This window comes from Vanellus vanellus (assembly GCF_965231255.1).
Source record: "Vanellus vanellus genome assembly, chromosome: 11".
NCBI classification, from domain to species: domain Eukaryota; kingdom Metazoa; phylum Chordata; class Aves; order Charadriiformes; family Charadriidae; genus Vanellus; species Vanellus vanellus.
Window position 1 is genome coordinate 20,948,920 of NC_138916.1, and position 126,924 is coordinate 21,075,843.

The 126,924-nt window shown below is 39.2% G+C and overlaps 2 protein-coding genes across 2 annotated transcripts; one reads left to right on the top strand and one right to left on the bottom strand.

The window, feature by feature from the left end:
- The first annotated feature begins 20,138 nt into the window (after positions 1-20,138).
- On the top strand, positions 20,139-113,226 carry MEF2A (myocyte enhancer factor 2A). The gene is made up of 12 exons (XM_082488555.1): positions 20,139-20,172; positions 57,145-57,342; positions 63,166-63,369; positions 84,035-84,166; positions 84,232-84,369; positions 87,479-87,698; positions 87,924-87,983; positions 98,128-98,318; positions 99,998-100,021; positions 103,637-103,763; positions 108,427-108,553; positions 109,056-113,226. The coding sequence occupies exons 2-12, from the start codon at positions 57,289-57,291 to the stop codon at positions 109,426-109,428; spliced, it is 1,650 nt and encodes a 549-aa protein (XP_082344681.1). The 5' UTR covers positions 20,139-20,172; positions 57,145-57,288; the 3' UTR covers positions 109,429-113,226.
- A 2,021-nt stretch (positions 113,227-115,247) lies between these two features.
- Positions 115,248-120,910, bottom strand: LYSMD4 (LysM domain containing 4). The gene is made up of 2 exons (XM_082488868.1): positions 120,629-120,910; positions 115,248-116,501 (listed from the first exon to the last, which is right to left on the bottom strand). The coding sequence occupies exons 1-2, from the start codon at positions 120,899-120,901 to the stop codon at positions 115,950-115,952; spliced, it is 825 nt and encodes a 274-aa protein (XP_082344994.1). The 5' UTR covers positions 120,902-120,910; the 3' UTR covers positions 115,248-115,949.
- Between the last annotated feature and the right edge of the window lie 6,014 nt (positions 120,911-126,924).

Here is a 126,924-nt window from a genome sequence, read left to right on the forward strand (position 1 = left end):
GTTGAAATAGATCCTGCAGACAAGTCATCAATCAGCTCGTGTTTATCTCTTCAGAGATCAGCGATATCAGTGGCAGGAACAATTTCAACCAATCCACAAGTATTTACTGATAATAAAAGGAAATGTTCATGTGGATTTATACTGCATCTCTCACCAGAGGTCACTCAACATTTTTTGCAGGAGGGCTGATTTACTGAGCCTCATCTAAAGACGGGGCATGGAGGGCTCGAAGGTGCCCGAGCCCCCTGCTTAGCCAGGGCCAGTAGCCCTTACCCTGCTGCATGCTCTGGCCGTTGCTCTCTTTTTTGGGTGTGGGTCTAGCTTTCCTGGTAGAGGTTGGCATGCAGAGGGCTTTAAGGTAACACTGCTCTCCCTGTCCCCATTGCTAACAAGTTCGGCTAAAAGGATTTAAGACGAATGCAGACAAGAAGATCTTTTACGTCAGATGAATAGCGTGCAAAACGATTGTCTTCCATCTCTAAGAAGTGAATTGTAGCTTCTTACTTAACTCTGCTATAATTTTAAAGCAGCTCTCATATTTGTGTCCCTGATAGAGAGGTTTTTCAAAATTTTATGACAACATTCAGAATATTTATAGGTATTGACTGCAGGGTTCAGGACAAAGATCTGTTGTCCTTGAGGCAAAATAACAACCCTGACTTTACCTAGTATTTGCCTCTCAGAGTAATCAGTCTGGAACTAAGACTGCAATTGTTGTTTAACCCATGTATGACAGAAGTCTTCTTTCTCTCACTTTTGCTTTTTTTCTTTGTAAAATTCAGTATTTATACTTACTGAAACAAAGAGCACTTTGAATAACAACATGAAGTGTATGTTTTTTAAAAAGTTATAAAGGGGTCTTTTTTTTTGTTTGATTTTTGTGGTTTTGTCTAAGGAAATTTACTGGAACATTCATTTCTGTTTGAGAGGAAGCTTGCTCTATGTGGACAATAAAGATGTTAAGATCAGGATGAATGTCTATGGGAGATAATAATAGTGAATAAAAAAATGCACCAGTCCAGTACTCATATTTTCCAGGAACTGCAAGAACTCAGTTCTGGGTTGTTTTAAATCTAAGCCCCATTGTTCCTGACGGGGTTCTGAGTCTGTCAGAAAGACTTCTTCTTTGTTCCTCTGAGCAGCTTCAATGTGAAGCATTTGGACTGTTTTCATATTTTACGCAAAATTTTCAAGATGCACATGTATTTTTTCTCTTCCAGCTTTAGAATGTAAAGCAAAGCATCTTTTTACTCTTTCCTGTTGAACATGAGCAGCGTACGTTGACACCGGCAAAAGTAATTTGACCTACGATGAGCCTGTGTGTGGGATGGCCAGCAGTTATCAATGGTACGTGATATGTGCCATTAATATATTGCTCCTCTTACGCCAGGGAACATGCCTTGTGAGGCAAAACAGCACTAGAGAGAGCTTCACCTCAGGCATCCTGATAGCCTGGCGTATGTGTTGTGGCGATGCTGACTGTACAGGCTGACGTGATTTGTTCTCCCGAGAGATACAAGGTGGGTGAGAACATTGTTTTCCTGTTGACGCTGTTGCACTTGGTAGCAATAATCATACACTCGCAGTGTCAGAACCAGAATTTAGTTGTGCCCTTTTACAGGTGAATACCCTAGGCTGGCGGTACAGAGTTATTTTTCTTCCTTTCTTTTCTTTCTCAGTCAGTATGTTGGGTTTTTACAAAGCAAATGGTACTTCAGCCGTGAAGCACTGAGGGTGACCCACCCTCTGACGCTTTGGCACTCACCCTGGCTGCGAGCAGGAGCCTGGGAAGCTGCTTCCCGTTCGCAGACGGGATTTGTTAGTGGGTAAAGGTACTCTCCTTGTAAGAAACGTTATTTGGAAACGCTGTTGCTCACCCTTTTAACACACCCCGGTTAAACTTTTTCCATTTCAAAATGCCCAGCCCAGCACCCACCTTCTGCCTCTGCGGTTGTGCTCATTCCCCAGTGTCACCTCATGTGTGAAACAGTCTTTCATACCAAGAACTACGAGAGTCCTAGATTCCTGTGTCACACTGCGTTTGTGAGCCTGACTCTGCTGTTGACGGATTGCTGGTCTGGGAGACGGCTGCGACAATACAACCTGGCAAATATTAGCCTGGAAAATACGCAGGAGCTTGTTGCCATCAGCAAACCTGGGGTCCCCGAGAGGTCGTTGTCAGCAGCGTGCGGGGCAAAACCATCCAGTACGATCGTGTTAGCGCGAGCACGGAGCATGAACTCCTGAGACGGGACTTGGCACTGGCTTACGCTCAAGGGCAATTGTTGGAGCAGCTTGTGAACAGGCAGCTCGCCAGCTAGACGGGCATAGCTGTGGACAGCTAATAGACTGTGTGTGTGTGTGTGTGTGTGTGTGTGTGTGTGTGTGTGTGTGTGTGTGTGTGTGTGCAGGGAAGGCAAGATGCACAGCTGGGAAACGGGAGAGAGATTTCTATAAACTTCTTCTCTGAGGGGTAAGAGTAGGTTCAGGCGATGCCAATCCATGGAGGAGTAAAGAAATGATTTCTGGCAGCTGAGACAGGTTCTTGGTCCGGCTGAATCTGACAGAATGCTGTGGGGGAGAACTGGAGATGTCATGGTTAATGAGTATGGAAATTAGATCAGTAGCTTGGCCATCTAGGTTTTAAATGTTGTCAATATCTAAAACATGCAATACTTCAGTCTAACATTTTCTGGCTGCCTAATTTAAGGCAAAAAAGCAGGCAGCCCCTCTGTAATGAGGCGGTATCTATAGACAGCAAGCTGTTGATAGCAAAGAAGGAATCTTGGCTTCTCATCTCAACAAGTTAAGTTTAAATTAATCAGAAAATATGGTGGGCAGGAGAGGAAGAGGGGTTATTTTCTTTTGTTTTCACATCTTTGACTCACCTGACAAATTGAATTCCCCATGATCTGTCCGTCTCCCTGCTAGGCCTGCAGAAGCGTTGTCTTAATTCCTCTCTTCTCAGCTCTGTGTGCACTCCAGCTCTTGAGCTATGCAGCGACCCTCTTACCCAGCTCATCTTTGCCTCCTGGAGTGTGTTTAGAACCTGTGCCACAAATGCTGGGATAAGTCAAAAGCTATTTACTGTAAACACACTGCCACCTTGCATTTCAGTCCAGCAAGAGATAATTACCAAAACTCAAAGACAAAGGTGTTGTGTATCTTTTAACTGGTGTATGGAAAGGATCCTCTTCGAGTCTAATGAGTCTGTGGCTATTGCAGACATCCAAGTGGGCCTTGCTGTCTCCAGAAGAGACAGAAAGTGACTCTGGGAAGGCAGAGTGTGGAATCTGACACTACTGTGTAATTGAGGAAAAAGAGGCCATATGCATTATTTATGAGCAGAAGGCTGGGCTTAATGTTAACAAGTGAGAAGAAAGTGGCTTCAAAACACTGGCTTTCCACTCTTCTCTGTAAGAAAGGCTTCTGTTTTAAATTGCTTGCATTTTAAAGCTGGAGGGAGACAAAGCTGTTTTTTATACTGTGCCTTATATTGTGTTTGTGGTGGTGTACAGGACTGGGGGAGAGGCAGGGACTGCCCCGCGGAGTGCGCCCTGTTCACTCAAGCTGTGGCAAAGATGTGTCACGCATGCTGCCCTGTAACTAGCTAATCCCAACCCGCTCCAGGCAAAAGATTTCACTGCAAGACAGAAGCAAGCAGAATTGCTACCAATTTGGCATTTCCATTGGTCAGGGACAGTTTTAAAAGCTGAGGAATTTCCTCTGAATCACTCTATCCATGCCCTCCGCTTGCAACCACTGTCCAGCTGTGGGGTTGGACGAGCTGATATTGTGGCTTTTGTCCTCTTACGGATCCCCCATCAGCAGGGTCTGTCCTGTCTGCTCTTGGGGTATGCGCTGGAACTGGCACGAGCAGTCCAGCTCAGGCTGTCGCAAAGACTCACTGCAACGTTGCATAAATGTGCTGGGGTTTGGGGTTTTAGCTATTTTCTAATGATCTTCTGGAGAAACCAGGCCTGGCTGGCTAATGTCAAGATTTGCTCTTAATGATGGCAACGTGTGATTATTCCCAGCAAAAGATAATATGTTCCAAAGAGCGCGGGATGCTGAGCTGCCTCTCTTTTTTGGAAAACGCAGCGTGGGCTGAGGCAGGACACGTCCCTCCCTGTGGAGGAATCACCTTCATTACGGAGCGAATGTTGCAGTTACTGTCTGCATGGCAGTCACACCTAGAGGGCCCCAAGCAGAGCTTGAACTCTCGATGGACCTCTTTCCAGATAAGCATATCCATTAAAGACCCCACCACAGAAGGGTCCCACTCCACCCAGCAGATGTATCTGACATTTGCTGCTGGTGGCTGCTAACTGTCGCCCTGCTTGGGTTGGAGCCTGTGGTCGGCACGCTTGTGTTGCAAATCTGGCACCCAGCACTAATCCATGAGCTTTTATTTCCAAAAGTTGTATCCTATTATCTTCCGCAGGTCCCAAAAGGTAAAAACGCCCCCCGCCTTCTTCCCTTTGTAAAGGCCACTAGCTTCTCCTGTCCCCGTATCCGCATTACAGCCAGTTGTCCTTCCTACGGCATAAAATCCAGGTGCTTTCTTGCTTACTGACTGCTTCCCAGTATGATCCGGAGCAGCCAGTACTTCGTTTCTGGGAAGAAAATTAGCCCAGTGGGATAAGAAGAGAATAACTAGGCCTCTGTAAAAGTCAGGAAGCAAAAAGTGAACACCACTGCACTGGAACAGATGGGGGGAAAGTACTCTGTTCCTTGATTTCTAACACCGGCTCATTGATTCTTCTCGTGCTTCAATCAGCAGTTACTGCTTCTCCTTAATCCAGGTTCATAACTACTTAGTGGAGTGGGTTCATAACAGAAATACCCCTGAGAAATCGTAACAACAGGGTGGAAGGGAGCTGAAGAACGCTGAGATCTTACCTGTGGCCCAGAACAAATGTATTAGAGCAGGGAATTGCTGTTTCTAACAGGCCTCACTTGAAAGTCACTTTGCAGACAGGTTTGTGGCTGCGCAGCTTGTGTGCATGTCCAGAGGGGTCAGGAGACATACCTGAGTGATGAAAACGAATAGCACTTTTTGTCTAATATGAAAACAGGAATACTGTTAAGTTTTCTCTGTCCCCAGGCCTATTATAGCAAAGAAGGTAAAGGCAGGAAGGACTAACGAATAAGCATGATTTTTGTAAAGGTGGGACTGGGATAGGAGAGGCTGGAGGTGAGGCACGGGGATGGGGGAGGGAGGCAGCCCGAGTGGGGACTGGTGAGTCATGCATCCTCCAGCAAGAAGCACTGACTCATGGGGAAGATGATCACTCTGCTGTTCCCTTTCTGCTAAGACTAAGACGGAGGAATAGTCGATTGACACTCAACTTTACTCCGCGAGCTCCCTGGTTAGAGAGTGAGATGTAAAAGGGAAGAAGCTGGAGACCACGGGAAACTAAAGTGAGAGGCAAAGGTGAGGGACAAAGGGTAATGGGCACAAACTTGAACATAGGAAGCTCCATCTAAAACACGAGAAGGAACTTCTTTCCTGTGAGGGCGGCAGAGCACTGGCACAGGCTGCCCAGAAAGGTGGGGGAGTCTCCCACTCTGGAGACGTTCAAAACCCGCCTGGACGCCGTCCTGCGCAACTGCTGGAGGTGACCCTGCTCTGGCGGGGGGTTTGGACTAGATGATCTCCAGAGGTCCCTTCCAACCCTGACCATTCTGCGATTCTGTGAACCCCGGCAAGCGCAGCCTGCACGGCTGGCGTTTCTGCAGAGGGACCCTGCAGCAGCCGAGGGGAGAATCCCCTGGTGCACGGGCTGGGTGTGGAGCAGCGGTTCAGCTCCTACAGCCAGGCTCTGCACCGGAGTCTTCAATACCTGTCTGTGGTCCCTCCCCAGCAGGGTCAAGGCTCCCGTCCTCTCAGCACTGTGGCTCCCAACGAGGCATGGAAACTCCTTGGAGCCAGACTTCGTAGCACGCCGTCTGGGAGAGATGCCACCCACCTCCACTGTGGATTAAAGTTAAGTACAATCAATAGGAGTGTGGTTCTGATGCTGATTATCTCCTGCCCAGCTCTTGACACTGTAACAGATGAGGAGAGCCATCACTTAATCTGCAGCATCTGCAGATTTCTAAAAGAAAATACATATTTTTATTACTTGTGTACACAGGAGGGCAATTCTGCATGGCTGAGGAAAGGGACCGGAGGGCCACGTGGTTTCTTCCTCCTCTAAGAAAGGAGGAAAGAAAATGTCTAAAAAGAGCCCAAAATGACACTAAAAGCTGTTTTGCACTCAGATTGTTACCGCTTGAAAGAGATTTCTTATGAGCCAAGTGTAAAGAGCCCTAATACACAATGTGGTGTTGTAATTATTTTCAAAGCAGCGAACGACTGCGAGCGTTGAGGGCAGGGGCTGTGACTGCACAGTACAGGCAGTCCCCGGCTCCGGGATCAGAAAATGTGATAGCAATTGCAAGTCAGTGCTGCAATTTTCTTTCGCTTTACAAGTTTTATGTTGGTGATGTGAAGTAATTAATGAACCAGAGCAGTGCTGCAGAGGGGTAATAATGTTAATGCCCTTTTTAAAGATGCTACTAAATCAATGGGGCAGTTTAAAAAGGAATGATAGCCTGGAGATTAGGAACATAATATGAGAAATTAGGCAGGGTTTTGAGAGTGATCAAATCTCGAGCAGGCAGGTACTTTGTGATCTGCTGTGTGGGCACTTGTGTGTTTGGCATCCACTGGCAAAGGCAGAACTCGCTGACTTTTAGGCCTAACTAGTCAAGGCTCTGCAACCTGGGTCAGAACTAACGATCCCCAGGACTTGGGAAAGGCACTGAGATTGTAAAGCACGAGCTACGCTCCTGCTTGCCACAGTGCAGGAGCAGTATTTTTCCACTCCTGTCATAGGTCTTCTGACTACCAGCTACATAAGCGATGTCTACATGGTCTTTTGAAGGCAGATATGAGCTTACTCTGGCTGCTGTCCAAGAGAACCAGAAGCCACGTAGCTGCAGCTAATGTGCTACATGCCCAAATTACTGCGGCCTGCTGAGAGGCAGGATATTAGCTTGGGCTCAGGGCTCTGGCCAGCTCAGATCATGAGTAAAGCAAGTTTTCGTCTGCATGCAGCAAAGCATGTAGACAAGGACAGCCAACTTGCATAGGATTTGGAAAGCTGTTTTTATTAGGGCAGGTGAGCTGACCCCACGAAGATCAGGCGGACACAGCTTACTGTGCGTCCTGCCCCAAGCACGAAGAGCAACACCACGTGGTTGGCCTCGGAGCCAGCCAGCTTCTCGGTGGCCAAAGAAAACTGCTTGGTGGGCTTGATCCAAATTTTGTGGGCCTCCAGTTGGCTATCCCTGTTGTAGGCATACCCAGTTTCTCTTCTATTTTGGATGGCATTGACTTGTTATGGACAGGGAGGGGTTGAATTCAGTCTTCACTGGCTCTGTGGGTTTCTGCAGGAGCTGTATAATGTGACACCGGATTGTCCACACTGAATTCTGCGCCGTGAAGCTGTACGTGCACATGTAGTGTGTTTGTGCAGTCCAACTCTTAACTAAGAAGAAAGGCTGTCTCTATTTTGGATGGATATCTTTGCTGTTTTTTTCCTCCTAAAATGTTTCATTGTCTTAATTTTGAAGATTGCTTTGCTTAAGAAATTTCACCATGTATTACTATTTATTTTTAATGAAGGAAGCGGTCTGTGCGTGTACATCTATGTGCATATGTAGACATGCTATATATAATACAAGAAAGCAGGTATGTTTATAGGTAAGTACATACACAAAGTTCAGTCTTGCTTACCTTAGAATGATACATATAGATATTAAGGATCCACAGCAAAAGCTAAGAATGCAGTATACTGTGTACAAGGCAACATCATGGTGCAGTGAATTGGGGACCTCTTTTACCTTTGCCTCAAAACATGTAACCCTCCTCCTCTTATGTTTCCCCATCTGCAAGATTTCTGGAACATTAAAGCATTTTAAAAGCAGGAATTTGAGTAACTGTCTCAGTTACTCAGAACCACAATTTTAACAGGAAGAAGCTTTAATTAAACCAGACCCACCAGGTGAAGTCCTGGCCCTGTTAGGGTGAACAGCACAACTCTCACTGATCCTCTGTGGAGTCAGGATTTTGCTCCTATCTTGTAACACTTGCCTTTTCTGAATTTGAGGCACTAGTCCTATAACGGAATAGATAAGCTAAAAATAGAAAACAGTCTGACCTAAAATAGTTTGACATCCATATCGTAGTGCTTATTGTCTGCGAATACATCTAAGTGACATGTTGATTAATCCTGAACGGAGGAAAATGTGATTCATTGGAAAGAACTGGGATTGTACCAATAATTCAGTACCAGAAGCTACACAGACATTGACTCAGTATGCAATGTTTCCAGTAAAACTTTATTTGCAAGCTGTCAGATTCATCTGCCATTTTCTCAGCTACTTTGGTTCACTTCTGCGTGGCCTGGATGAAATATTCCAATCCGGTTCATAGAGGCTATCAGATACTTTACTGAAGCAACTTTTCCCCCTGCCTTTTACTGAAAACAAAACAGTCACATCAAGTCAGGTTGCTGTGAACGGCTTTTAAGAGAGATGTCGGTTGCACTTAGTGCACAGCTGGGGCCAAAGTGAAGCTGTGTAAGTGCCTGAGCTATTCAGCTGGAAATTACATCTTGTGCAGGAACCTAAATGTCAAGTTCCTCAGCCCCCCTCACAGCCAGAATTCCGACAACTCCCCTTTTCCCATGACTCTTCTTCACTTTCCTACAGATGTAACTGCGCGTTCCTTCAGATACAATAAATCATATATGGGAATGCCACAATCTAAAGCAAAGCGAGCTGTCACCCAGGCCTTCAGATGACAGCCACATTAACGAGTAAACACAGCCCACAGGAAAGATGCCTTTTGAAATGCGCTGTTTGTGTCAGCAGTGCTAAAACTAACAAACCAAAACAGCGAGGGGGAAAAAAGGGAATCATCGGATGCACCTAAAGCTATAGGCTATAAAGTCATATCAGTCGAGAAAAGCTCAAATATGAGCAAATCTTTGGGACAGTAAGTACATAATTTATGTTTTCCATAAGCAATAAGGCAGCATATACTCCCAGCCTTGTGATGAGAGGAAAGCACTAAAAGAAAGCCTAAATGTAACCATGTGAAGAGAAGGGAGCATGAGTGAATGTGTTTCTTATTTTGGAACCTTCTCATGGCAAACAAGCAAGACTCGAGCCAAAATCTTCAGGACACAGAAGGAAGTTGGAACCGTTACACTGCCGCATGGCTCACGAGCAAGCTGGCATGAAGAAAGGGATCAGCTATACATTGTTTAGAAGGAGCCACACAGAGCACGCAGTATAACATGCATCCGCAGGGCATTCGGAGGCAAAGACTATCAACAGTCAGTGGAACTGGTCCAAATTTATAGCAATGTAACCGAATGATAAATTCACTCTTGATGGTGGAGGACCAAAAACGTGCAACAGAAAAAAGAAATGACTGGTGGTGGGGTATAGAAACGGTGCTGGGGAAATGGCTTTGCTTTGCTTGCTATTGCTAGTTCCATCAGATCTGACTCTTGTAGTATACACTCTAAAACTAGTTACTCAACCACTTCTTAAATAATAATCCTCTGAATGAACCTTTCAGATCACTAACGTGATGAGAGGAAAACAATATTAGCTACAGTTCTTATATTTGTGGTTACTTCATGTTGATACAAACAAAAGTGCTTGGTCTTGAATTAACAATAGCTGTGGTTTAGGTTTTCTTCCTTCAGTGATCCCCAAATTATGCTTGCGTGCATAATTTTGTACTAGAGGCAGAATAAGCATCAACTAAATAGCTGAATTTTTAAGGTTAATATTAAGGCTAAGTACATAACATTTATTTTTTTCTGAAGAAAGCACGTACACTCTGGTTGAGGGGGAAGATGAAAACCATGTCTGTGAGAGCAATGGCTGATGACTTAGTTCTGCATGATAAAATAAAAAACTTCGATTAACTTCAAGCTCCAGTACCTCAGATGTTTGTTGTCACAGAGCAGCAGCTTGGCTGATTGGCAGCTCTGCTTTAGTCGACATGTGTTAACAGAAATTGCTCAATTTACATGGAGTACTTCAATCTGCTGTTTTAGAAGTTTGTGTCCCGCATAGACTAGCATTTCAGTTTTTGAATAAATGGGGGACTTGTAAGGGTCATTAAAGAAATTGCTAAAGCTTCTGCAAAAGCTATAGGCCAGATTGCTGACTGAGATACATAGCATGCACGTGTCACTGCAGATACTTCCCAGATAATGGTACTGATTGAGATTTTAATCTGGACAAAGTGCTGGAGGCAACTTTCTTCCCAACACTCAATTATCCTGATAATAATATGCTTATTTTCTTCCTGTGTTCAAAATGTGTGGTCTTCTGCAACTGTGCAGTGTGTGTACAGTGCTGTTTGGAGTGAGGGGAAAAAACAACAGGGAACAAAATTTGTGCCGTGGCAAAGGGCACTTACAGCATAAGTCCCATAGCATGGAGGACAATGTATTTTTACCTTGGGTGGATAAGCCAAGTATCCCCCATGACAAAGGGCTGCATTTCTTCCCACAGGCTGCAGGATGACTCCTTACAGGTTCGCAACAGCCACATAGGAATAAATTTGAAGCACAGCCTGCTGCTAGGACTCCGTAGTATGTTGTAGGGGCAAGACTATCATTTTATTGTGCGTATGCATCTTGCATCCTCCCTAGCGGGATGCTGATCCACAACAGTGTCTTCTAAAATCTCACACAACACAAAGAATTCAGAATAGTTTCCCACGGACATTCTCCATAAAAGAATTTCTTAGAAGAGATAACTGAGCCAGGAAATGGGAACTAGGGGGCCAAATTCCTTCATCCAAGTCAATCTCCCATTGGTAAAGGATTTAAAAAAAATTGTCCCTATATGACTAATCCCAACTATGCTTCCCTAATTTCAGTAATGGTTTCTAGAGATGAAGGGTTGAAGCCATTTGAGAAGCTCAAGCTTTGTTTCCTTATTATTCATTAGGGATTTTTCTGCTGGATTGAGTTACTAATAACACTTCATTTATTAAAATTTATGAAACCCAGATTTACTTTTCAGTATCTATATCATCTTCTGATCCTTAATACTTTTCATCAAGTTCAAGAAATGAAAGCAAACTCAGCTGTTTCATGTTTGTTCACAATTGACTTTTACCAGGATCGTGTTAGCATTGTTACATACTTGTTGTTAAGTGATGGCAGAGCGCACGTTTCTGAGACAACGCAGAATACCCATTCTTGCCTTCAGCAGCTTACAGCTGAAAATGATAGTGTACCAAATCTGCCAGGAGAGCCAGAGAAGGTATTGCTGCTTTCACAGCTACCCCTGTCCCTCTCTCTACATTGTCTGCAGAGATAGCTGTGAATTTGGCTTACTTTCTTTGTTTATATGTCCAATTGTATTTGTTGCTTGAAGTGAATGCATGTGCCCTAGGCAATGCACAGAAGATTTTTGGCTTTTTATGTCTAGTTGAAAGTCTTTCCATTTATGTTAGATTAAGTTGTATTGGATTTAGTTAAGCTAGTGCTGGGTAGCCACTTTTATTTTGGACTAAGAGTGATTTGTGTCAATTTACCTTAAATCCATTCCTAATTGACTTGCACTGAGCTGAACTAACACCTGATTTATGCTCTCAATTATCCTATTTTAACCAACAGCTCAGGCATGCTGTCCAGTTCCAGCAACTTAACGAGTTACCGCACATCAGTTGAGGCACGGTAACTGCAGCTTGCCTTTCTTTAGCCTGCAGCAAACGTGAGGTTCAATGTGTCAGCTTAACCTTAGGGCCAAGAAAAAGAAAAGTCTAAACTGGTTTCTTCCATCTGAGATCGCCACAGGCTAAGAGCAAACACACATGGTCAATTACCGCGGCTGAGATGATGCATGGTAAGTTGTCAAGCATGTCAGTACGTGAATGAGATCACTCATTCATGTATTCAGACCCTGCAAGTATCGTTTTAAACTGGTGTTACATAAACAAGAATAACTATGGATATGGACACATGGACAAATTACTGTGGGGATAACAAGTCTTTATGTGTCAGCTTTTTCCATCTGCATACCTGCATGAAATGCCAGACGACTTGAGGTAGCCTCATCCTCTTTTACCCAGGGGGAAGGCATAGTAAACTCAGAGCCTGACTTCCATTGCAGTGATAGTTTTAATCTAATTTGGAACAGTTCAGCTTGGCTAAAGTGTAATAAAACAGATTTAAACCACTTTTACACCAGTTAAACTATACCTATTGCGCATTTTACTCTTTGCTTAGGTGGTGCAGCTTTGCAGGTCAAATCTTTGAATGAATAAGAGACTTTCCATTGACTTTATAGAGCAGTATTTTACGGAGAAGTTTGAAGATCCTTCAGTTTGGAGTCTAATTGAAAGATGAACTTGCATCTTTCTTAAAAACCATTGAAAAAACAACCGCCAAGACAAACAATAAACAAAATGCAACAATCCCAAACTTTCAGCTTTCCTCCCAGATAACACTAGTTTTCTTACTCCAGCCTGTGGGAGAGCTAAGAAGAAATTTGCTTTTTTCCAAGAAGGAAAACAACTAGAGATACAAAAGTTCCAAACCCAGGACGAGTCTGGAGCCTTTCAAACTATGACTGGGGCCAAGGAAATACAGGATCAAACACAAAAACTTTGGCTGCTTTTCCTTTTTATCCAATAACTTGAACTCAATCTCAGTTAATCTTTCTCTACTTTCATATAATGAAATGAAAGATATTTGATTAGGTTATGTGGGATCACGCAGAGTGGTTGAACACATGGCGGCAGGACCAGGCATTATTATCTCGGCTAACATGGACACATTTTGAACACTGCTTCTCGCTCTGCTATCAGCCACCGCCACCTCTGCAGTAATGTGACAGCAAGAGAAAAAGGATGGGAAGGTGATAAAGTTTGCCCACGCAAGTAGAAAAGAACTTTCTGTCCAAAGCCAGCTGGCTTGGCTTGGAAATGAAATGGCATTTTAGCGTGAGGTGACCTGTTTACATGTGCATCGGAGCTCTGTCTCAAAACGCGTGTCCTAGATGCAACAGCAGGGTCTGTGAAGTAGTTTATCATCAAGTAACCATAGGAAACAGGTGAGCTGTCTCAGTGCCAGTTTGTCTTCTAAACTGTTTGACAGATAAGAAACCATCCTCAGAGATTGCAACAAATGTGTTACCGCATTTCATGGTTAGAACAGAGCATATTTTTAGTAAAGGGTTGAGAAAGTATGCAATAATCCTAAATCACAGCCAAGAAAACCATAAACCCCTTAACAAATGCCTGTTCAGATACAGAACTCAGAATTGCGGACCAGCTGATCCACGTTGACGCTCTGGTTAAATTTTTAAAGCTTGTTTTCCAAACTAAAGCAAACCTACAAGAGAATGAAGGGCATTTTTGCCTCTACCCAAAAGGCCCAGAGGGAGCAGGGAAGCTGATGTCTGTTATTTATCCTGTGGGACACAGACCAATCATCCTACATGTACCCCCAAAGAAATCAATGGGAAACACACCAATGACACATTCGTACTGAGGAGTCTGGACACCATTATAGAAGACCCAAAATGCACCTAGTAAACTGCCCAAGTTTAAGAATTAAACTTTATTTCATAATTTAATTGCTTTAAAAGTTTCTTTGTTATGCCTCGTACATTATAATAAATCGTGCAGAGCCGTTGTGGGCTCTGTGCAGGAAGCTTACCAGATCATGGCAATAAAATGTGCCTTTTCATATATGCAGTTTGATCAGCGGTATTTACAGTGAAGCAGATAAAATGCAGGGAAAATAATGCTTAAACTTACATTTTAAGAGCAGTGCTAGCTGATTGCAGTGGGGGCTGAGGGTGCTCTGCACAAGTCAGGAGCAACTTATCTAGCTTTTAAGAGTTCCAAGTGACAAAAAGCTCGTGAAGAGGCCCCATCAACTTCAAATCTACTTTAAAAAGTAGTTCAAAGACTTTTCAGGTATTATGGTCTCCTATATCTATTTCTGTCCCTTTTGTTTCCTAACAGCATGGGATACCGACCACACATACTGCTGTCAAATATAGAAATTAAACTTACAGAAAAAAGAAGACATTTTCTTTTTAATCTCTTGGAAAATTTTCCAGACTAAAGCATAGTTCTTAAATTGATAATATTCCTTTAAGAATTTATTTGCCAGGTAATGTTAGAAGAAAAAAGACTTTTAAGGTCAGTTTGAACATTAAAAAGACCCGCTCTTAAATCAATTTCAAATCTATATTAGAGATAATAGCAAGCAGTGTTTGAACAGATGTCCCAATATATTCTACACCTTAAAAATGCAAATAATTTGAAAATCCTTTTAAGTGATTTGTAGGTCTTTGGAAAAGGGGCAAGATTTATCCTAAGAAATACTTTCTTCCATAAAAATAATAAAAATAGTTTAGTGTTGCAATATATGACAGTCATAATATGAATAAAGCTACAAAATTATTAACACATGAAGACCTGTAGTTTTTGAATAATGTAGTAAATATGACTGTTTTTTTAGAGGGGTGAAATAATACAATACCATCAGAAGAGAAAAGTGTATTTTAATAACAAAAATATTGAACATAACTATTTTTCTTTAGATCTGCAAAGCAATCTGTGTGTTCTCTATAAGATGTCAAACTATACTGTGCATATGTACACTTTGCTCTCTCTATAAATATACATGTGCATGACACATTTCTAAAAGCAGTAAATGAGTGCTGGGGAAATAAAGAAACAATGCAGTTCCTAAGAGAAGCTTATTTTTTCAAGTTATTAAAAGAAGGTGGCAAACATTCATGAGGATATGAAAATTTAAAGCTGTCTGCAGGAAACTCTGAAAACCTCTGGTTAAGGCTGCTGCCAAAAAATCTCAGCTATGTTATGTCAGAATGTTTAATTGCAAGCTGCAATTTTAATGAATGGAAAGATATGGCAAAAGCAGGGAGTTTCTGAAGCAACATAGAGCAACCATGAAAATAAAATACCAAAGGTTGTAATCTTGAACGCTGTTGGAAGCAGGAATTTCCATCCACGCTCTGACTCCTTTTCCTACGGTGCAGAATTTGCCAGCTGTCTGGCTAAGGGGAGAGGTAAGCTGTTCTGGATATCATCTCCTGGGCTCAAGGCAGCACTTGTTATGTCTTTGTGAAGAAGTCAACTTCTTTGCATTTGTCATTAGGGGTGTTTACAGAAATGCAGCTTAAGAATAAGGGGAGGAAAGGCAAATGTCAGAGTGCATTAAATAACGTATTTTCTTTACTTTCCAAGAAGCTCGCTCGCAGCATGATGTTACTATTTATATCAGATCTCTTAAACCCAGCTGTTGGTTCATGTTAACATGCAGAATGGTGAGAAAATCCCAGCAGAAGAGCGTGAATCCCAGAGAGACTTGTGTTCTGTCATTGTGGAGACCTATAAAATATCACAAGTTTTGCCGAGGTATGGATCAGGCATGCAGTCAGTGAGGCACACAAATACAAATCTTTCCCATGTTGATTCTCCAGTATTAGGAAACCAACAGCAAAGCAAAACAAAAAGTGCCAAATGCTGCAACAGACAACTTCAGATAACTTAGCTTGAACCCCTGGCTGGAAAAGTTTGAAAGAGAACTTTCACCTGTAACTCAAAACTAGCAAATATACTGTACACCCACATTACAGCATTCTTCGACAAGCTGTGTCTGATCTAATCTTATGTACCTTGGCCACAAGTTCTGGAAAAACAAATATTCCCAAGGCAATCAGATTACCGAATGTACCATATAACGATGTGGAAATATTAGTGGTTTACAGAGGGCAGTTTATGAAATGGATTGAGTGAATTTAATTCATGCATTGTCAGGCAATTTGGATTTAACTAAAATAAGGAAATCTTTACTTGATTATATCTGCATTTAGTGGAACACCAGAGCCAAATAGGAGCGTAACAGCATTACTCCCAACCAGGGACAGGGAGGTCAGGGGAATTTGTTCTAAGCCAGCTTTGAGAGCGAAAGTCTGTCTCTGTACTGAAGTGGTCATTATGGGGTTAACAGGGTTACCCGAAGTGTTAATGGAAAGGAACCATTATCTGCCCTCTCTGATTTCCTGCTCCCTAGGTGGGAGTCCCCCCTTCTCCTATCCTTTGTTTCTAATGCAAGTTCCCATCCTGAAATGCTGTGAGTACAATTTGGTTTTGTTGCAATAACCAGTCCTTCACAAAATCTTCATTCACAGAGTACTTCCACCATTGTAAGTGAAACAATGTTAGGAATTAATCTGGCCTGCCATTTTAAGAAACCTTGTTCTTACAAGTTTGTTCTTAGACCCTCCTTCCCTATGAAGGATAACTTAATTGTTTGGCAAATATGCAAAAGCTACATAACATCCCCTACTCCTCATATCTAGAATTTTAAAAGTCCTGCATTTTAATACAAAGTTCACCTTTAGAAGCATGAGACTAAGAATTTTTCCCCAGGACACAAGATGAAAAAGCTGATTTCTGGAATATAAGGAACATTGGAAAGGAGGCCTGAGGAACAGCCATGGTACATCTCTGGAGTGTTTTGTAAGAAGGTCCTAAAATGTAAGTTAAAAGTTAGTGCAGATGTGATTTTGATGGTAGTGCCTCCAAAACACCTTGAATGGGTGGGTGGAAATGACCCGGAATAGGAAAGGAATAGCAAAGGAAAGCTTCATTGCCATAACAACTGCTGGATGATGACTATATTCAACTGTGAGGCTATTTAGTTAAAATTAAGAATACTGGTGTCTTTTTTTTCCCTACATTTTTCTTTATATTTGCTATTTCTCTGGGTTTATTGCTCCTTGAATACAATGGAAATTACACTGCCTGCTATTTGGCCAAGGGAATAGATTTCAGGTGGTTCTTTTTAGTCTCTGGGTTGTATGTAAGATGAGCAGAAATGCATTCAGTGGTTGTTCTCTTATATCTCAAGAGTGATCCTAGCAGATGCTTGTGATAATTTTTCACTTGTCATATTGACACTCAAGTGTGATGTTCTCTGGGGCTTTGTCATGTTGCTGCTTCTACGGTCTTGTAAAGATCATTTTTTTTTTTCTCTGTAGTGTGGATTTTTCTTAATCACCTACAGCTTTGCATCCTTTGGATTATCCAGGTGCATTTGGCCTTTGCAGTTGTCCTGGAAATTAAACCTAACACAGAATATGGCCATCAAGTCATGCAGTGTTTTTAGTCGTTTTGATACGTAAATTCTTCTATGGTTTTATTTTGTGTCACCCTAAGGGGTGATATTTTTCATTTATGCTGTTGTGACATGTGAGAACATCTGTGACCTCCACGCCACCCATTCTTTTTCACTAGCAGTCCCGAGAGGGGCTTGCAGAAGCAGATGTCACAGCACATCATCGCATATGGAAAACAACATCTGTAATTTCAATTGGATGCCATATTTTGCACTTCCTTTTCTCAATTGTTACATAGGGCAGTGTTTCAATTGAGGGAGGAATGCATTTCAGTGGGAAAGACGCTGCTCTATACCCTTTAACTATTGTTTGCAAGGCATATATAGAAATCCCTTGAGCAACTCGTGCTATGCTTATTCTTGTAGTGCCACTGAAAAAGACAGATTAGAACCAATTATTTATCTTTTTGGCTTCCTGCTCTGTTTTTGCCAGTTTAGAATAATATGATTACATACTGAAAATAATTCATGAGTATATCCAGAAGTCCTTGCTAAGGCCTTGCTTCAGTGTCTTACTCAGATTCCCACTGACTTTTATAAATTAAATGAAGAATTCAGGATTTTATTTAACATCTTTTCAGCATATTGCTGTCATGAGAAGATTTCATGGTATTCATAGACCTTACAGATATTATGGATGATAGGTATATGACAAAGAAGAGAATAAATTGTATTCATATAAAAATTAATGACATTTGGACTGGTCACATTGAGAACTGCAAGAAAACTGTATGCATTTAAATTTCTTCCCAATTACTATAGGTGAGTAACAACCAGCTTGGAAATATCCCAGTATATGGCAAATACTGTATTTTGTTATTTCTTTGTCTTTCACACCTCTTATTAGCTTTTTCTGAGATCCACAGTAAGAAGTGCATACTCTTGCACTTCTGTTTTGAATGAAAAGTGGGTGTTTCAGAAGTTTTTCAACTTACTTACTGGCCATATATTTAAATCCCAAGTAAACTGTACATTATAAATCCTGAACTTCAAAATTTCTGTGAGCTGTGAATTACTGCTTCCCTTTAAGCTACATGTTTGGAAACAGACAACAGAAATTTCCATTCATTTTTTGGGAGTGATCTTGGAGGATCTACTGTTTTCCTTCCAATGGTGTGGTTATCACACCGCAAGTTGGGTGTTTCTGTCATCATTTCTTGCATCCTGTTTTCTAACCCTTTGTGGAGCTGCTTTTTGTACTCAGTTAATGATACTGTCTTCCAAATACAAAGAACACCCTTTGATTTCTGTTTTCCAGAGAAAGCACCTTTGATTCTCATGTCCTGAAGCAGAGATGTGCCCTCTCCATGGGTGATTTAGTGCTTCGAAATGGCTCCCATCGTTTCACTCCGAGGCTGCCAGTATCTTGCAGGATAAATCTGGAGAAGCTGTAGAGCGCAGATGATTTTTGGCAAGTATCTTTTTATCATCAAAATTTTATTTTTGGGTCATTCTTCAACTGCTGCCTTCTGTGAAGGAGAAAGACGCCGGTTTTATGTCTCTTATTATGTATTCCCAAGTAGTTTTTTCTACTTCAAGCAAAATTAATGGGAACTCCGACAGAGATAATGTGAGGTGGAGATGGATGGAGGAGGAACCAAGGTGGACTGTCACCTTAGCCTGAAAGCGAAGATAGAGCTCATGTCCTCAAAGGGCAGTGATTTTTGCAGAAAGCCAGTCAGAAAACAAAACAAAAAAATAATATGTATTAATATGTATACACATAGTGGGGACGTGGTGGTGATTTCTGTGCAGGTGACAGAGGCAGCTGGGCTGTTTGTGGGTGGTAACCGCTGTTGGGTCTCCTGCTGCATCCTCCAGTCATCAGGTCTTGCAAGAGGATGAGGCAACACTTAATTAAGACTGGTTTTAATTAACTCGAGGACGTGATTTTGGACCCTAAGAGCAAAGCTTTTCCTTGCTGGAGAGATGAGGGGGAGGGGGGAACGGGAAGCAGCTCTGCTGCCTGCGAGGCTCTCCTGCGGTGGCGTCTCCTCCTGAGGAGGCAGCCGGGTTGTGGCAGGGGACCGAGGGCCCTGCGATAGCGGGCCAGGGCTGGGGCCGCCCGCAGGCCCCGCCACAGCCGTTGCCCCCGGCAACCCCTCAGCGCGCGCGGCCCTACCCTAGTGGGGGCCGACGAGTTGGCGCATGCGCCGCTTCTCGCTGGGGCGGGCCTAGCTATACGTGCGTCACTGGCGGCGAAGCGAGGGACGGGCCCGCCCCGAGAACGATCGGGCCTCTGTGCGCATGCGCTGTCGCCAAGGTTGGGGAGGAGGGGGCACGGCCAAGGGCTTCCTTCGCAGGAAGCTCGGCTTTGATTGGCCGCCGCTTCCCTCGCCGTCTCCCTGATTGAGCGCCCTCCTGTCACTCAAGGCCTCCACGTTTCATTACGCCCCGCCCACCAACTGCTCTATGGTTGGTCGACGCTTTCTGCTCTCCGCGGGCGCTGATTGGCGCTGCCGCCCCTTCACTCCGGCGCGCTGCCCTATCGGCTGGCAATACCGCAGGATTGGGTCGGCGGTGAAGAATGTAGACCCGGCCGCTCCCCATGGTAAAACAAAATAATCCGGAGATGCTGTATGTTCAGACCGGTGCGCCACCAGCCCCGCCGCCGGGCGCGGGTTCCCCTCGTATTTCCCCACGCTTTCCTCCTCGTCCCGCCCCTGCCTGGCTCGGGTAAGCGCCCGCAGCGACGTCCGAGCGGCCAGGAGAAAAGAGCGGAAGGATATCCTTGGGAGACGGCTGCGCCGCCTGAGGAGAGAGTGTGACAGAGGAAGTAGTTCCGGCCCCGATTGGGCCTTGTTTCCCAAAAATAGCGCCCAGCGGGTATCCGTGCGCCGGTGTCAGTGTCTCCTGAGGAGCCTCAGCGGGGAGGAGGCAGGAGCGGCGGCGGCGGCGGGGAGCGAGGGGACGCGGGCGGGTGAGTGAGCGGTGAGGGGGTTACTGCTTTTGGGGGCGAGCGGGAGGCCGGAGGAGCGTTCCCTCAGCCCGGCGGCTCCGGAAGGTGGCGAGGGTGGGAGGAGAGGAGCGGAAGGCGAGCGAGCGGGGTCGGAGGCAGGGGCAGGGGGTGACGGGCGGGGGCAGTCTCCGAGGGGGGCGGCTTGAGTCGGGGGGGGGGAGACGGGGACAAGGAGGGTCCCCGCCGCTGCCGCCGCCATCCCCTTCTCGCTGTGCCGTACTGAGCGCGGCGGAGCGGAGCGGGGGGTGCTGTCGGGGAAGTTGGTGCGGGGGGCGGGCGGGGGAGGGGCGCGGGGGCGGCGGGGTCCCGCGGGCGTGGGGTCCGGCGGTGGGCGAGTTCTCCGCGGCCCGGGGCCTCTCCAGAACTTGCCGCACCGCTGGCTGGAGGAGAGGATGGACATTTATGGACCAGGCCAGCTGAGTCTGCTCGAGGGCTGGTGCACCGGGGAGAGAGGGTGGGGTACGAGGCCCTGGCGTTCGGGGAACGCTGTGGTAAGATCGTCTTCGGCTGAGTGGCCGACTCTGCTCGGGTGTGTGTGCGGCTGGAAAGGCGGGGAGGAAAAGTACCTTTTGTCCTGCTTCTCTTCAGCCACGTTGGGTAAGCAACATCACGTTTAAAAACAAACCGAACCCCCCTCCTCCACTCCTCCTAGGAGTCTCTCCGTGGTATATGGGAGCGAAAACGATCGGGGGTCGGGGAGGGGGGTGGCGAAGGTAGGAATTGTTTAAGTAGTTGTACGCCGCATAAAGGTGTATTGCGAATGGGAGGAGAAACTGTTCGCTAATGTGTAAACTAGAGGATGTTTTTGTCCGGAGGAGGAAAAGATTGAACGTACAGCTGTGTTGTGCTCCAAGTGGGTTTTTGTGTCCAGCAGCTCTGTGCAGAAGTCATGAGGATAAGAAAAGCGACTCTTCTGTTTCTGACTGGAAGGGCAGTAAATTCTTTGCGTTTGCAGAGCTATGTGTTCTAATAAATTTTTACCTGCTTTCGAGATGCTGGGTGGCGAAGAGAATGGAATTGCTTAGAAACTAACTAAGCCATAGTGACATGTTTGACAAGTGATTAATTTCAGAGTTGAGAAACTGAAGCTCTATAGGGGAAAAAACACAATTTAAGAAGAGAGTTTCTTTTAGCACTTAGTGTAAAACCATAGTGTCCCATAGTCATACAAAGACTAAATTTATTATGAACAGTGGGGAAAAGGGGTTCTGGGAAGTACAAAGGAGCAACAGAAACAGTAGTAGTAAGGAAATATATGCGGTTTGGTTTGGAATTGGTAATGTAGACAATATTTATTTTAAACCTCTTCTACACTCTGGTAAATTTTTATGTAGCATAAGGAAGGCTATATAAACTTTCAAACTTATTTATGTTAACTGTATACATATAACTGTTCCTTATACAAGTCTTTTTTCATCTGTAAGAACTAGGTATCTATTTTCATAGATATTTCTGTTGTCCTGTTATTGCTAGCTAGTGTTTAAACAACTTGCGCGAAAGGTGTTAGAGCAACGTTCCTATAACTTATGTTGTCTTTTTAAAAATTATTTCAAACGTTTACCTGTTATGTGTAAGAATATAATCTTTGGGTTTTTTTTCCTTCTTTCTAACAAGCTATTTGCATTCGGGGGAGAAGTGTGAGGTTCCTCTTTTAAACTATTTTTTTATTTAGGTGCTAGATTATGTGCAAAATGACACGTCTTTCAATTCTATAATTTTGAAGAATTGTAATAAAGGATGCAATTTTGACACTTGGTCACTAAGGGGGATAATTAAAAAATGATATTTTAAAATTCTATGCTTGTTTAGCTAGCAAAACAAAAATGAGAGAATGGAACAATTTATTTTGATGTTAAGGGATTATAATAGTGCTGGCCACTTGGAGATGAGCCTTGTTTGACTAAGGGCATTCAGTTTGGAATTTAGGAAGGAAAATAACCTAGTGCCCCAGTTAGTTATCTTTCTCCTCCATAATTCTTTTCTAAATCTGTAGTTGACATAGTCCACCAGGAGTAGTAGAGGAGTATCATCAGTAAACAAGAAGAATCCTTCAATGAGAGGGACAGCATCTCTACTTCAGAACAATTTTAGTGTAGATGGTAGGCTCTTTTTCTGCCAGTGCAGCTCATCTAAACCAGTTTTAATATTCTAGCATTTCTCATGATTTATTTGTGAGAAGGTGTTTAAAGATTCTAAACTATGGTAGAAATATATTAGATTTTAGCTCCTATGTTTGCCTGATTTGCTCCATTTTTTTAAGTGTGTCTGTAAGCCAGTGTGGTTATACCTCACCTCTGCAAGTGGGCCCATAGAATGCTGTGTAGATATCTGGATTTAGATTCCTGTAACTTCACATAACATTAGTTTCTTTCTCTGTGAAACAAGGGGTGAAGAAATAAGTGAACATTGGATTTCATGAAGTTAGGTAAATTGACCTACAGAGTTGAGTCATGTTGGACTAGTAAGATAAAGAAGAATTGGCTGAATTAAAACTTGAATTCTGGAGAATAAAATGGTTTACTATGGCAGAAGACCTATCTTATTTAGAAAATGTATTTGAGCTGAAGTGCGTGTGGTTTACCTTAAACTGGTTAATGTGGGCAGCAAAGCTTTTACTGGGTTTATTTTGGAATGTTAGCCAAGTTTCTCGGATAACTTGTTGATGTCATTCTGTGTATTCTGGGCCTATGTGCTGCTTCAGAGAGACTAGCAGCACCATGCACGTCTGTGAACAATGCCATGCTACCTTGCCTGCTCTCAGTCATGCTGTGCATAACAAAACACAGCTGATTAATTCTCTAACAGTAGTAAAAGTAGTGTAGTATAATCCTATGTAATGTGCAAATCTGTATTAGTTTGGGAACTAAGTTTTTTGCCTAAATAAGAAATATCTTGAAGTTGTAGTAGCTGTAGTTTCTTTTGCATTGCATGAGAGATGTCTGTGTTAAGCTTAATTTTTAAAAAATATGTTTTCTAAAAATTAACATTAGCATATTTTATTCACCTTACCAAATCCTTAATTTTTATTTTTAAAGGCCACAGGATTAAACAAAAACTTACATTAAAACAAAACTTACATTGAATTAATTTGAACATCATGTGGCGATGTATATGCTGCATAACTTCTTAATGCACAAAGTGGCTTTATTTAAGTTTTCACATTTCTTGTATTTGAAATACTATTTTGCATGTGTAATAATGTGTTCTTCAGTTGATCAAATGGAACAAAAGTCAAAATCTCTGTTCGTGATTAACTTTTTCTCCTTCATGTGAAATAAATAAAGTCTCTGAAGGTGCAGTCAGACCCTGAAATAACTGAATATAGCTGATTTTCCCTGAATGTTTAGAACATGGTTTTGGTGTCTTATGAAGGTTGTAAGATTACAGTAAGACATTATTTTGATTTCCACACTCCCTGCTTCCCCCCCCCCCCCCAAGTTAGTTTTGTTGACCATCCAGTAAAAAGACTTCAGGAACTTTTTTGGGGCAGCTAATCAAAATACATTTTAGGTCATTGATACAGTATCTAATGAATGACCAAAGTAGTATTGCTAAGAGTTACAAACAGACTTCAGCTGTGTAATATAACAGTTACCTTCCCCCAGCATGCATCTGTGGTAGAGTACCAGCTAATAAATAATGCCATAGAGGGTTAAGTTTGTAACCTGCGGTAGTGTAGTTGTTTTAACACTTGATTTTTTTTTTTTTTTTTTAAGTTATTACTTATGGGATTGAAAGGGAGTTTTTTTTTCTTCCACGTTAAGGGACTTTTATTTTTGTTTATCAACTGTATTGTTTAAACTTATGTTTAATGGTTCTATTAGAATTTTTCTAGATTTCTTAATCCTTAACTCAAATGTTTTTCTTTAGGAACATAAACCCTCCTACTGTATACTGTCATTTCCCTTTGACACTGAAGAGGAATTAGTATCTTGCAAGACAACTCTGTTCCTGAGATTTCAATCCCCCCCTGCCAAAACAGTCGCTGAGATGGAATATTTTAAGTGGTATATGTGGTAATCTTCCTTTCTTCTTTTCTCCTTAATCCGAGGCTGCAGTGAAGAATTAGGTAGGAATGATTTGGGTAAAGACAGCTAAATTTTGTGGCCAGTCTTTCTTCAAAATTTTGATGCAAGGCAGCATAGAACCTTTTTTACAGAAAGCACTATGCTTTTTGTTCCCCATGTATTGTAACAGTACAAGCGTGCCTATATAATGAGAAGAAAACGCATCCTTCTTAAGAGTGTGATTAATCAAATTATTTTTCAAGGAATTAACTACTCTATATTCAGAATGTTAGTGATGCTTAATTAGGTAGGTCTCCCAGTTTTGTTTGTCTCTGTCCCTGAAGAGTTTTTGAATTCTGCCGAAGTCCTTATAGGCCAACTTAAAGACTTGAAAGCACATTCTGTAATGCTTTGTGCTCAGCTGGATTTCACTAGTAGTTACAAAGTATTGTTGCCTAACTATTTTAAGTATACCAGGATAAAAAATGTTAGGAATTATCAGCCAAGCATAGTTGTGGAAAGGTGCTTGCTTTAAGTATCTGTGTACCAGGCATTGATGACAGAGCATCTTTTACTGTGTTTTTTTACTTTTTTTTTTTTTTAATAATGAGCTAAATAACTAGGAGAAAAGTGTGTTTGCCTTTACTATGGTGGTCGGAGATCACCTAAAAGAGTGGGGTGTGGAATGGATGGGTTTGTGCTCATGATATTTTTATGATGATAATAGAGGGGAAGAAGGATTTTTTTTCCATTTACTTCAAATCCTTTCAGGTGTTTTTGAACTCAGCTTCATATAAAAACCAGATTGCTTCCAACATTGTCATTTAGGATTTCATGGATTGGACTAATGTTATTTTTATTGTTTGAAAGCTAACCATAGACCTGTGAGAATATGTAAAGCGGATATGTCATTTTGATACCTGCAGTAATACTTGCAAGCTGTGGTCAGTGTCAGTATTGAGTGCCGTACCAATATACACAGGCCTGATCTTGTAACTTTGTTATCACTTATAATGTTTGGAAGGTCAAGGGGAATACATTATTAAACTTTTAGCTATGTCATTATCTAAGCACATCTATAACTGAGCTGGTCTTTGGCTATGCTGTTAAATGTGTCTTTCTTGAAGATATTGGCATACAGAGTTGAGAAAAAGAATTCAGAGAAGGTGATTTTAGTAGCCCTTATGATGCGTGGGAAGGTATTGTAAGTGTAAAAGATGGGATATGGAAGAATTACAGTTGTAAGAGAAGAGAGTAAGCAAGTAGTTGAACCTTGGGAGATTCACAGATATACACACACATACAAAAAGATGAGGGGTCATAAAGGGCAGAATGGACTTGCCTTGGCAATGTCCATTAAAGAAACTGCGTAAAGGTGTTAGGATAAGGTGACTTTCCCCCCCATATCATGCAAAATCTGCAATACTTGAGTCCAGGAGGCTGAGAAAGAAGTTGAAATAGGTTTTTTATTTTTCCTCAGATATAAAAAAAAGTGACAGTGTTTTTAAGCCAGCATCTTTCTCCAGATGCTTTGAATTGTATTTAATTGACCATCTTACTGTTGTGGAAAACTTGTATAGTATAGCTCAGAAACATTGTGTGAGGTTATCAACATTAAGGACATCTTGTTTTTGGTATCATTCTTTCACAGCAGCTGCCCTCTTCCTGATATGACTGCATGCATCCTGTTTTAAAAACTGTAAGCTGACAAGAATGACTGCTAATAAGTTGGTGTATATAACAATTAAAAAATGTTGCTTTTTCCAGTATGAGTTTTCAAAGCACCGAGCTGTCTTAGAATATTTGAGAAAATGGGATGTTTCATCATCACTGTGCTTGTATTATGTTGTCATGCAGTGAGGGTAATAAACTAAATTTTTCAGTAACTAAATATTCTTATTTTATCTTGAAGCTGTTAAAATTATTGTGTAATGATATGAAGTTTTAACTGCAATTCGGGTGTCTTAAATTTATGGTCAGAACCCATTGGTTTCAGGTTAAAAAAGGGCAAAGTAAAAGGTATGGCAAGAGATAGCCCTGTAGGATGTGGAATTATGTTTGTTGGTCTAAGTTTGATAATACACGTATGAGCTTGGCTAGTTGGCTTTTGGGATTTGAAGCTTTTGAGTGCAGAAGAAGGATTTCCTCTGAGAGACTTGCTTAATATCCTCCTGTGTTTCTTTTGGAGCATTAGGATTTTTGTGGTTTGTGTGGTGTTGTGTTTTGTTTTTTTTTTTTGTTTTGTCGTCTTGTTATTCTCCTTATCTTTGTTCATAGCATTCCAAATGTTGGTGTCTTTACATTTTGTCACTGAAACAAATATAAAGATCTTTGCTTTGAGAGGTGTTTGGCTCGACTATGAAAAACCTGCCAGCAGTAGAAGTATTAATGGTTTCCATTAGGAAGCACTAAATTAGAAGAACTCCTTCAGGGGAAGGAGACAGTACTGCATGGCTGAAGAGAGATATGAGCAGTAGGTGGAGGCGGGTATTAATTGGATATTGGAGATACAGAATATGGGAATATTTGCAGAAGTTCTGGTTATTAACAGAAATACTCTAAAAATTCACAAGGAGTATGTAGAACATGTAATACCATTGTTGAATATCAAAGAATAATTTTCAGTTTTAGGTAGCTGCTTGTTGTTTTCTTTGTCACAAATATGAAAATAGATAACCTGAATAGCCATCAAAAAAGTAATGGGAAACTTACAAATTAAATTAACTGAAATTTAAAAAATATTTTATTTTACCAAACCTATATTACAAAGTCAGATAGAAATACAGCACACTTGTTCTCAGTGATAGACATACAGAAGTTCAAAAAGTCCCCCAGACTTTGTCATGGGTTTAATATGAGTTGAAATTTGAAGGGAGGGGGGAAACAACAGGAGTTATCATAAGATAGATTGTCAAATGATTTTTTTCTTCTTAAAAAAAAGCCATTGGCCAATTTTTCTGTTTATCGCTCGTAATTCAGTAACTTCAAGAAACTAGTAAAATATGGTGTTCAGCTGATTGAAAGTTCTGGATTTTAAAACATAAGTGATTAATGTTCCCCAACACTGGAGTAATTTAGATGCTTCCTGCAAAATAGGAGGACAGTACTTTAAAAGCCTAATGATTTGCGTAGGAAATGTAATAGGGTTATGGGATAGTAATAGTAGTTGAAATTTTCAACTCTATTAGTATTCTGAAGGATGCTCCTAGTGACTTCTAGGTGATTTTTTTTTTTTTTTTTAACATGCTTATCTGCATAGGAGGCCTGGATTCACAGTAAGATGAAATGTAACGTGATAGCCCACAGTTATCCCACTAGCTGTTTTTCAGTGGATCTTCCTGCAGATACTTTTAGCATGCCCTATATATGAGACTTCTCTAGTTCAGTGGGTTGCAGGCTTTTTTTTCTCTATTTGTAGGTTCCCCATATGTTTTTGCTGAGGAGATGGACTCCAGTACTGTCAAGTTAAGCCTGATGCTGACATGTCTGTTTTTATAGTTATCTTTTGAAGGTGCCGTAGAATTAGTCAATGAATCCTGTTGTTGTCAAGTACATGCATGTTTCCAATCAATAGTGTGTTAGCACAAGGTGCTTATATAAAATTTGCACCAGTCTATAAAAAAAGTAATGGAGTCATTCATTTCAGAAGAGGTGAATGGAGAGGGGATAGAAATGTTATGACTAGGAAGAGACCCAAGTAAAAACTTTTTTTTTTTTTTTTTTTTTTTAAAAGCTGCAAAAAGGACTTTTTCCATGTTAGAAGGTTATGATCCAAGCCCAAATCTACTTTGTAGTCATATTATGAGCCCCTGCAGCACCCTCTGGTGATCCAGGCATGCTTGTGCAGCAGTTGGGGTCCTGGCTGAGCTTCTGAATGAGCATAACCATCACGTCTTGGTATAGGACTGAACTAATACTTCAGAACAAGGTTAGGCTACAACCGATTTGATGTTACTAATGGGTGCTATTGGGTTTTGCTGCCATGTTGTTTTTTCTTTTCACCTTCTAATTTTTGTCTAAGAGGAGAAGGAAGTCATTAAAGGATCTGCAGGCCGTCCTGTTAATGTTGGCTCTAGGCAAGCACAACCAGTGTGATTGTGTGAGATAAAAGGATTCCAGCTTTATGGCTGGGTTGCTTAGGAGCAAACAAGCGTGGTATGGGGAAGAGGGAAGAACAAAGACAATATGTATATGAAAATTTTTACTCTGTATACTATAGCCCATTTTATTTATGATATTAAAATATGGCTTGGAGAAGTGGTGGAGATATTTAAACATAGACAGAACAGTAATAGTTAAGTAGTAGTTTTGCATGTAAGAAAACTTAATGGAGTTATTTTTCGAGTCTTCTGTTATTCCCTGATCTTTCAGAGTATCCCCTCTATACAGTATATTTTGTTAAGTTCTGTAAATATCTTAAATGCCCTGCTAGCTGTGGATAGTCTGAGCACAGGTGCCTGTTGACTGCCTGAGTTACCCAACAGAACCTGCTGCCTCGCTGGTCACTCACTGGAGGTCAGGTGCTTCGCTTGGGGGCTGTGTGCAACTGCCAGATCAAAAATTCGGCAGCACTTTATAAGTCTTAAAAAGAATTGATAGTTTTACTGTTTCACTTGGTTGGAACTGGACAATTGAAGCAGAAACTGTTAATGAGGGAGAATAGACTGTGATCACGTAAACCTCATTTTATTAGAAAAGCAGGTTTAGAAAGCTGTGGGTAATACTGTTCTGTCTTCAAGATTTTAATGCCATCATTGGTAATGCTCTCATCTTGTATCAGCAAACAGTGTTGTTTTCTTAAGTGTGTTTATTTAATTTTATGCAAACAAACTCTTAAAGTTTGATTTAAAACTATTTTCAGTTTCTTAATTTGCTTTCTTTTAATGTATTTGATTTGATCTAAATGTCATATTAGGCTATGATTCATTTGTTCAGCAGAATAAAGTTAAATCTTAAATATATCTTCATTTTAATGATGCCTATTTGTAAGTATATGGGAAGATAGTTGTGTAGAACATTTGTGATTTCTTCCTACCCAGAGAATCTGGTCAGGATGCTGTTTGCAAAACTCTGTAATGGTTTGGGGATTTTGTGCAGGGAATTGACTCTGCAGCGTTTCTACTCAGGATTTAATTCTTGTGATCTAGAATAGAAGCTCAGTGGGTTGTGATAGCAACTGCATGTCTTCTGCTTTTCCCTTGCCAGACTTTGGACCATAATTGTATATAGTTTCGGACAGCAGTTTGCTTTTACGCATATCTTCTGGAGGTGGGGGAGCAGGAGCTTATTTGCATCAAAGAAAGTCATAAGACCTGTTTGTCTAGAAACCATTTAGATTTTTCTGTTTTAACACCTTGTGTCTGATCTCCCCTTCCCCCCCCCCCCCCCCCCCAAGGAACAAAAGAGTGGAGGGAATATCTTCTTTTGTTCCTAAGAGATACTAATAAATTTCTTTAAAAGCCCTCTCCCCACCCCTGCATGTGAGGCTTATCTTTGTGTTTTATTGACAACTTTCTGGATCCTGTTTTTTTAAACATGGTATTTTTAAGGCTGAGTTGTTCGGTAATAAAGCCTACCACAATATCCCCGAAGATACTGGCTGAGTAGTTCTCAAAAGAGGTTTCAGCCTGGTTTTCCAACATGTATGCCTTTAATGAAATGTTAATGAGAAGATCTGATAAACTTCTTGAAACTTTCTGTGCAACAAACTCAGTCTGGGGATTTTTCTTCAAATCTATGTTTCAAGGCATCTATGTTTGTTTCTGTAGCTGTCTGTCTTGCGTGCATGTAGATAATGCCTCCAAGAAAGCCACAGATTTTTGTGTGGTGTTCTTCTAAAACTCAAATGACTAATTTTCTCAACATGTAAGGAAAAGCAGCCCTTCACGTGAAGTGTTTTTTTTGTGCTTGTTACAACTATTAGAAACAGGAGAAAGTAAGTACAGACTAAAATTTGTACTTGCAATCTGGTGAGGAATCCTCCAGGCTTCTTATCTTGAATAGTTGAGATCACAATTCTTGCTTCTGTCTTATCTGTACTTCACTGCTTTTAATTCTTCATGGTCTCTTCTGCTTAATCTTAATGGCTTATAAGATACTTCACTGGCATAATTAGCTTATCTTAAAATAGTCTGATCTGTTAGCAATATTGGAACAGTAAAGGGACAGGCAGCCCAGCAGTCATTGTGTTTCATGTAGTGCACCCACACAGAAGTGTCAATGTTTCGGCCACAGGGGAGGAAGGAAGGAGTAGGTGAGAATTTTTCGAAGATATAACTGTATCTTGAGCATGAATACTTCAGCCCACCCATGTTAGGATTTACAGATATTTTCCTTCAGGATTTTGACAGTGGCCAATTAAAGTAACTAGAAAGCAGTTTTTGTTTTGTTTCAACCAAGATACGAGTAAAGTGGAATGAAGATACAAAATTCAGTTCCATGGGTGTTCCTTTTCATAGGTTGTTTTGTATAGTCGTAGCTTGAGTGTGTCTGGCTTGGTTTATCAACTGTTACACTTGAGAGAGTGTGAGCCTCACATCTTACCTCAAACTCCTTGTTTCAAACTTACGAGTATTTCTGGTCTCAGACCTTTAAACTTTGAAGTGTTCTACCATTAATGTATCTACTTGAGACAGTGTACCTGGGTTTGACCACTTTCCATGATTGTCTTGTTGTCTTTTTCCATTTCCATCTCTTTAGATACAGACACAAATTTGAGGAAGGAAATAATTGCGTATATTAATGAAAAAGATTGTTGTAGGTGTATTAATTCTGAAGGGTAAGCTCTGTATTTTAAAATGCATATTTTTGGAAGATGATCTTGTGCTGCAGTTTTTATCGTGATTGCCCCAATATTCAAGGGATTAGAATACTACTTCTTTCTTGCTACTACAAAAGAGTAGGAACTTGATATACAATACATTCAGGATGCTGCTTTTGATGTGATTTATTCCATATTTTCAGGAAGACATTATTTGCTTGGATTTCTGTAGAAGAGTACCTCTTTCTGAAGTTCATAAAACAAACAAACAAAAAAACCAAAACCAAAAAACCCAAACCCCCAAATTATGTGCCAAGTTGCCATGCTTTTTGTTGATTAAAAGTGGATTTCGGTGTGATACAACTAGCCATTTGGTGAAATGTTCAGATCCTCAGTAGCTAATGCTATGTATACAAATACTGTCTGCTCTTGACATTAAATAGAAAATCTGGTTCTGTTGTTTCAACTTGTTAAAATGCTATTTGGGAGAAGCTTGTTCTATTTTTGGATTGATAACTATTCATTCTGGAGTCTAATAAGACTTTTATATTGACATTTTTAGGTCCTGTTTTTTGATCTTTGAAACTCTGCAAAAAAAAAAAAAACCCAAAACTTGTAAGAAATGCTTTTATTATATAGTGTTTAAGTTTGAAGACCATCATTGAAAGACTAACTTGGACTCTGTAAGATGTAGCTAAAACCAAATTCTCCTGATAACGTGTGAGTTCTGCTTCCAGGTGGATTTCATATACTACCTCCACGCAGGAAGTGAGAAAAGTAGTTTCAACTGTATGTTAATGTCTTGCAAGATTTCTTGAGCTTTTCCTGCAAATGGCAGTAACTTGGCAAGTCCTATGTGTAGTTTAAGGTTTAAACTAACTCTAGTTTTATATTGCTGGTCCTCTTATGTATACAGATAGAGTTGCAGTAAAACCGAATATTGGGAGGTGGAACTTGCTTTTCTTCCTGTTAGATCTATGCATCCTAAAAGCTTGGTATAGGCACTGTTTTAGTTTGGTTCAGTTTTTTACAATAAAATTTTTCTGTGGAAACTTCTACACCAGATTAGATGATGTCAGCTTTCAACTGAATTTGGTACGTTTCTTGTAACGCTTGTTGTTTGTGCTGTGTGTGGATTTTTTTTCCTTGTTTCTCCCACATTCATTAACTGTGTTTACAATGAGTTTTCAGTGAATTAGTTTCAATGTTCCAGCTAAATCCTTGGCTGTAGTGATGGCGAAGTGGTGGAGATCTTACTCTGGTATTCTTTCTACCCTGTTTCTTTGTGTCTGTTAGACCTATTTAGATGAAAATGCTATAAGCCGATGACATTGCCTGTGTACTTGTTCCCCATTATACTATTAATGTTTATGTCTTAGAAGTATTAGTAAAGGAAGCCTAGCACAGAAAAGCTTCCTGTAGACTGCTTGAAATAGTGGTGAATTCTAACGGGGTTCCCATGGTAGTAAATGGGTTTTCTTTAATACACGTAAGTCAGATCTTGCTATTGTCTTCTTTATAATACTGTATGTTGGCTGTATTGTAGTCAATATACAAGTTGCCTTAGCAAAACTTTCTGAAACACTATAAAAATTACATAAAACCATGTTTGGCAAAAAATGCTGAAGCGTTCTAATGGTTCCTGAGTGTGTAGGGAACTGTCTTTTTCTCTTTTTGGCATTCACATAAGCTTTTTAATCCAAGTCTTTGTCTCTTTCTCCTCTGCTGTGTTCCCGTACTAAATTGAATTATTTAACTTTTATTTTAGCAATAGGAGACAATTTGAGCATAATTAAGTAATGTATCTGTCTAAATGAGTGATACCTAATTGGATTGTTTAGAGAACACATCTACAATCATTTGTTGTGAAACTGTATATTTCTGTTTGAGAGTTACAATAAATATTGAAGTCTCACTGTTCAATCTAATGAAATCTAGCTCTAGATCTGTACTTTCATTACTGCTCTTAATTTCCAGAATGCATCAGTGGGCTGAGATGCTCTTCTGGAATTTCAGGACTTCAGTGAAGGTGAAGGGAGCTCTGGCTGTAGTTTAGTGACAGAGAAGGGCACACACCATTTGCCCGCCCAACCCAGTCAGCGCATCGCCAGCCCATCTCTCCTGCTTTGTCTGCTGTGCCTGTCATAGGAGGTTTCAGCCCTCGTACTGCCTGGGGGGCTTTGTACTCTGCTTACAGGAAGATGCTATGGATCTAGAGATGCTCAGTGTCATTTGGATAATGAGGGAAGATAATGTTCATATCTCTTTCTCAGTTTTTCTTAGAAAGGTGTTTCTGGGTTAAAGTGCTCTTTTGCGAGTCTCAGGCAATTAATCCCAGAAATCCCCTAATGTTCTTCTCCCAGACCTTAGACCTGTGCATCCAATAGGTCTGTGCAGTGTGGTTAGACATGTTACAAGCTTATGGGCCTTGCCTGTATTTCCTATAGAGCAATTTCCTCAGCTTATCTTAACCCTCACATTGGAAAGACTTGCTGAGTTAGCATACTAAACAAGACGTGATGGGAAAAATATTACTAATTAGATCTGTCTTCCAGATTAGAGACCAAATTCAGGAAAATTGTCTTTTAGTCTGTTTAGCTAGAATTCCTCAGATCCCCTCTTAGCTCAAAGGTAAAGCTATATTGTGATAGATGTATGCAGGCTACATTTAAACTAGTTTAATATAGTAGTGCAAGTCAATGGCATGTTAGGATACCCACACAGAGGAAAGCACTTATTTTTTTTACCCCTACCACTTGAAAATCCATCATGTCACAAAATGCTCTTTAATTGTAGTACCTATGTGGGGCAAACCTGTTTCTTAATGGGGAACACGTCTTAAGAGTCATATTTGTCATCTGTTAAGTCTTTGAGAAACTGAGTTAATATGTTCAGTTTTGACTATTCACTAGCAAGATGTGGTGGCAATGCACCTGCATTTTTGAGGTGGGCATGTCTTATCACATGGTCTCGTGTGGTTTGTAGCTGTGAATTCCTGTTTCAGCTTTTCTTCATAGTTTCAGTACTCTTCTACTAAAGATATTTGATATGTTCCAGTAAAACCAAATGACAGTCAGCACCCACCAACTTTTATTCTTTTTCCATTTGTTTCTTTATTAAATGTGGTTTGGTCACTTTTTATGTATTGTGAAAACATTAAGATTCTTTGATTTAGCAAGCCTTGCTGCATGAAATGACTACAAAAGTAGGCTTGAAATTCTTCATAATTATTGTGTGACAAACTTAAATGAGTCATCCTTAAAAAAAAATCTGATTTTTGTTCACATATTTTACTACAATGAAGTTTGTGGCTTTCAGTAAAATTCGTGTTCCAAAATTTGCCTGTGGTCCAGATTGATGCCTCTGTTCTAAGAGGAAAATTTTGGCTCAGGTGGCCTTTAGCAAATCAGGAAAACTAGGCAGATAAACCTTTTTGTTTCATTTTGATCTGTATGTATGACAGAGGCTTCTGAACTGTCCAGCATACAACAGATCTTGTGTTGATAATGGTTGGATGATGATGGTGGTAGTAGTTTCTGTTCTGTTGTAATTTGACCTCACCAAATGGATGCTTTACTCTGACAAGCCTTGAGCTTTAATTAAGGACTTTATTCTGCCAAATATAACTTCAGTCAGCTCTTGCTATTTACAAATGTGGAAGATAAAAAATGAGGAATAATTTTCTAGTGAGAGTGATGCATTTTTGCATTTGTTTTCAGTTCTGCAGTTGATACCTCTTGGTTAAATTGTGATCTGGAGGACTTTTGTGCCTCAAAGTTTATCTGCTAATCTGTTGCTTTAGCAGCAAATGTTACTTTTATTGGCAAACCTTACCCTGCTTTGAGTGTTTTCTGTTGAGGAAATTTAAGATTGGGGCATTGCCTTTGAAGTTGGTTGATTGCTTTCTGACCCTGGTGCAAATGCCTTAATCCTTGTCTCCCTGCCTAGGTACAATTTAAAACTCTCTTGTCCTGTTCTTTGTCAGTGTGACAGGGCAGAACAGTATTTTGAAGAGGAGATATGGCATGCCATGTGACTTGGCTAAAATGAAGTGATGTAAACAATTGAAGTGATGTTGCATATTAGTTTTGGTGTTAGGATCTGGAAGAGTGAATATGTCAGACTTCAGCTGTTTATTAAGTTGTTTTTTTGAGAGACAGTTGCAAGTAAACCAAAAAGTATCCTCCCCTGCCCCTGGGTCTTTCTCTGCCATTTTTTGCGCTTTCATGCATTTTGCTTCCCAGTGGGTGGATGATGACTTTTCTGTCAGATTTATCTGTTAAAGTGCTAGTGTTTTTCTCCCAAAGAAGAGAGAGAAAGTCTTGTAAATTCTACTCTCAGTAAGTATCTCATTTTTACTTTCTTAATATCTTTCCTTCCATTTTTGGTTTGTCAAATGCTGGCACGACTAAAGTTCCAGATCAGTCATCTGGGTATGTCGCATGAACAGATTTTTGTTCCTTTTTTCCACCTGGGGTCTTGAAAAGTAGATGCTCCAAAACTGACCAGTTATGTGCCAACACTTTTGGAGAAACAAAACAATTACTGTCTGATCTTAAAAACAGACCATCTGCATAGTTTTACATTTTGTAAGATATGCTTTTATTGATAATAATGTTAGGTGGGTTTTGATTTGTTGTTTGTTTTTTTTTTTTTTGTTTGCTTCTGAAATAAGAGTAACCTGTAACACATCAAACAGTGGCAGATAATTTAATTCCAAGTCCTCCACCAAGCTCAGCGGGTTTTTTTTTTTAAGTGCTTGGTATACCATTGAGCATTTATTGTTCTTAGTCAAAACATGTTCCATATAATCTGTAAGGCTGTAGCTTTTCTCTGTAGGACCCTAATATTATCTGTTTGCAGTGGAAACACTTTTTTTTTTTTTCCTAGTTTTTACTGTATTGGTGGAATTTGGAAGCTACATTTTTAATGGTGCAGTCAGAAACATGTTATTTAGATGGATGAAAAACATGGTTTCTGTAGACAAGTTGTATTTGTTGGTCCCATTTCCTAGTTTTGTCTTCATATTGAAGTTTACTGGTTCAGCTATTTCATTACTTTTCTGTGTTTATCAGTGTAGCTCTTGTTTCTAGTTATGTGTTTGTTTTTCTTTGTGAAAGGAATCCAGTATGACTGCTCTAAATGCATTAACTGTTGTATACTTCTAACGTGCTAGTACTTTTTGTTTGTTTGTTTGTTTTTTGCTGTGACTTTGCTAATAACAGGTCAGAATGGTATGTAACTCTTAAGTCATCAGGATGGAAAAAAATTTCGAATAAGATGTAATGAAAAAATGTGTTCGTCTGATGCAGGTGAGGAAGTGATGGCTTAAATATTTGAGCAGTAACAAGTCAGGTGCAAAGTTTAGCAGAAGTAAACAAATGGAACATTATAATTCAGCTAGGCTCACGTTTTTGACAGTTGTGCAGAGGTGAAGCATGGTTCTTCAGGAGGTGTTTGGTTGTTTTTTTTTATTTTTTTCTTTCCTTTGCAGAAACAGCTTCTGTGCTCCCCTGGGTTGGGGGCTGGGGAATTCTTACCAGCAGCTGCATAGAAATCTGTAAGTGCAAAGATGGCCCAGATTTGATGTTAAAGCTATTGGGCAGAGCACTGCTGCATATTAGCACTTTATCTGGTCAAATAGCATCATATTAACTATGTCAGTCATGTGCTTATATGTGACACTATATGGATACGTATTCTGTGTGGAGCCAATATAAGTGTTTCTCCTGGTTCATTAAAAAAAATCTCTGTCCTATAATAGAGATGATTTGATGCCTTCAACATGGTCCCTTAGTGCAGAAGTTCTGATGTCAAAATGAAATCTGGTCAATGTATCAGGACCATACTGTAGACTTCGGACAGTTTGGTGCTTAACCTTTGAGTGAATAAAATTGCAAGCGTTAAAATACTCTTAATCTGTAAAAATGTTGTATTCTATATCTTTATGTCAGTGTATTATTTGATAAATACTAGTGTTCACTGTAGACTAATTAAGGAACGACTGTGAATAATAAGTATCATCTACTCAAAATCCAACTATTTATTACAGCACACTTGTACCTTTGCCTCTCTTTATTCTCTTGATATGCCCATAGTTATTCACAATAAAGATACGCTCAGTTACCCGTTGATAGTTCTGTCTGGTTTCCAGGTGTCCTCCATCCAGTGGAAAGGTAGGACCAGTGATGTATGAACAATCTTGCAAAGTTTCTATTTAAGAGGAACAGTGTCAGGATGTGCTTATCGTATGCAGCAAACATGCAATTTCAGCTTAAGTAGGTATATGAGATAACTTTAAACTAGCGACTGTGGATATGGTTTAACTAGAGTAGCAACAGTCTGAGATTTTTATGTGGACTAGCTGCCTAAGTATTTGCCAAAGGTCTGTATGATTCCCCCTGCCTCCAACTTCAATGCTGAAGCTTAGTGTGATTACATTCTTACTGATACGTATTTGAGTTTCAGTTAGGCTTATGAAAAGAAAAGAATTAATGTTTATTCTTCCAGCAAGAATACAGATACTTTTCTAATCTCTCTTGACTTCTGCGATCAAGACTATTCCCCTTTTATTTTAGCATTCTCCAAGGCAGCAGTCTGAAACCATGAAACACGTTATCTGGAATGTCCCCCTGTATTAGTCTATAGGCAGCTTTTAGAAAAGATTGCCCTCCTTTCCCCATTACGCTGGCATTCTCTGTAGTGGTGTATCCTCTTTTGTAGTATGACGTAGGAAAGCATTGTGACAGAGGTTGATAAAATATTTCTAGTATGTGCTCCATTAATTTTGACAACTCAGATCTGTTTGTACTTTTTATGTGACAGTGTGTGTATTTCTATATATGTCAATATATGTGGAGATAATGTGTGGGTTTTTTTATATGTCAATATGCTCTGTAGAGAACATCTACTATGAAATTGTTGGAACAGTATGCAATGATGCTAATTTAAAATGTGTTCTAGTAGTTACTCTGTACACAGTTGGTTTAATAAACCAGTAAAACACTTCAAATGTAGTTAAATATCCTATCTAGTTAATAATGTGCTGTTTTGAATTTTATCAGTCTTACATATCACATATTATAGACTACAGTCTTGTGACCTTTCCCTTAAATTTTCATAGCAGGAGGGTAAGACAAACCAATTAGCTTTGGAGTTTTGAATCTTAAAAATTCATAATATAGATAACATAAATGCAAGGTTTACATGTACGTTTTAAAATAGTAAATGGGTTAAAGTAGCACTGGCCTACTCTGTTGGCATGGTTGTTTGGAATGTGAGGCCTCTTCCTATATTTGCTGTAGCACAGCTAAAGTCTAGTGTCACTTATAGGAGAAATTTAATACAAGCAGCTTGTACAGAACTGACCTGCTGCCGGGATAGCATGAAATATATTTAGCGTGCATGTGTCTAGTAACCATGTGATCTTATGCAAGTGAATAAAACAGTGAAATTCTCAAAAGATACAATTTCAGCGTTTTCAGAGTTCTGTTAATTAAATAAGATGTTATCAAACTATTTGAAGAGACTTGATTTGTAACTGAGATGTAACCGACTGCAGAATTTGGAATGCTCCGTCATTGTGTCTGCATATCAGTGTAAGAAGACTGAGAAATTCAAAAGCAGTTGGATTTTTTTTTTTAATTGACCATAATTTTTGAAGTGTTTTGTTTGGGTTTTTTTTGACTGCTATGTTTCAGTTTTCTGCTGCCATGATGACTAAAGGTTAATTTTTAGATGAAACCTGAAAATAGCCCTCTGATACTCAGGTACTTAATCTTTAAGAAAGGCTACAAATGTAAATTTTGGCAATGCTCTGATATTGTCAGAATTGCGTGGTATCATCTGTGCTTAAAAGCTAATGTGTCAGTTACATGCCTTCTACAGACTTAACAGGTCACCATTTGGGAGATGATATGCAGGGAAGAGTGGCATACATAAATCCTCTATCAAGACGACGTTACAAAGCGGATAGTCTCTTTAATGGAATATAATCTCATGCCAAATCCTAATAAAGTTTAATACCATTTTCTCTGCTGGTTTGTTGCTGAAAGCGTGATGTTGGTTTATTGTTTAAGGGGTTTTTGAGGTCTTGCGCTGAGCAGAAAGAGTGAGATGGCTTGCTCATCGTCTCCTGTTTGTTGCATGATACCATTTAGCATGCAGTAGCGGGACTCTTCTTGTGCTGCAGCTATGGGCCCAGGTTAATAAAAACATCCTAGGTTGGATATAAGGAACAGAGTGCAGCTTTAATACTGAATATGGGACAACATATTTCTAACAAACCATTGCTAAGGGATTTACTTTGTCTTGGACTTGCATGATTGCATTCCTTAAGCTTGAAGATTCAAGTAGGTTATAAATGCTTTGAAAGTGCCTTGCTTCAGGTCCAGTGGTCACATGTCATGCCGGTGAGGGTTAGCTAAAAGCAGAGGAACGAAGGATTCCACCTTCCTCAGCTGTGATTTAACTTGTACCTCTTCCTGCTGGTAACTTTTTATACCTCTTCCTGTTGGGAGGAATATGTAGGCGTTTTCTTCCGGATAATTGGTTTTTGGATTTTGTTTTTTGATAGTATTTCTCTAGGTGCACTGTCATCATGGAAAAAGTAAGCTCCTTGAAAGATTGAAGGTATTTTCTGTTGAATTCTCTAGTTTTGGTAGATACTGCAAGCAAGCCCAGTGGACTTTCTTTTGAGTACTTTAAGGACACACATAGTAAAGCAGCATTAAATTGTCTTAAACATAATAGAGAACTGAAATTATTCCATAAAGCATAACAATATTGTGCGGTCAGAGGTACATAACTTAGCATACATACTGTTTCCTAGCCCTACAGAATATAATTGTGTTGGAAGCTATGGTGGTCTTTAAGTGTTTCAAAATATCAATAATCCTCTTGCCCAAGCTCTTGAATTAATAGCATATGAAAACAAGGTCCCTTTAGAGTTCCCATTTTGTTTTTCCCTAGCAGCCTGGATCTGAGACACTGCAGAACCACCAGTGAAAACTCAGACCTCTAGCAAAAGCTCCGACTTGTTTGTAGTGGGTTTGTCAGTGGTATTGACAAATATTTATTAATTTAAGTTTTATGATTTAGCTTGCTTTTTCTCATGGCTGTTCTAAATAAATTTTCATTACAAGGGCTGAGTCTTGTTCTTAATTGATTTTTGCTTTCAGAAGGCCAAAGAATACCCTGTGCATCCTTGAAAGACCTTCCCTTAAGGTGAAATCCTTAAAAGTTGAATGAGAACCAGTTTCTTTTTAATGTCTATTTGAGTCTACTGAATTTAAAAAGCCATGTCTGTGTCTTTGTTCTATGCTTTGTGGCATCAAATTGGATAAAATGCCACAGATAAAACTCCCTACAAGAAACTTAGTATTAACTCTTGCTGCTGCTGTCCTCCATTGCATTTTTGGGGGGGACCTTCCCTTCTCTTGAATACTTTTTTTCCAGCTGTATGGGGTGAGCATCTTCACTGATGCAAACTTGGACTCATTCCAAAAAAGAACAAAACAGACTTGAGAGCTATCTCACCTCTGTTTGGGAAGACTATAGGGAATATTACCATCCTGTTCAGGAATATTTTGGCTTCAGTTCCACCTACTGACAGAACTGGGCAAGGGTGGTCATTTGAATAAAATGAGATTTTGAGTGTGAGGATTCACTAGATAAACTAAGTACTTCTTCCTTTCCATGCCCAAACTGACATCTTGCAAATAATGCAAATGGACTGACTTGACAGCATTAAAACATAAAAGCAGAAATCTTAGTTTACCCTGTTTAAACAAAAGCCCAGTGTATTGCTGCTTTCTAGATGCTGTACAGCTATGCAATAGACCTAGATCATGCGTGCTTATCTACTACTGAACTGTGCATTTATGGTAGTCTTTAAGATTTTATGTGGTACTTTTTCTGATGCAGAATACTAAGGAGGTTGCATTTTTTTGAGTAAGTGATGCATACAAAAGGGAGTGCCTGCCATCTGTAAAGGCTTGCTGATGTTGTTAATGAGATATTACCATCAAAATTAAATATATTCAGTGGTAGACAAAAAGGAAGGCAGAAGGAATGAACTCCACAAGGATTGGTTGACCTAACATGTTAAGAGTAGTGCCTGCTAAAAGTACAGGGTAAGCTTGTTTTGATTCATATCTTCCTTTTGAAAGCAGGCAAATGTTTATAGTGTGGAAGATGTCTCCACCCCTCCTCCCAGTGAAGCTGTGTGCTGGAGAAAATGATGACACTGTATGTTGGTGAATTCTTACAAATCTAAACATAGACCATAATCATAGGTGTGTCTGTGCAGGGGTAAAAAAAAATCTATTAGTTTCAGATGAAATCATCAGCTGAAGTTTTGAGAGCTAGGTCTGACCCAGTGGTCAACGTTCTGGGTTGTACCAAGAAGTCTTTGTTTCGGATCTCAGTTTAAAAACCTGTTTAGCTTGGCAGCAGGATGAAATCTGCTAAAAAGCAACTCTCGGTCTGCAGTTCATCTGAACTACAGAGTGAATTACTGGAAAGATAAGTTTCTTCCAGTGGGAAAACAGATAGAATTTTGTAGTCTTTGTGTTTTGTTTTTAATTTTATTTCTTTTAAGCAAGTCTGAATGTATTTCCTTACAGCTTCTGTATTCCTGCCTCAAAGTAGAGAATATGAGATGAGAAGCGAGAGGAAAAGCAGAACTCGGTCACCAATACAATTTCTTGATTAAAATCTACTTCACTAATTCTTTCTTCCATTTCTTATGTGTGGTCAGGAGTATCTCATGTTTTGGCATACAGCTTTTCCTGTGTTTGCTATAAGTTGGCTGTTTAGTTTTTGTTAGGTGATGTGTGGCCTCATGCAAAACTTGCAAAGCACCAGTTAGGGGAGAAGGAGCTACCTATGTTAGACCATGAAAGGATGGAACTGGATGCGGAAGTTTCTTGCAGGATGATTTGTAGCCAGAGTTAGAGCTTTGTCACTATATATCTGTACATTGCAATGAGATTTAACAGATAATTGAAGTTTTCAGGGTGGTATATGAAAGCAGGTATGTTCAAAGGTACCCCAGTCTTATTGAGGGAAAAATACGCTTTTAATACAGGCAAAAGCGGCAGTAATGCAGTTGAACATATTAGGCCCTAGTTATGCTGTCCCTTCTAGGCACTGTCTTTGCTGATGCAGGTGAAATTGGAGACTACAAGCACTGGTATCTTTGCTGTTTGCCAGCTAGCTGTCAATATTTATTGCTTCAGCTGCTGCAAGGCTTCCAGTCAGCATGTAAAAGAAAGATGATTTTAATGTCTTAAGACCTGGAGTACTTAACAAGAACTTTTCTTAAGAGGAATCAAGATTTCTTGTAGGAGCAAGAATGCTTCTAAGTGGGTTCTTTCAAGTTGTGTATAAACTGCATGCCAGTTTGCCGTGGTTCACTTCTTTGTTCATATAACTCCATATAATCATGTTCACAGATTATTTACTTAGAATTAATAAAATGAGATGCTGTAAAACAATTAAGCTAGCATCTGATTCTAGTATACAGAATCCACTTCCATGAATACATTTAATAGGCGAGATTTTTTTTTTCTTAGGGAAATAAGTATATAGGGTTTTTCATGAAGACAAAATGCTTTATGGTTGTACCAGAAAGAAATGGAAAAGATTGCAGATCCTTTGTTGTGTACTCTAGTGATACTGTTAGAATAAAAAAAATCCATTTCTTTGTCTAAAGTATCGCTTCACATGCAGCAATTTAACACTGGCTTTAACTCATCATCTCTCCAAGCTCAAAGATTGACTGAGGTGTTTGAACTTGCACATTGCACACTTTCATCTACCAGGGCTACAGGCAGTATCGGAGTGTTATAGTGGCATATAGCTGCTCTTACTAAGAGCAATTAAGAGCTCTTAGTTAAGAGCAGCAATTAGAACTAATACCTTTAAGGAGAAGTCATTCACGCCTGACTGCTATGTATTTGCTCTACAACTGAAGTATAGTTCCCAGGTCTCTCGGCTAGTTTTTGTCAAAGATGAACAGGAAGGCAGGACAGCATGGATGGAAGGGATCCAGCAGTGTGTGTGAAATGGGCACTGTTTTGTGTAATTTTTGTAGCAGGTTTAAATCATTGATGCAATAATTAAATGCTGAGGTGTCCACTTTGACCATCTAATAGTGCAAGAGACTGAGGCTGACTGCACAGTCTTCCTTCTGAAGTGATTTCAGGGCTGCTTCTTGGCACTTCTGGCACTTTCTTTGATAATGAGGATAATTATTTTTTCCTTTTCCAAAATCAGGATAGTAAGCTGTGTTTGACTTTTTGATGTGTGTGGTTTGCTTTTTTTCTTTTTTTTTAAAATGCATAATTGCAGGTCTGGATGGCTGCTGTATTTATAGTCTCTGATTCTGGACCGATCCTGGTTATTGTCAGGTCTAGGCAGTCATTGCATCAGATAGTACTTGGCTGACTAAGTAGTAAAGATGGAGATGTCTACCTTACAGTTTCAAAAAGCTTGCATTTGCATCTAATGTTTCATGTCAAAGTTAAATGAATATACTTGTTCAAATGGAAGAGGTTTTCAGTAAGGGAAGTCTACCATAATTTGAGCCTGCCTGGGCTTCTGCTTCAGATTCCTGGCTACTTAATGTGATTGAAAATAGGCCAGCTGCCTTTCAAATACATTAAGATCCAGCTTTTGCAGTATCTTGCTTTTATCAATATTCATTGTTCTCGTTTAACTCTTCAGTGATGTAGTAGTTTGTCAGAAGGGCTTTGTATATTTACATATGGATCACCTAGTTGGTTCTCGCTTGGGACCTTGATTAAATTTTTCTGGGCCTTCACTTAAACTTCTGTCAGCTGTATCTTCTCATTCAGACCTTTATAGTGGTTCTCTCCAGGTAAGATGCTTTGTCAGGGTTTGTTGACAGGAAGGAAAATTGTCATATTTTCAAAGTTGTGAGGATTTCTGTTCTTAATACAATAAGAGGAACAAACAGGTCAGACTGCTCTCTTTTATTTTTAGTCATTGAGTATTTCATTCCAGAAGCTATTGAAACAGGTATTTTAATCCACCTTGCTATCCACCACTTGAATCGTGTAGTTTTGCTGTGAAGCAGTAATGTTAGTTAGGGTCAAATGGCTTAAATTTTCTATTTGCAACAGTCTGCAAGAAAGGTATAGTAATTATATTTTGTCATTTGCTCTGCTTTGCAGGTATAGCAAGTAATGGAGTTACTGTAGCATCATGAATTTCCACTTATCAACTAAACCATGTTCATAGGATGGTTAGAGTTGGAAGGGACCTTAAAGATCATCTAGTTCCAACCCCCTTTGCCATGGGGAGGGACACCTTCCACTAGACGAGGTTACTTGAAGACCTGTCGAACACTTCCAAGGATGTGGCGTCCACGACTTCCCTGGGCAACCTGTTCTAGTGCCTCACCGCCCTCATAGAGAAAAATTTCTTCCTCTTACCTAATCTAAATCTACCCTCTTTCAGTTTAAAACCATTACCCCATGTCCTGTCACTACACCCCCTAATAAAGAGTCCCTCTCTGTCATTCCTGTAGGCTCCCTTTAAGTACTGGAAGGCTGCTATAAGGTCTTCCCAGAGCCTTCTCTTCTCCAGGCTGAACAACCCCAACCAACTCTCTCAGCCTGTCTTCATAGGAGAGGTGCTCCACCTCTCTCATCATCTTTGTCTCCCTCCTCTGGACTCTCTCCAACAGGTCCATGCCCATATGTTGGGGCTCTAGAGCAGGATGCAGTACTCCAGGTGAGGTCTCACGAGAGTGGAGCAGAGGGGCAGAATCACCTCCCTTTACCTGCTGGGCATGCTTCTTATGATGCAGCCCAGGATGCGGTTGGCTTTCTGGGCTGCGAGTGCATATTGCTGGCTCATGTTGAGCTTCTCATCAACTGATATCCTCGAGTCCTCTTCCGGGCTGCTCTCAGTCCATTCTCTGCTGTTGTGGTTTGGGCTGGACTGGCCACTGAGATGAATGACAGATGCTCTCCCCCACCTCCCAGGACATCCAGTCAGCCTGTATTTGTGCTTGGGATTGCCCTGACCCACGTACAGGTCCTTGCACTTGGCCTTGTTGAACTTCATGAGGTTTGCACAGCCCCACTTGAGCCTGTCAGGGTCCTTCTGGAGGGCATCCCTTCCCTCCAGCGTGTTGACTGCTCCACACAGCTTGGTGTCGTCAGCGAACTTGCCGAGGGTGCACTCAATCCCACTGTCCATGCCTCCGACAAAGGTGTTAAACAGGGCAGGTCCCAATACTGATCGCTGAGGAACACCACTCGTCACTGGGTGCCACTTGTGCATCGAGCTGTTCACCTCAGCTCTTTGAGTGGGACCATCCAGCCAATTCCTTATCCACAAAGTGGTACATTTGTCAAATCCATGTCTTTGCAATTTAGAGACCAGGATGTTGTGCGGGACAGTGACAAATGCTTTGCCACAAGCCCGGGTGGCTTGACTGTGGGCACCTAGCACCATCTTCCTGACTTTATTGATGTTGCCTATATTCTACCTGTATTTAATCTTTTTCTAGTATATCACTCCTGAGATGTAGCTGAGTGGATTCGTCTCACTAGTATGTTATTATTTGCCACTTGTCTGGCTCAGATTCTGAAACCTTTAGATTATAATGAAACAGTCTGTATGCATGTTTGGAAAGCACCTGCCCTATGATCTGCTGTAGTCCGCCCCCCCAACAGTAATGGTGTTTTATTTTACTGAAATAAAAAATAACTATTTACTTAAAAGGATGCAGGGAAGGTAATAATTCACTGAAATGTTATTTTAATCTCTCTGAAGTATAGTATAACTTAAAAAAAGTTTTAGAAGTTTGAACTGGTGGTGTATCTGAATTTTGAAAGAATAGATTGAATTTTGAACAAAGGCTATGTCAGACACAGAAAAATAATCTTACCACCAATCTTTGTTAGAAACATGTAGGCGTCTTTATGGTTTACTGCTTGTCTTATTGAGGCATGCAGGCTGTTTGAAGCATTATGTTGTCGTGTCTGTCTGGTTTATAATTGTTGCACTTCAACAATATGACTGCATGCTGTCATTTAATCAGACATTGAATAAATTATCAAGAAAGCTTTCTGGATAATTGTTCAGTGATTTAAAGCTTCTTATAGATTCTTTGATGTGTGATATCTCTTCTATTTACTGGTTTTCTGTCCTCTTACCTTTAAAAGGGAGGATGCTTGTATCTTGTGGAACCCTCTGGAAGACTGGAAGTGTGTATTTGATAAGAAAGTGAGTGTGCTCAGGAGAGAAATGGTTGTGGAGACTACCTCTCATAGCAGGTAGAAAACCTCACCACCCCACCCCCCTAAAAAAGAAACAACCAACCAACCAACAAAACCCCCAAATGGGAGTTAGGCAAGAAGCTTGGAGCCTGCAACTTGTGCAGAGCATGAAGAAAAGCTGATATATAGGGATCAGGAAGAAGCGAATAGTTAAGAATGAGCTAAACCTTGGGAAGGAGTTTCCCAAGTGCAAAATGGGAGCATGCGGTGCTCTGCGTCACAAAGCCACTGTTGACTGAAGCCAAACTTAGAAATGAAGACTGTCTTGCAAGGGCACAATGTGCAAGGAAGAATCGTGTTTATAATCCTTCTATATTTCCATTCTCTCATCTGCTCACATTTGTCCCATGCTAAGAACTTTAATAAAATCTGGTATTTTTTAGTTTGAAGTCTGGTTTGAGGAAGCTGTCTGTAGGAGAAGGCATAAGCAGAGCCATGTGGAAGCTATGGCTGCCTTTGTATCCCATTACATTCCCGAAGTCAGCTGTAAATGTTTTTGATTGCTGTAATGTTTGTTCAGTAACATGTGTTGAAGTTGCTGTTGTTGTGTGGCTGTTGTTTGTATTACCTCAACAGTTTGTACTTTGTAGGCAGAGTGGACGGTTTTCCTCTTTGTAAAAAGTAAAAATGAATTACTAGAAGTTTAGTCACTGATAAGTGTTCAGAACTTAACTGAATTTTGGAAGTCTTGCTGCAAATCACAAAATGAGTTTGCTGAAGTACCAAGCTAGCACAGTTTTCTACATCAGGTAAAACCAGTGTTAAATAAGATTACCCCATGATTTATGTTCTTTTTTTTTCCAGTAGAAGAAACTAAAAAACAGAGGCAATGAAATGCCTTTTATATATGTACTTCCGAAGAAGAATCTGCTATGGTTACTATTCTTGCCTTGGGAAACTGTGCCAGTTATACACCAGTCAGTTTTAATATACTGAGAACAGACACTGTTTTACTTAACTGGAGAATTGCTTATTTGGCGTTTGCTACAAAGAAACTGAAGTGCAGCCTGCAAAATTTGAATACAATTTTGAAAAGAGTATTTGAAGGATAAGAGTAATAAATCTGAAGATGTTGCCTTACAATATGTTCTGTGTTCTGAATATTTTTTCTGCCTCTCTTCATTTCTGTAAATTTTAAAACTTCAGTACTCTACAGAAAAGATAATCTCCTTAAATCGTGTAGTTCTCAGAGGCAAAAAGGAGGACAATACTCCTTATAGATAAGGATGTCTAAATAGAAACGTTGGGAACCTGAACTTTTAAGGTTACTTTGACATATTGTTGCTTATGTTTAATATGCTGTTCCCAGTGAACACAGCCTGGCATGGCTGTATTAAAAAATCAGAGCAAAGCTTTCAATTTAACTACCTATAAAATAGTGAAAACAGTGAGTGACCACATAAATGGAAAAAAAAAACAGGTGATGCAGCTTGACTGGAATTTCATAGAAATCTGACCAAATCAATTTAGTACTTTAGAACAGTATTCAGCTGTTGTAACTGTGAAAACATCTGTCCACTTGCAGTCCCCAGTCTTATTCACTGTACGTAGTCCGATTTTGCTCTACTGATTTCCATAGAGATAAATATAGATGTGATAAGTGGGTCAGAGGTGTTGTGAGAACTTCGAGATGATGAGCTATACCTTTGCCAAATGCATGTTGTTATGCAAAATAAGATTATCTGTATGCTCTGATCTATTGATAAAATTAAGTTGGGATGGGAAAAGTAATGAGCCAAAATAGCAGTAATTAAAGCTTGAGTGTCACTGTGGTAACTGATGAAAGACTTATGGAAATAGATTTCCCAATAATAATACTTTTTCTTAAAGCTGTGACTTAGCGGTATGTAACATGTTTTAATTGTCATCTAAAGATGCATCAGTGAGCCTGAAGATTGAAGTGTTAAGATGTTGCAAAACCAGAAGAAAGCTCCATTCTGATTAATGTATTTACCAATTGGAAACTGAACAGTTCAGTGTATGTATTTTATTCTCTCATCTTGTAAGATGAAGAAAAACATTAAAATGAACCTTTTAATTATCTACATGTTTAGATGTGTGTTGTTTAGTTAATTACCAATGCTTGTGAAGATGTCTTTTCCGCTGATTCTTACTGAATCATTCATTGGCTTTAAAAGAAGGAAATTATTTTCCCCACTGAGAATAGAAGCATGGTTTCAGTGATTCCCTCGTCTCCCCCTCCGATAAATATGAAAAGTTTGTTTCACAGCGTTCTGTTTTGTCTTCTGTATACAGAGGAGAGCTCTTTTGTAGCAGCTTTTTTTTTTTTTTGTGGGTGAAACAGTGTATAATTTAAAGCCATCTCTAGCAGACATGTTCCTAGCAGCATCTTGTAAGTTACATCCTGGTGGGTCCCTTCTTTTGAGGTGTAAAGGAGTCTTCATAAGAAGACATGTGGCTCTGCGCCTTTTTTTTGGCCACATGATAGTTAAGTTCCACAGACTTTACAGATTCATAATAACCTAGAGGCAGATGGTTTTGATCTTGAAAAACATTTGATATAATGTATATGTATATTTTACTTCAGGAAAGAAATCTTCCTTCTGGGGCTTATGTTGTGCAGAGGTCTGTGGGTTTAAAACCTGTGTTTAAATGCTTTTAGTTGCACTTTGAGCTTGTCATTGTGAAAGTTATGAAACATGTGATGAGTCTTAAACTAATTAAATACCTGCAAATGCTCTTCTGTTTCATTATGGAGCAATCATATCTAAACTTAAGTTTAGATTTCTGCATCCAGTTCACTAATTTTCCAAAAGCTGTAAATGGGGGGGTGAGAGGAGGAAAGGGAGGATTATCTGGACAAAAGATTTAAAATTGTGATCAAACTGACAACGTTGTTCTAAAAGGTATGGTTCATTCACTATGAAATTATTCTTTCTGGCCATAGCTTTTAAATATTGCGTTTTGTTTTGTTAAGTGTCCAGAATCATCTTTCTTTGTGACTATTTTTGTATACCATAGCAGAGTCCCATCTTTTGACAAATTATATGATAAATTAGGAACAAGTTTCTTGAGAAACTCTCCAGAGCATGTTTTCCAGGCTTACTCAGTTATGTAGTTATTTTCTTAATCTGTTTCTAGAAGTCTGGCAACAGAAATCTTTTGATTACTTAATATTTTAGGTTCTGCTTCTATCGAAAGTTGGATTTTAATCCAGTATTGAAAGTTTCAATATCTTTCTGTGGTCTTCTTTTTCCACTGTTAGTTTATCAGTTTCCAGATCTTGTTTTCCAGCTGCGTTCTAATGTGTTTTTGAGAATACAAATTGTTTTAGAAAATATCAAGACCAAATTTATGGATGGGAATGATAAAACAGAATTTAATGTCACTTGAAAATGTGTTGTAAAAGTGCTTTGATAATGGCTGTTTTGCTTCTAGAGAGTATAAATGCTCAGAATAAGATGATACATATTTTTTTGTACTTAAGCAGTAGGCTAAGAAAAAAAGTTTGTAGTAATGTAACAGTGTGAAAAATATTTGGGTATTGAGTTTAATTGAAATGTGAACCCATTTAATTTAAAATACTAACTAGAGCAGAATTCCTTGCTGTCCCTGATCCTGGATAAGGCCACATTTGTCCTGTTATCTAGGAGTGCATGTACTGTCATAGGTGATGCTGATAGTTCCCAAAAACTGTTTGGTCCATCAGCTTGGGAAAATCTCTCTTTAAAAAAAAAAAAAAAAAAAAAAAAAAGTACATTCTAGGAGTAATAGAACTGGTTTTAAAAACAGACATCTGAATCTTAGGTCATTTTTCATACGCCTTAAATTTCTGTAGTTCTGTTTGCAAGAAAATACAGTGATTCAACTTTGGTTTAGGCAGGACTTAACTGCATGGAAAAGAATGGCAGAAAAGGCCATTTTGAGCAACAGTATATTTAAATAGTATTTGGGAGTTGCAGTTCAGTGAGACAATATTTTTTGAAAGTACTTTGAGGTCTTTTCTAATATGCCTTCAAAACTTAATTTGAAAAGCTGTGTAACTTAGAAGCTCAAAAATAGATTTTATTTTAATGTGGAAACTGGGTACTGTGTTTAGTTGCAAAACTCCACAAACGCACTCTTAGAAGTGAAGTTTACTTAAATGGTCTAGTACCGAAGACATACGTTGTTCTTCCCAGCTGAAAGAAACAAGTGGTTTATGATGCATAAAAAAGAATATCAATAAAGAATTGTTTATGGCTTCCTGTTTTTTATGTTGTCCCACTTTTTAAAAAAAAAAGTTATTTTGGCTAAGGGTTGTATTATTGTTTTATAACAATGCTTGTGTATCACTTGCTAGCTGAGGACCTTGGAATTCTGAGGCCAGGCTCATTTACTGTAAGGCTCTACTTGGATGTAGAAGAATGGCTTCTGAACTGAGGTAGAAAAAAGATTTCTCTCCTAATATTGTGGTACAGCAAGAAGTGTGAGATAAATTGCACCATGTAGCCTTGTTTTGAAGGGGTAGGCTGTGAAACGTTTTGGTTAATGTTTTTGCACACCTCTGCAAAACCTCCAGCAAGATTCTGAGTGTGTTCTCTGTTAAGTGCCAACTCATAGGTAGATAAGAGTCCCTTTGCTTGAAATCTTAATTTTAAAATCTAGCTTCAAAGTGGTAGCAATGAATTTTGGAGCAGGGCTGGTAGAATGTCTAGAGCACAGTAATAACACCCCATGGCTCTCCACATGTTTCAGTGCAGATCCAAATCTGAGGGAATATATTTTGTATGATTTGGGATTTAGGAAAAGGTGTCTGGAGTTGTATACTTACTTTATATGGGTTTGCATTCTCTTTGAGGCTGTGAAGTAGAAAATGTTCCCTCACTTCTGGACAGTGAAATAGAGTCTGAGAATCGTGTTTAACCCATGTCCATACAGCCCTTTAACCTTTTGATCGTTTTGGTGAAGACATTATTTGATTCTTAAGTTTTTCTTGCTATTTCTGCTTAGTGCTATGGGGCAGGGAGGAAGGACCCTTACATGTTTACAGGTGCTGTGGAAAAATGAGATACTCTGTTATCTGCCTTGTTAATGTAAAACACCTGGTAATAAGCCTTGTCTCCATCTTGATATGTATATGACTATTTATATTCTGGTCACATCCTTGGTAAGCATGCAAACGTGTTAGACTCGCCAGTGAATGTGCAGTTCAGCTGTGATTTGTGCAGTCTGTGCTCATCAGTTCATGCTTAGGGGCCAAATCTACAAAAATATCTGCACAGGCTCTTTTAAGACTAGAAAAAGACTTTTTAACCTTGACTTAGTCAAAATTGTCTGCTATTTAGTAAACCTTACCTAAGGCTTATCAGTGTAAGATTCGCCTATACAGATCTGTGTTTTCATGCAGCTGTGGCTTTTGAGAGTTGTAATGCAAATTATCTGACGTCATGGCACTCATTTCTTTGTGTGCATTGCAGTAAATGAGCTGTGATGAGGTGGTTACTGTCAAATGTAACCTGTAACCATGATGGTGAAATGAAGTTCCAAGAAAACAGAGGCAGAAGGAAGTAGAAGGAAAATAAATGGAATGAGTATAATTCTGACACAATTTTTCCTAACCTGTTCTGCCAGAAGGCTTCAGGACCGTGTGGAGCTCTGCACGGATATAACTTTTTTCCACTGAACGCTTGAAAAAAAAATATCTTTTTAAATAGGTCAAATGCAGTTTCCTTGCTTTTAAGTTTGTATCGCTCTCGCTATTTATGAAACTGTAAGAAACTTTGACATCAAACTGATCTGAGTTGCTGAAAATGCACAGTCATGAAGGGTATATTTTTGCATATGATTCTGTTGTCTTTCACTATTTAGTGTGGCATTTTCACATGTGTTGAGGAAGGGAATAAATCCAGAAAATTTGTAACAAAGTTTACTTTTATACAATAATAGAGGCTTTTACTTGGATGGCTGCAAATAACATTTTTCTCACTATTATTGCAAGCTGACATTTTCTGTTTAAAGCTTTTCATAGAATCATAGAATGGTTTAGGTTGAAAGGGCCCTTAAAGATCATCTAGTTCCACCCCTCCTGCTGTGGGCAGGGGCACCTTCCACTAGACCAGGTTGCTCAAAGCCCCGTCCAACCGCACTTCCAGGGATGGGGCATCCGTGACTTCTCTGGGCAACCTGTTCCAGCGCCTCACTGCTCTCGTAGTGAAAAATTTCTTCCTGTTACCTAATCTAAATCTACTCTCCTCCAGTTTGAAGCCATTCGCCCTTGTCCTATCACTACGTGCCTTTGTAAAAAGTCCCCCTCCAGCTTTCTTGTAGGCGCCCTTCACATACTGGAAGGCTGCTCTAAGGCCTTCTCTTCTCCAGGCTGAACAACCCTGGGTTGTTCAGCCTGTGGGTTATGAACCACACCTCCCCCCTCCCCCCCTTCTTTTTCTCTGCTTACTTTTATTGTTTTCTTTAATAGATGCCTGAATTTTTTATTTTTTTAAAAAGGATTTAAAAAGAAAAGATTTTACTTCCTGTCCCAGTGACAGGACAAGGGGCAATGGGCACAAGTTAGAACATAGGAAGTTCCGTTCAAATACACGGAAAAACTTCTTTATGGTGAGGGTGCCAGAGCACTGGCACAGGCTGCCCAGGGAGGTTGTGGAGTCCCCTTCTCTGGAGATTTTCAAGACCCGCCTGGATGCAGTCCTGAGTAATGTGCTCTGGGCAATCCTGCTTTGGCAGGGGAGTGGGACTAGATGATCTCTAGAGGTCCCTTCCAACTCTGAAAACTCCATGATTCCGTGATTCTATGTGCCTATGAAAGTAATATAAAGCAGTGTTGGTGGCTGTAATTTGATCCTATTACTTAAGGAAGTAGAACTTTACCTTCGGCAAGATTATTTAACATTAGTTTCACTTTTTTCTATTTTTCAAAAATAAATGTGCGTTGATCTTGATTTATGTCTGCTAATTTTCCTTTTTTTGGGCAAGAGTTTCTTGATGATCTAGACAAAATGTCTTTGTTACTTACGAATTTTTCCTAAGTATGTTTGCAATGCAGTTAAGATTTAGCAAAACTAAAAGTTTGCTAATTATATTTTTGATGTAACCATATAGTGAATGCAGTCTTATGTCTTATATAGTTTTGTTCCTAGTCAGGGAGGAAAATAAAACTGCAACTCTGACATGATCAAGGATTAGAAAAGGGAAAAGTCATTGCTCCCTTGAGAAATATAATGTGCATTTGTCATTGGTAACTTCCCATTTGGATGTTCTGAGCGTGCATAAAACGTGGCTTTTTACTGCACAACTTTGATTTTGCAGTTAGTGTCAAGATCCTTTCTACCCTAAGCTTATGCCAAACTTATGTTTCCATTCTTAGCTTTGAAAATCATCTTGTATGTGACTTCAAAATGAAAGGGATGCTGTATTTCAGAGCTGGGTTGCCTTTGGCAAGTGTGTTTCAAAGCCAGGTTTCTTGTGTCCATAGCAACCTGTGGAGAGGGAAGAGAGGCTGTCACTGGCTGGACCCAGATGGGGACAGACAAGCAAATGCGAATTTGAAATTTGCTAAGTGAGAAAAATGCTTGAGGTTGAAGAAAGTAGCAGACCTGAGATGAAGCAACAGTGGGCTGATTAAAGGGGGTGAAACAGAAGTTTTAAGTGGGAATTGGGTTGATGCATTTATGTCTAATAGAACATGCTAATTTTAAAAGACCTGAAATAACACCCCAAAACTGTAATAAAATGTTGCTGAAAATTGCTGTCAGTTTTCCCATTTTCCTTTGTGTGATGGTACAGGAAGCGGATAATAGTGTTTCCCTGCTATTGTTTCTTCCATTAGCTCATGGAAAACGTTTGTGCATCTTTTTTGTTTTGTTCCTTAACTATATATATTGCATAATCTCACATCATGTTTCTGTTCCTCTCTACCCTGTTCTCCCATGAGCTCCTTATTTTATTCATTGCATGGACTTGCTTTTTTGAGTACCTGTTGCAGAAGTTGGAAGAGCTGAATGAATGAGACAGGCCTGTATGAAGAAAGCATGTGGTCACACAAAGTGGTTTTAAAATTGTGTTCTGGAGCACTGGTCTGATTCCCTAGGAAAACTTTGGGAACGAGTAAATTTGCCTAGGTGTATGTCTAATGCAGTAGGTTGCAAAATTTTGTTATGCCTCTGTATAATTTTATGGCAGATTATAATAAAATTTTATATACCTCATATGTTATATATTGTACACACTGTGTCCCCCTCTATTTCAGAAAGAACAGTGCATAACTATAAAGTGTAGAGGAGGAGGACAGGATGGCTGTCCAGAGAATGGCTTTTGTGTTAGAAGTGGTTGATTGTAGTGGGATTCTTTAGTTTTGAGTAAAGGTAACTGAAGGAAGATATGATATAGGCATGAAAATCAGGACTAACATGACAGCTGAAGATCGGTGTTTGTTTACTGCCTTTTATAATTAAAAAAATGTGGATTTTTAATATAATAATATATAATTAATATAGTAATATAACCAAATATAATTAGCAACATCAGGCCTAAATGAAAGAATGTGTTTCCTACTCTGATGCATAACTAAGCTGTGGAATTCCTTGCTTCTAGGTGCTAAAACTTACACAGATTCAAAAGTAATATTCATGGAAGAAGAACTGATGAACAGCTTTAAAACAAAGACTCCCATGTGTGACTCCAGAATTTTCTGGTTCAAAAATTACTGAATATCTGGAGAAATTATTTTATAAATATTGCTTTTAAGTGATATATGCTTATTCTATTCCTATGTCCCTCCTTTACCATCCTAGTGATATTTGCTAACAGCCACGGATTACGTGCTGGTCCAGGTGGGTCTTAGGTCTCACATGTGGTCACTGTTTATATGTACTAGTTATGATGGTGAGTGCTTTTAAAAAGCAGAGGAAGGAATCTGGTAATTCTGTATTCAGAGAACTGTTTCAATAATTTATGGTACATTTGAAAAAATGAAGCCACACATGAAGGAGAAAACAAATTTTAAGAGCTGCTTATAGAGACTCTTGTTAGGCATGTTCAAGGAATGCAACCACATTTTTGTGGAACTAAATTTAATGTGTGACCATAGCGTGAGCTGAGATTTTTAAAATTTTTTTTAATTTTAAGAGAGTGAGGCATCTGACTTAAGACTGAATGTTTTATGAATTGAAGCTTAGAGTCCAGTGTATATTCTTGGTGTTTTGGGTTTTTTTTTTTAACAAAGACAGTATAAATTTGTATGAAAGCTGTTGTCTGTGTGAAATATTTGCTGTGTGCTGTTGGTTGTGTAGAGTCTTGTTCATCTGACCTTACGTAGCTATTAATACCTTTGTAGCAGCGCCTTGAAAGAATTTTTTTTTCTTGAAGAAAGTAAAAGGAATGTAATGCTAATGCATCCTTTTAAGTGTTTTGATGTGTAAACAATACCTAGTGCATATCCTTTTGATCAGTGGACATCACATAATCTTAGTGGTGATTTGATCTTAAATTCCATGGAATAGTATTTCTAAACACTGTTGGGTGTTTTATGGTGTTTTACCAAAGCAGTCCTTTGTTGATGTCAGGTAAATATAAAATGACATCGCTTCATTTCGTGATGTTCCTCCACCTCTTTTTTTCTCCTAAGCTGCATCAGAATGTCGTGGTTGTTTCCTCAGTGTAAACTGAATGTATTGTGAAGTGTAGCCTGTGACTAATCGCCTCTTGCTGTCTCTACTTATTAACTGTCTGTTGGTGATGTGGTTGCACCACTTTCCGCACGTGGCCTCAAGGATATGGCATTGTGACACCCATATTAAAATATGTAAGGCTTGATTTCTAAAGACGTTTTGGCTTGGGAAGTTAGAGAGGTTATAAGCTAATATTGTGGCTGGTTTTTTATTTTAATGAATAGGTAATAGAATAACATGTACCTCTTACATGTTTATACATTCTAGTATATAGTTGATGTTCTAGAAGCTATTTATTTTCAATCTTTCTCTAATTTTGTTGAATTAATGTTAACCTGCAGTTCAAGCCGTATGTTTGGAATATGGCTTAGCAATTTTTTTTAACCGAAAATGCATTTAAAGCTTGTTGTCAGTGTGTTATGAGTCAGTTTCGTGTATTACTGCCAGATTAAAATATTATGATGGCATGCAGGCTTTTCAAGTTGCATGCATCTTTATCATTCTAAACAATTGAACAAAACGAAACAAGTGCTGGACTGGTAATTGGTTATTGGCAAACGTGTAACTTGCATGTTATTATAGAGAGGGTAACTGTGTGAATGTCTTAAGACACCAATGAATAGTTAGTAGCTGTGAAATAGTTCTGTTGTGAAATATTTTCAGTCTTTTTTATCCTTTTAAAGTAAAGATATTCCCTCTTTCCTTCTCCTTCCTGCTTCCCAATGAAACTCCAAATACTGTTTTATGAAATGAGATATAATTTAGTTTAGGAACAGAAGCTTGATACTGTCATGGCTTTGTTTTGTTATTGTGATGATAATTTTACAAGAGAAAGAGGAAATACAAAGTGGTTTCTCTAGAAGGTTTCCTAAAATAATGAATGGGGTTTACCAAATCTTTGTGGGTAAATTTTTGAAACCTCGGATAACTCAAGCCTGAACGTTTAGAGTGATAAACCCCATCCCCTTTGAGAACTATAAATTTTTAAGGCCCACAAAATTATTCATCATTTTAAATCTGTAGTTTGCAGGTAGAATCTAGCAAACTAGTTGGAGTTTGTTTAATTGGAACAAAGTATGTAGTATAATATTTTACTAATGAAAATACTTGGTTCTTCACTGAAATTATTTTATGCATGCACGTGTTTTATGGCTATACAGAGTTTAATGATGCTTCCTCTTTAGTAATTTGTAAATTAATTTTTTCACAATTTTATTTTTTAGGCACTCTAGAAGAAATAGGAACCTTTTCACAAGCTTTAAGACAAAGTAAAAGGAAACCGTATCATGTGTTAGAATACTGAAGAGTGACATTTCTTGGATTAGTGTATTTCTGGACTGCAAAGCAAAGGAAAGAAGAGGCTGAAAATGGGGAGAAAGAAAATACAGATCACAAGAATAATGGATGAAAGGAACAGACAGGTGAGAAACAAGGAGTCTGCATGAACAAGTTCATCCGTAATCCTAAAAACAAACGGAAACTTTGAATACATTAATCCTTATTCACTTTTCTAAAGCCAAGCTTTGTCTTCATGTATCTACAGATGGCATTACCAGAATACAAATAACAAATAAGTCTCAATGGTTTTACTGCTGTTTGAGGGAAAATGTATTTATAAGTAATATGAATTACTACTGTAAATCAAATTCACTGTAAAACTACTATTCCTGTTTAAATGGTAGCCTAGTGTGTGCTTCCAGTAGACTGGAGGATCTGATAGCCTCTAGGAACACTGAGTAATGAAGACAGAGAAAATGATCAGAAATTCAGAAAGGATGTAGTAGAAGTATTTGCTGCAGCCTCTGACAAATGGGTTTGACATAACTGTGGACAATGATCTGAAGTGGGTTTGACTATAATAATGAATTTTGTTAGCATGACTTTATTTAAAAGCATTGATTGATATTCCTTGTGAGAGCTGTTTACAACAGTCTTTAAAAATTGCCAGTCAAAAGGGAAGAGTACTCAAAAGTGGTTTTAGGGAAAGCTGCTTACTTGGCTGCCCTTGCCCTAATAAAGAGGTGTCCTGTGAATTTGAAAAATACCAGAAATTGATGACTGTGCAGAAGTAGTGTTTCCTTTCAACTTCGAAATTGCTACATGAGATGTAAAGTAAAATTTTAATTGGATATTGAAATGTATAGTGGGGTGTCTGGAAGCTACCGTTTTTAAAGAAAAGTATTGTAGGAATGACTTAGGCTCTTTAAGAATAGTCATAGTGGGTCCGACCAAAGATGCTGCTAGGCCAGTGTCTTTTGTCCAATTATGGCCATAAGCATATAAATGTAGGGTAGAGATGCACGTTACACTACTCTGTAATCCTCTTCCAGCTTCGAACTATTCTTAGCTCAGGGATTTCCTGAGCTGGATGTGGTTTCCGTATATTTAGTAACCATTAATAGATTTTTTTGTTGTTGTTTTTTGTTTTCCCCACCTCCTGCCAGTAAACTTGTTCAGTTATGCTTTGAGCCGTTATAAAATTGCAGCATTTACAACATCGTTTGGCTAGGATTTCCTATAGGTCTACTACCTGTTGTTTCAAGAAACACCTTTTATGCTTAGTTATGGTTCTGCTAGTTATTTAGCTCTTGTATGGAAGAGGCAGCAGTCACTCCCTATCTAGTCTATCCATCTTGCTTGTTATTCTGTGGACCTCTGCAATGTGTTCTTATTTTTCTCTTAAAATAACTCTTTAAGGCTGAAGCACCCTAGCTTGCTTAGTTGTTTTAATACAGAGTATATTCCACACCTTTGACTATTCTCGCTACTTTTCCCTAAACCTTCTTGAGTATTGCTGCGTTATCTTTGGTGGCAAAGGGACACAGAACTGCACAGTGTTCAAGATGCATGCAAAACATGGACTTACATAGTGCTGTACTGCTGTCCGTTCTCTATTCCCTTCTTAGTGTTTGATTTTCTTTTTTAACTTCTCCTGAACACCAGCTTGGTGTTGGGGTAGTGTCAGAATTCCATGAGACAGTCTTACTGCTGACATATCAGCTGGGAGCCCATTGTTTTGTTTGTGAAATCAGGATTGTTTTTCTCCTTGTATCACTTTAAAGCAATGTAAACTCTGAGAAGACTATATATAGCAAGAAAACTATTATTGGAGTTTGGGAGAAAGCCAAGTATTGTGTTTGAACAGCTTTAATTGCACAGTCACTTTATGTTTGATGTAGATAAATGTCTTAAGTACACATAGTAAAAGTAGATGAATTAATAACTTTAGTTCTTTCAAATCTTACTCTAGAACTTCAGGCACATTGAAGAGGTGGAAATTGTTGTGTGTGTCGTCCCTCCCCATCCCTAACTTATTTGGAGTAAATTGGACAAACTTACTTTTGTTCTGCTTGAAATACAAATATTGTCATACTATACCCTAACTTTGGTGTAGTGGGTATTTTTCAGAGGGAGTGGCTTTTTTTTTTTTTTTTTGAATCTCCATGTCTTTGTTCAGATTGGAACAATGGAGAGGAGGAGAATTAGTGCATTTGTATCAATTTTTAGCCCACTTGTACCATTGCTGTTGCTGAAGCAAAATGTGGAGATTAAATTATAAGGGTGGTTTTGCCTTTTTTTTTTTTTTTTTTTTTTTTTTTTGGCTAGCACTTTTTAGGGCTTTTTAGTGACCAGGAAGAGGCTTTGAGCTCTAACTTAAAAATGAAATTAGGCTTGTCTTATCCTTTTTCTGTGGAAACTCAGAGATTATAACATATTGTGTCTTGTTTTTAGAAGGTTTTACAGAGATTACGTACCTTTTGTTAGTGCAGCCAAAGTTTTTACATGTAGAAGTATTGATGGTGTTCTTTAACCCCACTAGTGTCCTGTGGTTTCAGTAGCTAGTATATAGAGTTCTAACATACAAAAATGCCCTGATGCATAGGATACTTATTAGGTATTAATTTATTTCTGAGATTTTTTTTTTTCATTGACCCAGATAAGGACAGCATTTAGGGTTTGTTTTGCCAAATGAAAAGTATAGTTCATCAGTTTTTCTATGGCATACGTAGCTGGTTAGTAGGTTCACTTATGAACTTGCATATGATGTCCTGTTTAGATGTTTAGTATGATTATTTTTTTGTTTGAAAATGAGTAGAATGGGATAGAGCTTTGCCTACAGAGCAAGTTCATGTAACTTATGTGGGAAGAAAAGCTATTGTTTTATCAGAAGCATCTTATTTCTGATGGGATTGTATGTGAGCTCCAAATAGAATATATAGACCATTACTCTGGGGGATTACAATTGTCATGAGACTGTCATTGTATTATTAATTAAGCAGTCTTATCTGCTTGAATGAGCTGTAGGACATTTATCTTCATTAAGCTGAAGAGAATAAAGTACAGTAAATTAGATATCAAAGGAGCTCAGTCTTGCTGCCTTTGCTCTCTCCTCCTTGCTATTTTTTGCTAAGTAACATTAAAATAGTGCCGAGGAAGCTGTTGGCCTGGAATAAAAATACATATTTTTGGTTTTAGTGTGGTCCTAAATGGCACACTAAATGGCAAGGAAAAAAGATAAATTTGCAGAACTAATATTCTACTTTCCGAGTTCTTAAAGGAAAACTGAGTTTGTAATAATCTATGTGCATTAACATAAGGCTTGGACTCTAGTCATAGCGGGGTTTGGGCTAAGCACTAAATGCAGAGTGAGTAGTTGATGCTAGCTGACAATCTCACAAGTGAAAAATCTCACCCTCTTACAAGGGGTGAGAAAGAAAACATTTCAGTGGAGAAGTTAAGATCCCTTGCCCAGGATCATACGGGTCCTTGGTGGAACGAAGCCTTCAGTCTTCATTTAATGACTTCTCAAAGTAATATAGCACACATGCATCTGGTTTGTGATGTCTCTTCCCTGACAAAAAACTAAACAGTAGTACCTGTCTATACCTGCTCATACTCAGGTAATAATCTCTTAAGTGTGTTATAATTGAGGTAACAGAAGAAGAAAAACAACCATTTAAAAACCCCACAGTTTCCCCAAATCCCCAGAGGAATTCAGACAAAGTAATTCCTAATGTCTCACCCAAGATAAGATAAATAAATCCCAAGCGTTCGGAAAGAAGGTATGTATAAAGTGACAGAACTGCTAGGAGACTTACACAGGAACTGTTTTTAAGAAGTGTCTGTATTGTATTATATGTGGATAGTAAAATTTCCACCTGCATTTGGGAAAACTACAGCCCATTAAAACCTTCTTTTGTACTTGGTCAACTTGTTGAATTGATAACTGAAAAGAAAATACTAATAGAAGATGCATTAAGGTAAAGTCTGTCAGATTTTTTGGCATCTCGTCTCACTAATGTATTGTAATTGTTAAATAATAAGTAGGTAAAAAGATCTGCTTACCCTAGTTGAACCTTGAATGTGTTAAAGGGCTCTTACATAAAATTGTTTCAGCGATAGTGCTGTATCTTAATGGAGCTTTTCGCCAAACGTGCTTTAAAAGGGTTGAATAGAAAGTTATGGTAAGTACTTACTTTTCGTCTGAACACGGAATATTTAAGTCTCACAAGAGGCTCTGTGTGATTAGTTGTCTTTAAACGCTGAGAAGTTTCTACGTTAGAAACACTGCACAGGAACTTAGGTGGAACACCGGTTATCATAATATGCCTGACATTCCATATTCTCCTCTTTCTAGGTCTTCTGTTTGTTACCTCTATTCCTGCTGTGGCTAAGTGTTAACAATCCAGGTTTTCAGAAATCATGTTCACAGTGCATTTTTGGGGGGAGGGGGCACATGTTAAAACAGATTTCTTTTTTTTTTTTTCTTTTTGATGGAAGTGGATACTGTTTTATAGCTGGAGAGGAATCTCAGGCCCACAGTACCTTTGCAAACATTTGTGGTGGAAGAGCAAAGTATGCATATACTGTTTTAATAATACAGTTATCGTCAGCATGCTGTGTACGTAAGGTTGTTAGTATATCTGTCTGCATCCCTCCAAGACTATTTATGTGGTGGTGGGAAGGATAGTATATATTTTGTATTATGGATAGTATTCAAAAAAGAAGTATGTATGAGATACTGATCTCTGGAAAAAATGCCTTGAGGTATGTATACATAGAACTTTCCCATCCGTCTTCCAAAAACTTGATGTACAACTAGTTAAATTATAGAAACCCATAAAACAGGTTTGATTGTTTCTTGTGTTTTACTTCATACCTATCTTGCAAAAGTATTCTCACTCTTGTCTGTTAAACATGTAGGGCGTGTAGGTCACTCACCTGTCACAGAGGTATATACTTTGAATTGTAATATGGGGGTGTGAATATGGCCATAGAAAGAGGTGTTCCCTTCAACACTGAAGCTCAGATTGAAAGGCTAGATCCAAAAATAGCGCCTTTATTTAAAAGGTCTCAGAACATTAACTGCATAGTAGTAGATTAAGTGCCTTTTTGAGACACTTAAGAGGACGTTTAGTAAAAATATTGTCCTTTAAGAAAAGCTAGCCTTAGCATCTGACCTGTGTTTGATTCAACTTGATGTCAAATACATTGATACTCTTACATCTTTAACTGAAACCTTGTGAAAGGAATAATTTCTTGAAAACTTTTTTTTTCCATAATTGATGGTGATTTTTATAACTCTTTCTTTCCCCTTTCCCCAGTAGGCAGATGCTGCTTTGTGATGGTCTGTAATGGATTTATTTCCCCACAGCAGTTCTAATTGGACAGAATGAGTGTTTCATGATGTTCCCAAGTGGCATAAAACAACTTAAAAGTATAAGTGAATCTGATTAGATGGTTTAATAGCAAACAAATAAGCATATTTCTTGGCATTGCATAATTAGAAATCATAGAATTGTAGTAACAGTGTTGCTTCCCTTGATATTGCTGTTTTCTTCAATTTTACTAGAATTAAGATTGGGAGTAACTTGTAAACTAGTTACAGAATAATTCATCATCACAGTAGAAAATATTGTGTTACCTGGAAAGTCAATGTTGGTTGAACAGAATGAAATACAGTTAGAGGATCCTACAAACTTCAGCTCCCCTTTGTAGTTATATACCAGGGGAAGGAGTTGGGGGTGTGTAATTGTTTAGCTTAGTCTAATATAGAGCATTGGCCCTAAAAGTGACACCCAAATATGATAGGCAGTTCTTCTTTTAAGCTTGTGCACATGTTCAGTTATGTTGCTTGTTAGTAGGAATAAATAGTGTAGGCTCAATTGGTATATTCCTTGAATGCTTGATTATAGTCTTTCAAACCCTTGTCGTGTTAAAAAATTTCTTTTTTTCTTCTCTAGGTCACCTTTACAAAGAGGAAGTTTGGATTAATGAAGAAGGCATATGAGTTGAGTGTACTCTGTGACTGTGAAATAGCACTCATCATTTTTAACAGCTCTAACAAACTCTTTCAGTATGCCAGCACTGATATGGACAAAGTTCTACTTAAATACACAGAATACAATGAACCACATGAAAGCAGAACCAACTCAGATATCGTTGAGGTAACAATTTGAAAACACACATCAGTTTTCTTATCTCCTTAATACTGCAAAAATAGAGCAATATAGAGTTTTTTAAGATATTTTTACCAAATGTATTTAATAATTTGAAAACCTTGTCATAAAATGTAAACTGCTGGTTTTAGTCTGGTTTCTCTAAGGCAGTAAGTTGTCTTTACAGCCATGTTGTTTTCCCATCTGCCCTCCACCACCTGCCAGTTTCTGGGAAACATGTTTGATTTCAGCCACATTTGGCAATGGAAATAGAAGTGTGAAAGAGGGTTGTTTTTCGGGGGGGGGGAGGGAAGAAGTGTTCAAGGATTTCCATGGAAAAAATCAATTGGATGGAGAATGAGGTCCAAAGAGTGCCCTTAGCCTAGAAGACAATTACAGTTGGTCCCTTTTCTCTTCTGAGGAAGTAGCCACTTTACCAGTCAAATGTTGCACACAGTCAAATCAGCGACAGCCTGTGCTGCCCCTTGCGGAGCCAAAAAAACAACAAAAAAGGGAATCCGTGTAGCAAAAGAGCTTACTTAAATTTGTTGTCCAGTCACTCTGTGTGTCAGTTAAAACATAGCAGTTTCTGCAGTAATAGAATAGCATGAATATATTTACTCAAAGGTATTGGTTTCATCTGCTTTTATTATGCTTGTGCCTTAAATAGAAACTCTTTCCAGTACATAATTTCTAAATTAGGTGCAGTAGAAATCAAGGATTTTCTTGGCAGTTGGAGCCTTTATGTACTGTAACTGCATTTCAGATAAGAGTCATGTCTCCAGTAGTCCTGTAAATAGACCAAAACAGGTGGCTGACTTAAGTGTTTCATTTAAATTCTGAAGTTGTCTTCTGAACAAATGTCTTGCTTTTTAGGAATGATTTAGGAATAGTGATTAGCCTTGCATAGCGGAAAAGTCTATTGCCAAGGGGATCACAGAGTACAGGGAGGATACCAGCTTATCTTGTAAATAAGTTTTCAGCAAAAATCACATTGACAAAACTGAGAAATAGACAAATACCTTAAATTTCTTTATGAGAAGATTCTCTGCTAGTTTGTCAACCACCCTAATTCTGTCCTGAGTGTTGAGTACTAATGAGAGCTTTGAAGAATTTGAGGAGTGTTGCTCAGTCACTGCATTAGTATAAATAAGGGATAGCCGCTGCAGAGGAAGGGAAAGCCTAATTCTTTCAGGATGACTTTTTGACTGTGACAGATGTGAATTTGAGATAGGGATGGAAGGAAGTCGGTTAGCCAGGCTGACTTTTGTTCTGCATCTGAGGCCTCTTTGTGTTATCACTTGTGGAAATAGTGCATCTTCACATCTCAAGGACTAGCAACCTCTTGCAAAATAATTTCTGTGCAAGGCTGTGTGTAGCTTTTTGGTTGGTTTTTTTTTGTTTTTTTTTTTTTTGTTCGTGTGCTTTTTTTTTTTTTTTACCGGTGTCAAGTGTTTGACCCCTAGCATCTACATAAAAAAAAGTGCAGTCAGTAGCCAAGCGCATATATAGTTTCTATTCTGGGGGAACATCCAAGGACTCATCTGCAGATTCTTCCTAATTTTCCTCTATAGGTTTACTGTATTATACTAGTGTGGGATATGGGACTTTAATTTTTCAAACATAATATAATTTAGGAGTCTATCTCCCAGTCTCTTCAGATGAGCCCGGTGTGCTCTTTAGTCTGCTTGAAATGTTTTTTTGGTGTGTTATTTTTTTATTTTTCTTTCTTAGTAAAAAGTTATTTAGCCAGAGGGGAGTGTATACCTTTTTGCAGGGAAAATAAGTTCTTTAAGTTTATGGCTGTGTTCTGGATGGGAAAGTTAAGTTAGCAGGATATAATACTTACAAGCTCAGTATATGTAAAGTAGAGTCATGTCTTATCTCTGGATTCCAGGAAAAAAAAAATGTGTACAGTATTTCACAGAGATAACGCCACAGTTTCTTTTTTTTGCAACAGATTGCATTTCAGATTTGCTCTGCCTTCATGGTAACTTTGTAGTGAATTAGCTATTGTTCTTTAGGCAATTAAGTGATATCATTTATGGTTGGGTTTGGATGGTTTGCTTCCCACTAATAATGTCTTTTATTTAGAAAAACATTTCTTTTCATTGGAAATTTATGTACTTTTTTGCTTTACAGCAGACCTGAATTAGTTCAATGGAGAATATGTGCTTTGGAGCAGATGCAATGGTGGTTACAGCATAGGTAGGGAAGAACATGGGAGAAGAGATGAGATGGGGAAGAGCAAGACTCCTGTATTTAAGCAGTAGCGAGTTGCCAAAAGCTCACTGCTTCGTGCAGTTTCGCCATTGACAGAGCTTGTGGTATGACAGAGGTGAAGTTACAGCACCAGCATTTTGGAAACGTTCTGAAAGAACAGTGTGAAATGGCTTCTCTTTATTGTGTCTGTGTAGAAATACTATTTTAACAAATAAAAATTACAAAAAAGTCCCCCAAATCTGAGAAATATGTACTAAGCCAATTTTGAATAAGTAATTCTATTTTATGGAGTTATAGCTGATATATGTATCTTAGTTAACGTTTTAGTAATTAATTTGCCTTCTTGAATATGACAGATGGTGTGTATTGTGACGTAGGCTCACCGGGAAGCTAGTCTTGACCCACTGTGTTCCTGATAGGCATGACAGGAGGGGTATTTTGCTGTGCTAGAAGGCAAGCTAATTCTACACAACTCAGAAGCTGTATAAGGGAAGAAACAAATCTACTGTTACTTATTTTCAGTACTGGGTAGATGGTTATGTTGTAAATGATTAAGTGAAATTGATGAGACATCTTCCCCTTATAGTTGGCTCCTGTTCAATTTTGGCATAGGAATTGCTATTTTATATGCCCAGAGCTTGGTATCTTCTGTTGCTGCTGGAACGTTTGTGTGAAAACATAGTAGGAGGGAGAGTACTGGCATCTTCAATGAATGCTAGAATTTTTTTTGATACATGCCCTTATGTCTTTCACTGTATGTGTTATTGTAGATGTGAATGCTCTGTTGCTGTCCTGTACCTTTTCTTTTCTAATTTTTTGTCTCTTTTATGTGTTTTTGTTGGTCCCATTTTTCTTTTTAATTTATGTTAATATTTCCTTGTGTTGTCTGTCCCCCCTCCCCCGGCCCCCCTTTTCATTCAATTTCTAAACAGTCTATCTATCAATAAATTGTTGGCTTCCTTACCTATATCTTACCATGGGATTTTGTTGTCGTCATCATTTATTTTTTTTTTTCTTTCATAGCTACTTGGTAACTAGTAACTGATATAGGTGTAAGGCATATGGGTTTTCAGCTGTCATGGCAGAATCACAGACTTTGGAATAGCTGGAATTGGAAGTTACAAAGTTTTGTTTTAATGTAACCTTAGTTTTCTAACTTTCAGTAGTATACTTCGGAATGATCCATTCCCTGCTATTTGGTACTTTGAAAATTAAGGAAGAAGGTCTTGTAACAGGTAGTCTGTATGCAGTTTTGAAGGATAATTTGTGTGGCATTTTTGAGCTGGGACTCAGCTTCTGTGATCTTCAACTTCTTTGCTGTTTGAATCTGTTTTACAGCATTGGAAAAAAGTTGAATGGGGAAAACTGGATTGTTTGAAACACTCAAAATCTTAGGTCTGTGGAAAAAAACTTCCTTGCTTATCAGGATCAGGTATGATTTTTCTAGTGGGTTTTTTAGATTAATTTCTGCATCTCTCTGAAATATGGAAGGTGAACACAGCTGATGTTAGTGAGGACAATGAAACTTTGCTTATGATTGGTGATCTCACCTTTTAGTAAAAGGCATTTACTCAAGAAGTGGTGAGTGTAATGTTTCCTTTAAGTGTCATGAAAGGAAAAAATGTATTTTCTGTTGAAATTCCAAAATAACCTTCATATGATTTCTGAAATATAAATTATCATTCCAAAAAATTGTTTGGTGTTTCTTGCATTTGGAGAACACAGTTCTTTTCCCATCAGATGAGAGAGGTTCTGTTCTGTTGTACAATAAGGTTTCATGTGTCTTAATTTTGCCTAGTTATTTGAATGAAAGCTGGTGCTTTTGCGCAGGTTAGATGGATCATATATGGATACTGAAAAAAGTGAAATTTTCATTCGGTGTGTGCTTTGAATTCTCAAAATATTAGGATCATATATTTAGTTTTACAAAGCCATACATAATGGCGCAGTTGAAGATTGTTACACTGAAGTACTGTCTGTGATTTGAAGGACTTGCCGTAGGTGTTACAGCATGTGATGCTTTCATGTTCATGGACTTTTTTTCTGTAGCACATTATTCTTGTCAAGTAATTATTTTTCCTGAAGAAAGTAGTAGAGTAATTCTGCAGGGTAAAATAGGAAGAATTTCAGGTTTTATCGGGATTCTGTATCCATATAGTTAACAGAATGTTTTAATGTATAAAGGCAATTTGAGACCTTAAGCGTTCATCCTTTTTTGATCCAAAGGAAGAGAAACGAACAGGCATTCATACTCAATCTTCTTTAGTGTAGGGGTGTTAAGATTATTACAGATTCTCTACAAGGTAACACTTGCATGTTGGGTCTTTCTGTCCCTCAAGAAGGCCTCAGAAAGCAGCAGTCATTCAATTGTTCCCTGTCTTCCAGCCTTGCTTTTTCTGGAAGTCAAGGGCTGAAAACAGGCTTTTCTTGCCAGTTTAGCTCAATCTTTTTATCCATTTTCCACATTTTGACGTTCCTTGAGTGATACAGCAAAACAGGGTTTATTTAACCTACACTTGGCTGTGGGTGGGTTGTGCGTGTTCCGTTGTATCGCCTCATCAAACTGAGGTGATTTGATTTTTAGGAGCCTGTCTAAAACGTGACCTACTTTGCCGCTTGGCATCTGTGCCCATGAGAATTTCAGATAGGTGTCAGTTAATGAGACTCTTCTGTGCTGTGTAGTTTAATGCTGGTTTCAGTATAGTATAATGTGCCGTATAAGGCTTAGGTTATACCCCAGATATTGACAGCTGTCCTTGAAATATGCAATAATCTGTAATAAAAATCATAACTAAAAAGTATAACAAAATCCATCCTAAACTATATAATGTAATTACTGTAAACATAGTCATTCTTGTGAAAAGACTGCTATATTGGAATAATCACTCTTGTTTCTTGGTTTAAGTTGCAGCAGGTGATTTGGATGTTTGTATTAAATCTCTTAACATCGGAAGTGTTGACTCTAATAGGAAGTAATGATTGTTATGACTTGGTGTAGTAGTGGTCATGTCATAGTTTTGACAGAAAAAAGACAGAAAGCAGGTAAATGTACCTGCTGCTACTTACAGTAGTGTAAGTAGACCACTTTAATCTTACAGGAGCTGTAGTCAGGGCATCATCTTCCATCAAAATACCAAACGGACACTCTATTTCTCTGCCTTTTCACAACATTTTAATGAAGAGCTCTTATAGGAGCAATATGTGTTCTTTAGTTACAGACATATATAGTATCAGAGATGCGATTGTCAGATCATAGCTTTGATTAAGCATGTAGAGCTCATCTGCACATGTGGAGCCTGCAGGATGAAGAAGCAGATGCATCTCCACAGCCAGATGGAGCATATGCCAAGAGACAAGTGTAACAGTGTGGGGAGAATAAACAGAAAAGTTGGTGTTGAAACACTGTGTTTATAAACCAAAAGCTTTTTGGTTTTGTTTTTTTATCCAGTTTTCTCCGCCTCCCCAGTGTTGCTTCTTTTCCAGGCTATGGATTAACAACATGTATTTTGAACTTTTATTGGTGTGTCATACAGTATAGTAGTTTGTTAACCATGGGGTGTTATGGTATTTTGGTAGCACTCAAAGTAGTTCATAGCTTCTTTTTTTAAATTTGGGTGAACTTCATATGAAATTAAAGATCTGGGAATAGTATCTCAAGATGTGTGGATACACACATACAAAAATCAGATGAGAAAGATATTCAGTTAATTGATCCATTTTCCTTCCTTGGTGGATACCTGGTGTATCCAATGTAGATATGCATTTGACAAACAATTTGGGCTTCCATATTTTGCTATTCAAAGCTAAAAAGTAAGATGGTGGAAAGCAGATCACATCCTTCAAACAGATGTTTTGAAATGTTTCATAAGAGAAGTTACATGGTAAGATTTAAACATTCTTACAAAGGAAGAGAATGTTCTACAACCAGCTTAAAGTAGGTGACTAAAATCTCCTCCAAATTTACATGAAATATCAACACAGCTTTATAGAACTGAGATAGTGCTGAGAGGCGATACCATGAATGTTGATGGTTAGACTCACACTAGTGATTGTGGGAACGTTGACAATGTTGATTAGTTAACGTTGTTTTGCATTCCTGCATATTTGATAGATGGAGAATTGCCAGAAGTGGGCTAGACTTAAAAGGGGGGGAAAAAGCAAAAAGCTTTGGGCTGATAGAAAAATAAGTATGAGGTGTTTGAATAGTAGTATCATGTGTTTTTGTTGTGTGGACCACTTGTTTTGGTCTCCAAATAGTATGGACCATACGGTGGAAATAAGTGGTATGCATTTAAAAGAAGCAAGAAGCTTAAAAATGGTTTCAGTGAAATACGGAAAAGACTTTGTAACCTGCTCATGAGGCTGAGAAAATGTAGGCATTATTGGACTTGATTTGCTAAATGATTATGTAAATGTAATTATACTGCATATAAAATTTCAAATAATTTGAGATGGCACACAAATGCCTTTGAGACATTTTAAGGAGGTGATTGAGGAGGATTTATGTATGGTTAAGGACTAAAATCTCACTCTTAGCTTACCTTAAAAAGAGAGAAAATGCATAAAACCTGAAGTGGTCTGGAATATGATTAATCAAAAACTTAGATATATCAAGATATTTGTGTATATATAGGTATAGTAACTTGAATCTATTTTTTTTCTAGCAGAAGTGTTTACTAAAAAAAACTTACATTGTAAACAGGTTATGCTGCTTGATTTGATTTCCCACTCAGGGTTCAAGAAGAAACAGCTTCCTTGAAAAGTTTAAAGTGTGGTCAAGGTAGCAAATATTTATTTTGAATACAGTGACAGAAAACACCTGTGTATTTTGTGCTGAGCAGAGCAGAACACTTACCACATAATGGTGTCTGTCTTTTTCTTCTTTTTTTTTTTTTTTTTTAATTGGAAGATTAAGTTCAACAGTTAATCCTCAAAGTCATTTGAGCTGTTCACTGTTATCATTATTTGTCCATTCTTGCATTTGATAATGTTGTTCTCTTTTAAAATATTCTTTTAATTCTTTGGCTGTGCTGAAACTGCTTTGGGCATACTGGTGACTGATGTTGACATGCCTGTTTTCTTTTTTTTTTTTTTTTTTAAATTACAGATTGTTGGTGACTTTAAGAAAGCTGACAGTGCTAGTTTTTGTTCCTTGTTAATGTTATTTTGCATTCCTTCATTTCTGATATATGAAGAATTGCCAGAAGTAGGGTAGACTTAATTTTTTTTTTTTTAACAGCTTTGGCTTGCCTGCAAATAATCTAAAGCTACACTTCCCTTATGTATAAACCAGTGATTAAATATAGTGGTTTAGGGTTAAGAACACTAGATTTCTTCTGCTTTTTAAAATGGTGCTGGTGTTTTAAACTTACTGTGTACTGGTATTCTCAATTTTGATGTATTCCAGCTTTAGTCACTAATTAAAGTGTGTGTGTATATATGAAGTTTGTCTGGAATGCATCTTTATATATAGTTTCTGAAGTCTCTTGTTAATAATGGTTGTGCTTAGCTGTTTCATTACCACTAGTAATTTTATGTAGTTCAAGTTCAGATTGCTCTGTCCCACAACAGTCTTATGACAGTTATGTTAGTGAGATTTTCCTAAAGCTGTGAAACGAAATTTGCTGTGATGTTCTCCTTATTTTTTTTAATAAACTATCATAAAAAACTAATCACTTAATTGATGAATGACAGCTTTACCTGGCTGTTCATCAGTAGAATCTAAAATCGAATCAGATAGCTTTTCAGGGATCTGTGCTGCTGTGTGGACCAGAACCTTACATCTATGTCAAATAATAGCAGAGGATCTTTGTGCAGTACCTGTCTACTGAAAACTCTGCAGAAGCAGCCCTGCTGATGGGTGATGTGGATGTATTTTAAGAACCAAGATAACTTTGCATTTCATCTTGGAGACACCAAGAATTTGAGTTGGTCACAAACGTGTTTTTCTCTTTGAAAATTTCTTTTCCCTGTTTATGTTTATCTCCCTTTAAAGGGGAATGGATGATATCATAGGTCCAAATAAAATTAGTAAAAATAAAATACCTAAATCTTTCCTTTCCTCATGACAAGCTATCGGTGTTTTGACCTGCTTGTCTTAATGAAATGGTTGATTGTCCTGTGAGCTAGATGCTTGGCCAGTGTTTTAAATTCTGTTCGTGGACCAGAGATCACTTCTTCCCACATTCCTTTTCCACCACCTTTTTACACTTACCTGGTAAGAAAATGTAATTAATACATTAAACTTTCTCCCCTTTTCTCCTTCCTGCCTCCATCAAATGCTGTTAACTTTTTTCCTGATTTTTGACGTGATACCCAGGAAAACAATAAATGGATGTAGCTTAATAGGTATAGTAAGTGAACTGTTAACGCCATAGCCCGGGAGATGCAAGTTCTAAACAGAGCTGGAGTAGCGCTAGTTGAGGCGCTTAAGTAGCAATTGTTCTGAGCACAGATAACTGTTTTCTTTGAAACAATTTAAAGCATGGCTTGATTCAGTTCCCATCACTACCTGCATGTTTAGCTACAAGCTACTTGCAATCAGTAAAGTTCCCGGAGATGTGCTGTAGTTCTTAGAACAGTTCTGAATGTGACAGACATGACTATGGCCATGACTGTTCAGTGTCCTGTCCTGCCAGTCAATAGTATAAGCCTGTCATTGTAATCCTAAAGTGTATACTATATCTAAATAGAAAGTAGTACTAGAGGTTCTTTCCTCAGTTTCAGTTTGGATGATGTAAGAATTTTAAGTGTCTCATTGAACTCTGGACGTACTAGCCATTAAAGATAGAAATAGCTAACAATGCTAACAGAATATTTTGGATTTTAATTACACAACATTAACTACTTTTAATTTGTGTGATTTTTGTGCTTTCCTTTGCAGTGTGCGTTATCTAGATGTATTGGAATAAATAAAAATATTCAACAGCCCAAAGCAGTAAGAGCACTGTACAGGCGTAACTTACTAGGATGAGGTTTGAGGGAAGAAAACTTTTGGGTTTGCTCATTTTACTTTGGAAAACTGACTGTTGTTTTAGACTGAGGCCTTATGATGTAGAAGCTGCTATTAGGTGGAATCTGTGTCATTTTTTTAGGTTATGGCAGTTGTAAGTATTTCTCGTGTGTTTCCTATGAAAACTACCCTTGACTTTGCTTTATATTATAAATTAGCAGATAGTAGTACCATATTTACTCCATCCATCCTCACAAATGTTGATTAAAATATAAACTTCAGAATGTGGTGCTAAAATACGTCAGAAGTTTTAGACATTTGTGAAAGCTACATAAAGCTACATAAAAACAGAGGTATGTTCGGAAGTCCCTTCTAAGGAACAGTGTCCTGTAAACCTATTGTCTAAGTCCATTTGGTTCTGGGTCAGCTGATCACTGACAGCTTCATAGTCACTAGGTCATTAGTACAATAAAACAGATGATATTTCATAGATAAATACAATCAACCGATGAAGGACTTCTGCTACAGAGAGCTTTTGCAGTTGAGAATGTCTCTTTACCAGAAATGAGAGTAATAAAGCACCAAGTGTTCTGTTCTAAAATGGATTCTCCTCTCTTACTAACTCCTGTATTTATTTCCCAGCTGTGCAAGTGATGTTTTTCCAACTCATTCTGCAGTGTGTTTGGAGAATGTTTTTGTTTGTGTGTCTTGCCCTATAAATTTCAAAAAGTCCAGTTCTTACACCCACTGCTCTGGAAACACGTATCAAAGATTCGGTTCTGGATTTAGCTGCTCTGGAGACACTGTGTTAAGTAGGACTGAAAACTGACTCTCAAGAAAATCTGTAACACCTCACTGCTTGTTAATGTTGGAGTTCATGCAGCCAGTCACACAAAGGCGTGATTATTTACTTGTATTATATTCTTCAAGCTGTGCTGGTCTCATATTCTGCAGCCCTTGTGCTGCTGCAGAATTTGGTGCTTTTGAAATTCTGTATTGACAGTTAGAGTATATTTTTTCCTCTGCAATTGCAAAGCGAGGACCGTGGCATCTGTTAATCAAGAGTGAGTGACTTTGCACAAGCTGTGCATGGAAAGAATAGACCCAGTATCAGTGCATCTCCTGTAGCTACAGTAAGATAAATAACTGTTCTTTCTGATACTGCTCTTGATTTCAGTGGAGAGTTAATGTAACCCCAGCTTTTGACTTTCTCATGTGTTTGATAGTGTCTTCAGCCGTCAACCTTGCCAACCCGCCAGTGATTAACCACCTTGCAGAAGGGACAGCAGAAGTGCTAGCTTCTTGATCATGGCTGTTTATCAATGATAACATAACCAAAATAGCATAAACTGTCAAAAATGAGGGAGAGGGTCAGCTGTAGGATGCTTCACTCCTAGTTGCCTTTTGGACCTCAGCATGTTTACCTGCTGTGTTTCTGTTGCAGTTTCTAATACTTTGCTTTTGACTAATCTTAATTATTTGTGCCTTAAACTGATGATGCTTTTGCAGAAGAGGGCTGGGGGAGTGGCTAGATCTTTGTACTGTCATAAAACCTCCCAGTCACGTAACTGCCATGTGGGTGTGATGAGATAATTCTGATCATATGATGGAGATTGTGGCTTGTTCATTGCCAGTGTTTTACTGCATATATTGTGGCATATATAAATCAATACACATAGAGTGTTAATGTCTTTTTGTGACTTACCAGTGATGGTTATTACATCTCGTTAATGTCATATCAGTTATGGAATATTTCACATGGGAGCTTACATGTTTGTAACTTACTGTATAGACTATGGAATGTTAGTTAAGCTAGTTAAATTGGCAGTAGTGTTAGTTTTAACATTTCTATGATGTCTTACTGGAATTATTTATCAGTTACTTTCAATAGGAAGTGAATAATATATTTTTAATTAAAAACTCCCAAATTCATTGGGAATATTGTGAAGATTTTTTAGATCAAAGCTCTTACATGTTGTCCCACTGAAAGCTCTTCAGACTAACAGACTGATGCCATTTAAAGCCCTGCTTTTTTTTTTCTTTGCATTAACAATTTAATACTTGCTGAGTATAGTGACTTTTCAAAAAGAAAAAAAATCAAGCATGCCAGAGCCAGTCTCTATCTGACATGAATTACACATGACAGAGTAAAGTTCATTCATATTTTGCTGTCCCTGATTCCCATACAGTCTTTTCTCTCTACCTCTCTGGGTTCCACCTTTGATTTCCCACCCCCTTTCAGGTTAGGTAAGGACAGTCTTCAAAGAGGCGCTGTGGCTTTTGAATAATTGACTCTAAGTGAAGGTTATGCAAAGAAAAACATATTAAGTATATTCTTTGACACATACCTGAGAAATTCAGTGTTCAAAACATGAGTTGTGAAATACTTCCTATGTCTTTGTGTCTTGAAGTCCTACATTCTAATTACTTTAATTCAGTAAAAAGAGATGTATCTGCTTGTACTCCACTTCTGTATTTCTGGAGAGGTTCACTGCTTCCTGTTTTACATACTTATTTCAGTTGGCATTTTTAAGTACCTGCTTTCAGTTGTCGTACTCAACTAGCTTTTTTTGGATTTTTTCTTTTTGGGGTAAATATTCTGCAGTAATGTTATGAACTGCAGAAATGCTTGTGTGCCTATACACACACACCCCACACCTGTTTAGTGCACACACATGTGCCCACGCATACTTTTAGCAATTTGTCTGTACGATTGGACACCTTTTTACGTGAAACAAAATGGCATTTCCGTACCAATATTAAAGGTAATTGAAGCTTGTTCTCACAGACATTACTGTAGCCAGTTCCCATAATCTTATATGTGAATGATATTTTAATAAATATTTGTATAAATCCTTAGAATCCACCAAATGTTTTCTTTGGGAATAGTTGCTATTTGTGTTGTAATTACTGTTTTGATAATAGTAAGTTGTCTTGAGTACCAAGACTTTGAAAGTTTCTGTTATCCTTTCCAATTTTCAAGCTGTAAGGAGAAATTCAGGACAAGAAATGTTTGAAATAGCAATTTGATGTTACTGAATAGGCAGGTAGACCATAAGAAACCCATTCTTTTTATATCATTGAGTTGTAATCAGAGTTTAGAAAACTTTTCTTGGCACACAGTGAGTAGGAGATAATATTTTTACTAAAGAACTTCTAAAAGATTATGAAGGATATTATGCAGATGGGTTGCTACACTTGGAAACTTTTCATGTTCCATATGGCTTATCTGCAATATACTGTTGCTGAAAGGAGGCATTCAGTCAGCTACTGCTGTTCCTGATTTATATTTTAACCATTGCAAGTATGTGAAGAGGATATATATGGGAGGATGTGTATGTACATATATATGTTGTCACTTGAGTAAGGATTGAAAAAAGAGTTTATGTATGTAAAATATCTCTTTGAACATTCTAACATAGAACTGTTTATCTTGGTTTTACCATTAATTTTGTTTGTTGCAGACTGCATTCCCTGAAAGGATTATAAAATATATTTAATTTATATGCTAAGGAATAGTTTCTGCTTCCTGAAGATGAACATAGATCTACTTTGTCTTCTGTTTCTAATAAAAAGATTGAATACGGTCGACTTAGACTGGCAATTCAGTACTCTTTCATGGAAGAATCTAGTTGATGGTACTTTCTGTAAAACAGGTAAAATGGAAACCTGCTCAGCAGTATAAAATTTAATAATCTAATAATTTGTATAGAAAGTGAAACCAAGACAAATGCATCAAATATTGGATGTTGAGAGCTTGGCTTAGCTTTCAGTGTGGAAACAGTATGACCAGTGCTAATGGATTACTAATCATTTTAAGTCTCAAGAAGTTCTTTTAGGAATAAGGAATCCAGCTTGTTTGTAGGTCAGCAACTGCATTATAAAGGCCACAGTTTACAGATAGTGTTTCTCTAAAATCACAAATACAAATAAGGAGCTTCCTTTCCTGTACCTTCTAGTTCAGTGCATTGTGTAATATTCTGGGAGTGAAGAGTAGATTTTGTAGTCCATAAAATTGTTGTTATTTAATAATTGCTTGTGGTTTATGTATTTAAAATAGCATTTCACAGCAAAGATGGTTCAAGCTAGAATTTAAGCTTCATACTGTACCATGTCTTAAAACCTTTTGTATGTGTTATTTTATATAAATGAGGGTTTGAATCCTGAGTGCCATCTTTATCATATCTTGGAGGAATTTGACAGCTAGCTTTCATGTTTGGCAAGCCAGGGATACATGTTAAAATTTGCCAGATACTGGAAGTGCTCCAACGTTTGAAACAAGACTGTGTCTTTTCTCAGAGTGGTATATAACAGGGACACTGATAAAACTTCAAATCATGAACGCTTTTTCTCTCTAAATGATTAATACCTTTGCCTACAACTGAAGAAAGCAGGGCATTGCCTAAAGGGCTCTTCCTTGTATAATTAGGCAGGCTCATATTTTTTTGTTTGTAAAACCCTGGAAGAAGTAATTAATACTAAACCTCCTTTTTTTTTTTTTTTTTTTTTTTTTTTTTTTTTCCCCTGACATGCCATACCATTTGGACAAGAAGTGTAATCATTGTAGCAAACTGTTAAAGTACTGTACTCACAGTTTTTGATGTCTAGATATTTTTGCATAATATCAATTATTGACTTAAATTTCTTTTACTGTTTTAGTACCACTACTAATTGAGCACAAGTATGGAAAATATTATTCAAGTAAGCTAGAAGTAGAGTTTGTCAATTTTTCAAATTTTACTTAGTGTATGTTATTTTGGTTGGGGAGCCTATCAGAAAGCGTAGTGAGGCCTTGTTCTTTCGGAAGTTAAACTCTCCTAGTTGTATAGCTCATGGAAATGTCAAATTAGATTAAGACAGACCTCTTCTGCATTTCACTAAAGTTTTGAAAGCTGGGCACCACTCTGCTTTACTATGCTGTTTTGGGATGTATGTATTTGTGGCTATAATGAGAATGTAAAATTCTAACTGACAGCATAGCAAAATGTAATTGAAAATATGTCAGGGTACTGAAAGGAATAGTTTTGGGGCTAAACTTAAGGAGCCTCCTCACTCAAAGGGAAGGAAAACAGCTTCATAATGAAATTTGCAGATGCTTCAGTGGTTGAAGTTGAGAATATTAACAGAGCCTGAGGAAAATCTTCAAAATTTGTAAACATTACATAAAATAATCCTGTAGATCGAACTGTGAAAAAATAAATTAAAGCCTACAGAAATAATGTTGATGAACTTCAAACACAAAACACTGTCACTCAATTGAATTAAATAGTTTTTCTCTGGCTGTTTACTTCTGATGTGTACTCTGCACTTAAGATTCATTCCTGCTTGTATTTTAGACAGTGGTAAAATTCGTATACCCAACACCGCAGGGTCAAGCTCTGAATTTGCAGAACCATATTGTTACTTCAGAGAAAAGAAACAGAAATTATGATACTTCTGAAGTCAAACTGACCTGCAGGAAGTTAAAAAACTATAAATAACTTTCAGTGATTAAGAATGCTCCTTGGATACTTGAATATGTTTTATACATAATAGGGGTGAATTTATTATATGTAAAGGATGATACACTGTAGTATTGTTCAGGGTGAAGAAAGTGAAATATTTTGTGTTATAAAAGAAGAAAAATCGAGCCTGGTTTTAGGCTCAACTTCTTGGCCATAGTATGTAAAAGGAAGCAAATAATAAAGCAGTTGTCATGCTTTCACCATGACTTTTTCCTATAGATGAAGTCTGTAATGATACGTGTAGTTTTTGCCAGCCTAAGTCTCTCTCTGCTGTGGGAAAGGAGATGGACTGCATTAAAGGAATACACTGGTGTTTTTCTCTCACTGAGGTTTCACATAATAAGAATGAAAAGTGGGTGCTGTGACTACTGGATTTGTCCTTCGTTTTGTGAATATCTCAGAAAAAAAGGTGTGGCTTTTTAAGTAGGATGTGATTATCAGTGGTGGCTGAGGCAATGGTTTGCTGCTGCCAAAACGGACAGGCCATTCCTTCTGTCTGTTTTGTATCTGTGGTGCTCAGCCCATACACTGGAAAACCGTCTTAATCCTGCTACGATTGAAAACAAATCCAGCAAAAATAAGTTAAAGAATAGCCAAGGAGTATTTTCTATAATTTTAGTGAAGAAAAAGTGACTTAGTGCAGGCTTGAGCAAACATCAGAGTTGGCGTTAGGGTGGTCTCTAGGATCCTGCACTTTCTGTGGCAGTAAGTTGTTACTGTCAGTCAGCTTGTCAAAGGGCACCTGCAGAGACTTCAACAGTTCCCTTAAAGCATGGGGAAATAACCTTAAAGTGCGTATCTCTGCAGAGATGGAATGTGAGACTGATCCTGTAGGCTATGGTGTGGCTAAACAACTCTCAGCTATCCTTGGTTCTCTGTTTTAGGAATGATTTTTCTTTGTTCTTGGAGATTGATAGGAGAGGCAGTATTGCCACCTGGGCTACTGCTACCAGCTTTTGCGTTTTATTGGTGTGAGGTTGCAACTTCACAATCTTTTGCCTTAGTGATCTTACTGTTATTCCCATCACGGATGACAGAGGAATGCTTAGTCTCATCCTTCCTGCAGAGAACTGTGTGAGCACTGGGTGACTGCGTTTGTGGTTGAGGAGCCTTTGGAATTTGATGCAAGTGGTAGCAGCGTCCTCTCCCTCTCCACTGTTGCATGGCAGCTCTCTGGAGCATCAAGAAACTGTTTAATTGGTTATCCTTTTGATAACCATGGTGTACATACCTACCGGAGCAGCAGTAATATTTGGCGGTACTAGTGTAGCCTTTCCATTACTTCAGGCCTGAAGAATACTTACACTTTTTTAAATTACAATTTTTTTAAAAGTATTTACTCCAGCTTTGTGCTGCTTCACAGCTTTTCTGTGCTCTGACTGCAACAGCAGAAACAGAACTGTCCACTGATTTTAGATGAAAGGTTTGTCTTTTCCCAAGGAAATCGCTTTTCATTTCAGTCTTAGTCAAATTTTGGAAATGTTTTTCCTTATGATTTGGGATGAAACACAAAAATCCTGTTTGGCCAGCTCTGACAGCAAGTGCAAAAATAGAGCTGTTAACATGATATGTAGTGGCATTGATAACAACAACCATTTCCTTTTTGTGTAACATTACAAGAAACCCAACACTGAAAATGTTTTGAATGAACTGACACTTTTTTGCACTTCATAACACTTTTAGTATATGAGGTCATCTTACTTTGTGCTTTAAGGCAGAAAAATATTATTTCTTGAGGTGACAATGAACATAATCAAGTTCTCTACAGTTTTGCCAGAGCTGGTAAAGAGCCCAGATCACTAGTATCAGAAGTCTTGGCTTTTTAACTACGTTCACTGAATTGGAGCACAAAACATGCTGATTGCGCCCTTTTAACCATTAGCAACACGTCCTTTCAGAGCCGGATATCAAAACTGGGATCTTTTATGGAGAGGAGGACAGTTGGGGGTTGTCGCTTGACTTCATCTCTGGTAGCAGTAATCTGTGTTTATTAGTTCAGAGTTTCTGGTTTCCAGAACTGCTGATGACCAGTATGTCGAGCCAGTGTAAGTTTGTGTGAGAGAAGCTGTGTGCAGCTGGGCTGGAGAAGGTCGTGACTTGATTTCACACTGTGGAGACTCAGCGGGCTCAAAGCTCCTGCATTTCATGTTTCTCTGTTGGATTTTGTGGAAGGAAACTGATACTAAGATAATTACACTGTGATGGTTGAATATTGTCTTTGCTTCCTCATGGATCATACAATAAATAACTTTATTGTATTTTTGTACTCTTTGATATCTGTATTACTGATTTCAGTAAAATCTACATTGAATCGTAGAGAGAAGCTAATTATTTTTTTTTGTTGATTTTATTTTGCAAGAAGCCCTTCTTCTGTTCCTTAGATGCTTCTTGCCAAGGCATGATTCTTTTCTTAAATTAGCAAAACGCAGTGCAATTAATAATTACTTTGCATATGTGTGAGGAAGTTCAGGAAAATATTGGGGCTTTTGTACCATGTGCTTGAATGTAATATTTAAACTTCTCATAGCTAGTCCAGCCGTTCTCATACAATGTTTTCTAAGCTCTGTCATTAAAAAAAAAAAACCCAACCCAACAAAACCCCAACCTAATAGTTATGCATATTTCAGTTTTACACAGTGGAATAAAAGCAGTTTAAAAACTTCTGGGTCATTCTGCAATATCAAGATGACCACAGCTGTCTGGAACACTTGTGTGATGTACAAAGTTGCTATACAACTATATTGTTGTATTTGCTTGTTTTAAAAAAAGATTGCCCTGCCATCATAAATACTTTGCATTATTTTCTGAAGAAAATCAGGATTTTTCTCTCATCAGTTAGTTAATCCTGTCTAATATCAAAGCTGCACAATCTCAGTTACTGAAGGCACAATACAGTGCATTGGCAAACGCATTGGAACAATTTCCAGTAATTTTGCCTAGGTCTTAGAGGAAGTGGAAAGTAATACAGATTAACTCAAAAGGCTACAAATTCCCTTAGGTGATCTGGAAAATAAGACTTAAGAGCAGAAGGTAATTGTAGTGAGCACCCAACAGCAAAACTTGAAATTTAATGTTCTTTTTCCCTCTTGTTGTAGTAAGAAAACTTACATTCTATATTTATTAACCTCAACTGCAAACCCTCTGATTTTTATTCTAAACAAACTTGTGTTTCACAGCATAGAAACAAAACTCTATTCATGTTACACAAATATTATTTGGTCTCCCTAATCGGTATTTCCCCCCCCCCCCCCCTTACCGTCAGAGTTAATAACATTTCAGTCTCCATGATAATATCTTGGAAATAGCTCAGGGAGGGCGAGTTATTTACCTTAATCAGAGAAGTAACAAATTTTAGCAATAGAGAACCTTGAGGGTGGAGTCAGCACTTGTTTATGGAGTTTGGCTTTCCTGTGCCCCCCAGAGCGGTTCCCAGCAGTCATCCCCTGCCGTGTTTTCCCTTGAGCAAGGGCCTGTTATCGTGTCTCGCTCTGTAGCCTGTGAGAAAGCTGAGGCTGGGCTGTCTCGCGTAGGCTTCGCCTGGCCGTGTGAACAGATTACAGCATTCCACTTGTTAGTACGAGCTACAGAGCAGAGATGTTTTACTATTATGTTACTGGGCAATGATAAAGTTGGCAGTCTTTTTATGGTTAGGTCCTCAAAGTGGCAGTTCGTGTTTTAGTGATAAGGAGACAGAGCTTTGGATATCAGACCCAGACTTATTATCTGTAACAGTGAACCGTGGCTTAAATCCTTCCACAATGACAGGAACCCCATCTGGAGTGAAGGTTTCCAGAATCTTAAACGGGAGATACTGAGGCATTTTCCTTCCTCATGAGTCAAAGCAGAGTTAACCCCATTGTTATCAAAAATAAAAATAACCGGTGGCCCAGAGGAAGGATGCATTTTTATATTTAACTAAATCTCTTCCTTTATATTAGAACTTTGACTATAATTTTCAGACAGATCTGGGAGGATGAATTGGCAGCATTATGCTTGAAAGCTTTGACTTGATTGTTTTAGAATATTGAAAGGAACGCTAATGAAACTCCCGTGCCTTAATACTTAAAATTGCTCTAATTTTTTTCTCAAAGGAGGAGAACTAGACAGTATGTGTGTTTCTTGCAAGATCTTTCTTTATAGTATCTAAATACAGCTTCTAATCATGTCTTGGGCACTGACACCGAGCACCATGTAAAGACATATTTGGATTCTATTTACGGATTTTGCTGGGTTACAGGGGTTAAGCGTAATCCAGATTATACAGTGTTAACATTTTTCCTACTGATATCAAAGTGTAGAAGACTGGCAGGCTGACTTGTTAGGAAGGGTTGGGAGAGGGATAACAGGCTCCGACCTTGAGAGGCCGAACAGCCGGCCCTTGTATGGCCAAGTCCCTATACGTGTCCAGCTGATTGGTTAGAGGAGCAGGATCAGTGCTGTGACAGGTGCTGGAGGAAGCTACACCTGTTTTCCCCATATGCTGATTTAGTGATTACATTTTTGTGGGAGTTCCAGATACTGTGTGGGATACACAGAGCGAGCCAAGAAACTTGAGAAGGAATTATAGCTTATGGTGACCTGTGATACTAAAGAATTTCAGACGGCGTAATTGAATTTTCAAGTACTGCTTTAAAACTGAAGTAGAAGTAGGCAGTATTTTGCATATATATGAATAATGAGAAGGTCTTTTGTACTTTTTATTGTACTAAAAATTAGTAGATAGCACTTTAAGAAAAGAATGCTGTTGAATACTGTAGTCTAACCCAAAACATTGTTTGGGTTTTTTTCATCAAAAATTAAGTGTTTTATGGAAACATAGCTTCTATAGGAAAGCAAATGCAATTTCTTTATGGTGCTGAGAATGTCAGCTTGCAGATTTCAAATCTTTAGGTTTTTTACTGTAAGATTCATAGAATATAGATAATTCCTCACAAATAAAAACCATAACCCTCCCTCATGCCTGTATAGTCCTACTGCTGCCTTATGTACTTCTATTGTGTACCTGTTAAAAAAAATTATATTCTTTTCTTTTTGAAACTTTTTTAAAACATTAAATATTTTCCATAGGCAATATTTTAAATCTTGTTTTGTTATAAATGAGAACATGCGAAGAAAGATTTCTGATTGTGTAATAGGGTGAAAAAGAAAAACAAGAAAGAATACAAATATCTTTCAAAATTTGGTCATGAGACCTGTAGTTTCACATCCTTTGTTTCAGTATCTTATTTGTAATGCCTAGATTGTAGACAAGTTTGGGTTTTTTTTCCAGGGGATGTTGATGTCAGTTCTCCATCAGAAAACAGGAAGTAGCCCAATAAAGCAGTTGCATCAAGTTAGTGTAAAGGAGTCTGAAAAAACGTATATTTAGCAAACTAAGTCATTTTAGAAAGGGATTATGTAATTTATTTTTATACTTTTTTGCAGTTCTTGTTATCATGTAGGATGACAGAAGAGCAGGAAAATCCTGCCTGTATAAACAACTGAGACTGAGTGTTATATGTTTTAATGTACAGCACTTTTTGAATTAGATTGAAAATTTTAGCCACTGTGTTTCTCAGAGTTTAACTCTATGCTCTTTAAAATGTGAATATTAAAATTGGGATGCTAAAATCAATTTATTAAAGATCCAGTAAACTGGGTTTTAATTAGCAGCAATGATGCTACCTCCTTTGCCATAGGCTTGAGTGTTCCTTGTATGTCAGGTAACTCTATCAGCCAGTGTCTAAAAATGGTTTTGCATGGAACAATGGAGAGCTGAAGTGGGTGTAGGTTAAAGTTACCCATGAGATGGCACCTGGGAGAGTCTGTGCCTCCGAACGAAACTTTTCTGTATGTGTACTATGCCACTATTTTGAAAGACTAAGCCTGTCTGTTGAACAGTGAGTTTTGTATGTGAGTTTCATGTCGTTTCAGTGGCTCTGATTGATTCAGTAGTATACAAAACTTCTTGGCAAGTTAGTATGATTTGTATGTGAATTTTCCAATTGTATTTCAGACCTTAAGAAAGAAAGGCCTTAATGGTTGTGAGAGCCCTGATGCTGACGATTACTTTGAGCACAGTCCACTATCGGAGGACAGATTCAGCAAACTAAATGAAGATAGTGATTTTATTTTCAAGCGAGGCCCTGTAAGTACTTTTATTTTATCTCTACTTTTTATTTGTTGATCCTTTTTATTAACTTCATTATTTAGGCTCTGAACAAGAAGGAACACAGAGGGTGCGACAGCCCGGACCCTGACACTTCATATGTGCTCACGCCACATACAGAAGAAAAATATAAAAAAATTAATGAAGAGTTTGATAATATGATGCGGAATCATAAAATCGCAGTGAGTACTAAAGTATGGTTTGTGCTTCTATTACCTGCATGAGAATTTTCACAGTGTTTGCTTACCACTGAAAACCACTGCAAAGACAAGAGGATGTAATGGTTTGAAAAGGGAATATATATTTTTGAGGAAAAATGAGATGCTGATACTTGATCTTGTTAAAATACATTTTATCTTAAAGAATAAGATTTAGCTCTAGCTTCTCTTGCACTTTCAATTTTTCATGCCTTGGGAACGTGAAGTAATGTTTCTGAATTTCAGGAACCTAGCTGCATTGCCTAATCCTACCTAAAATATTTTTATAAAGATAGATTTTGGCGTGGGATGTAGGATAGTTTATTTACATCTTGTAGCTCTTTATCTGTCTGTTAATCAAGATTTTACAATATGTTACAAGCGGGCAAATAGAATTGAATTAATTTTGTGATCAAATCAGTGGAATTTTATTTTGTTGACGACTAGATAAAGACTGGTTCACGGTGGGAGCCTCAAAAGACTGGCGTCTTACTCCTGTTGAAATTCCTACAGATACTTCCTTGGACACTGAAAAGATCTCTGAAAATTTTGTTCTGAGTGCCTAACCCGTTTGCAGCCATAAGTCACTCAATTGCTTAGAAAGATATGATCTCCTATCCCATAGTGTGATCGTTTTTCATTTTGGTGTTACCTAATTAAGAAATGAAATTGTCATTGTCTGAACCCCACATATTTACTGGGCAGATTGCTCATGTTTTCGTCAGTTTCATACATCCTCTTCAATTTTGGGGTCTAAAGCTTTAGTGGAGAAAGGACTCTTAGAATTATTGGGCTCAAGAAGTTTGGGGATAACAGTAGGGTAAATTTTGCCTGGTTTTCATGACATTTAATTTCTATCTACAAAACGAGTTGGTGTTGAGCTTTACAGGGGAAGTATTTTCTAAGGAAACTAATGCAGAGCTCTGCCACAGCCATGGAATTTTTTAACATTGCAAATCTTGTAGCAGTTAAAGTAAATGGACTGTCTAGGTTAATCGGCACAGACCCTGGGGTAATTGAGTAGTGTGTCCCCAAATGACTTGCTGATTATAGAAATTATTTCATTGTTCAGAGCAGTAAGAGCATCTCTAGGGAGTTAACAGCAAACTGACAGTCGGGACACCCAGCATCACTTCTTTTAGCAAGCTCTTTATACTTGAATGAAGCCAATGTCTTTTGCTCCTGCTTTGTTTTGAAACTTTTGATATGCAGCATTTCTGTGTTGAGACATCTTCAGGCCTCATTTCTTAGTGTGATACAGCTAAATTGCTCTCCCTTGATTTTCTGTCCTCTTCATAAACAGCCTAAATTGTGTGAACATCAGTGTAAATAAAAAAGGCAACATTATTTTTTAGCTCTATAGTTCTGTATTTATAGCTTAAACTGGACCTGTTATGGTTCTATTTCCAGTACTTATGGTTCTGTATAAGAACATAGTTTCTTTTGTTCTAGTGCACTCATTACTGTCAAAGGATAGGAACGAGGCAAAGTATGAAGAATTCAGTCATAACCAAATGAGTACCATAGATGGGCAGAGGCAGCCTTTATTTGTAAGGTGTGGGGGGAAGCTGTCATTTATTAGTTCTATATTGAGAAACCTACAGAAAAAATGTTCCAACTGTTAGCTTCTAGCGTTGTTTTAAGCGTACTTCAGGTATTTCAAGTTTAGTTTGAGTTACTTCACAGCATGCTGTTTAAAAACAATCTTCTTTTTGTAAATAGTAAATAGTTTCTTGTAGTTTCCTGTGAAAACAAATACCAGTAGAGCTTGTCATTAGTTAGATACTGTGAATGATTTGCTAGCATTATGTCACTATGCTTCATTGCTTTTTCCTTCCGTCTGTGCCAAAACCGAATAATTATTCTTGGGAATGCTTCAGTAGGGACACTGTCATTGGCTCTCACTAGTAGGAGATTTTGTTTCTTGTAGCAAATGTATTATGCTTTTTTCATTAGTATAGTTACTGTTATACTTCTAACATAATCAAAATTGTTGTGCAGAAGTATCAATCTAAGTAAATTTTAAGCTGCACATGACAAAAGTGCATCTTTTTAAGTATACTTGCTAGGTCATGAATGTTTGTCATCTGCATTTGACCTCTAAATCAAAACTATTATCTCTCTATTCTGTCAATAAATACTACCGAATTTTTACCCTTAAATTGTACCTGTCATAGTTTTGTTTCCAGTAATTATGAATTGTGAAAGAAAATAGTCTCTTTTGTTTCAGAAACTCATCACTGTCAAAGGATAGGAATGAGACAAAGGCCAAAGAAGTTAGTCATAAGCAAATGAGTACCATAGATGGGCAGGCATCTACGCTTTTGATTCAAATAGTTGTTGAATAACAAACATATACACTTCAGAAAAATAGTTGCCTTTTAAATAATGCTGTAAAAATTAGAATTTTAAAAATGAGATATGTAAAAATGAAAGATGGAGTGGTTATTCAAAACGGGGTTTTGTGGAACACAGTGCAGAATAATGGCAATTGAAATGTTTACATTCAAATTACTGAACTTAGTGAATTTCTAAGAATCTGTTTACTTTTTTAGTCTGTTGAAGAAGAAAAAGTTTTAGAAATTTGTAGCAATATTTTGGCAAGGTTATGAATAGAAAATGTTATTACTAACTTTTTCTTTTTTGTGTAATAACTGGCTATTTATTTTATAATGTGCATGTTTATGCTTACAGTTTGAAGGTGCAACAGTTCATTGTTTTGTAGACATGTTAAGCTTGTCATTGCTTTGTAATAACCTAAATTAACTGGTATATTTATTGTATTTCTGAGCTTGCAAATTCATATGAATATCTTCAATTTTCTGTATTTGAATTTCCAGTATTTTAGAAGTTTGAGTAATTCTTTTGAAACTGTAATTTATATGATGTATAAGTGTTTAACACCATACTCTACAACAAACGGAAGTTTTAAAATTGTATGCTTAATAGAGTTTAAAAACTAACATCATTAATTATTTTTTTACCTGAGTAATTCTTGGCAAACTTTAATGTGTATCTTTATAATGTGCGATTTCTGCAAATGTAGTTAAGGCTAATGTTGTTGTCTTGTGTGTGTTCCTTGTCTTTCCCCCAGCCTGGCTTGCCTGCTCAGAACTTCTCGATGTCGGTTACAGTTCCGGTGTCCAATCCCAACACTTTAACCTACAGTAACCCAGGGAGTTCCCTTGTATCCCCATCACTGGCAGCCAGTTCATCGTTAACGGACACAACCATGCTCTCCCCGCCTCAGACCACCCTGCATCGGAACGTATCACCTGGGGCCCCTCAGAGACCACCAAGTACTGGCAATGCAGGTAAGATTTCATTACTGTTTTGTTTTCCTTTTTTACCCTCTCTTTTTTTTTTTTTTTTTCAAAATAGAAAGCCCTCACAAACAAACAGAAAACCCCGAGTAACAAATTCTTAATGGTATTGGTGAATTTTTTTTTTTTTTAAAACGGTTTAAGTTTTGAAGTAGAAAATGATATGATACTGTAATGAGAGCAAGTTAGTTTAATGTTGTGGCTTATTTTTATTAGGTGGAATGCTGGGGACAACTGACCTCACAGTGCCAAATGGAGCTGGTACCAGTCCAGTTGGTAAGTGTGGTGTTAAGTGTTTGTTAAAAAATAGTATTATGGTTTTAGTTTCAAAGTTACTCAAAAGCAGTTTTCTATTTTGACTCTTCTGAAAAAGCGGGTGTGGAAGAACAAAGGTCGTAATTTTTTTAGTTGCCTTGTAATTGTCAAGTCTTGTAAACTCTTACCAAGCATTTAACTCTTTACTGCTGTGGCCTTTCCACTTCAGTAATATTTGCATTTTTTTATTTTAATGGTTTTCAGTAGTAGCCTGCTGCTCTTGCTTCTGTGTTTCTCTGCAGGTGTAATTGCAGCACTCTAAAGAGATCTGTAGTTCGCCAAATTTTCTTACTTAGTATGACATTCCCTGCACTTACTAAGCTATTACATTAAAAACAACTCAGCTGTGTTCTCAACTTTAGTATCCACGAGACCTAGATGTTTGATACTGGTTGTGGTGCCAATCAAAATGAAGAAAATACAGACTGTATTGTTTGTATTGCCATGTGTATCTTGCTAATTATTTTCTAGCAGTTACACAAAGAAAGCAATAAATTTTGGAAGCTGATAGCTAGGTTCTGACTCAATTTTGGAAGATTATCAGAATTTCTTTCAAAAACAAATTGGACATGTTGCCAAAAATCAAATTCACAGTATTTTTTTATCTTAAGTAAAAAGATATGATAGCACTCTTTCATTTAAATAATGTTTTGTCTCCCCTAAACAAAATTTAGTAGTCTGATAGAGGGCAGGCAGCCATTGAAATTTATCATGCCACAGAAAGACAAAACAAATGACAGTTCACCCACTTCCCTCGTCTTCCTTCCATTCCTTAAGATGTCTTGGTAACTGAAGGTCAGTTTTGGAAATACACATAACTCTCCTCGGTATGTGTTCATAGCAAGGCATTAGAGAAGCAACTGTTGACCTTTCAGTATTTGCCCACTGGCTACTTAGTGCTGCAACTGGGGAAAAGTTCTTTGAAGATAAAGTCAGGCAATAGAATTTATGAATAAAAAATGCTGCAACTACAAGGCTGAAAACAGGATTGACTTTCCACTCTTTATCCATTCTTTGGCTATGTGCAGCAAAGATATGAAATATTGAAAGTGTGGTTTCCATCGGGTAAGCAAGATTTTAAATGGAGGAAAATTCCTCAGTTGAAAAAAGATGACTATTTTTAGAAACTGTGGAGGTCAGGTGTTGATTTTCATAGTATTTCTCAAGTCAGACTAAATAAGTTTGTTATCAAGCCGTTTCAGGCCTCTTTTCCAAAATCAGGCTTTATTAACAGCCGCCTCAGATTTAACTCCTTCTTTCAATAACCAAATAAAACAGTTGTTTACAGCTTTTGCTATAGAATATTAAACTGTAGAAGTACCCAGTTACAGCAGCTTGGTGAACATATTTAATGCAGTAAAATGTTTTTCTTCTTGCATTTATTAATAGTTTATGTGAAAAGTCAAAACGCATTGCTTATCTCTTACTTTCCAGAACATTGCACCCAAAATGTTAAACATATACCCACTCATTTTCAGAAATATTTTTCGGACAAGTAAGAGTTGTGGCAGTACAGGAGAGGTGGAACATCTATGAGAAGTATCTCTAGTGAAACTCAAATACCTGGTTAACACCAGAATGCTAAGCCACAGAGTACCCTGCGTTGTCTGAGTTCCACTTCCTATTAGGATATGGCATGGCTTCTTTTAAATACTGTAAGGTGCACAGCAACCTTCTCAACTGCAACCAAAATCAGGAAACCATACATAACCAGATTGAGTGAATCTGCTAACTTGTCAATTTGAGCTTGACAGCTGCCATTGAAGTGTGTGTATGAAGCTAATTATGTCTGCAGACAGCAGTGGTTTTAGTTTCTTGCTACATTTATTGTTGAATTCACTTTAAAACCCTGTATTTTCTTCTTTTAGCTTTCAGTCTTTTCTTTTAAACTTCTCAGGAACTGAGAATTCTCCTATGGATATAGTTGTGACAGGTCATGTGCCAATTTTGCAGCTTTCAATTTATAGGAGAGATGTTGAAGATAAAGTTGGAGTACTGGTATACCCGTATTCCCAGATACACTCCTAGAGACAACGGAAAAATCCAAGTCTTACTTGACATTATGAAGATTTGAGCATTTGAGATTTTGTTCCCATTTCATTAAAAGATATTTATATGCCTTAATTTCTGAGTAAAAAGCACGTAAAGGTTATCTTGCATAGTTGGAACCCAGTTTAAACAAAGATGTTGCATAAAATGGCTCATATTTAGTTCACATGAGTCTTTTTCTCAAGTCCTGTGTAACTTGGTTAGAATAGATATGATTTGCTTTAGCAGTCAATCTGCCAACTTAACAGTTTTTCTGTGGAAAATAACTTTGAGTAAAAATATCTGTGGTGTAGCAAAGATTGGTAGGTGGTTTTTTATGTCTAGAACAGAAAATTTTGTAATCATATTATAATAATGAGACTTTATTGCACATGCATATGTCATAACCCTAAAAAAGCATTTTTATTTTTTAATACTTTTAAAATTTTACCCACCACATTAAGACATTTCCTGAAAATTTTTACTTGGCAAGTATATCAGTTTTGAGAGGGGAAAAATGTCTGGGATTATAACAGTACTTGCTTTTGAGTTATTTTTTTTTTTTTCCCCCTCTTAATTAGATCAAATATTTTGTAGCTAGAATTTTCATTATGCTGTTGCCCATGGTCAGTGTTAAACTCTGTTCAGTTTGTGATGAGCATCTAATATGCTTCAAGACTCTCGTATCACCAGGATGTGTACAATTTACTATTTGTTGTCAACATCATCATGGCTTGAACAGACGCTGCATGTCTATATTACTCCTTTCAAAAGGCTGTGGATTCTAATTACGCAAAGTGTAGCCTCACTTGCTCAGAGTACCCAAATGTGGGGGAGAGTTTCTTTGATTTGGAACTAAAAGGACTTAATGGATGGATCACCGTCAAATTTGTCATGAGGAGGTCTGCTTCACTATGTTCCAGTAGATTAGGTATTATACCTTGAACCATCCAGAGGTTGCCAATGAAGTGCGTTTCCAGTGAAGTTGTCCCATCCTTGAGGACTCTGAGCATCAGAAGGGCTCAAAAGAAGTACCGCTGTTACCCAATCTCTACTTTTTCTTCCATAACTTTCATGTATGGTGTTGAGTGGCCTTCATTGCCAAGGTTGCATAAAAACCATAAACCCTGAGACCTTTGGACTAAGATGAGCTCCCTAAGTTCTTCTCAGTCCTAGGTGATTTTGAAGGAGCTGTTGGAAATAGAGGCTTTTTATGATCTTGCAAGGACACATCTGTCTCTACATTTCTTTGTCAGTGAAGTAGCCCTTCTGGTCAGTAATGCAGTTTATGGACCCAGTTAACCTTCTGGGAAATTGTCTTTCCTCTTATAATTTTATCATCAGGAGAATGGATAAGAAAGATCTAGTCGTCTTGAATCCTGAGTTTCTCTTTGATCCAGAGCTGTATCTTCTCTAATGTCCTCGCTAATCTCCAGATTCAGAGAATGTAAAGTAACTTTAGGAATATTGAATTTCTTTGGAATAGAGCTGAAGGATATACCTGCGTGAAAAACTGTCTTGTGAGCTATTGGATCCTTAATAAGAGCCAGTCGAGATTGTGTGTGTCCTGAGGTACTGACCTCAGGAGGGATTATGCAGAGGTGTAATTGACAGCTTGCGTGCACCTGTAAACCGCTTGTATATTGCCAGAAAGGGATCAAGACAGAGAACTGTGAAGGGCCACACCTGTACATGGTTCCTTTGTCTTGAGGGCTTGGCTGATTGGGAGAGCTTTTTCTACATGTCTGATGATAAAAGAATTTTTCAGCTTGGTCTTTCACAAGTCTGAGTCAAGCGGCTAATAATGCTGCAAGTCTGAAGAGTACACCAGAAGGCTTCAATTACAGAACAGCTTTCTGTGTATACCTTGTTATTCATGTTGTTTTGTTTATTACATGAGAGACACCCCAATGAGAAGTATCCAACTAACTCTGCAAAAACATACCTCTTGCAGACATTTTGCTTGAAACTGGATTGACGCTATCAGCCTCTTCCTTAAGAAAACAGTCTTTCTTCTCCCTCCACCCCCACTCTAACTCACCAGTCTGTATCATCTGCATCAAATAAGCTTGGCACTGTTCTTGAAGATGGCCACTTCAGTAAAGCAGCTGTAAACCTTGAGCATATTGCTACTTAAGGTTATGCATTACTGGTGGTATTTCTAATCTGCTATACTTTCTCTTCAGTGTGACAGGTAGTATGTGTCACAGGTAGTCTTTCACTGGACAGAGCCTCCTCAGTTCCTAGCTTGTACTGAACAGGGTTTGATTTAACGTGTGTTCAACTGATGCTAAATGCAGTGGACAAAGGTTCTTGCTCTGTAATGTCAATAGCATTGGTGTAATGTTTTGCCTTGCTCTGATCTTTAAGATTGTGCAGGTAAATACAGAATTCAGTGTTTCACCCTTCTCCAAGGAAGAAATTGAAGGATCCCTGAAGAACACTGAGAACAGCCTAATTAGCAGTCTTAACAGCTTCCGAGCTCTCCTCAAGGAAAAGGAGTACTGAAAGTGTACTGCAGATCAGCTGGTTCACAGGGTGCAAGCTGAACCCTTTTCCTTTGCTAGATGTTGTCAGCACATAACAAAGTTTGATCCATCCATCATACTCTGATTAGATCAGCTCACAAGAAATGGCGGGCTGAAATCAGCAGGAAAAATATGCTGGTAGAAGAAAGCATTTGAGGTGGTTTCTTTTAATTGTAGCAAGATCTCCTTGGAAACCGCCCATCCACGTGTGGTCTGTTCAGCCCCTTAACTACCCTTAGATTTTAGCTGAAATTTCATATATTATGTGTGTTTATTGTCTTACCACAATTTTTGATTTACTAAGCGGTACAAGACAATTCTGGTTAGAATTTGCCACGTGTATAACAAGTTATTAATCTCCCAGCTGGATTAAAGTATTGCAGCGTATCTGTTTGTGTGAAATATCAACATTTATATAATGTCACCTTGCCCAGCCTACTGCAACACACATCCTCAGATGATCTAAACATACTCTGTTGTGGGTTCTTTATCATTCTTTACATTGGCTTTGTATAGATACATAGAAATCAACAAGTTCAGAAAATAGAACTCTGATTTCTTTAACTGTAAACTGTTTAGTTGAAAAAAGACCTAAAAGGCATTCAATTGACACTGTTAATGTTTCTCACAAAGCTGAAAAACATTTAGATACAAAAGCAGTATGCCTTTGTTTTAGGTTTGCTGCTGCATTCTGAATAATAACCTTTGTCTTGAAGAAGGCCCTTTAAAATCTAAATAACCTTGAAAATTGTCTCCTTTTATGTAGCTTTAGGCAAAAAAAAAAAAAAAATTCCAGCAACCTGGGAAATGAGAGTTTTTTAGTTTTATAACAGGAGTAAGCATTCCCTTGACATTTAGTCACGTGTATTTCTTTTTGCTGCATTTTAATATCTAAAGTTCTGCCTTAGAAGTATTAATCTTACGTCAGACGTTTCAAAGTCTTACGTTACTATCAAAGGAATACTTTAATTCTAATCGTAGTATTATCTGAAGTATTGATTTGTAAAGATTAGTGGAAATATATTTATTTCAGCTTCCTTGAGTTGGTATAGCAAAATCTTTCCAAAGCTAGCAGAGGAATTAGGCTTTTTGAAATGATGGTAGAATCGACAGTGATTTCTGTGCAAAGCTGAAAATGGCATGAACTGCAAATGCTGCTGGTTTGGTGGTTTTTTTTCCTGATTTCCACTTAAAGCTGTCATACTGAAAAAAAAGGCAGCTAATGCACATAGAAATGCTATTGTTGTATTTACTTGCAAGACATTTGTTCCCCTGCTGTCCTCCCCACTCTCCCCATGACCTTCCCCCCTGTCCTACATGAAAATGTTTTACTTTCAATAGATTTTTATCTGGTCTTCTAGATACGTAGTGAATCGACAGCTTATTGCAAACACAATTTTCTGTTTACTTCTAATTGTGTGACATTTGTTGGGTTGTCCGATGTCACTTGAGACATAAATACTTATTTACTACTGTTCTTATTTTTGCTTAATCTTATATTGCTTAGCTGCTTGCCTACAATTATTTTCCAAAACTGTGTATAACTGTTCAGTTTCTCCAAAGGTGAACGACAAAAAAAAGATTAATGGCATCAATGACTGTAATTTATTCCTTGAGTAGTAATAAGTACATGGAGTACTTTCCAGCCACGTGTGTTCATTGTTTCAGCTGATGTGATTTATATAGTGAAATATGAGTCTGGCTCATGTAATTGCATGCTACGTCTTGGGCTGCAGGACAATAAATGAGATTAAGCTGTATTATGTTTCTGAAGGCAGAATATGTAGTTGTTAAAATGGGTGGGTTTTAACATTATGCTTCAGAAAATAAGTTATTTCAAAATTAAACATTTTCTGGCTAAACAAGAAGTAGGCCAGTGTGCATTCACAGTGTTTGTTATCATAAAATCTAATTAAATTATGATTCATATAATTGAGAGCTTATCATCTTTGCATTGGTGTCTATTTTCCAAATAAGTGTTTCGAAAATGCTTTCATAGTCTGTGTTAAAGAATTAGAGTTGAATAAAACTCTTTCAATGGAAGTAAAAACAGCAGTCTTGTTTTATACTTGCATACAATTTCATATTCTGTTTCCATTTTTCAGTTTGATAGTGTTTTTAAACATAAAGTAATTGTCTTTGGGGAAGATCTGTAGTAGGTGGCATAGATACAATTTCAGTATTAGACAAAATAGTAAGTACAGTATATGGAGTTATTAAAGCCTCAGTTTGGCCAGCTGCCGTATAGTTGCATCATCCTGTAATCATTATCTTTTTCTGGCTCCTGACCTTACTCTAAGAAATACCATGCTTTTAGTTATCCTTTCCCTCTTAACTTGTAATTTGATTTTCTTATTAGATTATTAACAGGGAAAAAAGCTTTAAGTTTCATATTAAAAATGAATATTCTACAGTCTTATTGCAGCCCCAGCATATGATTCTACAAATAATCAATATAGATACTTCAGTGTTTGCTAAATGTTCAATGCTTGCTATTCATAACAAAGTGCTGCCATACCCATAGTATTGCACACTTACAACATTTTTTTTTCTCGCATTCTCAATATATTTTTCTAAACGCTCGTTTTAAGAAATGCTCAGCCTTTTGTCAGAACAAATACTTTGACTTTGCCTTGCCGCTGAATGATACTGTGCGGAGAGGCAATGGCAAGGACTTCGTTGTTTTTGACAGCACCACTAAAAGCATGAAATGTTTCTGAAGGGTTGGCAGAGCCTTGTAATAAGGGCTGCAGGAAATGACTGTATTGGGTGTGGAAGAAAGACACTGTCCAGATTTAACACACGAGCTACCGAAATGCTTGAAAACAGAGGACAGGAAATGGTATCATAGGATAGACTAAAATGCTATACAGAACTTCATTGTTTATACAAAGTGTTATTGTTCTGAAGTTTAAATTCAACTGAGGACACCACAACTTTGGCATATAAAAGGTAACACTGACAGCCTAGTGAGTAATAAAATGCTATTTATTACTTAGATTAAAGCCCAGACTTTACTTTTTTATGACAGTAAGTTCTTTAAATGTTCTGGCATTTTTGATGAAAATAGAAGCTACGGCAACAATTCTTTAGATATAATTTGGTGAAAATTATGCTGTTTTCTAATAATTTTTTCTCCCTCACATCTGTTTCCAAATCTGCTTAATTTTTCCTTTCTCTTCATTGTGCAAGATTTGTCTTGTGATCTGATGCTATGTAGGCTGTCTGTAACTAATGTTTAAACTCATTTATAATGGATAGGTATTGATGCATAACTGTACTTAAAACTATGATTCTATGAGAACTGTCTTGCTGTTTCAGGAACCTTAGGAGTAGCACGGAACTTAATTTCTCTCTTTATTATTTTTTTTTTTTTTTTTGGATGGTTGGTTTTTCTGTGTGGCCTAGCTGTGGCTAGTTTTCTCCTAGCAGTTAAGAATATATTTAGCTCTAGTATGCATTCTCAGCTCCAGCCAAACTTTCCAGCCACTTTAACTACATTTTATCACTAACCTTAGAAGCATCCCAATAAATTCTGCTGAGGAATGTAGATGATTTAATCATGAAATGAGGTTTTGCTGTGGTTAATAATACAGAAGGAAGAATGTGGATATAGAAAGTTCTTTCTTCTTTCTGCTGTGTTCCTTCTTTCCCCCATAACTTCTCAGTTAAATGGTAGAATTCTCAGAAAATGCGTTCCCATACCTCCCATACAAATGCTTCAGGAAAATACTAAATCGGAATAACTTCTCCTTGCTCTGTTAGCCTTGAACTCAAGGGACGTATCGGATCATCCATGTATGGTCAGGCTTTTGCTAGAGTAAGAAATCCACAAAGAAAGTAAATCCCGAATTTGAAATGTTGGCTTTAAAGTTGTGAATTTACTACTCATCCATATGTGAACGAGAATACTGTGGTTGTAAATGCCAGATTAGTAAGTTCTACTTACTTACAATTTTTTTCTTTAAAAATATTTAGCAGTAACTGAGTTTCCAAAAGACCTTTATAAAACTCAGCAGAGTATCTTCAGATCAATACAAGAGTTTTGTTATAATGCTTACATTAATCTTTGCTGTTTCCATTTCTGAATTGATAAAACAATATGTAGGGTTCCATTTATGGTGGACAGGGAAAAGCAGAGGACTGCATCTAGCAGTTCCCCCCTGTGTAGGAAGGATCGGTAGTAATGGAGGAGGCGGCTTCCTCCTTATCACCCTGGTGAATTCACACCTGGGTTCTCAACATATACACTAGTGAAATACCTTATCAGTACCAGTCACCTTCATGAAGTGTTGTGCTGTTACTGATACGTGTTATTGTTCTTCATTCTTGCTAACCTTTTAAAGGCATTAAAAATTTTGCTGAAGAAGGTAGAATGTGACACTGACAACTTTCTTATTTTAATTGCTTTTAGATTAATATGTACTTAATGTAATAAAATTGGATTGGGCATAGGGGCCTCTTCAAATTAGAATAATAATACAAAATTTGTGCCAGTGTGGCACTACAGGCCATTAGAAGAGGAGACAGTGAACTTTGTGCAATAGACCTTTCCCTGAAGTGTGACTATAAAGGCCGCTTTCAGAACTACCATGTTAGTATAAATATAATCTTACTATGAATTGTATTATTTATACACACACATACACAAGTTCTGTAGTGTGAACTATACGGTTCCCTGTTGTGAAATTCCCTTGCTTAACAGCTTTTTTTCATTTGCAGTTGAATAAGGTGTGTGTATTTTGGGAATTGTTGCTATAAATATGATAAAATTATTGGAATGTGGCTTTCATTTTTTTTTCTGAGAAATACTTTTAGTTAACATGATTGGGGCTTTTGTCAGTAGAAGCCAGGACCTGTAGGCTTTTTTGTCTAATTCTACTTAGAATATCAGGAGTAAGGTAAAGGAAGATCTGTGTAAAATAAATCAATGGGCATAAACGATGTGTATATCTGTGTTCAGAGCTTGGAATGAATTTGAAGGAAAATGATTTGTTCCCCTCATTGTTACTAAATATAATAATTGGACAGTATGTATTTTTGAGACTGAAATTAATTTTATTTGAGAACAGATACTGGGGTCCTGCAGATTTTGACGCTATTTGAATAATACATTTTAGAAACAGAGACTTTAAGAGGTGATTTTTATTTTCATGAGCAACAATTCTGTATAGTTCATGTTCTGTGGGGGTGGGGATGAAGAGGACTTGTGCAAAAGCGCATACTTTTTTGCAAGCTCAGCCTGGAGGAACTTCAAAGGGCAAAATAAAAAAGCACAACAGATGTTATTAGAAACAGTTCTTTGACAATATGCTCTCCTCAGCGTTTAAGCTGCCACAGTGTGCCCTTGAGGTGATATTACCTTTACATATTGATCTTCTGATGAAAGCGGTTTTTGTTTGTTCGATTATTCAATACTGCGCCTCTTGTGACAATTCTGTTGTTGCAAGTTTTACCAAAGAAATATTTCATAATTTGTACATGTGCACCAAACTTCTGTATTGCTACTTTTCTTCAGTCTTACGGTACGTTTGTTTTTCCTCTTTCAGGAAATGGGTTTGTGAATTCTCGAGCTTCACCAAGTCTGCTCGGAACTACTGGTGGTGGAAATGGCTTGGGCAAAGTCATGCCTACAAAGTCTCCACCTCCACCTGGAGGTGGTAATCTTGGAATGAACAACCGCAAACCTGACCTCCGTGTTGTCATCCCACCCTCCAGCAAGGGTATGATGCCACCATTGGTAAGTTAAAACATTTGTGGTGTGACTGGCTTTGTAAAAATGAAGTGTTCTGTCCACATGCACAGGGAAAAATCTCAGCTGCTTACCGTAGGTTACAGTAATAGAAAAGTGTTTGTATTCTGAAATTTCACTAATGAAAATCTAAGTTATAAGTTGTTACCGTGGAAGAAGTTAAATTTGTAAGGAATCTCTTTTTAACGGTGTAAAATAGTAAAAGTGTAAAATTGTAAAAACAGCAGTCTGACCTAAATGCAGTTAGTGCAATCCTAGAGACATAGATTGGGATTTTGTTTTGATTTAACATCTCACTGACTTGGTACCAAGAACTTTGTTGGTTTCGAGGATGTGAGTTTTAAAAAGGTTTATGCATTATTCTGCAGAGGAATGGCTGATCTTATTGGTGATGTGAACTGTATTAATATGTCCTAAAGCACACTTTGTACCTGTTTTTCCTGGGTCATAATGGTTGTGGGATGTAAAATATAGCTTCAGTGGTAATGACGGTCTGAGAGAAATGCTTGTTTGATGTGGGTGCTGGAATGCAATCTTGTGTGTCCTATGGTGGATGTCATGTCTTCAATGAAGGCATAAAAGAGTAATGAGGATGAGGCTCAGTCCCTATTTGTGTACTTTTCAATACTACTGCTGTGCAGTTTGGCATGTTGGTGGTAATGTTTGTTCAGCCTAGATTTGGAATAGCACTCAAGTTTCGTGTCAGGCATGAGGCAACCACAGCATTGACACAGGAACAGGTCTTTCAGGAAGAGTTACTCTGTTTTTCCTTTAATTTGGTTGGCCAGATCCTTCGGTCTTAGTCTTTCACCGGCATGTAGAAATTTTAAACGTGTACATTTTCTGTTTTCTGTATATGGAAGAATGAACCATAACCAAGAGTAACAGGATATAAACAACACAAGTACTCTCTGTATAATTTGTATTTGTTTTTAAGATACCGCAAGTGCTTACATTTGTTACTGGTATTCACGATGAATAATGAACAATTAATCCAAGTAACAAAAGCTATAATTATCCTCAGAGTAAATGATTCTTGAAGTTTTAGTTTTTTCTAGGAATACTGAAGTGTGGAAGGCATAGGAAATACACTGGCTGATTATTAAAGTGAAAATTACGCTTTTAAATGAATTAGAAATAGATACAAGAGGAGGATCTTGTTAATGCAGTTGTTCTGATGTTAGTAGTGTACAGTACCTATTTACTGTTGTGTTGTTAAGAACAATGTAATACTCAATTTAGGTTTTGTCCGTCTTTTTGAGGAAATTTGAAAAAGATTTCAGAGTAGAGATGATGGAATCGTTATGATGGTTGTATGTGAAAAATACTTTGTTACCGAGCTGGATGTTTATTGGATCAGTCCAGCCAGAAACTGCTGTGCTCTTTATCTACATGTGTTGTCAATGTGTAGCTGTGTCCTTGTTTTTACTAAGCTCTTTCTGCATGAATCTTGCAAAAGTGTATGTTCTTTCAGTGTGCTTTTTTTTAACTGACCCAAACTACGTAAAGTATACCCTAGGAGTTTTATTTACAGCATCAGGTGGAAAAGTCACGTTGCTAATTAAAATATATAAAAATAATGAAGCACAAACATGACTTTTTCTTTCATTTTTGAAAGCAATGCTATTTTTAGTAACTGTGTTATCCCTCTTGTTTGCTGAGTACAGTCGGAGGAGGATGAATTGGAGTTGGTGAGTTTGGGCTACTGTTTGATGAGAGAGAGCAAGATGCTGAAAGTGTCTTTTACTACAGTTTTTTAACTGTAGTTTCATTACATATTTTAAATAATTCCAGTGTTCCCTTGGTAGCAGACAAAAATACATTTGTTTTCTCAAACTCAAAACCTGACCAAGTTGAAAACACATCCAAAGTCTAGTGCTTTCCATTTGTAAACTTCTGGGTTTTTTTCCTGAAAATATTTCTGTTTTTCTTGGAGGGAACATTGGAAAAGAGCCTTACAGAGTAACTGTCCATGTGTATAGGATATTTACTGTCTTTTATTTGAAATATAAATAACCACTTATCCCCTAAATTCTTGGAATATTTTTAGAAAGTGGCTTCACTCATGAAGTTCTTCAGATTGTAACACAAGCCCTGTATTACTTCTCTTATTTTCAAGGAGATTACATCATTGCTGGTGAGGTCACCTTTTTGGAGTTTAGAATTATTTCATCCTGCTTGAGATTATCAAACCACAGGGGTGTTCCCTGTTTACCAAAAGGAATAGAGAATTGCAAATGAATAATTCTACCTTTTTCCACTGGAAAGATATTCTGCTTTTGAAAGGAAACTCTTGGGATTTGTGTTTCCTATTTTTTCCAGAAGGTTTTAACCTTTGGCATTCTGTCTGGAAAATAACATAAGGCTAAAATAATTCGTAACTTATTTTTGGAGCAGTTTGCAAATTGTTTAGCTGCTGTAGCACAAACCATGCAGAAGATGCTGCATCAGAGTGCAATCGTAAAGATACACGAAGCCGCCTATTTCATACCTTGAGTTGGATTTGAACATGGACCTGTTGCTAATACAAGGCTCTAATTGCATGAAAGCATGGAAAATGTAGTGGATTAGAGATATTTCTTGATGAATGCATGCTGTTGGTTGATTTTTACCTTAAACATGAGCAATAGATTTACAATAGTAAGTAAGGGGAAATGATTTTTGAAAGTCAGTACTTAAGTTTTTAAGGTTTATTGGAGTGACTTGCACTTACAAACAGCTGTCATGCACGTTCCTCTCCCCTTTATAGAGGAGTGTCCGGTTTCCAGTGCAAGAAACAGAGCTTTAATTCCATGTAAAAACACTTAATCAAAATAGCATTGCAATTGGAATTATGCAAAAGCACTTGAGTTAAAGCATTCCTACCTGCTAAAAATTGCAGTGCTCTTTGCAGTGTGAAATAGTGTGACTTGCTGAAGGCGGGTAGATTGACAGATACAGTGTGGAGCGTGGGCCCTCTAGTGGTTTTAAAAACTGGGCTCATCTGTTAGAAGAAAACTCACCCAAAGAAAATGTAGTAGTGTCTTCCTCAAAGGTGGTAAAGAAATAGGAACTATACCTGCAATGTTATGGCTCATATTATGCTAATTTCTGATGCTAATTCCAGTGCTAGAAAGCAGTTCCAAATCATGTCTGTGAACATTCATTCTGTGTGGTTGGAACTGAGCACTGAGTATGAGAAACGGATAGGAACAGTAGCATAGCATGAAATAAAGGTATTGAATTCTTCCTGTTATTACTATAATTTGCACCAGTTTAAAAAATAATTTAAAACTTCCTGAAAGTTTTCATGAATCTTTGGCTGAACCTCTGAGTACAACAAATATTACACATCTAAATATTTCTTAGTGTCTTTGGATGGCTGAGTGTTTGGGAATTATATTCAGAAATAAATTACCTCAGAAAACCACCTTTACTAGCCATTCGAAGAGAAAAAAAAAAAAAATATCCCATGGGGAAATCCTTTGGTCTGGATTGTTTCCCAGTATACTCCTCTAACTTTTCCATTATACAGTAATCCCAACTTCATAGGCCGTCATCCAAGAAAGCTTTGGAAAAAGGTCAATTCCTGACAGATACAAAAATCTGCTCTAATAACATAACTTTATGCCAGATAAAGTTGGTCTAATGGAGATTTTCAGAAGTATGTAAGTGATTTAAAGGGATAAATTACACAGAAAATCAGTGGGACTTTCTCTGGCAGCTCTGAAGTGGAGTGGGTACATCTGCTGAATGAATACCAGAGCACCTCCAAATTCTTACAAAGCTCACAGGTGGGCTTTCAAAGACAAAACAGAGATCAGAAACTGGTAACCAGTAGAAGATTGTAGCTAATTTTAATATGGTAGCTGTGGTACACCTTTTTCTTTAAATTGGAAAGATACAGGCCAAGGATTGATAGTCCTCAATTCATCTTCAAGTTTAAGCTTAAAGTCGAAGAGAGCCATGTTTCTGTACCTGTTCATTCCATTATTATCAAGGGAATTATGCATTTTTAATACTGCTCACTCGCTCAAGATCAGAGTGGAGAAAAAAAAAGTTAGGTGCTGCAGATATTGAAATACTTGTGTACCTGTCTGAAATTAGGAAAAAGTAAGTAGTAGCTTCAATCTTTTAAAGCTAGGGGAAGGAACTCTACCAAATAGATGAAAAACTGCTACTTTTGTAAGCAAATATTTTTTTAGAGATAGAGGGCACCTTGCTTTAAAGATATATTTTCAGCAGTTTGAAATCTAGCTCCCTTAATTGGGAATGGTTCTGTAAAAATGTAGAAATATAGAATGTAGAGACTTCTGCTACTTCTACTATTTCAAAGACTGATGTAGGTAAAAATAAGTATCTGTTATTTAAAAATAAAAAAAATGGAGCATTTCCTGTTCTTGACAGTATCTGGCATGGCTAAATGGTGTTGAACTTCATACTTTGAAGAAAGATTTAAAGTTGCCTCCATGAAGAGTAGTACGTTCTGTGACAGAGCGGCTTTGCTGTCTAGTGGTATTCACCACCGTGTTTAATACAGCGTTTCCTAAACAGCAAATTTGGTTGAAGAGCTTAATTTGAGTGATATGTTTGATACAGGTCTTCATTCTGTTATTAAAAAGCCACATCATGCCTACAGTTAGAACAGATAATCTGAGACAATCTAGTTTAGCTATTTTCCCTGTCAAAAAGCACAGTTGCTCTGTGTGAACTCGAATGTCATTTGCTTTGAAACGGATCTGCATTATAACAAGTGCTCTCTCAGTTTCTCAGGAACCATGGGAACAGCAAGATTATTTTGTCACTGAGGTCTTATAAACACAAATTTAGAAGATCTCTATGTTCCTTTCAGGACAGGTGTAGTCAGCACAGTGTCAAAACTGGCAGCTAAAATTTTGAAAATTGAATAAACAACTGGGAAGTGGGAGACTTTGGTGGAACTGCATCTCACCATCTGCACTAAAACCCTTTCAAAAAACGGGACTAAAAACTCTTAAATCACTTCAACTTCTGAGAATTGTTGTGTATGTCTCTAAGAAAGTGCATTTATTTTTGTGTCTTACAACTCTAACACCATTGAAATCTGCATGCACGGGAAGCGGACCAGTGAGTCGTAATTAATTTTTCATTTCAGTTTGCCGAGATCATTTTGGTTGTCGTGAAATGTTTTGGCTTGTTCAGAAAATCTATCCTGACAAAAGGATGTATTTGTAACTAAAACGTAAAGCAAAGAAACAGTTTAATTGAATGCTACTTTTATATTAGCACTTGAATTTCCATTGTTGTAACAGATATCACAAGACGTTACTATTTTTAATCACTTATAGAATACCCAAAGGATAAGTAGTTCTCAGTCTACACAGCCTCTTGCTACCCCTGTGGTGTCTGTGACAACTCCGAGCTTGCCGCCGCAGGGACTGGTGTACTCGGCCATGCCTACTGCCTACAACACTGGTAAGCATTGTTTTTGATAAGTGTCTTGATTGGTCAGATGCACAAGGCCTTTGTGATTCATAAGCCCAGCCAATTTGCATTTCTGTGACACTTCACTTTATTTTCCTATACAGTTCAAATGAAGGCTCTTATTCATCAACTATGAGCCTTTAGCTTGTAAAATGCGTAAATGTTGAGACTTACATCAGGAAGAAGCTTTCAGTCAGGTTGTGCACAGCTGAATACAGAGAGACACAGTGAAATGCATTGCTTATAGCAGCAGTAGTCAAGCTATCCATCTGAGAACTGAAATGTCTCTCACATTTAACCAATAGTTAAAACTTCAGAGCGTACTGTCCCTTTTGTTCTCCCCTGCTCAGTTCAAACAGCAGGGGGGGAATCGGATTGTACAGGGGCTTTCAATTTACAAGAAAGCCCAGATGTACAACACCCAGATAAGGCTTTCTCCTCTTCAGTAGTTTTACTGAGAGTGAGGTGGGGACTCACGGGAAGGCGTTGTCAGCGGTTCACCATTGCGAGTCTCTATTATCTGAAGGACCTTAAAACTACTTTTTTATCCAAGATTGATAAGATGCGAGGGATTTGGTAATTGGTTTGCCAGTTCGGAAAGTAGTTCATGATGTGGTGCCTCCTACTTTGTCTCCACACCAATGGAGTTAATTTTGACTTCAATCTCAAGGTTCTCTTATTTGTTAACAGACCCTGTATGTAATCAGTGAAGGAAATTTTTTTTAATCATTTCCCTGAAAGGCTGCAGTCTTGATGGTGTCAAGTTGATGACTGTTGATCCATGATGTATAGTTAAATTTTCAAATGCACCTGCAGAAAAACTGCCTTGAAGATAAGTGTCAATACATTTTGTAAGTCAGAGTTAAAACAGCTATTGGTTAAAATCAAAAAGGAAAACAATGGAAATAATTCCCCAGTTCGCTGTTCTTTTTAGGTGAAGTCTAGTTAAGGTGTTCAAATGTAGGTGCTATAGTTTGTTAGAACAGGAATTTCTGAATGGGGGACCACTGTGTTGGCAGTTGCTTCTCTCTTTTGCAGGGGTAGGTCTTAGAAACTGAGCTACAGTAGAGAGCTTCTATTTCTAGCTGCTCCACATTGGCTCTCTGGCTAGATGGAAGAGCCTGAGGGTGTCCTCTTCTTTCTCTGAATATAGGGAGGTCCACATGTCCAGTAGAGGAGATTCCCCAGTAGCATCTCTTCCCTGGAACTAATGTTCTTACTCTTGTGCAAAGGTCGGGACAAATGAAAAAAAAACCCTTCAAGGTGTGTAGGAAATGGCCAAAACCTGAGTGATACAGAGGTTTTGTAATTGTTTTAATTTTCTGCGAGTCTATAATGTTGGAAGATGGAATAGATAAAGTAACCATCCATTCATAATAATTTCTGCCTCCCAAAAGATGGGATTTTGTTTTCTACACTTTTTTTTAGCTTTGAAAGTCTTCACTACAGTTTTTAGTTTAGACTTTTAGCCACCTTCCAGCCAAACAACTCGCATCTCTTTGTATTTGTATCTCTTTGTATTAATGTGCGCATTAACTGAAGTGTTTTACCCTTCAGCCACTTTGTGTATTGGTTTGCCTCGGAGGCACAGCCCCTGGGCAGTTACTGGCATGTTTGATGTTTGCATTTTGAGAGGGACTGTTTAGTCATCAGCGATAGTAAATATTTATACTGTGGTAGCACCCAACTAAATTGTTGAACATTTATGCAAATAATCACTACCCTGAGGGGGGTGTTGTGGTTTGGGCAGGACTGGCCAATGAAAACAAAGTCTAAAGTCTAAAGAAATGAATGAAGGAGGAGATGGGGCTGCAATAACAGTATAATGAGCAGAGTGAGGAATTGTGCTTGGTGACTTAGTTTTGGATTATAAACTTAAGGGTGAATTTGCTGGACATAGAGATCTTGGTTTGATGCTTGCCACAAAGATTGTTTATATATTGCTGTTTAAAGTAAACAAATACTTCTGGTCCCTGCTCAGAAGACCCACATTGAGTTGCACTTGTCACCTAACAAATCCCTTCGTTCTCTCATGCGGTCTGACGCTGTTTTGGGAAGCGGTGTTGTGTGTGTCCCTCATCCAGAATAATTTATAAGGTGATGGCTAAAATATCACAAAGATGAAAGGGGCTGTAGTCTGAATCTCAGGAAGCAGCAAAGACAATTGATACTGGTTTCCTATGCAATGGACAAGTGCTGTTATCACTGGGGTATGATTTTAAAAACCAGCCCATTTCCGTTGATACTGCAGTAATTTGTGAACAGCTTTTAGTCTTTTGTGTTTTTCAGACACTTTAAAGTTGTTTCTATTAGATTGAGCCTTTCAGGGGATCTGCAAAAAGAAATTTGATGTTGAAAGCAAATTGTCATCTGGGTATTCTCAGGGTAGTCACCACTTGCGTAGCAACTTCAGTTTTGCAGTTCAAGGACTAAGGTAAAATTTAGATACCTAAATTGTTTTTCTGGATTGAAAGGGTTGGTTGTTTTTTTTTTTTTTTCAGGGCAGGAAGGGCTAGATTCACCTCTTAGATCCTTAATTAAATTGATGAATATCAGTTTTGCACAAATATACTATTTTATATAATTTGTTTTTCTGGAGAAGTATTCTTTCTGCAGTTTACCGGAGGAGGGGCCAGAATGGACTGAGTCACTTGTTCTAAAACAGTCTAGGCATTTTTAAAGAATATTCAAAAACCACAGAGATCGGTTAAATAGTAACTTACGCTTGAGCAGAGTGTATCTAGCCATAAATTATATTACTGGCTTTAGGTGAGTTATTTTGCAAAGGCACAAACTTCAAAGGTATCTTGTTGTTAGGGTCACAGCAGTAATGGGTTTCCATGACATAGAAGGTGCTCTTGTCTGTATGACTTACCCATCTTGCATCAAGCCACTTGTACCAAAATTGATGTCCTGCTTTTACTGCTAGCAGATATATGATTATTTAGGGAAATGATAACACAGCTAATTGTGCAGCGGCATATGTATTCTTTGGAAAAGCATCTCCTCAAACCCCTGTCATCAGACACGTTCTGTCTAAATTACCAGAAGTTAATTGTCCATTATCATAAAAGCTATAAATGCAAAGAAAAAAATACATGGAAACTGAACTCCTATAAACATTTTATTCAGGTCTGCTCTTACAGAAATCCCATCGGCACAGAACAGTACATCTCAAGTGTTTACATTTACTGCACTTGCAGCTTGTCATAGGTCTGGCTGCTGTGAAGGCTGAGTGCATGTCCTACTTGTTGGAGGGCTGTTTTTTTTTATTTTAGTCGTGCAAAAGGGCTTTGGATTGATCAGCTTGGGAATAATGTTTCTGAATCTGTGCAGAAATACTTGTGAGGGTTTTTCAGAGTTCCAATAAAAATGTCAACTGAGAAGAAATCAAACAAAAAGAAAAGGGCAGCTTAAGTAGCTTCACCTGCTGGGGTGCAGCTGGGGTTCACAAGGTCTTTGGGATGATTCTTGCAGTGATGCGTATGCGTCTCTGAAAAGCACAACGCCGTGCTGGCACTGGGTTCTCCTTCCTTTGTAGGCTGTTAAAAAGGGAAACCTAGAAGTTGTTGATGGCAAACAAGTTGAGGGATGGGAATGGGGAAATTGTTCAAGAAGAAGGATATCTGGGGAGATAAATCATAACAATGTTGTAATTTTAGGACAATACTAAACAACCAAAACACCACCACCCCAAAAAAAAACCCAAACCCCCCACAACCAAAAAAAACCAAATCCAAACCAAAGCAAAACACAAACCCTACTTAAACAGAATTTTTTGGTTCATCTGTTGGCAGTGTAAAGTGAGTTTGGCTGCTAGCATTTTGTCGTGTTCTCAAGAGACTAGAAATTATTTTAAGGAAGCTATATTATAAAATAATTAAAAGCAGAGAAGTGTTTGTGGCTTTGTTTTAAAACCTGAAAGAAAAGCATGAGTGATAATGATGAAGTGCAAATAACTTCCCCTGTGTGTGAATGAAGCGAGAACTGTCTAAGCACTATAGCCTAGCCAAAAGTAACAGCCAGTCACTGACTGTTGATTAGGAATATATTGTATTTTCTATTATCCATTTCATTATATTTCTAAATAATTATACTTTTTGTTCTAAATAAAGAGGTTTCTTTTGTTTATTTGATGTGGAGATGACAGTTTAAGCAGACAGAGTATTGAGTGAAGCTGTTTTGTGGAGAGGGAGAATGTGATGTCTTACAGTGGGACTGCACAAATGGAGTGGACAGAGGAGTCAGCAAGGCTCCCAGTTGCAGTGACTTTGGTCATACCACGCCTCAGGCATCCAGCCCCTGTGCCTGCATAAAAATGCATAAATATGTTGTACCTGTGGGTTTAGAAGAAGCTATAGAGACAGCAACATGTAGGAATTGGAAGCAGAATGCAAAAAAAAAAAAAAATAATCGTGATTTGGAAGCTAATGTCCTGTTAAGCTCCTTGTGAAGTCAGGAGGACTGCTGCCGGACTTCAGAGTTTTCATGTTTGGACTCCTTTGGGTCACTTGCCTTTATTTGTTTTGGGCAGAAAGCCTTTATATTTGTGTGTGTGTGCATGTATCGCATATATTCTCATGTATTTATATATATGTATATATATATAAAAAACATTTATAAACTACTTTCTTGTTTGTTTTTCCCCTCTTAGATTACTCTTTGACTAGTGCAGACCTGTCTGCCTTGCAGGGATTTAACTCCCCGGGAATGCTGTCCTTAGGGCAGGTGTCTGCCTGGCAACAGCACCATCTCGGTCCAGCAGCCCTCAGCTCTCTCGTGTAAGTACCTCCGGTAGTGTTACCGTACTACACCCCCTCGGGAACTTCTGCCGCTTCAAGCTGAAGCCTGCACTGGGGAACATTTAGCACAAGACCATTTTAATTTCTTGTCTTCTGGCGGTGGTGTGTGGCCTTTCAAGTTTGCTCCTTGGCTGGAAAAGCATTCATGTTTCATGTTGTTTGTCCCTTTTGTCAGTTTGGTCCTCCAGCTGTGTCCCTGCAGGCCCAGGTTCTTAGAGAGGAGTCATCTGCCTGATGAACTTAAATGTTTGGAGATAGGCAATACTTCTGTTTGGTTTTAACTTCTATAAATGCAGTTCAGACTTTTAATTAATGCTTTCTTCAGCTTTGTTTCTTCACTTCAGTAAGCTGCATTGATTTACATACTCATTTTGAGGGTGCTGAACCACAAGACCACACCATCACACAGACACGTGAATTGTCACTTTCTTTTCCTTTTTCGTGTTTTCTTATTTCTGCCTTTTGGTTTTCTTTTTCCCAGTACTGGCAGCCAGCTATCTCAGGGTTCAAATTTATCCATTAATACCAACCAAAACATCAACATAAAATCTGAACCAATTTCACCTCCCCGGGACCGTGTAACTCCCTCTGGGTTCCCGCAGCAGCAGCAGCCACAGCCGCAGCCGCAGCAGCAGCAGCCGCCGCCACCGCAGCAGCAGCAGCAGTCGCGGCAGGAGATGGGTCGCTCTCCTGTTGACAGTCTCAGCAGCTCCAGCAGCTCCTACGACGGCAGTGATCGGGAAGACCCGAGAAGTGATTTCCATTCGCCTGTCGTGCTGGGAAGGCCACCGAATTCCGAAGATAGAGAGAGTCCATCGGTAAAACGAATGAGGATGGACACGTGGGTGACATAAACTCGCAGTGTTGCCTCTTCAGTTTTGTGTTCTCAAAATGAACTGTCCTGACATATCTAAATTTATAAATAAGGACATGAAATAAGTATATTTATATGTATATACATACATGCATATATATATCTTCACATGCATATATATGTGCTAGTGTGTGTAGCATACACAAAATCATCAGGCACTTACGACAAACTTCTTGTATAGCTGCAGATGTCCCATGGTAAAATGTAACAGAACAATCCTGTAGGTATTGATCTAGTCTGGCACTTACCTGGACTTGTTGTTTTAATAATATAACCTGTTTTGCAAAGAAACCTTGTACCCGCATTATAATCCTACACACTAGATTGCAGAAACCAAGAGGGCTCGCCTGTAGTAATGTCCCTGTGTGTTTTATTCAAGCTGTATGGTTACTTGTAGTTAAGAAATAATGCTTTGTAGCAGCAGAGCAGTAGAAAAGCAGGAAGAAGAAAGCAATACTGTACATAAAATGACCTTTATATTACCCAACCTGGCATGGGTCTCTATTGCAGAGGGTGCATGGAGAAGGGCTGATGCTGTAAGAAATAAAAAAGAAAAAAAAAAAACACAAAACCCTGTTTTGCACGTGCAAAAAAAAATAGCATATTGGGTCAAAGAAGTGATTTTTTTAATGAGTGAAAGAGACATAGAGAACTCGCATGAAATATTCAGAAAATATTAGCCTAGAAAATAGAACATTAACAAAATAAAATTAATATATTAAGTTATAATTGGAATATGTTTGACAAATTTGTTTTTACGTTCATACCTTTGAAAAATATAGAAACGGATTTTAGCTCATGTATATTTTATATTAAAGAAAACAATACCCTAATGAATTGAAGACTATATATAAAGTTATATACAGTACTTTTGAACACATTCTGCTATGAATTATTTATATAAGCCAAAGCTGTATGTTGTAGCTTTTTTGTAGAGTATAGTTTTATCTTATTTTGACTTTCTAGTTTTTGCTTTCAAAGATGAAAAGGAAAAACTTGCAGGCGGAACCTTGGGGGAAAAATAAGCCATGAACACTTATATGTAAATTTAAATTTGAGCCAAACTCTTTGTGTATATAGCATCCTAAATATATTATCACCTTCGGTGTAAGTACCTATGTATTGTACGTTCACCAGATTAAAAAGTATATTTTTGTGGATTGACGCCAACTTGAAAAAAGGCGAGGTCCTTATTAAGTAGAGTATTCACTGTTTAATATTTACTATTTTGTTAAATATACTGTACTTTCTTTGGATTTTAATTATTATTAATATTATTATCCAGATTTTTCAGAGGGTGTATAAAGGGGTTGTCCCCCTCACTGGTGGTGAATGTGTGCCGTTAAATTGTAATCTCTGTGCTGTATGGTTAAGCTTCATTATACATTTTATATATATGTATATAAATAGCAAAGTGGCAAAAAAAAAAATAATCCGGTGTTAAGTTCATCCTGCATAAATATAAAAAAATCTGTTACAACACATTTTAAGGCATCATTTTAAAGCTGCCTCTTCTGAGGAGAAAAAAAAAAACAGTGGAAAAACTTGACCTAATTTCTCGTGATAGGGAAATAACACATCAGATGAGCACAAAAGGTTTTTTTCAGTTGGTAAGTGGTTTGGGATGAAGCCTCAGCCTCAGAAATAAATTTGCTGTTCCTCTTTGCTGCTTCCCTGAAATAGAGCGAGGAGTCCAGAGGCCCGCGGTGGGCTACAGCCTGGCTGGGAGAAGTGTTTGCTGTGTGCTGGGGCTCGGCAGGGTGATGTTACTGGCACGGTCTGGCTGTGCCGTAACAGGAAGGGCGAGGACAGCGTCCTCTCTCCTCGGGACTCATGGACCTGCTCAGACCAGTCTGTCCGAGGGGGCAAAAGCCGGGTTTGAGCAGCAAAAAGTCTCAGGAGCCAAAAATTTGGTTTAGCGGCTCACACCAGCCTGGTGTGGTGGAGCTGACTGCGCGTTAGGGAGCGATCTTGGGAGCCGCGTCGAAATCCAGTTTCTTTCCAGGTCCTTGCTGTGCATCCCACTTCCCTGCGCACGGGAAGGGCCTGTCTGTACTGGGAACCAATCTAAGTAGGTAGAACTAAACCTTACTGCTGGTAGTTCTAGTTCTGGGGAAGAAACTACAGTGCTGTTTTATTCTCCAGACTCCTTTAAAGTTGTCCTCATATTTATTAAATTTTTGCTTGGGCTTTAATTATTATTTTATTTTATTTTTAGCAATTTAAAAACTCTCTTGATACTGTAACTAAGTGTGAGAAATGGAAATCCAATGGGGACAGCTCTCTCCTTGGCTGCTTGCTTTAACTGTGACTGAAGGACGAAGTCAGTACTTGCAGCTTCCAAGACCAATCTCTTCTTGTCATGGTAACTCTTAAAAACGGACAGGTTTCAATTGGTTTCAGCCCCCTCCCTTTGGAAATTACTGTCTGTTTGTTGTAGTTAACAGGTTTACAAAAGCCTCGAGGAAAAGGAGACTCTTTCTAATGGCAACTCTGTTTCCAAAGTGACTGAATTCACTTACCACTTCAGAGAACCTTTTAATGCTCTGAAAAGTTATGTGATTTTTTTTCATTATTTATGCACATATATGAACTTTGCTGTACATCAGAGTGGGAGTTCTGCATTCACATTTACTGTCTATTTTCTTGTGTGCCTTATAAGATGGCTTTGCTGACTGTATCTCAATAGTCTTTATTTCTATGCAGGTTTTTAAACAGTACTATTACTGTTTTCTTAAAGAAAAAAGCTACATAAGGGTTAGAGTTTGTATTGAAATTGCACCAATGAATTTAAAAAAAAAAAATAATCGGTTCTGAAGAGCTGTGAATGGGACTGTTCACGTGTTGCCCCAAACCCTCCAACAGACTCAGCAGAACAAGTCTTCACCCACCCCCCTGCACGGGGGTAGAATCTCATGCCATTGAATAAATGGGAATCCTGATTTTTAGTAACACGTAACTAACTTTGGAACATACTTTTTTAGGAATTGTAAAAATGTTTTATAAAAAAAAAAAAAGAAGACATAGCACAGATATTTCAACACATTAAAAAATACTTTTTTAAAATAACTGTACTGACTGAAGTGGCAGGTGGATCCAATCCTAGTCCGAACCCATTCAAGGCTGAATGATTTATGATTTTTATCTTCTAATGTGACAAATCACCTCTCCATCTTCCAGCTCTCACTACAGTATTTGAAAATACATGTTATCAGGGATTCGTCAGAGAAAAATGCTTTAGCCTTTCCTTTCACTTAGAGGACACTAACGCATCAGAAACTTGTGAATTACTGTGCGCACAAGAAATACATAGTAAATAAGGAACAAAATAACTCCTAACAATTGATCATGGGAAGAGTTAAATTAGAATGTGAAAGAAAGACTTAACAAATGTAAACATTTAAATCTTAGTAGAAACTTTCTTCACTTTGCTGTGCAAGAGAACACTGCTTTGCTATATTTAAAATGGCTTTTTTAAAAGAGATTTATGTATTTGGTAAATGTTTGTAGTCAACAGTTCACAAAGAAGCTGTTCACGGTTTAATGATGATAAGCCGTTTGGCGGCACAAGCTGGACTTTGTTGCCATCCTTGAGACGAATCTTTTAAGAAAAAATAAGTTAATCTCAATTTTTTCCCTGAATGTGTTGTTTTTTCTTCAATATACAATAAATATTCTAGTGAACTTTTTATCAAATGGTTAAGAAAATGCTAGAGGTTGTTGTAAAATATTTGTATCCTGCATTCACTAAAGTAAAGATACTGGCTTTTACTGTGTACTCCAGCCTCTCTCGTGTTTGCAGAGCATGTCTTTGCCTCCCTCCCTGGGTACCTGAAATACTCTCCAGATTCAGTTTTGAAGTGCTGGTTTTAACCTGCAGCAATGATGCTTTAATCAGTGTGGATTTTGGGGGTTACAGATACTTATTACGTTTAAATTAAGATTGGATGCTCTGTAAGAACCTTATGACAAAGTGCTTACTGATGTTTGCAGGAAGCACTGGGTGACCCGAAGGAACCCCTTCCCTCCTGCCGCCAGCCCCGCGGCTGCTGTCAGGGCTGCGCCACAGCCCTGTCGCTGTGCTGCTGCAGCGGCCACAGTTCTGCGTTGTGAAATCGGCAAGAAGGGAACACTGCCACCCCCAAGCTCACTGTTCTGTGACACAAACAGCTTTTGCGTGAGGAAAAACCCAGGCAGGCGTGCTGAATTCTTACTCTTCCTGGTGCCCGGTGACCATGTGGCAGGGCACTCAGCTGTCCAAGGGCTGTGCACGGCTGTGTGACACAGCACCGTTGAGTTGTGGTGACAATCACAAAAAAAAGCGCACAAGCCGTCTGGGGTGGGTGGTGCCCCTTGTGCTTTTATTTCACTTTGCTTTATTTAAAAATGTCATAACCCACCCCCCCTCCGAAAAAGAGAGATACATTTCCTTCACAGAAGAAAAATATAAGGGTTTTTTTTCAGTATAAGATACTTAAGAGTCCTTGTTTACAGAATTAGGTTCCCTCAGGCCTTCCTGAGCACTTTTTTTTGACAGTTCCAGGAAACAGGTTGTTATTACAACATTGCAGGGTGCCTGGCCTACTGTCCCTTGCGGTGCTGGGAAGCCTCAGTCCCACCTCCTCCCTGTACACCCACTGTTCGTCAGGCCAGGAGGAGCATGTCTGGGTACAACGCCAACCTGTACCGCAGCGCGTGTGGTCTCACAGGCCCTCACTGAGCTCTGAACAACACAAACCCCAAAAACCACACCAGCCCCTCACACCTTCAGGGCAGCGCTGGCCCAGCCTTGCCCACGATGCTGCCCTTGCTCATTTCCTACCTCATCTCCTACCCCGCAGGTCACCGTGGCTGCTGGTGACAGGGTGGGGCAGGGCTGAGCTCTGCAGTGCCACTGCTCTGCTGTGACATGGGCCACCTCCTGGGGCAGACAGCAAACAAGGGCTCTGCCCTTGCCCTGATGAAGGAGGCAGGAGCCAGCTTAGCGGCTGGAGACCAGCCCAGCCCCACGCAAGCGGTGCAGGAGAGGACCAGGACCCTCCTGAACACTGTGCTGCTTTCAGCTACTGACGCCACACATTACCCCATGCTCCACCAGGCTCCACACACCTGTGCATACACACATTATGGAGTACAAGTACCCATACCTTAGTGTTTGGGTCTAGGACACCATTCACCTCTGCCCATAGTCCCCCAGTTTGCTGAATTAAATTTTTAAGACACATTCTTCTCTGCAGCAGAAATTCCCAAAGCCTCATTTTCTGCTCACTTCTATCACGTAGTGTTTACTGACTCATCCTAACCAGCACAGACCTCAGGCTTACCGACAGCGAGGGACACCACTAGCCTCCAAAGTTCACTGGCCTTTCCTACACACTCAGAAGCTTTTTAATGCAACATCAGCAGTTCCCAGAAACATTTAACATGGAGCAGCTTCGCAGTCCCCATCCTATAAGGGATTTACATTTACTTCCATGCCTGTTTAAGAAAACGCAGGGCTTCTCTCCTGGACCTTGCAACTTAAATGCAGCCTGGCAATGTGCTCTCGCTTGAAAACAACAACCAAGGAAACTTAAAGCCATGACTGAAAATGGGTGTTTGAGATGCACCATTATGATGTGGTTTGTTTTTTTTTCTTTTAAAAGTAACACTGGCTTGTGACCCTCCAGCAAACAAGCCTTTGAGACGCATAGTAGTACCACAGGCCTAATGCTACACTCACATCTTCCTCCAATGCTCTTCAGCCATCTGTGCTCACGCTGATGTACTGGCTCTGCAGGAGCAGTACCCGCACGAAAGCACGGATTCTGCAATGAGCTCCACCTGCAGAGACAACAGATTTCACGAGATGTCTCTGAAGGATTTCATTGAGAAGAGGTCTGGGCTCACCCTTCTCAGGGATGGGCTTGAAGCATCTTAATAAACACAGCTTAAAATTTTGCTCAAAATGATGAAAAGGTGAGGTGCTGTCAGCACCCTTGTGCTGTGGCACACCCTGCTTCACACACTAGAAGTCATCATTTTAGGGTTAAGTATGCCAACACCGCCATGGTCTGCAAGAGATAAAATGACAGTTCAGAGAGAAAGAAGAGCCCCTGCTTCTACTCTAAGCAAAAAGTGTTTTCTTAAAATGCAAACAACCCCCAACTTCCCATTAATACTGCACTCCTTATCTCAGCAGCAAAGGATTTGCTTCTTAGACGAGGCATGAAGAAATACCTGAAGCAAACAAGATGAGTAAATTGCTACAAAATACTTTCCCTCAACAGAGTTCAGGAACGTTAAGCCAGCTGCCTGATGCTCTTTATAAGCAACATCCTTATTTTTTTCCATGAAAATCACACCACCTCACTTTCAGTCAAGTTCAGGATTACAATATCAGCTATTTAAATATATAAAAATAATCTGTATTGTTATTCCCCTGAATGCACTCGAGTCAGAGTCACAGGCATACAGGCATCAGCGCCAGGAGGAGAGGCTGTGTGTGGCTGCCTCTCCCCCTTAGGGTTTTTTTTCTACAACTGAGCTTTGTGGTAATTTCCCTTCCAATCCATCTGTTGAAATATTTGAGGTTAGTGTTGTGTTGGAGGTATGGGCCACCAGGCCTTGTGTTTTAAAATAGATGATATAAAATACTGGCAGGACAATTCCTATCAGGAGCATAATAAAAACTGCGTTCCACCACTGGATTCCACAGTCCGCACCATTACTGGTCTCCTGCTTCCCTGCCTCAGGCAGTGGCCTCTCCAGTCCTTCCACGCAAAACTCTGCATTTAGCTGGACCTCCGCCTGCACCGCGTCCTGAATGCTCTTGTCAATCCCCTTGAAGTACTCGCTCAGGTGTCTGCCATCAGCAGAGCTGCTCGCACCATCATCAGGCTCCGGTAAGTCCACAAGCGTCAGGCTGGTCTGGGAGGGTGCAGGCGGGAGCGGCCTTAGCTCTCTGCCGTTCTCCGTTAACAGCCCGTGGGTCTTCACAGGGATTTTGATGGACTTCAATGCATACAAGTCCTGCTCCCGGATGAAGTTGTTGACACGTTTGATATCCGCAACCTACAGAATCCAAAAAGGACACGAATATTACTGTGGAACAACCCAGTAAAGAAGCAGGAAGCAGCTACAAAACTAGTGTGCAAGCAGCAGCCAGAAAATAAAAGCAAGCCCTGGCTGTAAGTGGCTCAGTGTTTTGCAGAGATGTCCCAGCTGTTCCAGGGCTGCTCCAGGTCCTGCAGGACAGACGGTCCTCTATTAAACCAGTCTACAACATCTGCTAGTGCTCTTCTACTTCATGTGCTGTATTTCGCCTCATACTGTTTTTCATTCCTTTTGCTTTCTTTACCCTTCTCTCACTTTCTAATCCAAGTTAAAGCAAGAACAGTCTTTATAACAGATCCTTTTAAAAACAGTTTTCATACCTTAAATAATGCATGACTGTTTAAGGTCAGAGGACAACAGCAGTACGAGCAGGTAAACCCCTCCCCCTGCTTGGAAAGCGATTTCAGAGTGAACAGAGCTCCATCTTCGGAGCATATCGCAGTTCTGAAAGCAAGATGACAGCCTGGCAGAGAGCAGGCGAGCATCTCTCCCACACAGGCACGAGCACCCTTTGCTCGTGTTCCCAAGCACCACCCCTCTTCTGCACGACAGCAGCTCCATACAGCTAATTTCTCCAGTTGCTAAATGCTCCTGCTGAAGGTATGCTTACAGCAACAACCTCTGTGCATCCGTGATCATCTTTGGTGGTTCGTGTGTAGGTTCTCCACCTGTGACCAGTATTCCCACCCAGTTTGGTGATGCAAATAGCAGTGAGAATAGCAAGAAAGAAAGAACCATATGTACAGTGCAAGTCACAAGGACAGCTGGTATCAAAGAAAAGACAAAGGTGAGGCAGCATTTCTTTATTTAATGTTAAATAAAGAGAAGACAGCTTAATACAGTATGCACTGACAACAACCTATTAAGTAAGTACACGAACTTCTCAGCTGCCCTAAATCCTCTGTCAAAGAAAATGAACGGAACTGTCAACATGTGCAAGGAGCTCTCCAAAGCAGCCAAGGAGACGTGAAAGAACCTTGAGGGAAAGGCTGGAGGACAGAAAACAAAGAAAACAGCAGGACTCCAAACCAAAGAGAAAGACAACACAAACAGGTTAACCACCTCCAATATATCATACAGAAGAGACAGAGTATGAGGGCTGCACTTTCAGAGAAAGTTTGATTTGTTCTTTTAGTAATCTTCTAAATTACTGTACGAACTGCATTCACAAGCTTGAAGCTACCAATGAAACTGGGGCACTAAAAACAAGCAAGCAATTTACTTCCTAAACAAATGTGCAAGTGCCATCAGCGCCAAAATCACTGATGGTACAGCGCAAAGATCTCCTTTTGAAAGGCCATACACGAGTACACCAGAAGGGAGCCTGAACACCTCCTTTGCCATTGCAACAAACATTCAGGGCTGCTTGCAGGCTGTGCTTCTGCCAGGAGCGGGGAGGCACCACCCCGGTAGTACAGGAGGTGCCAAGGGGAAGGCAGTCCTTCCTCCCTCCCTGCAGGGAGTTCCCATGGGCTGGTGGAGCCTGTGCTGCCCCACAGAAGAGAGGAACTGCAGCGGCTCTGCCTGCAGAGCTGACCCACATCTCCCCTCCAGCCTGTACAGGCTGTCATAGAACCAAACATCAAGCTCATCTACCGTGCAATCCCTGAAAGGTGGGATGTCTGCTATGTTACAGCCAGAAAGCAAGACTCCGCTGAAGGGCAGAGATGAGATGAAATGAATGCCCAAATCTCACATTTACCTCGCAAAGCTTAAGAAATCTGAAAACGGGACATTTAATCTAGATCCTAATCTGGTGCCCCTGAGGTGAAGGGAATCCTCTGCTGCTGGTTCAGGCTCCTCGCAGCTCGCCCCAGCCTAATATCATGACTTAAACCCTGCAAAATGAATTAGTTATGAAATAACAATCTCACCCAAAGCTTCCTAACTGAGGTGGTACTTCAATTTTTGGTTGTGTTCCAATGAAAGCAAATTATTGGGACAGTAAACATCCCCTGCAGTGTTTGCAATCAAACACTGCAATGTTGTGCTAAGGCTCTAGAAACAGAAAGTGGAGCAGCACTCACGCAGAAACAACAAACAAAGCAGATGGGAAGAATGCAAGAGCACTCGGCTGCACGAGCCATTTAGGCTTGTTTTCTGTACTCATTCTTTTGGCTGCAGTGAGCTCCTCTTGTCCCAGCTAAGAACAATGCCAAAAACAGGCCAGGACTATAAATGGTCAAGAGTAAAAATGAGAATTCTGAAGTGCTTTGCATCTCTGCCAAGTTATCTGTAGCACACACAAAGCTATTTGTTGCACTGTCTTAATACGCCCACCCCAAGTAGGCCCTTACAATTCTGAAACCAATGACAAGTTCTCATTGATTTCAAGGAGAAGCTCAATCTGGATTTTTTTTAAAGGCAGTTGCATATATTTGTGGCTACAAACCTTCCTCACTCATGTCCTGGTAGTCTTTCGGGAGCTGCTTAATTGTGCAAGTAAAACAAAATACATAAAAATTAATCAGTGCCAGTCTGTAAACAGACAAATACACAGATCTCCAATAATAAGGATTCCTGTACCTCTTCAATTTAACTGGAACAAGTCAGAAGTGCCCTTTCTGGAAAGGAGGGAGGCAGTAGGACAGGTTTTTTTTCCTGTGAGAGGAGAACACTGACTACCTGGTCTGTCCCCATCAGCTTGCCTTCCCCACCAGCCTTCAGCACTGCAGGCAGAGTAGATCTACCTGTTCCTGCTGGGGCTGACAGGCTCTGGCCGCAGGGCAGCAGAGGAGGCAGATGAACAGTCATGGCAGGGACGGGACCGAGTCCTCCTGAGTTACAGTGCAGGGGCACAGCAGGATTTTTCAGGCCACAAACCAAGAGTTGCTCAGAATCTTCCTCCTTCAAGTTCACCAAACTGCTGTGATTTGGCACAAGTGGCAATAATGACGCAATTGCTACTGCTTAGAGATGAGCATATAGTCATGACTACAAAGTCAACTGCTGTAGCTCTGAGTTTTCACGTTTTACTGGTGCCAATCAAGATCTATTCAAGTCCTACCAGACTCGCTTCTTCACACGCATCAGGCTCATCAGCAAAACCTAGAAGGGTTTCGTTTTTGTTTTGTTTCTAAGGGAATGGGAGGGGAGGAATTGTCGCAATTCCTCTAAGCCCTCTTGCTTCAGCTGCACCATACAGCTGTGTTGTTGAGCAAGAGAGACTGCAATAGTATTGCAGCAGTTGAGCCAGTACTGTATCATTAACCCCATCCAGGTCACTGTCCAGTGGTTTGCATCATGGAACTTTTTAATCACAGCCTAGCTTGCAGATAAAGGAGGCTCTAAAAATACAGCTTTAACTGCTGAACAATGGGGTACTTCTAACGTTCAGATTAGGTAATTAAATTTTTTAACAGTTCTTCTATAAAGCTCTCTGCTTTGGAACAAATAAAATGTATTTTGTAGTATGTTCCAACTCCAGAGAAAATTCACCGTGCACACGTGCTCCCTTCTGCCTGCAGCTGGCTGAACCACACACACTTCTGGGTCCAACAGCAATCAAAACCCACATGCACCTGGACTCTGTGACCTGAACTTTGGCATCTCTCCTTCTCCAAGTCCACCTTGGTTAGACTTAGACTCTCTTTGCAATATGTTAGCTCATACCTTTAAAAAAGATAACCCCCTGCCCCGAAACCAGACCCCTTTAGAGGAGCATTTCTTCACACTGTTCAGTTTGCTTCAAAAAGTGTACGCTCCTTGAAAGCAGGGCTCTCACTCTCATGTCTGTACTCAGTTTCCTACTTTTTGCCCCCGCTTAAATAACTAAGTACAAATCATGATTGCTAAACTGCACTTAGTCACTCAAATTAAAAAGGAAAGCAGGTCACGCAGGGTGTGGGGGTGACAATATCTTACTAGGCTGTGAGCTGAAGAACTCTTTTGTTGGTGGTGGGTTTTTTGCCTGTCTCCAGCTCAGTTTTACCCAGACATTGACCATTCATGAAATACTCAGGGCAAACACTTTTCAGTGTCAAAACTACTAGACAACAGCACGCCTTCCTGTAATTCTGGAAACTAAGCTACATATAAAATACCTCTGAAGTAATTAAAACCAAACAAACAGAGATAGCTCTTACTTTACAACCATACTGCAGGGCTAGCTTGTTAAGATTATCATCCTCTGTAATCTCTCGTTCCAGAAGTACCACATCTCCAACTCTGTCCCGAGAAGTGCTGCATCGCTGCTGCTCCTTGCCCCTCGGTCGCAATTCCATAACATTGAGTTCCTCCTCTGATGATTCTTCTGAATCAGATCGGCCATTGGGAAACACGTACACCTGCCTGCCTGGGTAGTTATGGATGGTGACAGGAGCCTGGAAGGATCTTGTCCGGCTCTCATTCAGCCTCATCTTTTATACCAGCACCTGGAACGAAACACAGACATTTTGAATTTCCTTAATACCAGTGTTTATTTCTTAGAATGTAAGATTTGGGAGAACAGACAAAAAGCACAGCAGTTGCACGCATGCACACACACGCAAAGCTGTCCTTCTACCCAGATCTTCTCAGGGGCAAACCCAAAATATGCCACTCTAACAGCAATGATAGAAATACAAGATCCCTTATGTACACAGGCTTCAACAAAGGGTAGATTATTTTCAAACTATTTTTTGTCTAACTGTGGACAAACCACTACACAACACTACTTTGCTACACATCTTAAATACTACTTTCTATAATTTTATAAACAAGCATAAAAAAAGTCACTTGCGCCAAGTATCTTTAATTATGGTAAAAAAATCCATGGAATCACATCTGTTGTCCTACCAATACACATTAAAAACGGACCAAAATTATCCTATATGTCATCTTTTCAGAAGTCCTTAGTGGTTTTGGTTTGTTGGTGTTTTTTTTTTTTTTTTTTTTTTTAAAATAAGGACAGCTCAAGCCACACTTAACTTCAACCTGAATGGCAAGGTCATTTTGTTGTATAAAGAGAAGAACCTGCCTGAGCACTTTGTTTTAATTACTGCTAGGTGTACAGCAGCACATTATTAGGAAGCGACTTTTTTTTTTTTCTCCTTCAAGGAAACAGCTCCACATTTTGTTGTCGGGGCAGGTATAGGTTAGAACCCCCCCCATTCTGATAGAACCCCATTGACCTTAATATCCTCAATCTACCTATAAGGGATTCTCATGGTGAAACCACTACCATTTTATGGGGGTTAATTAGCATCCAGCACAGCATCCACAGGCTGCAGGGTCACAGCTGTGCTAGAAGAGCTCAAGATTGAAGACCATGGGCCCCCTGGACGGCCCTGTGGGACAACTCTGCCCTTCGACACGCTGTAAGCGAAGGGGGCAGAGGATGCTCTCCCGACGCTCTTCCCTTACGGTTTCTCCTCAGGGAGGGCCAAAGCTCTTCCCCAGCCCGGCTCCGGCCGCCCCAACCCCCTCAGCTCTGCGTCGGGTCGGCAGGGGGACGGCCCGGCTCCTGCCCCGCACCAACACACGTGGCGAACCGGGCGCCGGCAACCACCGGGAAGAAGGATCCCGCCTCCCGCGCCCCTCTCCCCGCTTCGGCAGGGCGGAGGGGTACCCCCACCCCGGGATCGGCGCTCCGCTCCCGGCACCGCTGCCAGGGCCGCCTCCGCAGGGCACAGCGAGGAGGCGGCCCGCCCGCAGCCTCCCTCAGCCCCCGGCGGGTCGGCGCGTCCCTCGCCCCAGCCCCGCGGGGGGACCTCGCGCCGCTCCCCTCAGCGCCTGAGCGGGCCCGAAACCCCCAGGAGCCTCAGGGGGCCTCGATCGCCTCAGGAGACCCCGCTCCCCTCAGCGCCTCAGGGGGGCCAAACCCCTCAGGGGACCTCGACCGCCTCAGGGGGCCCCGCTCCCCTCAGCGCCGGAAAGAGCCGGGCCCTGCCCCGCTCCCCTCAGCCCCCGGGCCCTGTCCCGAGCCCCCAGCACTGACCCTCCGCTCGCCGGCCATCGGCCACACGCACCAACCAAACCCTGACTCTCGCCCAATTCTCCTCTCATTGGCTAGCAGGGCCGGAAGGCGGGACCCTTAGCGCCGTCTGGCCAATGGGCGGCGGGAAAGAGCCGTGGAGCAAGGTTGGTTGAGCAGTCAGCGCCAGAGCATGTTGGCGGTAGGGTGGGCCTCACTTAAAGGGCCCCACTTAAAGGGCCCGCGCCCCTGTTCCCAGCCTAGGCGGGACATGTGGTCGAAGCACTCGCAAGAGCGGGAGACAGTACACGTCTGCACAGCCCTATGGATGGTATCATCGTAATTAGATACCTTATACTGACGATACATACAGCTATAATAAAGTTTCAGTTATTACATTGTCAATATATTGATCATACATACACACAGACATAGATCCCATCGATAGTAAACTTGGCCTAATTTTGGGAGCGGCGAGGCATTGCTGGGCAGGCGGAGTGGTCAGTCCAGGTCCTGGACTGCCCTCCCTTGCTTGGCGAGGCTGGTGAGGGCATGTGGGCACCGTTCCCTTCCCGCTGTGCCGCCCCACCGACTCGCCGCTGGCGTTTGGCTGGGGCCGTGGCGAAGCCGGTGCTTGCGGAGCAGTTGGCGGAGCTGATGAGGTGTATTCTGCACTGGTATGTTTTCCTTGGCCCATCCTGACTCGTGGCTTATGTTTAAAAAACAAGCTTAGGACAAATCTTTAACAAGTTCCACATGCAAAGCTTTTCTGGGGTGGGGGAGAGAAGAAGTATTTCCTCGTAGTTGGTTGCAGGAATTAAGCAGGCACCACTCGCCCCAAGCGCCAGCGTGAAGACCTCTTGTGAGGCACAGCCTGGGGGCTTGAAGGGCTCTTGGACGCTCTTTGCCCTAAAGGAGATGGACAAACCTACTTTAGGTTAAATCAAAGCTGAGCGCAGTTGCTGGCTATCCCTTAGCCTTCTCTCGTGCAGTCCAGGTGCCAGCGACAGGGAAGGCAAGAGAAGAGTGTATTTCCTCTCCGGCTCTTGCTACCATTAGGTTAGATGCAATGTCAGTTGAGAAATGTCACACACTGGAGAGGAAATGCTGGCTCCCCAAGCATGGACGTTATTTTTTTAAGCAACAGCCATTGCATCCTCACGGCTCTCGCTTGCCGAGTGGGGCTGAGTGATTTTGGCAGGGCTGGAAGGGCGGTGGGAGAGTGGCTGGGCAGGACTGCGGCTGAGCCCAGCTCCTTCAAGCAGCTGGCCAGCACCCCATCCCCAAGCAGGGACTATGAAGTCCATCCCTCCAGTCCTGGGCCAGCTTGTCTCAAGAGCACATGATTTTGGGGCTCAGCAAGCTTACGTACTTTTCTGACCCAACAGATGGCAGATTTAGTGTGCTGGAGACGGCTCTACAAGCACGGGGGCTAGATGAGACGTGCCAAAATGCCATCCCTGAGCCACTTACAATCTCTCTGTGATTACTGAGGTTCAAAAGTTACGAGTAATAATCACACTTTGTCAAACAAACACAGGTTACTCAGGGTAACCTGCTCAAACCTGGAAAATACAACTGCTGAGGTGCTCTGGAAACGCAGGGAAACAACCAGACTTTGCTGACAGAGCTCAGTCTGGGTTGGCTTACTTGTCCTTAACTGTCATTTACTGCTTATTATTTTTCTAACTTTTAAAATATCAGGAAGAATTATTAATTCATCTCATGGGAAGACACCAGGAAATGTAGATGGGAAATTGCTTCATCCTCCAGCTGAAAGTTCCTTACAGAATCCTTACGAAAAGGTGATTTTCTCCCAACTATTGGGATAAAACAGCTGTTAAGAAAATCAAGCGAAAAAGCTTTTAATAGTCAGACTCAAAATCACTTCCGTTCTCAGATTTGTCTACACAAATCCTAAATACAGAAACACAGAAATACTCGACTGGCATCAGTTGATTGCAAATAATTCCAGCTCATTTGTGCATTTGTACAGGCTGAACTGGACATTTGCTTGCAGTTCCGTCCCAGAAGAAATGTGTGTGGTCTCCAGACTGCCATGCGCAAGTGTGCCCTGTAACACAATGTAACGGGTAATCTGTCACCGAGATTTAAACATCCCTGCACATGACAAATCTGCAGCTTTCTCTCCTGTCGTTGCTACATACTGACCTCTTTTCTGTCTGTCCAGAAAGTCTTCCAGCGGTCCTAACGGAGAGGGAATTAAAGCCTTAGAACAAAACCTGCCAATTTAGAGCCTTTCAGGCCTTCATAATCAAGTGGAAAGGACAGAAGAAAGGCCTGTTTCAGTTATTTTTTTTCCTTCATAGGCACTTTACTCTGCCAATTTGCTTCCTGCCTTTTATGGGAAATTAAAACAGCTCAGGATTTTTTTCTGACTGTCTATGGAGGATTTTGCAGGGGCCAACTCTGCACTAGTTCATGGAAAGGTCCTTCACCCTTCTTACTTCTGGGAACCTGACATGCAACTCTAATGGTGCTTAAATAGGATGGATCTTGACAAATTCACTTCAGGTAGGACATGGAGAAGGTCCCAGTCCATTTTCTGGTGGCATTACATGGACACAAACCTCCCCTGCACTGCAGCAGCTCTGTTTACCTGTAGCAGCAGGACCCCAGGAGCATGCTGCTGTTGTGGTCCTATGAAACGGCTCTGCTCAGTCCCTGCGAGAATCTACTGCTTTAAATATGTATTGTTCTTGAACTATAGGGCTTTACAAGATTCCTTTTATTTTGGCCTTAAATTCAAGAAGCAGATGTGATCTCAGGCCTGAATATGGAAATGACAGGAATTACTGTCCATTCACTGAGTGCAGCCCTGCCCCTTCTGCCCTCTGGGATCTTCAAACTATCATATTTTACCTTAAAATATTATATTTGTTCTCACTTCAGCAAGAAATCTGCTTCTAGCAGAGTGGGATAATTTCACTGTTAGGTAGTTAATCCAACAAGGATTTATTACACTGAAAAAAGCACAACAACAGGAGGCTTTTCAAAATGTTTTAGATACCTGTCTGTGTTTTCCAGGCGTTTTCAGTGTGAGCATCCTCCGCTGATTTTTCCAGTTGCAACAGCTGAAGTTCAGCCTTGTGCCATTTTCCAACAGCTTTTGCTGACTCCCTTTCCTGAACCATTTCACTTCACAGCAGAATAGCTCAGCTCTGCACCTCGGAACAGCTTATCCCTCCTGGTGCTCCAAGCTCGACTGCGTTTTGTGTAAGCCAGATTTGTTCAAATCGAAGTAGAGAGACACGGTGGCATGTGAGCAATCAGCAGATACATCATGTTAGACCCGGTCCCCAAGTGAACTGAGGGACGCGTCTGCTCAGTGGCTTTGTTACTGCAAATGTTACTGCTTTCCAGTGGCCTCACCATGCTGAAGCTCAATTGATGCAAACTGTCGTCAATATGAATATAAGAATCCTTAACAAGAAATAACTGTCTGTTTTGTAGGGGAGCTGATGTAGGCTCTGGGCCAGTTGCTTGGATGATGTAATCATTCCAAATAACTGGAATATTTTTGCTGTTAGCAGATAGATTGTGAGAGCTGAAAAGCCCCAAACAACTGAAGTCTGTTTGAGAGCTGAATGGTTCAGTCATTATACACAGTCAACCAACATAAGGGTCATACGTCCTCTGAATTTCAGGAAGAAGTCCTCCTACCCCTGACTTATGTCAATGCAGAGGGCAACAGAACTGAGAAAATCTGTTCATTTTCACTTAATCCAAAGTAGCAATGTGTCCATGATGCTGGGCCCCAGTCAGCACTCACATTGATGCAAGCTCCTTCCCAGGGAACGTCACAGTTAATCGCTTTGTGATAAAGAATCAAAATTTTAATGAAGGTCTTGGTTGGGGGTTTCCAAAGAGAGCATAATCTAGAATAGGGCTCTCTTCTTTTGTCCCTGCAATTCCTGTACGGTCAGAGCTGTTCTCGTCATCACTTTGGTTTTGTCCATCGTTCTTCAGGCTCACTTCAGAAGTGCCACCAGTGTTAGGCACATAGTCCTTGTGTCTTTCTTTCCTTCCCTTTAACTTCCCTTAGCCTTTAGAAGGCTGCTTAAATAAAAGCTATTAATTGGATTCTAGATCACTCAGTGATAGTCTGCTTTCCACCCCTGGGAAACTAATAACTTAATGTGCAAAGCATTTCCAGTCTCTCTTGCACTGGTATTCAATTAACTCGCCTGCCGTTTCACACATCCACGCACGCGTTGCTCTTCAGTGCTAAGTGATGCTCAGGCTACAGCTGCTCAGGCTGGCATCTGATGGTTTCCAACTGTCCACCACTAGCAGGAGTAAAAACTGCAATTCATAAATCACCAGGGCCATGATTAATTGTGACTTGATCTATGATTTGGGATTAATAAAAGCAAGACAGAGTAAAATCATTCACCTTGTTTCCTTCACCATATGGGCTATTAACAATAAAAATGTAGAATATGCAGTCAATAAAAGATGAAGAAG

Excerpts from the sequence above, each read along its gene's own strand:
- MEF2A (XM_082488555.1), top strand. The coding sequence starts at position 57,289 with ATGGGGAGAAAGAAAATACAGATCACAAGAATAATGGATGAAAGGAAC. Across the intron at positions 87,699-87,923 it reads ACCAAGTACTGGCAATGCAG|GTGGAATGCTGGGGACAACT; the intron begins GTAAGATTTCAT and ends TATTTTTATTAG. Across the intron at positions 108,554-109,055 it reads GCAGCCCTCAGCTCTCTCGT|TACTGGCAGCCAGCTATCTC; the intron begins GTAAGTACCTCC and ends TCTTTTTCCCAG.
- LYSMD4 (XM_082488868.1), bottom strand. The coding sequence starts at position 120,901 with ATGAGGCTGAATGAGAGCCGGACAAGATCCTTCCAGGCTCCTGTCACC. Across the intron at positions 116,502-120,628 it reads CCCTGCAGTATGGTTGTAAA|GTTGCGGATATCAAACGTGT; the intron begins GTAAGAGCTATC and ends TGGATTCTGTAG.